The following is a 109,841-nucleotide window of genomic DNA, read 5'->3' as shown; positions in this document are numbered from 1 at the left end:
TTCTTCTTTTTCATGGCTGAATAATATTTCATGTGCATGAACCAAACCTTTTTATCCATTCATTCATGAATGGACACTTCGGTTGCTTCCATGTCTTGGCTGTTGTAAACGATGCTGCAGTGAAATGGGGGTGCAGGTATCTTTTCATTTCTTTTGGGTAAATTCCCCTAAGTGGAATTACTGGATAATATGGTAATTCTATTTTTAATATTTTGAGGAAGCTCCATAGTGTTTTCCACAGCGGCTGCACCAATTTACATCCCTACCAACGGTGCACGAAGATTCCCTTTTCTCCACATCCTCACCAAAACTTATTTCTTGTCTTTTTGAAGACACCTAACCTTCTTAGCCATTCTAACAGGTGTGAGGTGATATCTCAGTGTGATTTTAATTTGCGTCTCCCTGAGGATGAGTGAGACTGAGCACCTTTTCGTGTACTTGTTGGCCATCTGGACGTCCTCTTTGGAAAAATATCTGTTCAGAGCCTCTGCCCATTTTTTAATTGGATTGTTTTTTGGCTACGGAGTTGTATGAGTTCTTTACATATTTTGGATACTAACTCCTTATCAGATGTGTGATTTGCAAATCTTTTCTCCTGTTCAGTAGGTTGCCTTTTCATTTTGTTGATTTGTTGTCAATGTTTTTAAATTCTTTATCCTGGTCCCTCAGTGGGCCTTTTTAATAGATGCGTGTTCTTCAGTGCTAGGGAATGTCCTTGTATTATTTCTTTTATAACTGTCTTCCTTCTGTTTCCTCTACTCTTTACAGCTAAAAGTCATATTATTTTATTTTAGGACCCCCTGGCTTCTAATTTGCTAACCCCCTGTCTTTGTTTGAGGGACACACTACCATCTTAATGAGATTTCCCCAGATGCCTAGCGACCTCTGCCTATCTATCCACATTTAGGAGTGAGACGGGACTGAGCTGATCGGCAGCCCTCATTTCTCTAGAGAGGAATCGTTTGGTCTCCTAGCATCCGGGAGCCTGGGGGTCTCCTCCAGCGTATAGGCTTTCACAACACCCGGCCCCGGTGTGCTCGGTGAATCTAAGACTAGGGTCACGTTGGTTTAACCTCTTCAGAAAGTAAGTCTCTAACCAGGAGGATGAGGAACTGCTGCTGGAAGGGGCGAGGTGGGCGGGCTTTCTAGGACTCTATCTGCTTCTCTCACAGGTTCCCAGGCTCCTCCTCACGATCCTGCCTCTCCTGAGCCTCGCTAGGGTTCCGGGGCTGGGTTCCCTGGCGCACACTGGTTGGCTTCGTCTCCTGCAGGTTAAGGTTTGGATCTCCTAAGTCAGGTAACTTTCAGCGCACGCCTGCGACGTTTTTGCCAGATTTCTCTCAATCGCCTACTTTGAAAAAAAAAAAAAAAGAAAAAAAGAAAAAAGCTTAGGGGTGCCTGGGTGGCTCAGTCAGTTAAGCCTCCGACTGCAGCTCAGGTCATGATCTCATAGTTTGTGAGTTCGAGCCCCGCATCAGGCTGTGTGCTGACAGCTCGGAGCCTGGAGCCTGTTTCGAATTCTGTGTCTCCCTCGCTCTCTGCCCCTTCCCCGTTCACACGCTGTCTCTCTCTCCTTCAAAAATAAATCATTTTTTTTTAAAGTGTAAAAATCGCTTATTAAAACGGAAGGTAATGTTATGCTCAAAAAACCGAAGGTGACTTTCACCCAGCGCACTCCTTGTCTTGTGCAACAGCGTCTGAACTGAGGAGCTTAATTTGGGGGAAGCAGGTGGGGAGCAGGGGAACCTTGGGCTCATGTCAGGCCTTGACGGGCTGGCTGTGTCCCCTGCAGAGGGAAGACTTGCGACTTACTTGTTCTATTTGAGTAACACTTACCGGGCACTTACTGTGTGCCAGGCACTTCTAGAAGTGCCTTCCAAACATTAGCTCTTTTTTTTTTTTTTTTTGAGAGAGAGAGAGAGAGAGAGAGAGAGTGCGTGCAAGCAGGGGAAGGATCAGAAGGAGAGAGAGAGAGACAGAGAGAGAATCCCAAGTAGGCTCCACCCTCTCATTGCAGAGCCCCGCATGGGACTCGATCTCACAACCCTGGGGAAACGACCTGAACCAAAACCAAGAGTCGGATTCTCCACCGACCAAGCCACCAGGTGCCCCCCAAGAAATAACTCTTTGAGTGCTCGGGACGAGTGTGCAGAGGGTCATGTGAGGATTACCCCCTTTTCATCAACAAGGGAAGTGGGCCCCGTGGAAGGTCAGCAACACGAGGGAGTAAATCATCTTCTGGTTCCATTCACATGAATTTTGTGAAAGAATCATGGACTAACAAGACTATAAAGTCCAATTCTTGTTTCCATGAAAAACAAGACAAAACAAAAATCTCGGGCCAGGGGTTTAATGGCCAGAGCAGCCGGAACCCAGGCAAAGGCCCAGAGCTGGGGCAGTGACACCGCTGGACCATGGGGGATGGCGTGACTCCAGAAGCCCTAGGACCCTGCTGGGGATGGAACAGCCCTGGACTGGGAGCCTCAGGTTCTCAGGTGAGGTGGCTAGGGCTTCCGGCTGCCCATGGCTTTCCCGTCAGTGCCCGACCCACCTCCCACCCCACTAGGCCCCCTCTCTGTCCCCCCTCCCTCCCTCTCTCCCTCCCCTCTGTCCCTCCTTCCCTCTCTCTATCCCTCTCTGTCCCTCCCCACCTCCCTCTTTTTCCCTCTCTCTGTCCCTCTCTCCCCCCTCCCTCTCTATCCCTCTCTGTCCCCCCTCTACCTCCTTCTCTTTCCCTCTCTCTGTCCCTCTCTCCCCCCCATCCCTCTCTGTCCCTCTCACCCCTCATCCATGCCCTAGATCAGCACTGTCCAGTAGAATATTCTGTAATGATGGAGATGTTTTATAACTGCATAGTCCGATAGGGTATACACTAGCCATCTGTGACTACTTAGCTCTAGTAATGTGGTTAGTATATCCAAGGAACTGACTTTATTATTATTATTATTATTAATAGTATATATATATATTTATATTTTTTAATGTTTATTTTTGAGAGAGACACACAGTGAGAGTGGGGGAGAGGCAGAGAGAGAGGGAGACACAGAATCCGAAGGAGGCTCCAGGCTCTGAGCTGTCAGCACAGAGCCCAACAGGGGGCTCGAACTCACGAACCGTGAGATCATGACCTGAGCTGAAGTCGGAGGCTTAACTGACTGAGCCACCCAGACGCCCCTAGATAATTTGTATATATTTTTTAAGTTTATCTATTCTGAGAGAGACAGGGAGAGAATGAGAGGCTGAGGGGCAGAGAGAGAGGGAGAGAGACAGGATCCCAAGCAGGCTCCTTGTTGTCAGCATAGAACCCAACGTGGGGCTCAAACTCACAAAACTGTGAGATCGTGACCTGAGCCAAAATCAAGAGTCGGATGCTCAACCAACTGAGCCACCCAGGCGTCCTTTGATAATTTATATTTAAACAGCCACATGTGGCTAAGTGACTACATATTGGACAGTCCAACCTTAGATGTTTCATCTCTTAGAGAAAGACTAGAATCACCCACCCCAGATTCCCCTAACATCCTCCCCAGCGTACCTGACTGAGACCTTCGAGCTCCAAGCAACGGGGTCTAAGTGTTACTACTCTCAAGTATGTTTGAAAACATGATTTTCTTTTCCAGAAAAAGAACCTGAGGTAAGGGCAAGAACAAGCACAGTGCTCCACGCAAGAAAGGTAACGCCATCACCACGTGGGAAAACACAAACGTTTTACATCTTTACTGGGGAGTTGTTACATCCGCAGAACCATTTTTCCAAATTTTCGAGCCAAGATTTATGCATTCCAGTGCGTTCAAAGCTTATCTCCAGCAAAACTGTAAGTAATAATAATAATTAACAACAACCAGTGGAGATGGGGTGGGGTGGGGGGAGCTGTTGGGTACAGGTGAAACAACACTGGCCAAATGTTGACAATTTTTGAAGCTTGGTAATGAGGACACGGGGATTCTTTATACTGCTCTGTTACTCTCTGTGTGTTGAAAAATTCAAAATAAAAAGTCTTTAAAAATAAGTATCCTTAGCAGGGGCTCAGTTGGTTGAGCATCCGACTTCGGCTCAGGTCATGATCTCACAGTTTGTGGGTTCAAGCCCCGCGTCGGGATCTGTGCTGACAGCTCGGAGCCTGGAGTCTGCTTCAGATTCCGTGTCTCCTTCTCCCTCTGCCCCTCCCCCGCTTGTGCTTTGTCTCTCTCTCTCTCTCTCTCTAAATATAAATAAACATTAAAAAAAATAATAAGGGGGCGCCTGGGTGGCGCAGTCGGTTAAGCGTCCAACTTCAGCCAGGTCACGATCTCGCGGTCCGTGAGTTCGAGCCCCGCGTCAGGCTCTGGGCTGATGGCTCAGAGCCTGGAGCCTGTTTCCGATTCTGTGTCTCCCTCTCTCTCTGCCCCTCCCCCGTTCATGCTCTGTCTCTCTCTGTCCCAAAAATAAATAAACGTTGAAAAAAAAATTTTTTTTTAAAAATAAAAAAAATAATAAGTATCCTTAGACCTCACACATAATGTATAGAACAAAAGTGCTGGAAAGATGTAGCACAGAACAGAGAGTGGATCTAATTTTTAACATCACGTACTTAATTTTCTTTTTCTTATTTAATGGTTTGAAAAGGTGATACATTCAAGTACTAAAACAAAACGAAACAAAACCAATCTACAGTGCATCTCTATCCCTGTCTCCCAGTTCTAGCTGCCCAGACCCCCTCAGAATTTCTCTGCAAATATACACCTGTATTTTCTCTTTTTTTACTCCTAAAGCAGCACACTGTAGGATTATTCTGTATGTTGTCTTATACTTAACAACATATTTTTATTTAATTAAGTAATTAATTTATTATTATTATTTATTTTAGAGAGAGAGAGAGAGAGAGCATAAGTGGGGGAGAGGGGTAGAGGCAGAGAAAGAGAGACAGAATCCCAAGTAGGTTCCATACTCAGTGCAAAGCCTGATGCAGGCCTCGATTCCACGACCCTGCGATCATGACCTGAGCTGAAACCAAGAGTAGGACGCTCAACTGACTGAGCCACCCAGGCACCCCTGTTTTAAGAAATCTTTTTAAAGTAATCTCTATACCCAACATGGGGCTTGAACTCATGACCCCAAGATGAAGAGTCATACGCTCTGCCCACTGAGCCAGCCAGCCACCCCTCTTAACAACTTACTTAAGACATGTTTCCACCTCGGTACCTGGAGAGGGCATTCCTTTTTAAGCTGCATGGTATTACACTGTGCATGCGCACTGAAGTTTGATATGGTTCTGGGTAGTTTCCATTCCTTTGCTGGTACAAACACTGCTTCAGCGAAATCCGTTCAAATATTCTGTGTTTCTTCCTTCTTTTCCTTCTGGCATTCTCATTATGATATGTTACACTTTGTTTTTAATGTTTATTTGTTTTGAAAGAGAGAGAGAGCAAGAGTAGGGGAGGGGAGAGAGAGAATCCCAGGCAGGCTCCGTGCTGTCAGCTCGATCCCAGGACCCATGAGCCAAAATCAAGAGTCAGATGCTTAATCGACTGAGCCACCCAGGGGCCCCTGTTACACTTTTTACAGTTGTTCCTCAGTCCTTGGATATTCTGTTCTGTGTTTGTTTAGTTGGTTTTCAGTCTCTGTTTTCCTTGCTTTTCGGTTTTCAAGGATTCTGTTGATACATCCTGCAGCTTTCCTCAACCAGGTCCAGTCTACTGAGAGGCCCATCAAAGGCACTCTTCATTTCCACTGCGATGTGGGCTTTTGTGAGTTGCTTTTATCTCTAGCATTTTTTTGGGGGGGGTTCTTTCTTAAGATTTCCATCTCTGCATTACTGCTGCCCATCTGTTCTTGCGGGCTGTTTTCTTTATCCGTTAGAGGCCTTAGCATTTTAATCATGGTTGTTTTCAATTCCCAGTCTGTTTTCAATTCAACGGACCCTGTCCTGTCTGGTTCTGATGCTTGCTCTGTCTCTTCAAATTCTGTTTTTGCCTTTTGGGACGCCTTGTCATTTTTTTCTTGGGGCTGGACATGGGGTTCCCGGGGAAGAAAGGAACTGCTGTAAATAGGCCTTTAGTGATATGGTGAGTGGTGGGGAGCAGGGCTGTACTATCCAATGATGAGGTCTGTCTTTAGTGAATTTCAGGAGTGTTTCTCAGCTGTTTTCGCCCCCCTCGGGTGGGACAGGTTGGCTAGAGTGGGCTGGGGTTGGGTATTCCCTTCCCCAGTCAGCTAGGCTCTGCTAATGCCCCAGTAGGTTAGGCTCTGGTTAACTAGTCTCCCCTGAGGGCGGGCCTTAAGAAAAACAGAGTGCTCAACCCTATTTCAGGAAGTACCTTGCCCCGCCCCCTGCTGGAAGCCTCTGGATATTTTCCTCTGATACTAGGAGAACCTAGAAGGAGGTATATTTCACAATATGGTGGGTGATGAAATTTGAAGTGGGGTTCGTGAGCTAAGAAAGAATTCTTGAGACTACTTTAGTGCAAAAAGGTGATTTTATTAAAGCACAGGGACAGGACCGTAGGCAGAAAGAGTTGCACTGGGGTTGTGAGGAATGACTGATTATATACTTTTAAGTTTGTGGAGGGAGGGGAGGGACGTATAGATAACAGAGGTCTCCAAGGAGTTTTTGGATGCTGAAAGCAGGGTCTCCCAGGACCCTGAAGATTTAGCTATTGTCAAGGTAAGGTTGCTTTTAGTTTTTAAGGAAGTGTCAACATTAAGCATTAAGGCAGCCATGAACGTCTTGGGGAGTATTACACTGACATCTGTCAATGGGCTGCAGGCTGTAAGGGCATTTAATTTAAATGACATTTTTCTTGCCTTTGTTTCCCTCATCAGTGGGGGTCCCCCTGGAGTTAACTCTCAGAGTTTTGGGCACTGAGCCTCCAGTGAGCATTCAGATTTCTCTGCCCCAGCACTGGTTTCTACCCTAAACTTCTTTCTGCTCTAGTAAGATAAGACATCCTATATCTGCCAACTGGTCTCTTCAGTCTGGGGGCGGACCCCACCTGTGCCCCACCCCCACCACCACTTGTGGATCCAAGAAGACTGGCTGCTTTTTCAGTCTCTTCAGCTTTTACTTATCAGGACAGAGGGAGACTTCTGGGCTTATATGCAAAACCGGAAACTAGAAGTGTTCTTACAAACTTATTTACAGGGGCCTGGGTGGCTCAGTTGGTTTAGCCTCTGACTCGTGGTTTTGGCTCAGGTCATGATCTCACAGTTCGTGGCATTGAGCCCTGACTTGGGCTCTGTGCCAACTGTGTGGAGCCTGCTTGAGATTCTCTCTCTCTCCTTCTCTCTCTGCCCCTCCCCTGCTGGCTCCCTCTCAAAATAAATAAACTTTAAAAAATCTGATTCGTAAATCACATAAGTTTACGGAGTAAATTTAATTTAGGAAGTATGCTAATATTTTTGTAGAATAAATCTCCAGAAATGGATCGTAGGGTCAAATGGTTTGTATAGTTCTGTATTTTTTAAAATATTTTATTTATTTTTGAGGCGGGGGGTGGGTCAGAGAGAGGGGGACAGAGGATCTGAAGCAGGCTCTGTGCTGACAGCAGAGAGCCTGACATGGGGCTCGAACTCATGAACCATGAGATCATGACCTGAGCTGAAGTTGGATGCTCATCTGACTGAGCCACCCAGGTGCCCCATAGCTCTGTAATTATTTCCAATCTGTAAATATCGCCAAAGTGCCAGTGACCCAGTTTACTGTAATTCCCCCTAGCAATGGCTGAGGCTACACGCACAAATATTTTAGAGACACTTCAACATTGGCGTGGATCCTGTAACTTTGAGGGACATGTTTAGCTAGAGAGGGTAAGTCAACATATTAGGTAAAAGGAATCAAATGTGACATTTAAGACATAAGCTCTTGTCCTGCAACTTTCCTACTTAAATGACACCTACTCACCTGTTTAGAAGGTTCATCTAAACAGCTAAGTGATATGTATCTTCATGCCCAGTGAAATTTCTTCAAGTTTGAGACTGTTTAATTTTGCCAATTACAAAGAATTCAGTAACGTACACGTCAGTGTTAATGGGGCGCCTGGCTGGCTCAGTTGGTGGAGCATGTGACTCGATCTTGGGGTCATGAGTTTGAGTCCCACATTGGGCATAGAGATTACTTAATAAACAAAGAAATAAAATATCTTAAAAAAAACCCAAATTGGTGCTAATGCAAATAATCTGGTTTTATCTATCTCATTAACTCAAATCTGCCACTTTAAGGAAATTATAAATTATGATATCCTCTGTCAAAACACCATTAACTTTAACAGAATACTTACAACTGTAAATGGATAAAGCTTTGAAATAAAGACTGATCTATACTAGTGAGATGTCAACCATCAGACATAATCTAATAATCTAGCCTACTGGCTCAGAAGCCAGCCCTAGAAGAAAGTCTGTCTGAGTTCAAATCCCATCTAGGCTACTTATGGGAACTCTTTACAGGCTGAATTACTTGCAAATTACTTAACTTCACAAAACCTTAATGCCTTCAGAGACTGATGTGAAGATTAGATAAAATAATCTGTTAAAGGTGCTGTAATCATCGATAAATGGTTCTCCAAAGGAAGGTTTGCATGTTGTTTATCATACTTGAATTTTTACATGTCAAATATTTTGCTTCTCTTTTTTAAAATGTTTGTTTATTTATTTTGATATATATAGAGAGACAGAGAGAGAGCACGTGTGAGCAGGGGAGAATCCCAAGCAGGCTCTGTGCTGTCAGTGCAGAGCCCGACGTGGGACTTGATCTCACGAACTGTGAGATCATGACTTGAGCCAAAATCAAGGATCAGACGCTTAACTACTAACTGAGCCACCCAGGTGCCCTAAATATTCTGATTCTTATTGATGGAGCCACATGTCAAGAAAATTTCATCTTCAGAAAATGTACAAAGAAACACCAATTTGAAAGAATTCTGTGTATTAGTAGTGGTAGGGTTAAAGGTGGAGTGTAGAGAATGTTGCTTTGGCGTTGAACAGACCTGGCCTTGAGCACTGCCTCTCATGTTCAGTGGGGAGATGCTTTGGCCAAACAGCAACCTCTCTGTCTCTTTCCTTAGCTGGACAAGGACTAGAACAATTGCTATCTTCCAGAGTTACTGTGAGGGTCAAATGAGATAACGCCTGGAAAGGGCCCGGTGCAAACTAGGACCTTCATAACCGAGAACTGTCATTAGTTATTCGAATCATCCAGTCAATAATATTCATTAATCAGCATTTATCAAGTGTCTATGTTATGCTCAACACGGCTCTAGGGAAGCCAATGAGAAAAAATGAAATGCAAATATTCTGTATGTGTGGTGTGAGATTAAAACATACATGTGTTTCTCAACATAATGGGAATATATTTAACATACATATATCTTGCATGTCCCGTACAACTCTGTTAAAGAGTAAAATGGAATGGAGAGGAAGGTCAGTGGAACGCCTCCTTATCTCTTTTTGTAAGAGCTCTAGCTGTCCTATAAGCTTAGAGTGGCTAATTCTGATTTGAGGGGCTACAAGCCAGCTGTGTCACACTGTCTGATTTTTCATTCTGTTTGGGGACTGAAAGAAATGAGAATGTGTCTTATCATTTCATTATCATTATTATCAGGCCCCGCGCACCTCATGAATGACATAAGCATGACAAAGCACACACACACCATCATAGACCAATATTGCTAATGGATACCGATACAAAAATGTGAATGAAGTCTTCATTAGAATCAGGCAGTATATTAAAACAATTATATATTGCAACCAAATAGAATTAATTCACAGGGTGTAAGTGTGGTTCAGTGTTAGGAAATCGATTTTAAAAACTTATCCAATTAATATGACGTAGAAGAAAAATCACGATGAGCTCAGCGGACGCTAAGATTCATTTGGTATTTCAGAATCCATTCCGGACCTAAAAAAAATTAAAACAACTGTTAACTGTTAACACGAATAGGGAATCACTTCCTTAACATAATGACCAAAAGCCAATGTCAGGCTTCAATGGACAAATAGGAAAAACGCTCCTACCAGATACACATCCAGTATAATTCCTAATTCTTAGGTAGGAATATCAAGCAAAAAGAGAGTGATGTAACATAGTTCTGGATGTTCAACTTAATACAGATACTAAGAAAACTACGTAAGATGTGTAAAAATTGAAACGAGGCAAAATGATCTTTATTTGCAGGTGATGTGATTATATACTTGAAAACTCCAAAGAAACAACTGGGAAACTATTAAAACTCATAACCTAATTAAGGCACTGGTTGCAATATCTGTAATTAAAAATATATTATTTTTTTTAATGTTTATTTTTAACATTTTTAACATTTATTTATTTTTGAGAGAGAGACAGAGCGATCAGGGGAGAACAGAGAGGGAGGAGGACAGAGGATCTGAAGCAGGCTCATTGCTGTCTGCACGGAGCCTGATGTGGGCTGGAACCCATGAGCCACAAGATCATGACCTGAGCCGAAATCAGGTGCCCAACAGACTGAGCCACCCAGGCACCCCAAAATGTAATGTATTATTAAAATGGCACTTCTAGTCAGTGAGGAAAAAGGACAATTCAAAACTGTGAAAACAACGTGTTTATTGTGGGAAAATGGGATTCTTACATCATTCTTTAAAATGAACTATAAGTGGGAAAAAATCAAATATTAAAATGAACAAAAACATGACATTTTTAGAATCTGGGTAGGGTAAGAGTCTGAGTGATAAGGCCTTTCTAAGCCTGATGGAAAACAGAGAAGAAAAAAACCCCAGGTATACCTGGGTTCAATTAAAATTTACTATACTACAAAGGTGCCTGGGCAGCTCAGTTGGTTGAGCATCTGGCTTTGGCTCGGGTCGCGATCTCATGGTTGGAGGGTTCGAGTCCCACATCAGGCTTTGCGCTGACAGCACAGAGCCTGCTTTGGTTTCTCTCTCTCTGCCCCTCTCCACCTGTGCTCCTTCTCAAAAATAAATAAACATTAAAAAAATTTTTTTTAATTTACTATTCTACGTAAGTAGATAAATAAATGACAGTAGGAAAAACCGACAGCATTTCGTACTCATGAAATTCCCAAGTATTCAATAGAATCCGGCAAAATGGTAACACAAAGATAATCTAAGAATGGCAAAGAACATAAACGGGTAGATTACAAAAATACGAAATTGCTCACCTCACTCATAAAAATTACAAACGAAACTAGGTACTAGTTTTTCACAGATAGGATTAGTAAAAATAAATTTTATTACTAATAAGAATAATCTGATTATTTAAAACTGGATGAATAAATGTGGACAGGTACTGTACATAGTTGGGACGAGGTAAAATGGTTCAACTTGCCTAATGAGCAACTTGGCAATGTTTGCCTAAATTTAAGGTAGAGTTTGGTAGAGCAATTTCTAGAAACGCATCCTATAGACATATTCACGCATGTAAGCAAAGATATACGTACAGGGAACTTTTTTCAGGAGTTTTTGTAACATAAAAACCTGAAGCCAACAAAGTATTGTAATTGGAAAATGCAAAATCATGATAAATCCATCCAATGTGACTGAATACTGTTTAAATCACGGGAAAAAAAAAACCCCGAAACCCAGTCGGTGTAGCTACAGGTATTCACGTAAGAGTCTTAAAAATACTGAATTGGTGAGTAAAAGCAAGATACGGAACAGTAATGTATAGTACAATCTAATTTCTTTTTTCTTTCTTTTTTTTAGTATTTATTTCTAGGAGCTCTATGTGGGGCTCGAACTCAATGAACTGTGAGATCATGACCTGAGCCAAAGTCGGATGCTCAATGGACTGAGCCATCCAGGTGTCCCCAGTCCAATTTCTGAGGGAAAAAAATGTACGAGAAACTCTTCTGAGTGGCCACCTCTGGTGAGTGGGTCACTGGGTCACCGGGCTTGGGTGCAATGACCCTTTTTACCTCACACCTTTCTGCGTGGGCTCAAGCTTTCTTAATAAGCACGAATTAATGACCCCACCTTTCTTGCCTCCAATATTTGAAACATCTTCCGTGTGTCCCTGCAGCCCATCCTAGCCTGTGCCTCAGGTAATCCCGTTTGTGTCCCTGCTCACCTTTGCTCTTCCTTTTCCTTTGTGCATTTAAATCTTGTCCATCCTTCAAGGGCCAGCTCAAAGGCCAACAAATCCATGAGGACTCTCCAAACTTCTCAAAATAATGCTGCCCTCTTCCTTCTCAGTATTCCCACGAAATTACTGAGCACGAAAATGACAACACACAGGGTTTTGGGGTTTTTTGCAATGCTGTCTGCACTCAATTATTTAATTGATGTAATTTGCATCACACTGTTGTGTATTTCATTTACTTTCCAACCTATTTTCCAATTTTTTATTCTCTATTTTTTCCAAGTCAAGCATTTCAGAGAAAGCATGCTCAAATTTATTTTGTCCTCCCCACCCCACGTTATAGTCCATGTGAGGCACGGCATTCAACAAATACTTTTACTTTTTAAATCAATCATATGTGAAAGCTCCCTCAGGATCTATATGTATCAAAAAAAACAGACCCTTGTCATTTATGTTCCTAGGTCCTGGGTCACATGGCCGACATTACATTTCCTTCATTTAGGGATGTGCAAATGGCATCAAATCCACTTTTTAGAGCCAATTCACACTTTGTGTGTCTGAAATTTCCCATTCAAGAGAGTCCCCCAAAAACAGATCTGATTTGATCACAATTTGGATAGTAAGCAGAACACTTATTTAAATTAGCTAACAGCTTCCTACCTATCATCCCCATATACAAAAATAAACCAAAAAAACCCCCCAAAAACCAAAAAAACAAAACCTGGGCTCATAAAACAGTATTTCAGTAACAAGGATGTAAGAATACTGAATCCTAATTAAAGAAGAGAGATATAACATTGTAATACCAATTTTATCCAGCGTAAGAAAAATTTTAAGCTTTATTTTGATAAAACATTTCAGATTCCCTCATATCACAGCATATCAATAAGCAAGATGTACATGTACTGATTTTATCCTACATGTCAAGCCCCAAATTCCCAATCCCAGGTAAGCAAGTTGCAAAATACAAGTGCCGATAATTTAACTATAGGTAGTATTTTAAAGAAAAGTGAGTGTTCAGCACTTTAAATTAAATGAGGCTTTAATCAAAGAGAGACTTAATACCACAGGGTGTCTTTTTTGCAACAGTAATGAATTCAATCAAGTCTGTGATTCCAAGCTCGAGCGACAGTGTTCTGTTTGAGGCAAACAAGCAAAGGCAATCAACTCTTCGGTGGTATATTACAGTATGTACTATATATTTTTGGACAATTTCATTCCATTTTTAGCACTTGGGAATCTAAGGAAACAAGAATTAGAGAAGAGCTCTGATTCCACTTTGGGGAATGCAATGTAATGGCTCTGTCTTGGCACAAAGGTACACTGTAACACTGGTGGTGGTCTTTGATCAACTTCCCACGGTAACTGAATCACCAACAACTATAACTCTGATCAAGGAACACACAGATTTTACCAGAAGAAAATTCTGTACTTCCAGTTTTAAAAAGCAAACGGTTCTATGAAGACGCAACCATTTGAATTATCTGAGTATATACATTTAAGTTTTTACAACTTCATGCCTTAAGTTTTGACTTCCAAAGTATCATTTCCTGGACCCAACATCGAATATTTACACGCTATGTGTTTCACACAATAAAATTTTAGAAACCGTAAGTTGCACAAAGTAATCGTAAAAGTTTTTATCAAATTCATGTTTCCAGTGATCTTAAAAAAGACAATTTATAGTTGTTTTTTTGTTATCTAGAAAATCCTAACTGTATGTGAAAAATTAATCAAAGAAAATCTGTAACTCTGATAATTTTCCACCCTTAAAAGGCATCGCTAAAAATAAATAAAAGGGCTCCTCTGCCAATGAGTAATGACATCAAGGAGCTTCGCAACCCTAAGCCACTCTTGAAAGCAATTTTAAGTTTTACCTAATTTCCAGTCTTAATAGCAGTATTTTAATTCAGGAAAAAGATATGACCTTTTGAAGTCCGTGGCATCAGAAATGGCACTTTTGGACAAGAATCACAACTGAAAGCTAGTGGAAAAATGAACCTGAGCACAATTGCTCTCCACGGATGAGAGATATGCTCAAGGTACAGTAGAAACAGTAGTTCAGAAACCTTGAGAAGCTCAAATATCTTGAGCTATTTTTGTTTCACTAAACAATCTGAAGCATTATATTCACTTTTAAGAATAAAGGAAAATATAAAACATGAAACATGCAGTAGGAGTCACCAAAAGTTCGTTTCCTCCCTTTGCTTTGGGCACACTGTCTCACTTTTTTGTTCTCTACTTTGTTACAAAAAAACCCAAAAGCAGATCTCTGCTCAAAGCAGTCATACTTGAGAACACTATAGGGTGTGCATATGATTTTTTCTCTTTTCCCATCCACCCAGACCTGAAATCTACACAAATATTTCCATGTATACTTTTCTCCCATTTGCATGAAGTCTGAGCCACTATATAATTTACACGGAAAAAATCGGGGGAGGCAGCTAAAAATCACTGGCGGTTGCCAGGTTCCTCAGTCTGTCCTGCTTCTTTAATCATTTTTATTTTTTTAATATGATAAAGACAAAAGCTCCAGCTGGAAATTCACACAGTTCAGGAGCATGTTGAAAATGTTTTTTACCATAGTCCTTTAGATTCAAGTAAATGCTCCCAAATCAAGTATCATAAAGCTGCTAATTAGCAGCTCAAAATAATCAGCCATTCAAATGACGCTGGAAATGTCTGCTGAACTGTTTTTATGAAAGCTCCCCCTTGTATTCTAGAAGGTTCCAAGTACTAGTCCACAAACTAGCCACTTTTAAGAAGGAATTCTTTTGACCAAAATGTACCCTAAAACCAATCTTCTCAATTCCTTTCTTTTCCCAAAGTTATTCAATCACATTTTAAGGTGGGGAAGTATATGACCCAGGGTGTTTTGTATGGAACTGTACTCTTTAAGAAACCTAACATTTTAGTCAACGGGGAAACTTCACAACATACTTAAACCGTACGTATTTTAGATATGATTTCTCTGTGCTGCATAAAATATACTGTAAGGAAGTGTGTTTTGACTCAAAGGATACACTGAAATGCTGCAGTATGACAACATATTCTTAGCATAACTTAAAAGGAAAGCATGTATTTTAACAATTCCAATGTTTTGTCATTGGGGCTTAATTGGAACTTTCTTTTCTTTTTCCTTTTGATTCTGCATTTCTGTTTGAGAGGGCATCTTTTATTTTTAAGCTGTGTTTGAGACTATAAAGAATATGCTAATGCAACTTAATATATAAATATAAATAATATATGAGCAACATATACGTATACATATACCCACGACGCGAGCATCAGACCACTGATGTTGTACTTTCGGGGTTCACACGAATGAGTCTAGATGCGTTCCTCAGGTCCTGGAGTTGCTTGGCAGGTTTCCCCACACCTTCCTCAAACCTTTTCTCCACCACGGGGAGGACGGTCTCATATAGAAAGGATGCATTCTGTCTGATAAAGGCCTTTTTCTCTGGATCCTGCTCACACCGAAGGCTATAATCCACATGCTGCACAGCGACCAAAATGATCTCCACCAGGCTCTCCAAAAGTACCATGTGCAGCTCGGGGAAATACAGCTTCAGTGCCTCTTCCAAGAAGCCCATGGTCTGTTTGGTAAAAGCAACCACCGTGTAGCTCAGGTTCACCCAGCAGTCATCCCCGGTGTACTGCTCAAAGTTCCTCACCCCACAACTCTTCATCTCCTCTTTGAGCTTGCCCAGGGCCTCTGGAGTCATCAAGTTCATCCTCCTCCACATCTCCTCAGAGTTGCGATGTTTAGTGGCTTCGATGATAATTTCTTTGTAACTGTGCAAGGCCCCTTGGATGTCTTTCACCAGAAGGGCATGGATGATGAAGGTGAGGTCCAGTCCGATGTCACCCAGTTGCTGACAGTGCTCCTTGGCCACTTTGACACACTCAGCCGCTGTAGAGAGGCTCTCCTTACTGTCAAACACCTGCTTGCTAAAAGCATCCACGAACATGCCCATGGCTGATCTCGCCCAGACCACAAAGGCAGAGTAGCAGCCACTGTCAGTGCCTGCAAAATCCGTCTCGAATTCCCTTGCAGTCTCAAGGAGGCTCGTAAAGAAGACGTGGCATAGCTTATGGATGTAGAGTAAAGTGGCACCCTCGATGCGAAGCTGGCGGATTGCGGTATGCACAGCTGCTGCCCTGTTTCTCAAAAACAGCTCACAAGCCTTTGTGCACTGGCCAAGCCGGATTAGTTGAGAAACTGCCCTTCGAGTAGCCTTGGGACCACCTCTCAGGGAACGATCTGGGGAGAGTTCAAAAACTAGCACTTCCGTGAGCTGTCGGACGCGCTCATCCACTTTGGCCCTTAGTTCTTTAACAGGCGGTGGGCTGGGCTTATCTTCCAGGTAATGGTTCAATTTGTCCAGCAGGTCAACGGCCCCTTCAAAGTCTCTCTGGGCGATACAGACATCCAGGTCTTCAGGCAACTCCTGGATCCACTCCATTGAGAGGTCCACCTTCTCTTCTTCTACCTCAGGAACAGCTGGTTCGTCGTCTTCTTCGTCCTCAAATGGGTTACTGGCCTTGGAAGGCACCTGCGGTGGTCCTCGTGGGGCCGCTGCCTCCTCCTGTTCCCTGCGTCTTTTTTCACTGAGGGCCCTCTTGGTTTCCTCCAGCACTTCCAGCCACTCTCGTTTGATTTTAGCATTTTCCGCCTGAAAAATACGGCTCTCGGGAAACATTAGCAGCTTGAACATGTCTTTCATGGGCGGGTTGTCCTTGACATTGACCACGGCCAAACCATCCAGGGGATAGAGGGCGTTGTAGCGATACATCCCACGCCTCTGAGGCAGCCAGGTGGCCACCAGCAAACAGTCGTTCATGAGAAAGCCGTGCACCCGCTGCAGTTGGGCCATGTGGTCCGCCTCGTATTCCACCAAATCCCCGTTGTACACCAGGTACTGCCCCGGCGTCTCCAGCAGGTGCCTGCAACCTTCCACCTTCTCAAGCAGAGTGGTAAGAGTGCGCTGCTTCCCTTCCTCGCCCGGACCCGCACCGTCGCGGGAGGCGCCCCCGGGTGTGGGAAAAAAGCCAGCCTGGCCCCGCAGGTGGTCTCGGCCCCCCGCGCCACCTCCTCCTTCCTCTCCTCCAGAGGCCGCGGCGGCTCCGGCGGCGGCGGCGGCGGCAGCCGGGAGCAGGGTAAGCGGGATGCTCTCCAGGCTGCTCTTCTGCTCCGTCAGCAGATGGCTGAGCTGATACATCTCGCTCTCCAGGTAGGAGATCTCGCGGGCAGTCTCTATGAACTGCCGGTAGTTCTGGTAGACGTTGCGCTTCAGGTTCTGCGCCGTCTCCTCCGCCAGCGCCTGGATGCGCTGCCGGTGCTCCTGCAGGTCCCGGTCCCCGTCCGACTGCTGCGAGAGCTGCTTCACGTACAGCCGGGCCTCAAAACCCCCCGATTCCAGCTGCCGCCGCAGACGGCTCGCCCCACTGTCCGACATCGCCATCGCCATTTCCCTCCGAGTCTCACGCAGTCGCTGTCACTACCGCCTCCGCGGGTGCCGCCGCGGTCGAGACCCACCCAAGTCCCGCGGAGCTCCAGGGCTGAGGAAGCAGGACGGAAGGGAGACGAGTACGCCTGCGCCCGGGTCTGAGTTTCAGACTGCGCCTGCGCAGGGGCCGAGCGCAGACAGCGCGCCTGCGCGGGAACGCCAGCGGCTAGGGCTCATGCGCCGGAGGCTCTGTTGCGGAAGAGTGGAGGGCGAGGCAGCGAGACGTGGGTACTGCGCATGTTCTGAGCGTGACGTTGGTATTTGAAGTTAGTGGCGAAGCGTAAAGGCGGTAACCGGTTTCTTGAAACCTTCCTCTAGACCAAGGCCTGGGAACCCACGTTTTGAGCCCACTAAGAGGTGTCATGCTGAGTTTTCTACTTTAAGCCGCAGAATCTTGGCTTCGGCGTTTGAGGCAAATTCAGTTCTCGTTCTCGGGCCGGTTATTCTTGAATTCTCGCGACATCGGCGGGCTGCCCCGAGGGTAGCCCGAGAGCCGGTATCTCCTAGGAGCCGGGTCAGGCCTCCGCCGCCGCTTCAGACAGGTGGAGTCGCGGCCTCCCCCGGGGGCCCGCTTAACGCCGGCGAACGCCGCCTGGGATCCCGGCAGAGATGGATGAGGATCTGGTGTTGGCACTACGGCTTCAGGAGGAGTGGAACTTGCAGGCGTCGGAGCGCGACCGGGCCCAGGCGCCCCTGTCGCTGGTGGACGCGTCCTGGGAGTTGGTGGACCCAACCCCGGATTTGCAGGCCCTGTTTGTGCAGTTCAACGATCGGTTCTTTTGGGGCCAGCTGGAGGCTGTCGAGGTGAAGTGGAGCCTGCGAATGACCCTGTGAGTCTCGAACCCCGCTGGGGAAAAGACACCGGCTGGCAGCTCTTCTGCAGCCGCCGGCCGCGAACTTCTCCTCTTTCTCCGTCCCCAGTGGTCCCAGGGTCTGTGAAATGCGGGGGGTGGAGGGGAGTGTCGGTGTCGGTCTTGTTTTGGGCCAGCATCTCCTGGTGTATCTCTCCCTTCCCTTCTCTCTCTCTCTCTCTCTCTCTCTCTCTCTCTCTCTCTCGTGCTCAAACAACTTGAGGAAAGTTGTGTGGGCCATCTCGCCAAGAGTTTGATTTATTAAGGACACAGTGAGGGGCGCCTGGGTGGCTGAGTCAGCTAAGTGTCTGACTCTTGGTTTTGGCTCAGGTCATGATCCCACGTTTGGTGAGTTGCATCCCCCTCCCCCATTGGGCTGACAGTGTGGAGCCTGCTTGGGATTCTCTCTCTTTCCCTCTCTCTGTTCGCGGGCACGCGCTGTCTCTCTCTCCCGAAATAAATAAACTTAAAAAGCAAATAAAGGACACAGAGAAAAGGATATTCCTTTGTTTTTTTGTTGTTTTTGAGAGAGAGTGAGCACGAGCGGGAGGGGGGGGAGCAGGGGGAGAGGGAGAGAGAATCCCAAGCAGGGAATCTCCACACTGAGTGTGGAGCCCCAGGTGGGCCTCGAACTCAAGGACCTGAGATCATGAGCGGAGCTGAAAGCGGGAGCCACCCAGGGGTCCCGAAAGGATATTTCTCTGAATCTCCCGTCGCTTGAAAATCAATTAACACATTCCAGATTTGTCTTATGGTGGTGCTTTGGGACCCAGGAGGGAGAAGCGAGTCTGCCCCAAAAAAAGAATGCTGAGGACACAGGGAAGCCTCCCAAGGGTGGGTGTTGTCCTTTTCCATGCTCGTTAAGATACCACCACTTAGTAGTGAGCTCAGGTGTTAGAAGGGGGACAGGGTTGACCGTTTCCATATTGCTGGACCCAAGGGATCTTAGGGGATGCCTCTAAAAGGATCCCTTTCCCACCAAGGAGAGAAGTCCCAATTTGAAATCATCTATTCCTGCACATGAACTGAGCTAACAAGTTTAAGATGGGATTGTGTTCTATGTGCTTGTCTTTGAAGTGCTACACGACAGCCTTAAGTAAGCCAGGTTAAGATAATGATATAAAACTGCGTGTAAAGAACAAATCTCCTTCATAGAGGCCTCTGTTACCGCTTTGGAGACGTGCTCATGGCGACCTGGCTGTAATCACCGCAAACCGATTACAGTTTGTAGGGAGGAGACTGGGCGCAGCAGAAGAGGATGATCTTCTTTGGGCTCTTGCAGCCTGGCAAGGCCAAGGGACAGTCACTGCCTGGCTGGGGCAAGGGATCTCACTACCATTCACACATCTTTCTCCCTAGGGTGAGATGCAAATATCTCCTGACAAAGAGGGTGTCCTGGTGGGAACTAGTGTGAAGTGATTTACTCTTTCATTTCGGTTTCCCTTTTGTGTAAATAATGCTTTTGTGGTGGTTGTTTTCCAGGTGTGCTGGGATATGCAGCTATGAAGGGAGGGGCGGAATGTGTTCCATCCGGCTCAGTGAACCTCTTTTAAAGTTGAGACCGAGAAAGGATCTTGTAGAGGTATCCTTTGCATAAACTTGGTTCTTACCTCAGTTATTTAAAAATGCTTATTATTGATTTAGACTGATGTGAATTCACCTATACATGTAAAAAAAAAATTATTTCCTCACAACTTTTTTATAAATTTTTTTTTTCAACGTTTATTTATTTTTGGGACCGAGAGAGACAGAGCATGAACGGGGGAGGGGCAGAGAGAGAGGGAGACACAGAATCGGAAACAGGCTCCAGGCTCTGAGCCATCAGCCCAGAGCCTGACGCGGGGCTCGAACTCCCGGACCGCGAGATCGTGACCTGGCTGAAGTCGGATGCTTAACCGACTGCGCCACCCAGGTGCCCCTCCTCACAACTTTAATTGCAGGGCCAATAATAATGATTACCTTATATTTTTATGGTTCTTCACAGTTAAAGTTTTTCAGGTATAATACCGGATTTGAGCTTTACAACCACCTTGTTTATGTGCAGTGTGTGTTGTCCTCATTTTTATAAATGAAGAAATTTAAGGTTCAGAGAGCATAAGTAAGCTAGTTTAAGTTACATACTAAGAAGCAGAGAAAAATTAGGACTCATATCTTCCTATTGAGGCACACAAATTTTGATTGTCCTCTGTTCAGCCACAATGACGCTGTCCTCCCAGAATATCTCGCTGAGCTGGTAGAACCAGCCCGCGTGAGTGAGGGCACTTGACTAGCAAAATGGAGCCATAGGAGCTCCCGGATTATGGTTAGTTTGAGTTTAGAAGATGTCTGAAATTCCTCAAGATATACCCAGTATGACTTGCCTTGCCCCAATTGTATAACTTGAAACGTAGGCACCAAAGAAGATAGAGTGGTAGAGGCTGGATGGGACGTACATTAAAATATGCTTGGAAATACAAAAGATGCTGTTTTTAAGGATAATAAAAGGTAATGGGTTGCAGAACACTGTGAATATATTTAACACTCTTGAGCTGTACACTTAAAAATAGTTAAGATGTTAAATTTTGTGTTGTGTTTTTTTTTTTTTTACAATTAAAAAAAAAGTAAATGGCTACTAAACGTAAAATGGTACAACAGGAATACTTGATTAATAAAAAAGAAAGGAGGAATAAAGGAACAAAGCCCTCCAAAGAGAAGGGTAGGTGTGAAGACGATATCAGTAATTATATTAAATGTAAATGGACTAAGCACTGGTTTAAGACATGGAGTGACATACTAGATTAAAAGAGGTGTGCTTAAAGTCACACACATGTTAAATGTGAAAGGTTCAGAAAAAGTATATCATCCAAAACCCTAACAGAAAGCTATTGCAGCAAACTAAAGGTCTTAAGGGAAGAAGTTTTACTAGAAAAAAAAGTTCACGTTTTATAATGGTAAAATAATCTATTAAATAAAAACACATAATGATTCTAACAGTAATAATGTAGCTTTAAACTACATGAAGCATAAATTAGTAGAAGCAAAAAGAGAAATAATCGACCCATAATCATAGTTGCAGATGTTAAACACAACACTCTTGGTAACTCAGTGAATAAGCAGAAAAAAAACTGTAGACATAAAACAAAAAAGTTGAACATAATTAACCAAATCAACCTTCTGAGGAGCCCTAATTAGAGTAGTAGTTGCATAATGAATATTTATTGTGTAAATGATTAAGGAAACACACGAACAGTGTTCTTTTTAAAGCGATGGGGGTGCCTGGGTGGCTCAGTCGGTTAAGCGTCTGATTGCAGCTCAGGTCATGATCTCAGTCTGTGAGTTCAAGCCCCACTTTGGGCTCTGTGCTGACAGCTCAAAGCCTAGAGCCTGCTTCGGATTCTGTGTCTCCCTCTTTCTGCCCCTCCCCCACTCACTCTTCTGTCTCTCTGTCTCTCTCTCTCTCTCTCCTCAAAAGCAAATAAACATTACAAAAAAAATTTTTTTAATGTAACGGGCAAGAGGAGAACGGAAAATGTGTGGTAATGCTGTCAAGTGAGCATTTGCTATTGTTAGAAAGTTACAATATCAGATCAGTGTAAGAAGGCCCATGGAGGAACAGTGTGACTCTGGCCTGTACATAAAGTAGCGACCCATATTATAATGAATAGGATTCAGGAAAGGAAAGGACTGAGTCTGGTTGAGGACAGAGAAGAAAAGCTTCATACGTGTGTATTTTATTACTACCTAACATCACCACTCCTGCCTCTCACTCTTTATTGAGCATGTATTATATGCCAGATTTTGGACTAGTGTTCATCTAGTTAATGGCTAATCCAGTGTGTGCCTTTCCCGTAGCCCTGCAAGATTAGGATATCCCCATTTTAGCGACGAGCAGCAAGTTGTAACTTGTCCAAGGTCTTGTGCATAATAAGTGACAAACCCTTGTGGTAGGCTCTAGTTTCCCTGGCCCTAAAGCTCTTGTCCTGTCCCCTCATCACTACCGCTGTGTAATTGCTACTGCTGCAAATGAAAACATGGAGCTGAGCCTCACAGGACAGATCGGATTCTGACAAGTAGAGATGGTACAGGAAAACTACTCTTGGCAGAAGGAATAGGATGCTGTGAGCAAAATTGAGGCGTGAATCTCAGGGCATATGGAGGACTAGAAGTAGTTGCTTTTGGCCAGGTAGAGAACCCAGTGGTGGGAAATAGAGGTGTTTTGGGACCATGTTGAGTAGAACCTTGAATCTAGCCTAAATGTGGAAAATAGAAAATACATAAAAATAGAAACGTTCAGTGTGGTGCCGTGTGCCGCTTTCAGGATGTTTCCGTTGAACCCCAACTTAGGGATCTAAATTTATTCCTCCTTTGTAAGAATAGTTACTGATCATGACTTTAGAATGTTGGACAAAATTGAAATGTAGAATGCCCTTTGAATTTGAGTCCTAGTAGAGTGGCATTTACTTGAAAAGATTAAGTTCATTTTCAGAGGTACAGAGTCGATCATTGTAAAAGGGGTGTTTTCACAATGACCAAGTTACGGTGCTTGACACACCCGTTTTTCTGTTCGGCCTAATTTGATAAGCCTACAATTCGTTAATGGCAATCTGGTTCTTCTGGCAGGAATTCTTTTTATAAAAATTACGAACAGGGTTTGTTCTTGAAGACCTGTATGACTTTCACTTTTTAAAAAAGTCTTCCTATTTGTTAGGACCAATTATGAAACAGCAGCTTTAAATACGTTTAATTCTGCACCTATACGTCTGCATTTGTGGTGTGGGAATGAGCAGGAGCGTGGTGGTGGTGGTGTTTTAAGTCAGAGATTTTTGGAATTTCTCTAAGTGCAAACTCAGATGAAATCTGGGCCAGTCACAGGATTTACCTTCAGATGCTGTTCACCAGAGCAGTAGGTTTTAGTGTTTGTTTGTGTGTTTTAAAATTTTACATACTCAGAAATCCCCAAACTATGGAAAGCTGTACACAGAGAAATGTCCCACCCCATCCCTGCATCCAGAACTCCCCAATTACTGTATGATACTCTGGCCATTAGTTTCTTTTTTCTTTTATTGTTGTTTTGCAAATATTTATGTCCATTCTTATTCCCTCTCCTGATCACATAACATACTTCTTACATGATATATTGTGTACTGTCTTCTGCCTTTCGCCTTTTTCATTAAAACCATGTACTCTGGGGGCGCCTGGGTGGCTCAGTTGGTTAAGCGGCCGACTTCGGCTCCGGTCATGATCTCACACTCCGTGAGTTCGAGCCCCGCGTCGGGCTCTGTGCTGACAGCTCAGAGCCTGGAGCCTGTTTCAGATTCTGTGCCTCCTTCTCTCTCTGACCCTCCCCTGTTCATGCTCTGTCTTTGTCTGTCTCAAAAATAAATAAACATTAAAAAAATAAAATAAAATAAAATAAATAAAACCATGTACTCTGTAGGTTCCTCCAAATGATTTCAGAGATCTTTTTCATTTTTTTTTTTAACTCTGTATAGAATTTTGTAAGGATTTTCCATAGTTCATTCAACCAGGTCTCTATTGCTAGACACTTACTTGCATTGTTTTGCTACCATAAACAATGCCACAATGAAAATACCTTGCACCTATGACCTTTCCTATTAGCCTAGGTATTGCTGGGTCAAGGGATAAATGCTTTTGTCATTTTGTGAGATGTTACCAAATCCTCTTCCGTGGGGGTTTATAAAACATTTTGCACCTCCTGCCAGAGACAGCTGGGAACGTTTGCTTCCCTTAGCTTTACCAATGGGGTCAAACTTGGGGAATTTACTCCTCTAGATAAGCGAGAGGTAGCATGAATTTGTAATTATTTTTATAAATGAAGTCGAACATTTCTTTTCATGTTTATGGGTCATTTACGTTTTTCTGTGAGCCATCTATAACCTTTGCCCACTTAAAAATTGGATTTTAGGTCATTTTCCTGTTGACTTCAGTCGGTCTTATGTTTGAAGAATTAGTAGCCCATGAGAGGCACTGCACGTTGTTCTGAATTTGTCTTTTCACTCAAGGCCGCTTTCTCCCCCATGCGGAATTTTAAAGTTCTTATGTAGTTGAGCTCATTGATCTTTCCTTTTGGATTCTGAGTAAGAATTAAAAGGGCTTTCCTGCGACAGGAGTCCTTGACCTGGGATCTGCAGAACTTCAGATATCATGCGCTGAGTTTTGTGAATGTATGTGTACGTAATTTTTCTCGCAAAATGGTTCATGACTTAACAGTTTCTGAAAGGAGCCTGTGATCCAAGGGAAGTTAGGTCCCCAGGTAGAGAAGGAAAATGCATTTCTCTCTTCAAAAGTGCCCTAACAAATGCATTTGTATGTTTCTGTTTCAGACCCTCTTGCATGAAATGATCCACGCCTATCTATTTGTCACTAATAACGATAAAGACCGGGAAGGGCACGGCCCAGAGTTCTGCAAACATATGCATCGCATCAATCGCCTGACCGGAGCCAACATAACGGTGTGTAAAGCCGCACGAGTTTATGATTTTTAGTCGTTAGTTACTCTGTACTTCCTGGGGCTTCACTAAAACTAGACAACAGGGTGGAAACGAATACCGACTTTGAGGATTTTCCACGGTGGGTGGTAAGACAGGCCGAGAAAAGCTGACTGGCTTGTTTGGGCCTCACAGTAGCGCCCTTGCTGTCGCCTCGTGGCACATCTGGTGTGACATGTTGTGCATGGTTACCGCAGGCCTGCGGTACCTCTGGGTTATGACATTTGTCTCTTTGTTAACTTAGTTTTCCGGATTACGGCCTCCTCCTCCGATCGTTCCTGTGCTCTGTCGTTTCATGTGTTGTTACACTCACTGAAAGTCTTCCTTGATTCCTCTTTCTGCATAATATTGTAGGAAGCGGAGCCTGGGGTCAAAAAAGCGTGAGGAGTCCTGACTGCTTGGGTTGAGATTCTGGCTCTGTGGATGGTTAACTGGGGGGCCTCCTCCCTAACTTCTCTGCACCCCCGCGTACTCCCGGGCAGCACGAACTCATCTGCGGGTCCTTGGGGGGGATCAGAGGAGAAAATACAAAACGTCGTAGCCTGGTTTGAGCACAAGTTAAATACCAGTTGTTTTTATTACTGATGCATTTTATCAAGTGACCGTAATGTCTTTTTAGTTTTTTTTTTTAAATTATTTTGAATGTTTATTTATTTTAGAGAGAGGGAGAGCACAAGCAGGGGTGGGGGAGAGAGAGAGGGAGACACAGAATTCAAAGCAGGCTCCAGGCTCTGAGCTGTCAGCACAGAGCCCGACATGGGGCTCGAACCCACGAACCGTGAGATCGTGACTTGAGCCGAAGTCAGACACTTAGCCGACTGAGCCACCCAGACGCCCCCGTACTGTCTTGTTTCGAAGTGAACTTTTCACCCCCTGTGCCTCTCCTCCTACATCCTCTTCCTAAAATAGGCCATTTCCTCTGTTTTCTGTCAAATGCACTTCATCTTTGCAGTGGGCTAGACCTTCTCCCTCCTTTGAATGTCCTCAGCAGCTCTTGTACCTTTTATAATATTTTATTCTGCTCTCAAACCTCTGAACACCGGGTAGCTCTTGTTTCTCCGTAGACCTCTGTATAAGGTGTGTAATGCAGTGCCCCGACGGGGCCTTAACAAATACCGAATTGGACTGAACCAAATAGAATCTTAGTTCCTACAAAGATTAAATTCTTTGGTGTTTTGGTTATTTCCTGCCTTTAAAGGGCGGTAAAGACCGGTGTGGTGGAAAATGGAAACGTTCACCTTCTGTGTGTTTTTTTTTTTCTAGCTATTGGTTTTCATTTTCTCCAGAGCTCTTTTCATTATCGCATAGAGTTCCTTCAACGTCAAGAAAGTAGCTTGCATTAAAAATCAGTCCCATCAAATCCAGATTAGCAGAAGAAGTATGGAGCTGCTAGTACAGTACAAAAGGCTTTTAGTTTCCTCACTGGTGTTTTCACTTTAAGCAAAGTCCTGGTATACTTCCTCTTGTTCACTTGGAAAAAGAGCATCTATTCTTTTATCTCGGCCGTCTGTGTGTTTTCATTTAGGAGGTTTTATCGAGTGGACACCCCTTGCTTTTACAGGTTACATCCTGTTATAACAAACTCCACAGGGCATCCAGTTTCACAATTTTATTTTAGTGACTACGTCGTTAAAGAAGTCACATCCCCATGCTGGAGGGGGAGTTACAGGACTTGGAAGCAAAACAGATCCCACTCCCTGATCTTTTTGGCCAAGAAATGAAGCGAAGAAGCGGCCGGGCGTGCCAGATCTCTTTGCCCCTAAACCTCTGCCCTCCAGTTCCTTCTGTGCCTCATATACTGTGCGTTGCTGATATGCTTGCCAAGTGATGAGAGATTTTTGCTTAGGATGGAGAGGTGCTATAAAACTAGGTGTAGAGTTATGGAAGGCTTCACATTCCCTTAGGGGAATTTATTAGAAAATTCAGTCTCTGGTTAAGAAAAGTCTCATTGGGGCGCCTGGCTGGCTCAGTCGGTAGAGTATGCCACTCTTGATCCTGAAGTTGTGAGTTCAAGCCCCACGTTGGGTGTGGAGATAACTTAAAAATTAAAAAAGTCTCGGGGCGCCTGGGTGGCGCAGTCGGTTAAGCGTCCGACTTCAGCCAGGTCACGATCTCGCGGTCCGTGAGTTCGAGCCCCGTGTCGGGCTCTGGGCTGATGGCTTGGAGCCTGGAGCCTGTTTCCGATTCTGTGTCTCCCTCTCTCTCTGCCCCTCCCCCGTTCATGCTCTGTCTCTCTCTGTCCCAAAAATAAATAAACGTTGAAAAAAAAAAATTAAAAAAAAAAAATAATAATAATAAAAAAATAAAAAAAAAAAGTCTCATCTACAGATGCTCCTTATCTTGTACAATAGTAACATTCCACTGAGAAGAGAGAAGAAAAAGGTACTCAGGGTTATTTAGGATTACCCGCTTTTATTTTTTATTTATTTTTTTAAAAGACACTTTCTGGGGTTTTGTTGTTGTTTTTAAAAAATTTTTTTTAATGTTTATTTATTTTTGAGAGAGACAGAGTACAAGTGGGGGAGGGCAGAGAGAGAGGGAGACACAGAATCCGAAGCAGGCTCCAGGCTCTGAGCTGTCAGCACAGAGCCCGACGCGGGGCTCAAACTCACGAACTCTGAGATCACAACCTGAGCCGAATTCAGACACTTAACTGACTGAGCCACCCAGGCGCCCCAGATTATCGGTTTTTAAATGGTGCCCTGCTATCCTCCAGGCCCCCAAGGTGGTAGGGATAACTTTCCTTTCAGACCTCTTTGATCTGTCCTCTGCTTGGGTTCTGAGTAAGGTCCCATCTAGAAGGTGAAACGAAAGGATCCCATGTAAGGATCAAAAAGCACATTCGCAGAGAATTTTATTTGAGTCAAGGAGTGAAGCTTTCCAGTCACCCAGGCAGCAAGCAGGTACTCACTGTGCCAGAGCCTAAGTTAGCCACTAGGGGAACAAAGATGAAAACGATCCTGGGGAGCCTTTGCCTTAACCAGATAAAATGCTGCCCCATGAGGCTCGTTACAGAGACCGGAGCAAAGAGCTGCAGGGCTGTGGATAGCGGGTGTGGCAGAGGCCGGGACAGCGCAGGGTCCTGGGTGGCGGGGGCCGAGAATTTGCAGCAGGTGGTCCAGGACCCTGTGGTTCTGTCACCTCTGAGGGCAAAGTTGCCCCTGAGCAGTGGCAACAGTTCTTCCTTATCATGGCACTATGCACAGTTTTGTCTTTATCCAAATATTTGATCGTTTTACGATTTGGTCTCTCAAACTTCTAGCATGTGATAGAGCTTTTGGCGAGTCAGAAAATATTTTCTTTTGTCTTCCGATCTCGCGGTTTTCTATCTTCACACAGTTCCTGGAGTATGAACTGCTGCCCTTCCATTAACGTGAAATTTCGAACAGAAGCTAAATCTAGTTGCCACCTTCCCTCGGGTATCCCTGCAGAGAGCTCTCGGAAGCTGCAAGGTTGAAACCGAGAAAAGGCTGCCCGTGTATTTTCTGGAAATCGTTAACCTGCCCCCCTAACGCCTACCACGTTCTGTCCGCGCAGGTGTACCACACGTTCCACGACGAGGTGGATGAGTACCGGCGACACTGGTGGCGCTGTGACGGGCCGTGTCGGCACAGGAAGCCCTACTACGGCTACGTCAAACGCGCCACCAACAGGGCGCCGTCCGCTCACGACTACTGGTGGGCAGAGCACCAGCAGAAGTGTGGTGGCACCTACGTGAAGATCAAGGAGCCGGAGAACTACGCCCGGAAAGGCAAGGGGAAGACAAAACTAGGAAGGCAGCCGACGGCCGAAAAGAAAGGTACTTCTGTCTGTCCTTCCGCCTCTGCCGAGACCGCGGCTGATGGCCCAAAAAGCCAGCCCCGGCCTGGGGAGGAGCGGTGTTTAGACGAGCTTAAGGATTGTTGCTGGTGTAGATGTTTGCAAGTGTGGACCTCAGAAGATCACGTTTTTTTCTGAAATGGTGGTAGAAAAACGTACGCTGCTCTGTATGGAGGGGAGCTAAGGGAGAAGTGGTTTGCACTGGCCATATTAGAGGCTAAAGTCCCTTTCCCGGTCTGGGCTCACTGAGTCACTGGGAAACAGAAGGCAAAAAGATTGTCAAAATAAAAACAGGGATTCAAATAACAATGCCCGGAATCAGTCCTGACTCCACCCCTTCCTATCAGTTGGATTCTGTCCGAGTGACTTCTGTGGATGGACGTGTTTTCATTGGGAGAATGGGAAAAGGATATGACATGTATGTGCTGGTCCTTCATCTGCAAGATTTATCCGTTTCCTATGAAGTTCAGAGTCACTGCCTCTTGAAGAGGGAACCAGGTCGCTGAGTTAATGCTTCTTCCCTTGGCGAGTTGCTGATTGGATGCAGGAGCGTAATAAGCTGCCCTTCCCGAGTCCGAAACATTAAGTGAGCGGAGGCGCTAGAGAACGTCCGTGGGGAGATGACGCATCCTCATTTTGTGCGAGCCGGAGGAAAGCGAAGCATGTGGGAGCCGACTTTTCCCCTGGAGCGGAACCGCAAGACCGCTATGCGATTTTCAAGGTCCAAGTGCCTTCGCTAGTGGCCCTCGGATGGTAGAACCCCTGATATAAATAGGAGAGGATGTTGTTTTCTGGCCTTTGCCCCACCAGCGCCCCCTGACCGCTGCAGATCGCCCCCCTCCCGACGAATAGGTAGTTGGTGCGGGGACCGAAGTTACAGAATAAAACCGTATTTCTTCATTTTGAAAAAAAAAAAAACCTGTCCATTAGCTCGACATTTGTTACCGTGTTGATCTCGAGTCAGGAAAACCTCTGCTTTCTTTTGCAGATCAGCCCAACAGAGGTGAGACCCAGCTGTTGATCCCTTTCAGTGGGAAAGGATACGTCCTGGGAGACGCGAGCAATTCGCCTTCGTCCGGGAGATTTGTCGCTTCACACGCCGTCAATAAAACCCAAGATCTTTTAAGTCAAGACCGCTCAGCAACAGCTCTGAGACCTAATTCTAAAATGGAGGTGAACTCTGAACAGACTGGTCCAAGCAAAAAAACCTCTCTCGTCGCCCCTGTTCTTGCTGCCAGTCGCCAAAATGTTGTAAGCAACTACTTTCCTAGAGTGTCAGCTGCCAACCAGAAGGCCTGCAGAAGTGTGAGTGGATCTCCACCAAAAAGCGGGGCAGTCGGCAACCTCCCTAAAAACTCCGTCTCTTCCATGTCTCACAGAAGGGTCCCCTCCTCTAAGATAGCCCCGAGAAATTCTTTAAAAGCCCCGGAATCGACACCTGTGACCGCAGCCCTGGACGGGAGCGGGCCCGAAGAGAGATTGCCAAGTAAACGAGCCAGGCTAGAAGACCAGTCTGTTTCTGACGAGCTTTTTATCAAGAAAGAGCAAGTGCAACGTGGTGGAAGTGATTCTAAGTGGAGTTCACGTCCTCCAGCTGCGGCTCAGAGCTCCAGCCCTTCAGCCAGTCAGAGCAGAGCGGTCAGTTGTCCTGTTTGTTGGAACGAAGTCCTAGAGTCGCAAATTAACGAGCACTTGGACCGGTGCCTTGAAGGCGCTAGCACCGATGGCAAAAGTTGAAAAGGTCTTCGGAAAACAGACGGGTGTCACACGCCACCTGTATTACCTCACTAGTCTAGTGTCAGGCCCTCAGGAAGTTCTGGCACATACTCCGATTTGTCGGTTAGAATCTAGTTCTATTTTATATATACACATGAGATTATAATGTAAAATATTTTATGTTTTAAGGCACTACCGTTCACTCCTGCCTTGTGTATACTGTAGCCCAGAGTTTACTCTGCATGTATACACGTAGAATTTTTAGATATTCGTGTTCTTGCAGTTAATCTTTTTATTTATACACCTTCCTCAGAATACTCCGTGAGGAATCCTGTCCGGTGTTTGGTTCACTGAGCATTTCTTCAGTTACATTAAAACTCAGTCCTAGAACTGATGTTAATTTCATGATGTCAGACATACTGACCACAAAACACAGTCTGGGGTACACAGCATATTAGTTGTTTCAGGGTACTCAGAGGCTTGTTTTGTTTGTTTTTGTTTTTTTTCAATCTTCACAGGAAGTAAATTTTCTCTGTTTTAAAGAATTTTACTTCTGTCATCACTGAAAGGTGGCAGCAGATTTTAGGTTCAAGTACATAAGGAGTACAGTAAAATAAACCTCTTTTAGAATGTTGCCAGTAACAAATAGCTACTGCAGTTTCGTAGGCCAGGGTTGAGCGGTTTTCTCAACGCGTCGCCGAGTGAGTGGATCCCGTGCTACCCACCTGGAACGTACAACGTCACAGAGCTGCCTCGGTGGTGTTCACGGTAGCGCGTTCTCTGGAAACAGTATTATGAGCCGTAAGCCAAAGTTGTAATCGTTCTAATAAAAAGGAATCCCATTTGTGCATTTTGAAAAGTAGAATTCTTTTCGGAAATACTCCTTTCCACCTCTGGCAAAGAGACGAAGATACTTTCGTCTGCCGACTTTCTGTCTCTGGCGACGCCTCTAGCACGTCGGTTGGCATATTCCCGAGAGTGTAGTTCACGGGTTCGCCCTTTTCTCGACTTTGTTGCATCACGACCTGTGTGTTCCTAAGGGGCCAGATCCCCAGTGTACAGCGGGGTGAGCTTCCCCGGGGGGGGCCCCTGGGCGCCTGCTGCCCAGATCAAGTTAGAGAACGCTGCGGTTCCCGCAGGAGGTGTCCTCAAGGGTGCCCACTCCTGAAGTCCGAACCCACAACCTCCAAAGGTAACACGGTTTTCATCTCTGTCACCGCAAGATGGGTGGGTGAGCTTGTTTTTGAACTTCATAAAGGTACTCTCCTCGCTGCTGCTGCCGGTGTAGATGTCTAAGTTCATTGTTTCATTGCTCTGCGGCGTTTGTATGAATATGCCAGCGTTCATTCATCCATTCCGCTGCTGCTGGGCGTGGGAGTTCTTTCCGATCTGGGGCTGCCTATCAGGAATAATGCTGCTGAGAACGTGCTTCCTCATTTCTGTTGGGCGTATACCCAGGATTGGAACTGCAGGGTAGATGTACGTCTCGCTTTACAAAATGCTGCCAGGGGACCCTCGGGCCAGCAGTATGGAAGCGTTTCAGGTATCCATCTGTCTTAACTATTGTCTGTTACCATCTATTATCTATTAATAGCTAATACCTTAACTATTATCTATTATTCCTTTTCATTTTAGCTTGTCTGGTGAAGTGTTGACAAGTTTTGATATTTCTTAAGTATGAAGTTAAAAAATAGTACTTAATATTTACAGATAAAGGACTTCAAATATGTGTATTATGTTGCGTATATGCCGTTATATGCTTGCGTAGAGGATCATTTTCTCTTCATTTGGCAAATTATGTGCAGGTAAGCATTTTTTTTTGACTCAAAACTGTACAAGGTTCTGGGGCAACGAAGTAAAATGCCCCATGTCCGTAAGTTTTACAGCTTGGTTGGGGAGTGAGACGAGAGCGGATTAATTTGAACACAGAAAGTGCTCTGCTGGGTGCTGTGGGGACGTCAGGACTTGGGGGGATGTTTCCTGGATGAGACCACATCCACGCTGGGTCTTCTAGGGTGAGTCAAGCTAGCCGGGTAAGGAAGGGTGGAAAGGGCCGAGCAGAGCGAAGGGGCACCAGAAAGGCGGTGGAGACAGACCACCACACTGTTCTGGCAGAAGTAAGCTGTTCCGAATGAACAGAGTAAGATGTGAGGGGTAAAACGGCAGAAGGACGGCAGACAGACCTAGCTGAATAGAGTTTCGGGGGGGGAGACCCTGTCTGTCACTTTCTCCACTTCGTGTGGCCCCTGAGAGTGCACATCTTTTGATTCAGGTGGGGGTGGGGAGGGGGGGGTTGGAAAGATTTGTAAGCCAGAGAGTCAAGGACGTTTGAGAAGCGTTCAGATGGATTCTCCGGGGGCAACATCAATGGGCAGAGGAAGGGCACTGGCCGGGATGAGAGAGGGGTGGGCCGAGAAAGCCAGCTGGTAAAATCAAGAGGTGGTCAGGTTTAAGGGATGATGGAAGACTGTTGGCTGGCAAGAAAAGGGAAGTTAATCTTAAATGTGGAACTGAGCCTTCAATTCGCATTAAAACTTTTGAGAAAAAATGTTACCTTAAGAATTCTGTTACCCCCAACTCAGTCATTTATAACAATTTTCTGTTCTGTTGGTTTCGTTTTTTTATTCCTTAAAAAAAGCAAACTTCCTACCCTAATACCAGCTGGAAATTCTGGGTCCACCTTTAAATACTATCACCCTTCATTCTGGGGACATGGGTTGCGGGGGGTTGGGGGGTAGGGGAGTAGACTTTATAAAAACTCTGTTTTCTTAGGGCCAGGGCTATTCATTATCTAGCAAACCTGACTTCAAATCTGGAAAGTCCTGTCTTGCTTTTTAGACTATAAATGTGTATCTAAGTGGAAGACACAAGAGCGAGCGTCTCATGCTGTCCCATTGTCCTAAAGCACTGAGCTTGTATGTTTTCGGACTTCGTAGGATTTTTAAGTCAATTTCAGTGTCAAAGTGGAATAGCTGCTGTATCTTCTTACAGACTTGCTACCTCCCTGGGATCCTGCACCCGGGGCACGTGCAGGACCTCCTCTCATTGGATTGTTTGGAGAAAAAAGCTGAGCTCTCTGTAGTTTAATTCCTACTGAAGAGCAAGGGTTTCCTGTTATTCTTTGTCTTGGTTTTTTAGCAATTTGTTGTAGTTGTTGTTGACTAGTGAAGTGAAACTCTAATGTGACAATTATCATTACGGGTTAAATTGCCCAGGGAGTTAAAATTAACAGAAAAGGACGTCACGTAATTAGCACTTTTCTGACATTCCCCCAGAATGTTGTTACGTATCATACTTCATCATCACCTGTCTTTTGAAATGAAGAGCAAAAGACTTGCTCTTCTTAAATGACTCTGGAACCACATCATCATTAAGGCTCACAGTGTTGTATACTGTAGTACAGAAACCAGCTGCCGTTGGCTTGTTTCTGTGCTGGAATTACCCTTGGCCAAATTTACCCTCTCGTTTATTGAACACCAGGGGGCGCTCCTGGGAAGTTCAGTATCTGAAAAACTGAAGGTGAAGCCAAAGGAAATGGAGGAAACTTGCCAGCAACTGGCATGATAGCTGCCAGTTCTGATTCATAGAAAGGAAAGGACAGGTTATGATCTCAAGTCCTGTGAGAAGGGAACGGCAGGCCAAGAATGTGTGCTTGTTCAAACAAACAAGGGCTGATGCACAAGGCACCCTCACCTCCCCAACCTTGTTTTCAGTTCGCCTTTCACTGAATACACTAACAGAACAGTCTTCTGCCAGAAAGACACCCGGAACCCACATATAGGGCCTAATGGTAATAATTCAGAACAGGAAGCCTTCCAGACAAGGCAAGACCTATATTTTCCTACTATTTCTGAAATTACAGTGCTGTTCCTTTGAGTCTGTCTGACATCTAGCATTTTGCTCCGTATCATAGATTAGTCTGGAAGCTTCCTGGGACACAAATAATGTCGCTTGATCCTACATCAGCGGTCCAAAAGAACAAAGAGGAGCCTCTCAGATTCTTGGTGTTAAGTTAGACATTTCTCAAGTTCGTTTTTATGTGCTTTTTCAATAATCCCTTCATGAACACGGACTCTTTCCGAAGAACCAAAGTTTGTGCATTTTCAAGCTAGAATACTCTTAAGAGATGCAAATCATTCCAGGTTAGCAGCACTGTTTACAAACTAAATATTCCTTACAAACGAAACGTATGAAAATCTGCATTTATACGAAAGAAATGGGGAGGGTATTTGTTTTATTGTTGTTCTTACAAGATTCCTCACAGGATTCTTTTTATGTATTGGTATACATTTAAAATAACAATAGAGGAGTGCCTGGCTGGCTCAGTCTGTAGAGCTCTTGATCTGAGGGATGAGTCCCATGTTGGGTGGAGACATTACTTAAAATCTTCAAAAAAAAAAAAAAAAATCAGTATATAAATGTGTGTACCTACACAGGTATAAATGGTTTCCGGGAACTCATTTATGAAGATAGACCCACCCACACTTGTTCAGTTGCATCCTAATGCCAGATATCCAATTACCTCCATTCGATCTACAAGGGGAGGCTGTGTATCAGTAGCCCGTCCGTTCTCGTCACTGTGTGAGCGCACCACGATGCACACACTTGTGTGCACCCGTTCTGCTTCCTCTGTGTAACTTCTGCTGTGTACCCTTGCCTGCTCGCCTACTTTTCTTCACTGCCCTTCCCTGAATCTGTTCTTCCTTGTTCACCTTTTAATCATGAGATGATTTTGTCTTTTTCATTTTTTTACAGGTCGTTGAAGGTTTTCTTTTTTTGTTTCATTTCTGTGCTGACATTTTGAATGTTCAAGTTCCGGCGTGAAGTTTAATTTCTGCAAAGTCCTGGGTAAGGATATTTGACTCAGCCTGGCTCTTGTGGTTTTCTCTGCCTTCTGGTTGAGGAGAGGCTTTTCATCAGCTGGAATTGACTCTCATTTTGTCTTCTTCCTATGGCAGTGTTTATAAATGTCGTCTTCCTTTTTCTGCTCATTTTGAAAGGCATTCTTTCTCTTGACTTGCAGAAAATTGGCTCTATATAGGCAGACATGAGGGGTTTGTGCGGCTTACTGGGTATGATTCCAGAGTGTTCTGTTGGTACTGTACATGCAGTATTCCTCAGAGGGAACACTTTGCTATTTGAGCTGGGAAGGTGGTTCTCTTCTGATTCTGTGATTTCCCCCTGCCCATAGCCCCCCCACCCCTCCCCCCGCTTCCTTCTTGCACTTTACCATCCAGCCCCTCCTCCAACAAACAATACTTTCCCCAAACAGCCACCTGCAATCTCATGAACTTTCAAACGTCTTGATGACCCAGTGGCCAGTGCTCTGGTGAACTGGTGTCAGATTTAGCAGTACAGAGATCCTCCCCAACTTACAGTGGAACAAACCCATCATAAGCTGAAGATGCATTTAATACACCTAACCTACCCCACATCCTAGCTCAGCCCAGCCTTCCTTAGATGGGCTCAGGACAATTATGTTAGCCTGTGGTTGGGCAGAGTCCTCTAACACACAGCCTATTTAATTTAATTTTTAAATTTATTTATTTTTGAGGCAGAGAGAGAGCAGAGAAGGGGCAGAGAGAGAGGGGCAGAGAGAGAGGGACAGAGAGAATCCCAAGCAGGCTGTGTACCATCAGCGCAGAGCCCAATTTGGGGCTCAAACTCATAAACCATGAGATCACAGCCTGAGCCAAAGTCAGATGCTTAGCTGACTGAGCCACCCAAGCACCCCATAGCCTATTTTACAATAAAGTGTTGACTGTTTCATGTAATCAGCTGAATGCTGTGCTGAACAGATGGCTGTGTGGGTGCAGAATGGTATGAAGTGTGTCGTCAACCCTTGTGATTGCATGGCTGCCCGGGAGCTGAAGCCGCTGCCGTCATCTGGCATCATGAGAGAGTATGTACCTCGTATTGCTGGCCTGGGAAAAGATCCAAATTCAAAATTCGAAGTACAGTTTCTACTGAATGTGCATTGTTTTTGCACCCCTGTAAAGTCAAAAAATCATTTAAGTTGAACCATCATCAGCCGGGACTGTATTTCCATCACTCGTGGTGGGGTCCCTGCCTTTTCCCCCCATGTACTGCCACCACTCGGCCCCTCTTGCCCTCGGCCCCTTATCATACAGTTTCCACCTGACTCTGCCTTCACATGGGTCCTGATGCTGGCCTCGGATGCTTATTTCTCTGCTTTCCTGAAAGCTGAACTTCTGTCTGTGTCTCCCACTTACACTGCAGGTATGCGTTACAGGGAACTTACTTGGTTCTCCTTCTCTGTATGGTCTTGGGAAGATTATGAAAGAGATTCAGATTTAGGTAGCTGCCAATATTTCTTGGAAAACCAGAAGCCCAGCTACCTCCCCTTAAATATGAACGCACAAGAATTATGACATCTGAGCAAAACTTACAACGTGAAAGAGAAAAATTAAACACAAAGTAAGGTTAAATACTGTATCTATTAAATAGAACAGGTTATTGTATCCTACGCACACACACATTAAGAGAAGAAAAGAGAGCTCTTGGAAATTAACACCAAACCCTCACTTGGCGTAACTGGAAAAGAGATGTAAAACAAGTAAAGGACAAAGACACACGGTAACTAAGAGCAATATGCACAAAGCAGTCGATGCCCTGTCTGGACAACAGAAGTTCCAGAAAGAGCAAGACAACGGAGAGGAGAAATAATCTCATAGTTTAAGAAAACATCCTCAAATGTGGGGCGTGAAGGTACAGTCTGCGTGCCTGCTACACTGGCTGAGAAAGAGGATCGTGCTAAAGCACGCTGTAACACTACAGAGACCCGCGGGCGAAGAATCATTCCAGGAGCTTCCACAGAGGACAAGCAGGCTACATATAAAGAGTGAGGAGTAGGAACGGCCTCGGATTTCTCTGCAACCACACTGGAACCTAAAACCAGTGAGGCAATGCCTTCAAAACGCTGAAGGAAAATGATTTCCCAACTTGAATGGTAAGCTCCATTCTAGTTACCAATGAAGCGTGAGGGCAAAATAAAGACACTGGTCTTGGGAAATTTACCACCCACATACTCTTTTTCCCAGGAAGACATGTGAAGGACGTGCTCCACCAGACCGAGGAAATCAGCCGAGAAAGGGGAAGATAAGGGATCCAGGAAACAGGAGACCCAACAGAGAGTGGTGGAGGGGGTCTCCAGAACAATGGGCAAAGGAGACCTCAGGAAGACGGCTGTCTACCAGGCAGAGAGGACAGCCGCTCTGGACTGCTGCAGGCTAGAAGCCACAGGAAAAGTATGAAAAATCAGGACATCAGGATAAAAGCAAAAACTGTGGAAGAAAAGTCGTCACAATTTCCTCCGTGTAAACCATGCTCTGAATATCACCAGTAGTCTTGACTATCAACCTGATCTAGGTTACGACAGAATTACAAAAGGAAGATGGGGGGATATGGAGGCGTGCTGTACGTGTTTGGCGGGGATGGTGAGGGAGGCCGGACAGGAACCTACATTTTTATCTTTCATGTGGGGAACCGGTCAGTACATAAGGTCTCACGCTGAAGATCCAACATGGAGCAATGGGATTATGTTACTTAGACCTCTTCTGGCCACTAATTAAACCCAAAGAGTCACGTAAGAGTTAAATTCTCAGATGAAGAACAGGAGGGGCTGTTTTCCTTAAAAACCCTTACAGAACAAGTTGACTTGGCTACATGTACATGTATAGCTTTGACTATGAAAACAGGGGCGCCTGGACAGCTCAGTCAGTACAGCATGTCACTTTTGATCTTGGGGTTGGGAGTTTGAGCCCCACGCTGGGTGCAGAGATTACTTAAAAAATAATTTTTAAAAAGTTACACAAGGAAAGGAAAGCCGATGCTCACTACCGCTTCCTAGCTCCGTGACTGTGAGCCAATCACTGCGCTATCCTGTTGCAATTCTAAACGGAGATGAGGTTTGCTCGGCCTACTCTGCTGGTTCTGAGGGAAAAAAATGTAGAGGGATTTTATGGAACTCGATAATAACAGTAATTAACTTTGGCAGGACAGGTCCTAATCCCAGTGAAAAGACCTGATCCAGTAACGCCCTATCTAATAAACTTTACACCTTGTTCAGAGTTAAAAGATCACCCGTTCGATAGAAGGTGCTTTGGCTGCTGGCAGCTGTTAGGGCTCCACCTGTCTTGGGAAGTGGTTTCTTCTTGTTTTCTCCTTACAAAACTTTTTCCAGCTCATGAGGCCAGGCCCTTCACGAACATCACTGGTCCAATGGTTTATCCTTGGGCACTTGCCCTATTTCAAGTGAAATTTACTTGCTGGTGGATCAGGAAAAGAATATGCATTAAAACCAACAGCAGAATTTGGGGAACATATTCCTGACTTCAGATGTGGTAGTGGAGACTGGGCATTTACTCCTGCGTGGTTATAAACTAACAGAGAAACTCCAGTCTACAAGTCCATTATTAAATGTACGGTACAAATACTGACCATCGGAGTCTACGGCCACAGCGGAGCTCTCCATCCTTGGGCCATGTGCACCTTGGGAAATAATCTGTACTTCATTAGGTCTCACACAGCTCTGCAGGTCCGGAGCTACTGTGTTTATTTTCAGATGAAGAAGTCCCCAGCGGTCACATAATTAAGTTCCTGGGCCAGAACTGAAGAGAGATTTGTCAGTCCTGTGCTCTTTTCACAACACTACCTAATTTAATTAGTCTTCGTCTCAGACTCATCTGCCCTCTCCTTTCATCCACCCAGCTTTATTTCAGTACAGTTATCCAAATGCCCCGAGAGAGAGGCTGGAAAATGAGAACACCACACTAAAAGTTTCTTAGATAAGAGATAATGGAACGTGTCTATTGATCTCACACGACAAGAGCTCTTATATTTTAGTCCATGACCACACAAAGTAAACTTTTGTGCACACATAGATAGGACACCTGTGACAATTATAGATCTATGCCTGATGCCCCTTCTTGTTTGTTGCAGAGTGGGTGATACAGATATGCTCAGCAGCCCTGGTGTTAGGGTAGTTTTAAGAATTCTGTCGAAAGGGCAAGAATCCAATTGTTGAGAATCCAAACGGAGAGCTCATGGATCCCATGGACAGGCCAATCACCCCCAGGACGTCTCTAGGATTGTTAGACTCCTGTGTTTACTGTTGTCTCTCTTTCCCTCGTTATCATTTATAAAAAATCATCCCAGACATTCTGGACTGAGCCAGAGATGTGTGACAGAAAAGCACATTATCTGATAGAAGGGCCCATTAAGACTGTCCGTGTAGGATAAAAGATTTAAAAACCGAAAGAAAAAAAAAAAGACAGCTGGAAATAACAACCATAATTTTTCAAGAACATTTATACATCTTTTTAATTAGATTAGCTTTACAAGCAACTTGAGAGCTCTTTCGTAACGGAACACTGCTTTTCAAATTACATGACTTTCCCGTCTATCTGTATATGAATCCTGAAATTCTTTGCCTGCTGTTGATAAAGGTCTGTGTTTTACAGCCGGTTAATGTATTCAATGAAAAACAGCATTAGAAGCTTTGTCTTTAACTAGGATTAAACATATATAGGCCACAAGTAGTTTTAAATTTTGTTTTAAACAGAGTCCTGTTTGGTGACAAGTTAACGGTCCCGCTAACATGAAACGAACAGGTTTTAAATGGATATTAAAGAAATGGCTCTCCTGGATTCCTTGATCCTTTCACAATGATTTCCAAGGAATTAGATAAAATTTTCCGAAAAGTACAAATGTTAAGACCTGCCTGGAAAGCACAACCCACATAGAGTAGAATCTGACACTTTGCACAACTGCAGAGACACACATGTGAATGACACAGGGGCTCCCACCCTGACAATCACACAACCCCCCCTCCCCCCATCAACAGAACAGTCTCCACTAGACCTAAACATGACAGCGTTTCTGAGTCAAGGCCGAGTGCAGCGTGCCGCACGCAGACCAGATGGCAAAGACAGCTTGCTCTCCCAGGTCCGGCTGGCAGAGGCACTTACTAGAAAGATGTTACATTGCATTATCTGGAACAGAGAGAGGAAGTGGAACAAAACTGAACACGGGCAAGGAAAAACAACCATAAGCTCTAATTTTCTCCTGCAAGTTCTAAGTGAGATCACGATACTGAATATTTAACCCCACCCTAAGTCCACACTGTTGGTCTCACTAGATTTTTTTTTCATGTTTTACATGAATAGCAATCTTTTAATAAAAATTACTGAGCTTTCCATAGAAAAGGTCTCTAATTGAATACAAACTATACAGATACTAAAACTGTCATAAGTTGAAATATACAGAAATATTTCTGTACACACATTTTGGCAAAGATTAAGGACAGAGATAGAAAACTGAAGTGGGCAAGGTCTAGACCCTAATTCACGTTAAATACGGATACCACCCTCTGGGCTCTGCTAAAGACTCGCCCAGGAAAATGAAGTCTTATGTATCCATCCCAGTTCATATATCAAAAAACAGAAATCTGGGAGGCCTTGTGTGATACTGTAATATTCCCTCTTCTGAAAAGTAAAAGAAAATTCATAAAACAGAAAAAATCATCTGGTTTTCCACTTCTTTTGTTTTTTTAAGCTAAACACACACCTTCCAGTACTGACAAGGAGGCGAGTATCACGCCTAGGGAATACCTGCCTCAGCAGTGGTCTGCGCTACCTCGGCTCAGCCCTGGCGCTCTGTCCGCCCGCCCCCGCCCCGACGCCATCCAACAGAAGCAAGGTTCTGATCTGCACATCACGTGGGTCGCAGGAGGAGGAAAACATAACAGCAAAATTGGAAGTACGACTGACTGGCTGGGAAGGAGAGCTCTTAGGAAGGGGACGTTACCTTCTACATCTACAGAATATACCTGAAAGCGTGAGAAAGCCCTTTATCTCGGGAACTTGATGCGGAGGGCAGATCAAGTTCATTTAGTGCCAGTCACTTTAGTCTTGTAAAAATTCTAACTTAAAAAATAAAGCCTTCTGGGTATTTTTTCTTATAAAATGTGAACTGAAAGTTATTTGTAGTAGTAAATGGTGATGGTTTGTACTGTTATGTTCCATTAACAATGTCAAAAAAACGACAGCAGCAATTTTTAAGAGTTCAAATTAGTGTACAAGACGGGACTACAAAACAATCTGATTTTTTAGTTGGTGAGTAAAGTGCTCCTTTTCTTACGTTAGGTAAAAAGAAAATGAAAGGAATCATCAGTCACTGGCAACAATCATTATGAGAGGTCTTTTAGGGCAAAATTTAATAGTACGAAGAAGTTTACAAAAATAGATCGATGCTATTTTGGGGAATAATACTGTAATTTTTTCTCAATTCAGTTTTGATATATTGTACCTGATCATACAAAAATTACTTCAAATTCAAACTTGACTATATAAAAAAGGGAGCGATGAAATGAACTCATCTAGATGACAGATCTGGCAAAATATTAAGAATGAAAAAATTCTACCGAGGGCACTTATTTCATGTCCAGATGTCAATACCATTGTCAGCTGGTGGCTTATACTCTTCCCATTAGCAATCACAGGTTTGGAGTCGATCATGCAGTACAAAGTCACGCAGTCCAGATCTTCCTTCTGATGCAACACAAAGAAGTTGTTTCTGTTTCCTTATTAAAATGCCAACTGGTTGTCTATTTGTCTTTATCCCACTTATTTGTATTCACAAGTTAACAAATCGTGTCAACAATTACTGTAGGTGAAGGGGGGTATTGCTGGATCAAAGGCTCTATAAGACGTCTTTACTGATTGAATCAGAAGGCTTATTGAGTTCAACCCTCACACCTTTTTCGCCTGCAAGGCAAAAAAAAAAAAAAAAAAAAACACAACAATTATTACTCATTCGTTAATCACCAGATAGCTTCTGTTACTGCTTCCCACTGAGCTAACAGTGTGCACCATGCCTCAGCTTTGCAAACATACATCCCCTGAAAACGATCACACTCTCACTCTTAAAATCTACCGGCAGCACTGTTGTAACTGATGCATTACTCTGAACTAGTAAACCTTCAAAAGGAAAAGCCATTCTCTACAGTGATCATGATTTTATCTCCTTTTCACTTCAAAAGCAACGTGAATTGCTACAAAATAGCAGTGTGTTGTCACTGAAAGCTCACCACTAGGGTTCTGCCACAAATAAGAACTTAAAAGCACAAACATCCAATTATAGGGTTAAAAAAAATTTTTTTTTAATGTTTTATTTACCTTTGAGAGAGAGACAGAGTGTGAGCAGGGGAGGGGCAGAGAGAGAGGAGGAGACACAGAATCCGAAGCAGATTCCCGGCTCTGAGGTGTCAGCACAGAGCCTGATACGGGGCTTGAACTCAGAAGTTATGAGATCACGAGCTGAGCCAAACTCAGACACTTAACCAACTGAGCCACCCAGGCGCCCCCAATTTTATAGTTTTATAAAAGGTTGATGTGGGATTATCGACGGCTCATGAAAATACAGCTAATCAGTAATGTGAGCACTGAGCAGCCTTTGGAGATATAGGGTAGGGTTAAAGAAGGAAGTGGTCCATCTGTTAGAAAAGTAAGACCCACTTCTCCTGGGAGAGAGTCCGTGGTAGGGACGGCAGGGGAGGCCAGCACACCGAAGGATCTTCAGATCTGGTGCAAGTGTGTTTGGTCCATGGACACCACTGGCAGGTACAGACTCAGCACGCCTCACTTAATGGTTTCAGCATTTCAATTCATCTCCTTTGTATTAATGTTCTTCACAAATTCACATTCAATGTGGAAAACCTGGATTCTTTACATATTCATTAGAGCACGTACTTTTAAAAAGGAAAGGGTACTGGGGCGCCTGGATGGCTCAGTTGGTTAAGCATCCAGCTCTTGGTTTCAGCTCAGGTCATGATCTCATTGTGGGTTGGAGCCCCGTGTCGGGCTCTGCGCTAACAGTGCGGAACCTACTTGGGATTCTCTCTCTCTCTCTCTCTCTCTCTCTCAAAATAAATAAATAAACTTAAAAAAAAAAAAAAGTAAAAAATAAAAAGGAAAGCATACTTATGAACTTCCTGCTAAAAGGAGCATGAGAGGAAGCCAGATGGCAGTTATCAAAAGTGTTTGGCAGCCTGCGATTGAAAGGGATATAATCACAGAAAAACTCAGCTTGTGTCTGAATAATTTTCTGAAGGTTTCTTGCCTCAAACTTTCCTAATCTTTGAATAATTTTGTTGGTTAATGATAACAATGAAGAGAGCTTCAGAGAAGTCCTCTTTTACCTAAGGGAATTAAGGAATCTGACAGAAATAAGGAGCAAGTCTTTGTGGTATTAATAAAGGCTGTGTCTGCGCTCACACTCACGGACAGCACCGCCTGACTGCGGGCGCTTTCCCTGCGGTAGACCCTGGCCCCAAATAATGTTTACCTGTTAGATATTTTACTTTAGCTCGCGCTCTCTCATCTGCATCAAAATACCAAACAGTTATTGCGTACCTACAAGAAAATTTAGAATAGGGTTAAGAATGATCACACCGGGGGGAAGAAAAAAAGTGGTAAGCTCTTCCAACAGCCTATTAAAACGTGTAATGCCAAAGTAATGCCTAAACTGAATGATCTCAGAGGATAACAACCCACCTCTCCAGGAAGCTCAATGCTCAAGAGTATAGCAGAGGGCAAGAGCACCTAACAGTGATGTTGCCAAGTTGATGAGTTTTTATGATGTTCTTACCACCTACTTAACCTGCTTGATTATCTGTTTTGCAAGCCCACAGTAGATCGGAAACAGACAATAAGAAGGTAAAAGAACTGGCCATTACAGAAAAAGCACACTATCAATAGCATTAAGTTCCACAGAACAGAACCCAGGCCTGGGGTCCTGTGGAGAGGAGGAGGGCTAACAGTTTGAACCGCTTCTGAGGACGTCGCTGAATTACCGCAAAGACTGAGGGACGTTTACAAGTTTATAACCTGGAGCCATCAAGAAAGACTTCAAATTATGCTAAGAGTTCTCAGGATTTTTACCAAAACAATTACACTCTGTTTTAACATTTCAAGTTTATTTAGCTGAACTCCATTCCTCTGAAAACTTCACTTAATTGGAAGAGCTCATTCCACAAATAAAGGAAGAATCTCTGGTTTATCAAATACTACAGAGCACAGTTACAGCTTCTGGTACCAATAATGGGCAAAGTGCACACACACACACACACAGGAAGTAAAAACACCCTATAAATGGTAATTCCTTAGAACACAACAGTGAAACCATCATGCAGATTCTGGCCAGGGCTCCCTGGTGGGGGAGCAACACGGATCGAATGAAGAGCCTGTGAATGTGAACTGAATGAGAACTGAATCGTGTAGGCGTCTCAAGGAAGGAGTCAAAGGCAGAGGAGAGTCAGAGTCTGGGAGTCTGGACAACTGGGCAAAGTGAGGTTCACAGATCACTCAGCTGCTGAGTGACAACAAGGAGGTCAAAATGGGGCCTCCTGACTTCCAGATTCTGCTCCTTCCAGAGCTCCAGCAGCCTTCTAACCATGTAGCCTCTTCTATTTTTCCCAGTGGCCTTGGCAATGGGAAAGGTGCACAGATATTGCCCCAAATTTTCAGTTACTTAGTAATCGGAGTCCTCCCATCTGGATCAACCCCTTCTCTAGCCAGTAGTCCTCACCAGAACACAGCTGGAAACTCACACGCCATTCTATTCTTCTGCCCTGATCTCCCATCAACCTACTCAAGAGTCCTCCTCACATTAACTCTGCGCTTCTGGTCGTTCTGGGCCCAGCTGAGCTCCTCTCTTCACTGTGACACCTGGCTCATCTAGTCCATCTTTTCCAATTAATGCCACTCTCTCCCTCTTCCAACGTCCTGTAGCACCTACTCTCCACAGCTGTTCGGCATTCACTACCTAAAAATGTCCACTCTCTCTTTATCTAGAAATGATACAAGCAGACCATACTCAAGATTCCATAAAAAGGAAGGTCTATGAAGCCGTTTCTAGGTCAAAGGGGTTTTAAAGAAGCAGCAGGAGCAGAGACGGGCGCCGGGTGCCAGCAGGAGTGATGGGAGAGTCAGGACGGGCACATCATCTGATGGGACAGGATCCCCCCCGGTTTCCATCTGTGGCTTCTTAGGATCTCTTACCACAAACTACTAGGCTTGCTACCAGCAGTGTGAATCAGGGCTAAAGGCAACACAGCTCAGAAGGAAGAAAAGAGGGGCACCTGGCTGGCTTAGTCGGTAGAACATGCAACTGTTGACCTCGGAGGTCGCTGGGTATAGGGATTACTTCAAACAAAAAAAATGCAAAGAAGGAAAAAGAGAGATGACAACAAAGTCTTTGGAATTGGAGCCACACTGGGGCTGGCCCACGCCAGCATCACCGGGTAAAGCCCGCTCTTCTCCTGTTGTATCTGAGGCTAGGCCTCCTCTGCCCCCACCTACCCGCTGAATGCCGGTAATTCACTACCATGATGCTCAAGGTCCCTTCCGTAATGAAAAGTGGGTATCTGAAAAACAGTGCTATTTTTCTAAAAATATTTATAATGAGGTCCGCAACATCTTCCATTTTAATACTCTTAACATTTCAATGTAGGAAAATGGCAGAAAGAATATATAATAAGGCTCACAGATGCTTATTATTAAAGCTGAAGAGTTACTTGGCTAACGTGAACTCCCACACATGGCAACTTTTTCCTCCTCACTTCTACTCTCTGAGTGCTTCTGATTTTTCTGTTTTGTAAAATTTTTCTACATTATCCCTCTTTTTCCTCCCTCACTCTCTTTTAAAAAACTGCCCTTTTCCTTCTCTGTAGAATCCTTCTATCCCCCAAATGACTATCACAGAATTGCAGAATGGATAGTAGTTAGAGATGCATAAGACAAGGAGACAGGGCTGGAGACAGATGGCCTGTATTTCCATTTCTTAGCCTAAACATAAGTGGCTGTGCAAAGAAAGTCACAAACGCTTGGCACTGAACTGGGAATAAATCATATAAAATTATCCAAATTAAAAGTTATGACTGAAGCATTATGATAAAGATTACTCGAGAACAGGAAGATAGCAGAAAACTTTCAGGTATATCCTATCTATCCCCTCCTCTTCTACCACAGTCTTTCCCAAATTTTTCTTAAAAGGAATACTACCTTGTAGCATATGCTGGTTGTACTTCATGAGGGTTGCGACGGTCAGACCAGAAAAACAGCAGTCTATCAAATTTGGGTTCAATGTCAGCAAACTGGGCTTTGCCTTCTGGAAAAATTCGAAGTATACCTCCACTTACCTAAGGAAAAGAGCCAAATATTTGAGTATGAGAGTAAGAATACTATAAAATTAAATTGATGGGGGGCAGGGGGAGATCATTTCAGAATCAAAATTCTTAACTGGATTATTCACAAATACATTCCAATTAACAAGGTATGAAAAGGAGCTGAGGGGCGCCTGGGTGGCGCAGTCGGTTAAGCGTCCGACTTCAGCCAGGTCACGATCTTGCGGTCCGTGAGTTCGAGCCCCGCGTCAGGCTCTGGGCTGATGGCTCAGAGCCTGGAGCCTGTTTCCGATTCTCTGTCTCCCTCTCTCTCTGACCCTCCCCCATTCATGCTCTGTCTCTCCCTGTCCCAAAAATAAATAAACGTTGAAAAAAAAAATTAAAAAAAAAAAAAGAAAAGAAAAGGAGCTGAGATTCCAAGTACATGCAATGATATGAGGAAAAATTCATTTTTTTAGGGACTTTTTTGTAAATATTTGGTGAAACAGATGAATATTCTGAATTCAAAAGGCTTAAACATGACACTTGGAAGTTTTAAGAACTAGTCATTACACCTTTCTGATTTAGGTATGCTAATGATATGCTTAATTAGCCTATTCTTTAAAAATGTGTCCGTTTCAATTACTATAAATGGTTAAGTATGTCAAATAAAGGGCTTACTGTGTTTTAACGTTCAACAGTAATTAACAGGACAGTCACAAATTTAATGGCTCTTACTTAAGGAATTCAACCTATCAGTAGAAAGTGTCCTCATTTATGATCATCACTGCGGTCATTTGATTAGAAATGGGGGCTCTCCCTTGCAAGACTGGGCCTCACACATTGATGGCTAGCTGCTTACAGCACTGGATTCCATCCAGAAAGGATAATTACTATTCACCCAAATACACATCCTTCTCTATCTGGGATCAGATGGACTCACCTATTTATTCCCATACCAACCGAGTGTCTACTGTTCTGGGACCTGTGCCGGGCCCTCAGGACAGAGGAGGGAACAGTGCACACAGACGCTGTCCTTGTGGTACTTACAATCTGGGGGGAATTAAAGTGAGGCAAAACCCACCCAACTGAGTAGCTCTTTACCCTTGAAGAACTGAACTCCTAAGCAGGTAGATTCTAAAACTGAAAGGAACTCATACTTAATCAAGACCTCAAGGAGGTTGAGCCTATGCCCAGAATCTGCAGACAAGCTGTTTATCAGGCTCATCCTTAAGTTAAATTTGAGCTACTGTGTACCCTGGCCTGCCTTCCTCAGGCTCTCTTCAGATGGATTCCCGTGGCACTCATGCAAACATCTAAAGAATCTCTAGACTGTGACCAAGAACATATCCTTTCTTCCCCTTGCCCTTTGACTGGAGTCACTGGGAATATCACAGGTGATCTGCTGAAAATATTTGAAAACAGGTAATTAAAGCTTCCAATCCCCCTGTGGGAAACCTTCCCTGAACCCTGAATTAGGTGGCCCCCTACGTGGTCCCACAGCAATCTATCCTGCACTGGGCATAAGCAATTGTTAATGTACTCATCTGTTCCCTCCACTAGATTCCAAGCTCCATGAGGGTTATTTCTATTTCTGGTCTATTTCCAGCATCCAGAATGATGTCTGGCATGCTGTACATACTCAGTGTAATCTTGCAATGGAAGCTTTTAGATCTATATACAAAAATCCTAATGACTTTTTTCTTCTTATGTACTAATTTAGAAACTACGTATTAATGACCTTGGCTAGGTCATATCAAAATTAAAAGGAGATCAGCCTAGAAAGAACCTAACAAAATACAGAAGTTAGGAGTTGTTCAAACATATTTCTAGCTGTCAAGATATTCACAGAATTGGGGAGAAATATTTTTTAAGTTTTAACCGAAGTTACATCAATCTGTTTTGTATGTTGGGCTCAAGGTGAATGACCAAATTTCTTTCTTTTAAACTTTGAAAGCTGTAATAGAAAAACCATGCACGTTGTAATGCCTCAACATCTACTTAGTAGTAAAACTTACCTTCATTTTGAACTTGGGCAAAACCAGAGGAAAATCTTTAAATCAGTGTAACACAGAAAGATTACCAGAACAACACTGTGAGCATGCCTTAGGTTTTAGGGTATGATTTAGGATAGGACTAGGTTTTTACATAATTAAGACTTGGTGCTTTCCATTTCTGTGTATATGTTTGTTTGTGGGAGGAAAGTGTTTAAAGGTTATTTGATGTTTAAAAATTACTGGGGCACTTGGGTGGCTCAGTCAGTTAAGCATCCTACTTCAAATCAGGTCATGATCTCATGGGTCATGAGTTCGAGGCCCATGTCAGACTCAGTGCTGACAGCTCAGAGCCTGGAGCTTGCTTCAGATTCTGTCTCCCTCTCTCTCTGCCCTTCCCCCGCTCACGCTCACACACACACACACTCTCTCTCTCTCTCTCTCTCTCTCTCAAAAATGAAGAAACATTAAAAAAAAATTACCCTGGCTATACAGGTGTGTTCCCTCTGAAAATCCACAGGGCTATTATATACAGTGTGTTCATTTTTCTATTTGAATATTTTGCTTCAATAAAAGTAAATACAGATTTTTAAAAAATCAACCCAAAATTAGTTTAAACAACCTACACAGCAGTAACAAAGCATGACATACTTCTGAGGTTTCAATCATTTAAACTCAAGTGAAACTCAGGCTAATATAAGGAAATAAATATTTAAAACAAGAGAAAATGTACTGTAAATTCTAGTAGGTTTTACAGGATTTGTCAGCACTGATAAACTTCTAGTTTTTCCATAATCAGGAGAGAAGGAATCCTGCCTTCAATATTCAATTCAATAACCCAATGCCAGACAGTATCTCTGCAACAAGAAGAAGTAGGAAATAACCCATAATAATTATTTATATATAATCTCCCTCAAAAGCCGTTATAAAACAAGTGTTCTCAGAAGTGTTTTTTATAAAAGCCACTAAAACGTATATATTTTAATTAAATACATTTTGGTATGGGTTAAATTTGGGGGGGCACCTGGCTGGCTCCATCAGTAGAGCATGTGACTCTTGATCCCGGGGTCGTGAGTTCGAGCCCCCCGTTGGGAGTAGAGCTTACTTAAAAGAGAAAAAACAACAACAACAAAATGTTACATTTGGATGAATGCTCTAATATCTGAAAACAAGGGAATCCACTTTTTGAGACATATTATTAGATTTCACTTACAAAGATCCACTCCTAATACCCAAGACTAGAACAAATCTAAGAAATTTTAAACTATTCCATGTGTGAAAGACAGTCTCACCTAAGAGGAATCTGAGTCTTAATACCTATGAGAAAAAAAAAAAAAAAGAAAAAAAAAAAGAACGGTCAAGCAAGCTGCATACCTTGGCATCCCAGTCTTTATTAAGATAATATATACACGTCACACATCTTCCATCTCCATTTGGATTATCAACGTGACGTACATAACCCGTTCCGTTGCCTGGATAACAAGCAACCATAGCCTGTAATAATAACGATGATGGTTTTAAAAGTCTATACATACATGAATAAAAACATTTTATAAAAGAAATCTCTGATTTGGGACTACTTTTACACTTACATTCTCCTAAACAAAAACCGTATTTTGTAGGTAAGAAAAGGCGGAGATATTCTACGTTGACACAAAGACTACAAAGGTAGGTTGGTGAGTAATCCAAAGCCTGGGGAAATCTGCTTCACAGTGACGGGAAGAACTGATATCAAAGAATCAGAGAGTATCACTTGGCTGTTACAAGCCATGTGCCCTTGCTTAAAACCCCAAAGGTCAGAAGGATTCAGGAACTACTTTCACCTTCATTCGTACTGATAATCAAGATCAAATGAGTCTTTGTTCTGCTCCAGGGGAGACTTCTATCATCCATGAGCTCAACCAAAGAACACTTACATTATTACTGTCTGACGGCCAAACACCCAATCTGACACTGTCTCTGAATTTAGTTCAACCCCAAACATTAACTCATTTGTCAGTGACTTTAAAAAAAAAAAAAAAAAAAGGCTAAGTGTAAAATTAGCACGTGACTCACTCCTCCTCAAACCAGAAAGAAAGTCGTTTTTTCACTCAGATTATAACAAGATGTAGTTCAGAAGACCGTTGGGTTAATAAACACGAAGGTGAAGAGAGGTCTAAAATAGAAAGCACTAAAAGAACTCATAGGTTCTACGACCGTAGTACATAGTAACCAACTGAAATTAGAAAGAGTGATTAAAAACAAAAAACCTCAGGAATTATGCAAAAAACAAAAATAAAGATGGTCACACTTATTCCCGAAATCTTTCACTTCTCCAATCTCTTCATGGATTGAAGTCAATAGGGTCAGTATTTTTTTTTTTAATAGGGTCAGTATTAATGTCAATGAATTAGTAATAAAGTTATTACACACTAATTAAGTTACATCATTATTTAAAGGATAAATGGCAAATGCTAATTTTTAAAATTCATATTCAACTGATTAGTGAATAAGTAACTCAGTGTTCCATCTCTGAGAGACTAGGAAGCATTTTAAACCTGAAGGCTTAAAAAAAAAAAAAAAAAAAAAAATCACATTTTCATAAACAGCCTGGACCTACAGCTCTTTCAGAAGCAGAATTTTTGGTAAACATTCCATACGTCTCTATTTTTTCTGATTCCAGATAGACTTACATGCTTTCTCTTGGGACTTGAGGTTGGTAGTAACAGGCAGAACAGCATGAGCTCAGTGGATTGAATAAACCCAAATAATTTCCTTGTCACTAGCAGCTAGGAAAGGCATGTGTAGCAGACCTTGAACAGTAGTATAAGAAGGTACCAATTCAGGGTACCTGCGGGACTCGGTCAGTTAAGCATCTGACTCTTGGTTTCGGTTCAGGTCACGATCTCATGGTTTGTGAGATCAAGCCCCATGTCAGGCAGGCTCCATGATGATAGCGGGAAGACTACTTGTGATTCTCTCTCTCTGCCCCCCCTGCGAGTGCGTGCACACACTCTCTCTCACAAAATAAATAAAACAAACTTAAAACAAAACCAAAACACCCAACCTGAAGCCTTCTCTAAAGTGATCTCATCTTAAAAAAAGTTCACTGAGGCCTCTCCAGCTATCTGGTAACCTGAGCATATCTTCAGCAAAGAACAAAGGGGAAAATCTTTCTTTGTTCATCCACCCACCACCCCACCCCATCCATCCCATAGCAAACACCCCCTGAGCATCAACTATGTACCTGAAAGGCCTTGGTAGGGAGGGGCTACAATGATGAACAAAACAGAGTCCCTTGTTTTCATTTATTATGGAACTTAGTGTAGTGAATAAATAACCAATAAACAAACAGATATAATGTTAGGTAGTTATCTTTTCATAAAGTTGAAGGACACAGAAAACAGGATGATTTCTAGAACAGAAATCAAGGAAGACCTCTCTGAGGAGCTCACATCTGAGCAGAGACTAAAATGAAGGGAGTGGCAGGTTGTGCAAATATCTGTGGGTGAGCACTGTGGCTGACGGAAAATGAGAGCAAAGGCCGAAATGGCTGGGCCAAGTGGAAAACCATCGCAGGCCAGCTGGACTAGAGTGAGCAAGGGAAATTAGGAAGGGTTCAGCAAGCCATGGTAAGGACTTCGGATACTGTTCTAAAAGGGACACAAAGCCAATGGAAACATATCTGATCAATGTTTCAAGAAGGTCGGTTTCAGTTCTGGATGCATAAAACATGGCAACTGCAATAACCTCAGTATCACCTACTAGCTGACGTTTGCCAGATGCTGACCATCTGCCCACACTGTTCTAAGAGATTTGCGTGTAAGACCTCCTCTGATACAACCACACGAGGTAAAAAGTATCATTATCCTGATCTTCATTTAACTGTGAGGGAAACGGAGTCCCAGAAAGGCTAATTAACACACTCAGGGTCATGTGACAGTAGAGCCAGGTATACTGCAGGCATACCGAACCGCTACATGAAGCTGCGGGGAAGAAACAGTGAGAAAACAAAGGCGGCCAGGTGGCCGCTGTAGTTTCTAGCAGAGAAACAGAAAAGGAGGCTGCCCAGGCGGGCAGAGTGGGGCATACTCTGAAGGCAGAAAAGCAAGGTGATTTGCTAACAAAGCGGAAGTGGAAATCGGGAAGAGCCAAGGATGACTTCAAGGTTCTCTACCTATATCATCGGATGAATGGAGTTAAGTCTTCCCCAAAATAGAAATACTAGGTGAAAGAGCGGTTTTTATTAAAAAGGGGAAAGAAGTTTCTCAGCAATGGTCAGGATGAGCCAGACATCCCAGAGCAGAACAAAACTGCACAGCGGGATTATGGCTCGACGTGGGATCTGTTTGTACTGGTCACTTCTAAACTGCTTTCCTTGGAATCCTGGGGTTACGTAGAGGTAAGGGAAGGGGGGGTGGAGGAGGGGAAGTGAGTGGGGGAGGATGGGGGAAGGCATTGAAATGAGAAGAGACCTGGGCGCCTGGGTGGCTCGGTCGGTTAAGCATCCAACTTTGGCTCAGGTCATGATCTCACGGTCCGTGGGTTCGAGCCCCGCGTCGGGCTCTGTGCCGACAGCTCAGAGCCTGGAGCCTGTTTCAGATTCTGTGTCTCCCTCTCTCTGTGACCCTCCCCCGTTCATGCTCTGTCTCTCTCTGTCTCAAAAATAAATAAACGTTAAAAAAAATTTTTTTTTTTTTAAAAAAAGAAATGAGAAGAGACCAAAGTAGGCGGTTCTGCCCCAACATTCAACTAGGGGCAGCATTTCCCCGCATGCTGGTTTGCAACTGAGGAAGCAAGGCCAGGAGTGAGTCCCCAGAGCACATCCCTGCAGGCAGACACTAGGAGGGTGTCTAAGCATACCCAGAAAAACCAGATTGTCACAGGAAACCTGTGAGCCAGGTGGGGGGGCACTCCTAGAGGTTCTGGGGAAAGAGAAATCCTGTAGGAAACCTGCAAAGGTCTGGATGAATTCATTCAAATACTGATATGGGGACAGTGCATTTAGTAACTGATGCACGTACCAAGACCTCTCTCATTTGGACTGTAGAAAACACAAAAAGGTATTTCTCTAGGGCTTGGGATTAAGAAGGGCACTTGTCTTGATGAGCACCGGGAGACCTGTAGAACTGGTGAATTGCTACATTGTACACATGAAACTAACATAACCCCGTATTTTAACTGGAATCAAAATAAAAACTTAAAAACAGTAAAAAAAGGTATTTCTCTAATCTCATGAAATCTGGCAGCTACAACTGTCTTCAGCCAGTATTCATATTTAAACACAGTTATCCTAAAAGATCTGAATTATCAAAATTTAAAGTTCCTTAAATATGGAGCACCTGGGTGGCTCGGTCAGTTGAGCGTCTGACTCTTGATTTCGGCAAAGGCATGATCCCAGGGTTGTGGCATCAAGTCCCAAAGGTGGGCTCTGCACTGGAACCTGCTTGGGATTCTCTCGCTCTTCCTCTCTGTGCCCCTTCCCTGCTCACTCTCTCTCAATAAATAAATGAATGAAGTTCCTCAAAAGTAACATAGCTTTTCCAGTTCTTCCAGTTTTGAAATAATATTCATGCTCTATTTCTTAATTGGTACTTTTGTTTTCCTAGTGCATTTTATATATATTTGTGTAAAAAAGACTCTGGTGTTGCTGTTCTTGTTTTGTGTGCTTTCGATATGCACCTAACATGCTCTTATTCATAATACTTTTAGTAAACTCACTTTTTTTTCTATGAATCAGTTGGTAAAGCAACTAATAGCCACTCATTCTAATCTACATGTCATCAGCAGCCTTAAAAAATATTTATGGCACTGATTGGAATTTAAACAAAAACTTTAAAAAAGGAATTTAAAAAAATGTTATTTATGGCACACCTACCATATTGCAACTACAAAAAGGGCTGCTATAGTAGCTGTCTCAAAGGACTTAACTGCAAAGAAAAAAAAAACAGGCACACAAAACAAATAAACTGAGTCGTATAAATAATAAACAGAAAAAGAATCCTGAAAAAAGGAAGTATTTGTGTAGGATAAAGTAAAATGAGGGGATGAGGCTTTGAGCTACACATAAGACTGAAGCTTATCTTTGAAGGGCAGATGTGATATGAAAAGGTGACAGGAAGAAAAGCAGTGTAAGAGCATAACAAATACAGCAGTTAAGTGACTGCGGGGTATTTTATTGATCTGCTCCACTACTTAACTACTTAAATGGTGAAGTTCATTTGGTGGAAACAGGATGAAATCTTGAAAGTTACGCAGAGGAAGTAGGACATGAAAGGGAAGCAGCGGTGGGCCACTGTGGTCCTTGGGTGGGTATGACCACTGTGAAAGCTTTTAAGAAGGCAGCTTCTTTATTCTAGGATTTATATGAAAGATTATTCTAAGATAAAGCACACTGCTTTGGTCTGAATGTCTGTGTTCACCCCAGATTCATGTTGAAATCCTCACCCCCAAAGATGATGGTAACAGGAGGGGCCTTTGGGAGGTGCTTAGAGGTAATGAGGGTGGAGCCCTCAGGAATAGGATTAGTGCCTTACAACAGTGACTCTGGGGGGATCCCTGCCCCTTCTGACCAATGTGAAGACACAGTGCAAAGTAGCTGGCCATGAACCAGGAAGAAGGCCCTCACTAGGCCCTGCTGGTCACCTGGATCTGGGACTTTCCAGCCTCCAGGACTGTGAAATACATTTCTGTGGTTTAAAAACTACCCCATCTGGTTTTGCTCTTGTTGTTGCTGTTGTTATAGCAGTCTGAATGGACCAAGTCACGTCTGTAAAAGATAAAACTGTTCCAACAGATTTATGTTAGATGTACTAGTTCTAAGGATAAGGAAATGCATTAAAGTCTATCAAGAAAACTCAAAATGAGGCTTATCAGGGATTGAAGTGACACTCCCTGGTTGTCCTCTGTCCTTTCCCAGGAGAAGCAGGACTAGACTTGACCCTGCACTCCTCTAAGGTCTGGGGTTGAGGATAGCAGAAGAATCTAGGCATTTGCCCGGAAAAAAACAAAACAAAACAATGTAAATGCTCATTTACAATTCTGAGGTATGATCCTAATCTGCCATGTCTTTGAGATGCCAGCTTTAAATATTTCAATTTCCCACTGGGAAAAGCCTATTTAAACATAAGCAAAACAATTAAATACTATTTTTTCCTTTTTGATATGAAAATATACATGATTGAGGATGTTCTTAAGATAAGAAACACCATAAATTTGTTTTTCACTCTGAGAATAAAAGGAAGGAAGAGGTTTGTGATACCTCTTTGGAATCTGAAGACATTTATTTCTGGCATTGGAAGACTTGTATTCAATATGAGGTTGAACCAGGAAACTTTAAAAAAATTTTTCCTTTTTGAACAGAATTATTTTAAAACATGGATTCAAAGCTAAGAGAACTAGGGGCGCCTGACTGGCTCAGTCAGTAGAGCACGCAACTCTTGATATCGGGGTTGTAAGTTCGAGTCCTGAGTTGGGCGTACAGAGCACTTAAAAACAAAATCTTCAAAAAACAGAAGAAAAAAAACGAAGCTAAGAGAACTAAAATTTTACGGGCTATCAAAGTACTATTTTCCCTGGATGAAGGGAAACTGTTCATGCTCTGAAAATCTATCCTATTACAATGTACCGCCTAAGGGTACACAGCCCTCTGCCCTTTGTCCATGCTGACAGCTAACACTAGCGGTCCCTGCCTGCAAGCCAGGTGTGGACGATCTCCTTTAGACTTCACAGCAAATTTATGAGGAAGGTACAATTAATCTCTCCATTTTAGAGGTTAGAAAATTGAACTACAAGGAGAATAAAAATCTTGCCAAAGGCTCTCAGCGGTGGAGGTGGGACATATATTGAGGCAATCTGGAGGGAAAAATCACTCCGCCTATTGTGTTCTTCAATTCTTGGCCCCAGTGAGGCTTGTGTTCAGTCTGAGGGGTTCAGACGGGATCGGTAACACAGGCTCCTACGTGATTCCCCTGCCTGCTATATGCCACAGACTCTCGCATAATGCTCAACTCTCAGACGTACAGATGTTTTCTAGCTCTATAGGACACCTTACCGTTTAAGTCTCTTCCCTATCCATTCTGAAAGCACACCCCCGGCCCCATCATCGCTATCTCTGCGGTTATATACATCTAATTCAAATATGTGGAAAAATAATTGGTCATCAAAAGAACTGAAGTAAGAGCACGTACTGTAAGAATAACCTAATTTTAAAACTGCAGACTTCAATTACACCGGTTTAGGTAAATCTCATTTCCAAAAAAATACCACTAAAAACTTTATAGAAAGTCATGAATTTTGTTCACTGCTTTAACTACTACGGAGGGAGGGGGTAATGAAAGAGGGCAATCTACATGCATTAACATTTTTAATCTCTTATTTGCTAAGCTTAATGTTATAAATAAATATCTCACCATAAGTAAACCCAGACTTTACGTTTTGGGAGGCAAATTTTGCAAATCCATGTCATGGCAAAAACGAAACTAGCACTGAAAAACAGGGTTGGGCAGTAAGAACAAGGCCAGTTTTTCTCTTGGTACAAAAGCCTCCAGTCCACATGGGGCAATAAAGACCTTTCAGAAGATCAACATTCGCTGAAACTCAACTAATTCTAAAGAGGAAGAGAGGAATGGTAAAGGAGGTCCTGGGAAAGTGTTATGGCAGATCATGGCAGAGTTTATGGGAGAAGTCGTATATGAACTAAGCTTAAAAAGGAAATCTGTAAGGTGGAAAGTGGGTGCTTCCAACAGAATGAATTTCACAAGGGCAGTTTTAATCACGGGAAAATAACAGAACACGTTTGGTGACAGGGAACGTTCAGATTTGCTAGCACACCGAGTTCTTGAGAAGGCGGAAGAACCCCGAAGAGGTAAGAGGGGCCAGACTGCAGACAAACTTGAGCACCTTCTTACTCCACAGGTAGAGGAGAGCCAGCATCCTGGGCAAGGGAGCAACATAATCAGAACACGGCAAGTTGAATGTAAGACGGATTCATTCAAGGGAGCAGGAATAAACAGAACACTGAGAAGACCGGTCAGAACACACTGAAACACGCAGAACTGCAACACATCAAGAAAGGAAAAACAGTGTGATGTGGAGGAGGGTCTCTGGGGAGGGTGGAAAAGAGGGAGCCAGGGCTGGGCGCAATGGGGAGGAATCCTGGCCAGGAAAAAGGGAAAGGACTTGGTAAGGTTTTCACAGACGGTGGGCGGGGGAGACACGGCTGAACCAAAGCTGGCTTACGAGGGTCTGTGTCTGGTTGAGACTAACAGACCATGAACAGAAGCAGGGAGCATGGGCTTGGGAGAGGCCGGTTCCTTTTTTGGACATACTGAGTTTGCCATGCTGATGGGCCATCCAGGCGGAGATGTTCAAAAGGCAGTTGGAAATGCAAGTCTGGAACTCCAAAAAGAGTCAGGGCTGGAGATGCAGACTTAGGCGGCCTCTTCACAGGGGCTGAAGCCGTGTGGCTACAGACATTGCCAAGGAAGAGAGTGTAGGGAGAGAAGAAAACAAAGCACAGATTCGTATGGCATAAACTCATCTGGAATAAAAGCTCATTAAACTGCTTTCCTGATCACAGCAAAAACAGTTAAACAACCAGGCAAAGGCTGATAACTGTAAATGATTTATGACTGATTTTTTTTGACTAATTTTCATTGACTAATTGTACATGATAAACACATACTACAAAATGGGATTAATAGGGGCATTTAGGTTGTTTCTTTAAAATGTTTTAAGAGGTTTTTACTATTATTGGGTTGCCCGGGTGGCTCAATCGGTGAAGCATCCGACTTCGGCTTGGGTCATGATCTCGTGATTCACGAGTTCAAGCCCCACATCAGGCTCTGTGCTGACAGCTCAGAGCCTGGAGCCTGCTTCGGATTCTGTGTTTCCCCTCTCTCTCTGCCCCTCCTCCGCTGATGCTCCATGTCTCTCTCTCTCTCTCTCTCAAAAATAAACATTAAAAAAATTTTTTAAAAAGTTTCTTGCTGTTATAAACAATATTGGGATCAACAACAGTTCTCGGAGCTTGTCATTGTAAACATCCTCAATACTTTCCTAAAATTAAACTCCTAAGAGTGAAATTATAAGCCTTTAAAAATTTGTTATTGCCAGAATGTTCTCCAGGATGGTTATATTAGCTTCCACCCCCACCCGCTCTGCTGGGAGTATACACATCCTCCTACTCATTTGCCAATCCTGGCTACTGAATTTTATTCTTTTAAAAACTGCTCAATTTGATAGGTAAACATGTGTATTAATATTTTAATTACATCTCAATTTGTGAAAGCAAACATTTCCCATATTTTTATTGGCCATTAAATTCTTGTGTTCACTGCTCACTCACCTCGTTTACTCGCTTTCCTAGCAGGCGGTTATCCTTTCTCTACTGACCTTTAGGAGTTCATTAGCTACTACTAGCCTTCTGCCACATGACAGGACAATTTCAACATTTTTACTGTGCTCCTACAGAATATTTTAATACAAAGTAGTTATTATTTGTGCACGAAGGCAGAGTATGGCCGTATTGATTATTAACATAAACTGAAGTTTTAAAAAGTCCAAGAGACTTTCTGACTATATTCATAGGAATGTGAAAAATGCAGGGAACAAAAGCAAAGATAATAAATAGCATTGTTCCAAATTACTCCCCACGTGGCTCAGGAATGACGGACTGTTTAACACCACACACACTACTTTCCTTCCTGGGCCCTAATTCTATCCTAAGAGAAAAAAACTTCAATAACTTTTAAAAATCGGCTTGCTGAAGGGCAATGCTCCCAGTAGGCAGCATTACTGGATTACTCCAGCAATCTGGAGCTGTACAATGATGCTGCCTTACTAACTCTCCATTTCCCTTTTAGGAATTGTGAAGTTATACTTTATAAATTAGGAATCTATCTGGTGAAGCAGTTTCTATTTGAGCTGCCTAACCCTGCCATCAGAACAGAGACCTATAATTTGCTAACCTTGGCTACAATCTCACCAACTCTGCACAACTCTTCCCCCAGGCTCCTAAGCAGGGCTCTGTATTTATGCCACTCAACCACAACGCCCCTGTCCCCCAACCAACCGCAAACTTGGAGGAGGAGGACAGAGCAACCTCTCTCCGCAAGAAGGCTGGGGATCCCAGGCAAGCCTCAGCTTGATCCCCACCCAGGGAGTTATGTGATTTCATTCGAGCCCATGCAAGGAGGGGTCAGTGGTAACATACATACTCAGACAGCTATGGTAAACTTGTTATGTTATTAATAGAACTCCCTGGCAGAGTATGCAATTTAGCATTAAAAGAAAAATAAAAACAGAAGAAAACACTCAGCTGTTTAACATTACAAACACCTGCCTCAGCACTTCCCTAGGCCTCCTGACCAGGCACTGCAGTCCGCATGGGGACACCAATGAAAAACTTCAATTCCAGAGTCTACAAGAGAGTTGTGATTTTAAAACATTATTTAAATGATTTCAGCACAGAGTGTAATGCGTGTTTATTTTAGTGGACTGGAGGGCATGGACTGAAGGTTCCTGATATTTGTCCTGGAGCAAGAGGTTAACCACTACTGGATATACACAATCATTGGTCAATGCTGAAAGCTTCTAATAAAAAACCTCTAGGGGCGCCTGGGTGACTGGGTTGGTTAATCATCTGACTCTTGATTTTGGCTCAGGTTGTGATCTTGCATTTCCTGAGATGGAGCCCCCTATGGGGCTCTGCACTGACTAGCTTGGAGTCTGCTTTGGATTTTTCTCTCTGCCCTTCCCCCGCTGATGCATGGGCTCCCTCTCTCTCAAAATAAATAAACTTAAAAAAAAAAAAAAATCTTACTCCAGTGAGATTAAGTCCAGTTTCCTCACCTCAAATCCAGAAGGTAGGCAATTATTAGCGCAGATATCAGAAATGACTACAGTACTAGAAAAGAGAGGTATAAATATACTTATATATTTATATATATTTACACTAAACAAAATTTAACAAAAAAAGAACCGAATACCCAAATAACTGAATCGATTCAAGATGAATCACAACAGGGAAACATCATGCAAAAGCATCCAGGCCAGTGTGATAAACACAACAGTCTTATACAAGGTACCCACGCAGCAAAGATCATGAATGCTCTTGTGGGAATGGGGACTCAGAAAAGACTTTGTGGAGAAAGTGACAAATGAGCAGAATTTGAGGATAAAAGTACACGGTTTCTAGAGTCAGGGGAAATTCCCAGCAGAGGAGAGGAAACCGTATCTACAAAAAGAACTACCAGGGCATCCCAAGAGAAATGCACCTGGGTAAACACTTTGGGAGATGAACTGTGTGGTGCAGAGCAGATGATGGGGCAGAAAAGATGAGCAGGGGTCAGGAAAGTTCTTCCTGACTTGCTCAGGAGCTTTGTTTTGTAAGCCAGTGTGGCCAAATATGTTCAGTAAGAATCACTGGATGTACTTCTTAACATACGCTGCCCAACCCTCCACTTGAAATCATGAGTTAGCAGGCACAGAATGAGACCTGGGAACCTGGAATTTTAAACATGCACTCCACAGGATTCTGATTAGCAAGTGGCCAAGTTTTGAATAACAGCAGCAGAACAACCAAATCAAGGTCTTGACCTCAGGGTTGTGAGTTCAGGCCCCGTGTTAGGCCCTGCACTAGGCGTGAAGCCTGCTTAAAAAAAAATAAAATAGAGGCGCTTAGGTGCTTCAGTCAGTTAAGCGTCTAAACTCTTGATTTTGGTTCAGGTCATGATCTTGCAGTTTGTGGGTTTGAGCCTCGTGCTGGGCTCTGTGCTGACAGCACAGAGTCTGCTTGGGATTCTCTCTCTGCTCTTCCCCCACTCGTGTGCACTCTCTAAATAAATAAATAAACAAATAAATAATAAAACTAAAGATCAAATAAAAAATGTGAAACAGGATTTGGTGGTGGTGAGAGAGAAACAAGAACTCATTAAAAAAAAAACAAACAACAACCAAGGCATGTGGCTGGCTCAGTCAGAGGGGCATGTGACTCTTGATCTCAGGGTTGTATGTTTGAGCCCCATGTTGGGAGAAGAATTTACTTAAAAAAAACAAAAAACAAAAAACCCACAACTTAAAATATATCCACTATGTGTTCATTCAGCAAATATTTTCGAAGCACCTATTCTATGCCAGGCATTGCTCTAGATCCTGGGGATACAATAATGAACAGAACAAAGAAATGACCACCTTTGGGTAATACATGTCAGAAGATCAACACTGGGGAAGCACTGTAGGGACTGGGGAACACAATGCTGGGGTCTCATTATCAATAGGGTTGTCAGGTCAACCTCTCTGAGAAGCTGACATCTGACAAAATTTTAAGAGATGAGGAAGTGAGCGTCCCATGCACACTGTGTCCAGCATGTCTAAGGAAAAGGAGGGTCAGTGTGGCTGGAGAGGAGAGCAAAGCAGGGGATATGGAAGATGACATCAGGGAAACAGGGTTGGAAGCACAAATCACGTCGAGCTTTATAGAGGCCACTGTAAAGACTAAGCCACTGGAGGGTTCTGAGTAGCCTGGCCGCCATGTAGAGCAGGGACTGGCAAACTACAGCTAACTGCCTGTTCTTGTAAGTAAAGTTTTATTGGAACACTCATTCATTTACATTTTGAATGGCCGTTTTCATGTTACAACAGCAGATCTGGGAGGCTATGCCAGAGACTGTGTGGTCCAGAAAGCTTGATATGTTCACCATCTGGCTGGCCCTTTGCAGAAAATGTCTACTGACCCCTGATGTACAGAATGGATTGAAGGCTGGCAGAGTGAAAGGCCGAAGACTGGTTAAGAAGGCCACTGAACTAAATCAGGTGAGGTATAATGACTATCTGGGCCATGGTGGTTAAGAAATGATTGGATGAGTCAAAAGGATTTCCAGAAAGACTGACATGTGGTATGAGAGGATGACTCTGGGTATGGGGGGATGTGGGAGATCAGGGGTTTCATTCCGAACATGTTCAGTTGGGGCATGCATAACGCACAGTTTTAGGAAGACAGTCCTGGTCTTAAAGAACTTATATTCCAGTGGAACAGAAAGGAAAACTAATCATTTCAACACAACCAACGAAACGACCAGGCCAGGCACTGAGTATTAGTCCACTGAAGGGGAAGCTGGGGTCAGAGAAAGCTTCTTGAAAAATGGGTCTTGGAAGAAGAATAGGAATTAGCCAGGCAAAAGAGATGTATGCATATACACAAAGAAAGTTACTAAATTACTATACAGACTGGTTTTCATTCAGTACCATATGCCTTTATTTTGGGCCCATGCACAGCTTATTTTTAAGAATGTTCAAATACGGGGGATGCCCGGCTGGCTCAGTCTGAGGAGCATGCAACTCTTGATCTCAAGGTTGTGAGTTCGAGCCCTACATGAGGTGTAGAGATTACTTAGATTTAAAACTATTTTAAGGGAAAAAAAGGTGGGGGGGACATCCAAGTAGGGGCACCTGGCTGGCTCAGTCAGTAGAGCATGCGACTCTCAATCTCAGGGTTGTGAGCTCAAGCCCCACGTTGGGCTTGGAGCCTACTTTAAAAAAAAAAAAAAAAAAAGAATGTTCAAGTATACCTAGTGAACGGTTTAGAAAAAGAATCTAAATAAAACACAAGATTTCTACAACAAGTATTAAGAAGTTAAGTTCTGTAAGCCTTTATACCTAGAGACTTTCAGGCATATTGCCAGTAACTAGCAACCTCCAGGATTTCTCTCCAACCCTTGTTCCCACTGCCCACCAGACAAGCATCTATGCCACTCTGCTGCTTCTCCCCTCTTCTTCAGAGCCACCTGCTTCTCTGATCCACAGTTTTCTGCTGGCCCAGGCTGTCTTTATGTCACAATGTTTACTGAATCCTATTAATAACTGATCTACCCTGCTCATCCGATCAACATGACATGTCAATTGACTGTAGGCAAATTCTTATTCAATATTATGTGTAAACGTGCTGTTGGTAAAAGAGGAAGTTTTATTTTGGTTCCAGATGGGGCCCAGTGGCTCTAACAAAACTGACCTATGGGCCATAAGATAAAATCTGAGGACCATTGCTACAAGGATAGGAATTTGAAGAGGATGTTCCATGTTGAAAGAAGTCTTAAGCTGAAGTTTTAAAGGCTCTACTTGTGTGTGTAATCTGAGAGAATTTTCAGTAAATTAATTGTGGAGAACCAACCAGATACATCTAAAAGAGTCTTGAAAAAAATCCTCACATATCTGGCTAATATGCTGTGCTGCACAAACTAATAGCTCACTTCTCTATGAATCCATATCTCAGCCTTTGTCAGCCTGGAAGGGGAGTCTGCTGCCATTAGCCTTTAACTAATCTACATTTTTATCAATGATTTTGAATCAAAGACATGTGTGATTTATCAGTGTGACTTTTGTGAACAGGAAAAGTGTAGGTAAGCACACTCGACAGGAAAACCGCCAGCAATCACTGCGGAATTACCACATGCCAGTCACTGCACCAGGAACTTTACACTTTTTTACTGGATCCTCAGAGTCCCTGTGAGGCAGGTATCATGCTCCTCATATGGAGTGAACTACACAATGCGGATAAGACCGGTTGGCAGAATAGACACCTTAAACAAAACAAAACAAAACAAAACAAAACAAAACAAAACAAAACAAAACAAACCTAGTAGGGATGGTTGGCCATAAATTTCAAGTGTTGCTAAGAAGCTCTGGCTACCTTAAGCCACATTAAATAGTTAACTAGATTCTGTATGACTCAGGCCCTACTCATTTCTGGGGATACATTACAGGAAGGATACTGATAAGCTAGAGTATTTTTTTGAGATGGGGGGGGGGGGGGCGTGGGATGGACAGAGAGAGGGAGAGAGAATCCCAAGCAGGCTCCATGCTGTCAGCACAGAGCCCGATATGGGGCTCAAACATGTGAGTGACAAGTGAGATCATGACCTGAGCCGAAATGGAGAGTCAGATGCTTAACCGACTGAGCCACCCAGGTGCCCCTGGTGTAAGTATTTTTTAAAAAACAGCCAAAATGCTGAGGGCAACGTCCAGTAAGGAAAAGGCGCAGGAAGTGAAGAGGTTCAACCTAGAGAAGATGTTCCCAGTGGGCTGCAATCTCCGGAATACAGGGCCCGAGTCAGATAAAAATAGCACCACATTTTACATGGTGCTTTCCACTTTGCAAAATGTCTTTTACCTTCCCAAAAGGCCACATGAAATAAAGGAAGCACACTGAGATTAACAAGACCGGGCTATGAAGCCAGACTGCCCGTTACTCACACTCCAATTTTGCCCCTTCCCAGGTGGGTCACTCTGCACAAGTTATTTAACATTTCTGGGCCGGATTTCCCTTGTCTGTAAAATGAAAATAACAGTGGCGTATCTGCACGGCGGATACATTAGTACATAGAAAATTGCTTACAAACACTGCCCAGTGTGCAAGCAGCATTAACATTAGCTAAGACCATTAGCTATGGGGCACTGGAGAAGTCCCAAGCCCCCAGAGCTGTGTCCTCACTTGAAAAATTAGGATTATCACTATTTACTCATAGGGCTAGGAATGAAACAAGAGAACAGGTATTTGGTAAATCTTAACTCCTTCCTTCTTTCATAAACATCTTTGTCATAATCTCTGAGAGAGCCTACTATGCGCCAGGCACTATGCTAAGCATAACCTTTATTATCTCATGTAATCCTTGCCACAACTTTATAAAAGGCCTGCTTCTAGTACCCTCGCTTTACAGACAAGGAAACAGGCTTGGAATGGCTAGTTTACATGAGGCCGCAGAGCTAAGTCATCACGAAGATTGGGAACCCAGGTTTGTTGTCGCCCAGTTTTGAGCCTCCATTATATATGGCTTTTCATACACGTTCCTTCATTTGTATATCTCAGCAACTAATAACATGCCTAGTAAAATGCCTTAAATGGATAAGATGTTCAGTAAGTGTTTCCTTCATCAAATAAATGAATGCTAGCTGTCTTCAACTCAGTACAGCTGTAAGGAAAGCAAAGCTGTAGAAAAGCTTCTGTCTCTGCTCCATGTGCCACTAAGTGGGGAGAGATCGTGGGTCACATAATCTGGGCCAGGTTTATTTCTAAGGTATGGAACCTGGACTGCACAATCTTCCAATCTCATCCAAAGACTATATGGTTCCATGTGGCAACACTTCTGATATAGCAGAGGTTTAAAACAAAAACTCTGGAATTTCAAAACTAGAAGAGACCACACAGGCCTGACCCAAACTCTTTAAACATGGGAGTCCCAAAGGACAAAAATCTGGGTTTCCCAATCGATTTCCAAACCTACATTGCTTCTTTTATAATGACACAGAGCAGACATTTCAAACAGGATTAAAAGAAATATTACTGGGATCACAAAGTCCAAAAAACATGGGTGCCAAAAGTAAACAGCACTTAATAACTTCTATTTTCTAAAATCTCACTTTATTAGTCACTACAAAACACCAAGTTTTACTGCTTAAAATAAGCGTTTCAAATAAGATAATATTATCTTTTAATTTTGTGAATACCCAATTCTAATAAATGAACAAGGTAACCTCAGAATAAATTTTTTATAATAACAGCCTTGCAGTAGCACTAGCTTTTTTATTTTTTAAAGCATTTATAGAAATCCTGGATAAGATTTAGAAACTATCGTTATAAAGGCTAAACACAACAACAAAAAGTTGTCACAGTCTCTGGAGACATGTTAAATGCAAAACTTCAACTCGAATTTTATATATTCAAGGATGGTATACAGTCTTTAAAAAAAGAGTACTGGGGCTAAATATATTAAAAAAAAAAACCTTTGAGATGAAACTATAAAATATCACAAAATATTTCAAAGAGAAATAAATAAGATTCTTTAAAAAAAAGCAATTTCTACTCTAACACTTAAGGTAAATGTTATTTAAGTCACACTATAAGTTATTTCTTAAGCATATTATATAGAACAAATGTCCTAGACCCATCTGATTCAGCATGCTTTCACCCACCATAGATCCTTAACTGTAATACACAAAAAGTGGACAATGGGAAACCTACAAAAAAATGTTACGGTGGCAGACAGAGGGTAAAGCAACATGCAGTAAAATGGTCTAGTAAGGTTCGGAGCTAGCAGCCTGGATTCAAATCTCAGCTCCACAACTACTACCTCCATGGGGGATTAACCACCACATACACCCCAAAGGGGTACTATGAGGACTGAAAACAGAATGCACATAAAGGACTGGCACTGCACCTGGTACTCAGTAAACATCTGATAAATGTGAGCTATTAGCAGCACTGCCGATATGCTCCTCAAACACTGACACAGGAGGATTTCATCCCTGCCCATGTGCTGACACCTGCTTTTGTTTTCCCAGTTCCCATTCCCCACCCCCACCCCCGGCTTCCTTGGGCAACCCCGATCCGCTGTCCTCAATCCTATGTTTGGGTGAGGTTCACTCTCTACCCTCCAGGGTGAGCACGAGGCTTAAGCCTGGTCAGAGATTGGTTCAGAAATGGGCACATGGCCCAAGCCATTTGTAGCCAGTGGGACTAAACCCCAGGATTTTATTTGGAAACTTCTGGTAAAGAGAAGCTCTCTTCCTATGTATATCTCTAGGTTGTAAAGCTAAAACTTTTGGGGCCAACTTGATGTCACGTGAAGAAAGCTTACTCAGGAGAGTAACAGAAGAGCTGAGAGAGCAAGTTTTGATGTGTATAATTTGCGCCCTTGGTTCCAACTATGCCAGAATGTTGATCACTGGATCTATAGTTATGGGGACCAATAAATTTCTTTTTTGGTTTGCTCAAGCCCATTTAAGGGATATTTCATTTTGTTTTTGATATCTGCATCTGAGATCTGACACATGTGGTCCCAATCACTTTCCAGAAGCTGGTGACCCAGGGTGTAGTCGAGCTTTCCGGCGAAGGGCACAGATTTGAAATCAGCGACATCTGGTTTCGAATCCTGGTTGTAGCACTCAAGAGCCGCGTGAACCATGGGTAATTTGTTTAAGCCTACGTCTTCATCTATGAAGCAGTTTGATACCTGCCTCAAAGGGCTGATAAGAAGGGCGCCTGGCTGGCTCAGTCAGAAGAGCATGCGACTCCTGATCTCAAGATCGTGCATTGGAGCTACACGTTGGGTGCAGGGATTACTTAAAAATAAGTAAATAAAGTGGCAAAAGAAAAAAAGGGCTGATGAGGGGACAAATATGACAATGCCTATAAACTGCTCAGCCTTCCACCTACAGGCAGTAAATACTCAATTAGTAGAAGCTATTATTATATCATTGATCCTCAAATCCATCTTCATATCTGACCTGAGTCCCAGGTCTTTATTTCTAATGGGTTAGCCCTCTGGCCTCAAATTTAACATTGTCAAATCTCATCCTATCTCCACACTGCCCATCACTCCCTCTGCCCCTCCCAAACAACCCTCACTGGGGATCAATGCTTCACCGATTAATGTGTTCTAAGTGGTCTCTGATTCCAGAATCCTAGGAGTTATTCCAGACTCATCCTTCTCCTCGGTTACCCAATCAATCACGGAGTCCCGCCAAGTCTCTGTAGCCCTGACAGGAAAGAATGCTCTTCTTCCCGGTGGATGAGGACAGGGCAGGACCCCTCTGACTCCAGGAGGTGCAACCTTCTCATTGACTTTTCAAGGAAGACTCTAATCCTCTTACCCCTCCTGTTCCTCATCTTTTCCTTGTGGCCTCATGCCTTTCCATATCCAGGATAGATTTCTCGCTATCCCTCTTTATTTTTTCCTTAACCTCACCTTGCAAATGGGAAAATTTAAATGACTCCAATCTTTGCAGCTCTTACGCCCACTGCAGGCTGTCTCTGCCATTATTTCAGCCCCAACTTTTTAATTCACTAAATGGAGATGTTTCCTCTTTACCTGAGGTAATTAAGGCAACCAGGTAGAAACTTCCTCAGCTTCTTACTTCCACATTTCTTAAGGCATCCGAATCGAAATCTAAAAGCCCACCACCTCATTTGCCTTAATCAGAATGGCTGGCATGTACAAGATACATGTATGGTGATGGGAGAAGTAAAAGAGGTGTTCTTTCTCCTAATAGGGCTCGTGCTGCCTCCCAAGCTGCTTCTGAAATTTTCACGTGCATACACATCACCTGGGGATCTTATTAAAATCCATATTCTGATCCAAGAGGTCTGAAGCTGGGGCCTGAGATTCTGCATTTCTCCCAACAAAACAGTGCTGCTGGTTTGGAGCAACATTTAGAAAAGCACAGTGGGGTGCCTGGGTGGCTCAGTCAGCATCGGTTAGTTAAGCATCTGACTTCAGCTCAGGACATGATCTCATGGCTCATGAATTCGAGCCCCGCATTGGGCTCTATGCTGACAGCTCAGAGCCTGGAGCCTGCTTCGGATTCTGGGTCTCCCTCTCTCTCTACCCCTCCCCCAGTCACAGTCTGTCTGTCTCTCTCAAAAAATAAATAAACGTTAAAAAGCAAGGTCTAGGGGTGCCTGGGTGGCTCAGTCAGTTAAGCGTCTGACATTGGTTCAGGTCATGATCTTGCAGTCTGTGAGTTCGAGCCTTGCATCGGGCTCTGTGCTGACAGCTCAGAGCCTGGAGCCTGCTTCTGATGATTCTGTGTCTCCCTCTCTCTCTGCCCCTCCCCCCAACCCCTCTCTACAATCTCTCTCTCAAAAACAACATTAAAAAATTTTTAAAAAAAGAAAGAAAGAAAAAGCAATGTCTAGATCCATCGTATTTCATCTCCTCAGAGACCTTTTACTCCAAGTACTTGTTTACTCCCTGTATCTTCACATCTGCTTCTCTATCAACTACTCCTTTCCCCAGCATTTAACATATCTGTCTCCTCGACTTCAAAACAAACCTTCCTTTGCTCTGCCATTAGCCACCATCCAATGTTTTTAACTGCTTGGCTCCACAGCTAAGTTTCTATGAAGAACATAGAAACATTCAATGGTTCTCAAACTACCTTGGTTCACAGAGTAATTAATGTCTCAGTAATTTTTTCACGGCACGTCTAAGCCAAAAGAAATATCTATTCTCTTCGTTAAGTAGTATGGGCCAAACCACCTGGCAAGCATTTAAGTCCTAACAATTTTGCACCTTTGGGGCGCTGCACAACTTTCCCAACCTTGGAATCAGATTGGACAGACAGCTTCATTTCCTGTTTCACATTTATTTTTAGGTGGGACTTACTTTTTTATCAGAGCAAGCACCGAACATCCACCTTCCAAAGGTATGACATCAACAAAAGGAATATAGTGATTTCACACTGTAGCATCTAAGAGACATTGCTGTATTTCTCTTGAGACTTAAAAACATTCCATGGCACCCCGCAGTCTGCGCTGGGGTGCCTTGGTGTGCAATTAGTGGTCCTTGGGATAGCAGCATTCTCTTTGCTTGGGAGGGAACCTGGAGATTTACCCCAGGCTCACTGATTCAGACTACTTTAACAAGATCTCCAAGTGACTGAGACACCACTAAAGTGTGAGAAGCCTGATCTAGAGTGCTTGGCTACATCTTCCTTTTTTGTTTTTTGGGGGTTTTTTTGTTTGTTTTTTAGGAGAGAGAGAGAATGCCTATGGGGGGGGCAGGGAGGGAATCTGAGCAGGGGTGCAAGCAGGGGAGGGGGAGAGGGAGAGAGAAAATCTTAAGGAGGCTCCATACTCAGTGGGGAACCAGAAGTGCAACTTGATTTCACCACCCCGGGGATCACGACCTGAGCCCAACTGAGCCAGTGTCAAGAGTTAGAAGCCCAACCAACTGAGTCACCCAGGTGCCCCTTGCCTCATCTCCTCTGATCACTCCTGCTCAGCTCACTGCTTTCTGACTTGTCTCAACTCCAGTGAAAGTGCCGTGGGCAAAGTCCCAGATCACACCCACCCCCTTTTTAATGTATTTATTTTGAGAGAGACACAGAGAGAACGTGAGCAGGGGAGGTGCTGAGAACGAGGGAAAATCCCAAGCAGGCTCCGTGTGGTTAGTGCACAGAACCTGAGGGGGGGCCTCAAACCCACAAAACTGCGAGATCATGACCTGAGCCTTGTAAGTCGGATGCTTAACCGAGCTACCCAGGCGCCCCGGCCCTCCTCCTTTTTTAATAAAAGCAATACACATCTTTCAGTTCCAATCCTAATGAAGCTTCTCTGCTGTGTTTGATACTATTGAACGTCTTGCACCTCTATTCTTTCTTGTTTCTAAAATAGTCTTCTGGTTTTCTTTTTCTTCCAACAGTACCGCCCCCCCCCCAAAGGAGAGTTTTGTTTTCCCTAAGGCTTCTATAATTAGCATTACTCTTGCTATGTAAAACTCTTCCCTCAGGGGACTGCACTCAATTTTGTGGTTTTAGCTACTGTCTATATGCCAACCACCACAGTCCAGAAGGCTCTCTGGAGTCTTCGGCCTCTAAAACCAATTTCTCCGAGCATAGGAGCATTTCCACAGGCACAGGAGGCTCCACAATGCCTAAACACTTCACTTGCCTATCTTCCCTGGCCTTCAAGTGTTCTTCTTCAATACCCTTTCCTTTACCAAATGGCACCCTTGTTCAACCAATTTCCCTAGAAAATCTGAGAAATCATCCTTGACTCATCCTTCTCCCTGTTCCTTCTCCTACACAATCAATCCAACCAAACATCCTTGTTTTGTCTCCAATCTGTCTGAATCTCTCCATCTTCATTAGCTCTATCTTAAAAGGGGTCCTTGTCTTTTGCTCGGATTCCTATAACATCCCCCCAAACTCGTCTCCCTGCCTCCAGGATGGCCACATCCTGCTCCAAACCCTTCTCCATGCCCTACCCAAGTTAGCTTTCCAAAATTAAAATCTGGGTGTCACTGCTTTCCTCTAAATCCTTCGATGGCTCCAATGCTCAGCAGCACTTTTCAAACTTTTCCAACAAATTGCAGAAAAGTTTGAGATCCAGATCTAAGAAGCGCATTATAAACAAGACACTCCTTGCAAGACTCAGTTTCACCTTAAACAGTCATTTCAATTTTACATTCTAGTCCATGAATAGCTACTTGTTATTAAAAGAATCTTTTAGGGGTGCCTGGTTGGCTCAGTCGATTTACTGTCTGAGTCTTGATCTCAGTTCAGGTCTTGATCTCAGGGTCATGATTAAAGTCCCACGCTAGGCTCTGTGATGGGTGTGAGGCCTACTTAAAAAAAAAAGAATCTTTTAAATTACTTACCAACTAAAGTACTTAAATTTTTCCACGTGATAGAGTAAAAGTGACACTCAAGGAAGATACACTGGTTACCTGTAGTTTCAAATATCCTTTGGCACAACGCCACTATGCCTGACAGGCTGGCAAACTACAGTCTACAAGCCAAATCTGGCCCATCGCATGTTTTGCAAGTAAAATTTTACTGGAACACAGCCAAGTTCTATCATTTATGTATTGCTTATAGCTCTTTTCAAATTACAACAGCAGAATTGAGGGGTGCAAAAGAGATCATGTAGCCCACAAAGCCTAAAACATTTACCATCTGGCCCTTTGGGAAAGCCTACTGACCCCTGCATTCGACCACGAGGACTGTTAAGGCTAGGCCCATTTACATGTCTTTGTGTCCCACACTTAAGAAATTAGAATACTGCCAGGAAGATTTCCAAGGGCTCATAAGGGATGTGCCCACAAAGTTGATACGGAATGCCCCCAAGCCCTAAGGAAGAGATGTTCCTTCATCATCCAGTGTAATCTGAAAGGATGAGATGAGGTAGGGAAAATAGAAGACTACTACACAGGTTAAAACAGGTTCTGAAGAAACAGGCCCATCAAACCTAAAGCTGCCTTCCCAAAGAACCTCCATCCATACAGCGCTGTATCACTAACCTGTGTCTGGTAGCATCTAAGAAAGAGTTAGAAACTATCATTCAGGGCAAATGCTGTAAGAGCCAGTGTTTCTGGAACTTTGGCAACCGCATCGTATTTTTCTTCTCCAAATGATGAGCAGCAAAACTATACTTAAAGCCAAAATATTTTAGTTAAGAGTAAGAAAGCAGGGCACCAGGAAGACTGTCCTACACTGCAATCAGTATTAAAAAAGAGAATCATTTGAAGAAATACTGTATGGAGTGGTAATTAGGGAGGCAGGGAAGAAAAGTAGAGTGCTTACTCTAGGACCTTAACCAACAAAAGAGCCATGAGATACCGGACTGAAGCACGGCACGTCCTAGGAACAGGAGATAGTTCCAGTGGATGAGGAATGCGTGATGCGGAGAAGAGGAAAATAAAGTGAAACGGAGGCCCCATAATAGCAGACCTTACATACTGTGCTGAGGAATTCAGACACCATTTTTCAAGCTACTGAATGCCTGAAGTCATGTAAACAAGCACAGATAACAATCCGAGCTATACTCTGGCCTGTGGGTCAACTCTAGCCCATCACCTGTTTTCTAAAATAAAGTTTTACTGGAATATAGCCACATTCATTCATTTACATATTGTCTAAGGCTGCTTTCCCAACACGACAGCAGAGTGGAGTAGTTGCAACAAAGACTGTATGGACCACAAAGCCTAAAATATCTGCTATTTATTTAGCCTTTTGGGGAAAATCTGCTGATTTCCCACTTTGAGACGATGACTCTGATAAAGGAAAATGAATGTAAAAAACAGATTAGGAAGGACAAGGAATAATGGAGGTGGGATGATGACATTCATGGCTACTGAGAAAAAAACTCACAAACAAGGTAACGAGTGTCTAAACTATAGTAGTGAGAACTACAAGCCAAATACAGGTTGAGTCTCAGTGTGGGTAAGAATGGAGCCTGCACAGCGAGGAGCCAGACACAGACTGAACAGGAGCACAAATCAATTCAAGGCTAAGTAGTACCGTGACTAGGAGGACGTCAAGAACATGAATTTTATTTTATTTTTTTTAATGGGGTTTTATCTAAAAAAAATTTTTTTTAAGTTTATTTATTTTGAGAGAGACAGCACAAGAGGGAGAAGGGCAGAGAGAAAAGGAGGGAGAGAGAATCCCAAGCAGGCTCCACGCTGTCAGTGCAGAGCCCGATGTGGGGCTCGAACCCATGAAGCCACAAGATCATGACCTAAGCCGAAACCAAGAATCAGACGCTTAACTAACTGAGCCAGCCAGACGCCCCAGAACGTGAATTTTAATTTTTTTTTTTCAATGTTTATTTATTTTTGGGACAGAGAGAGACAGAGCATGAACGGGGGAGGGGCAGAGAGAGAGGGAGACACAGAATCGGAAACAGGCTCCAGGCTCCGAGCCATCAGCCCAGAGCCTGACGCGGGGCTCAAACTCACGGACCGCGAGATCGTGACCTGGCTGAAGTCGGACGCTTAACCGACTGCGCCACCCAGGCGCCCCAGAACGTGAATTTTAAAACAGAACACAGGACAACGTTTCAGAGGGAAGATGAAAGTTTCTAAGGGATTAGTTGATCTCAGATTTGAAAACTGCAGGATATCAAAAGACATACAGAAAGCACACCTTTGCAGTGTATAAAGGAAATCCAACTAGAGAAACAGCATTAAGGAGCCTCAGTTCAGCGATGATACCTGAAGATACAAAACCGAGTGAGACTGAGTGGATGAGACATGCTAGAAATGACAGCAGGAGGAGCAGAGCCTATGGACTCAGCAGCTGCATGTGTCAGACCCTATACTGGGCACTGGGTTCTCTCATCCTCTCAACCGTCTTGCAATACAGAGATCACCCCAGTTTTACAGATCAGAAACCTGAGCTTGGAAAGGATTCAGGTTAAATTCTGAGGTCACACAGCTAGTATGTGACAGGGGAAGAATTGAAACCCAGGTCTACTTGATACCAAAGCCAGTGGCCAATCTCCCTATTACAGGTGAAGAGAAAAATGTTGACACCAAATCAGAGGGAAATACCCACATTTAGTGAGAAGAAAGGAAGCCAGCAGAAGACTGCTTCAAGAGATTACAGAAAGCCAGGGCAGTGCAGCATGTCAGCCAAAGGGGGAGAAAAGGAAAAGGAAGAGGGTGCCTAACAGTCGGGGATTCTGATAGCTTATGATGTGTCAGGTACAATGCGCTACATACATCAGCTCATTTAATGCTCTCCACGATCATGGCATAAGTACTTTGTTTCCCATAAACAAATGTGAAAAATAGGCAGATAACTTGCTAGCATCACACAACTAGCCAATGGTAGAGCGAGGTTGTGAATCCAGCCATTCTGATTCTGAATCCTACACTCCCCAACCAATACACCACACTAATACTGGGGTCAAGCGCTACAGGGTAGCTAAGGAGAGAAAAGGTGGGAAAGAGAAAAGGTGGGAGACAGAAAAGGACAGGTCCTCTTGTAAGAGGGGAATAACAACTTTCAAAAGATGAATTTCAGAACAGTGCCTGAAGGCACATGTCACGTTATGAGAGAGGTTAAGAATAAGTAAGTGACGAACAAGTAAAGGCAGATAGTATCATCTACTTGTAGAAGACATGGGGGGGGGGGGGCAGGGGGAGGTGAGAAAATAGCAATTTATGGGATTAATACAATCAAGAATATGTAAACCCATTATTTTAGTTAATGAAAAGATCTTTTTTCTTTGCAAATCGTTGGGTTAAGAAGTGTTCAGAATAGTTAATAAACATCCTTTGGGTATCTGATATATCGGACATTACATTTTTAAGATCCCTTACTGATTAACAGTATGTCCTATACTATTTTCCTCAGACCCAAATGTGAATCAATTTCTGTGAAGTTCTACGAAGTTGTCTGGCCTTCACTCTGGATTCAAAATCTCTGATTCAGGAGCTGTACAGCAGGCCCCTGACATTAACGTGATTCTGGTGCAAAACTTACACGCCAAAAGGACTACAACACCCTCTGCACACACTGCCTATTTGAAAACCTTATCTTGGGGCGCCTGGGTGGCTCACTGGATTGAGTGTCCCACTCTTGATTTTGGCTCAGGTCATTATCCCTGGGTCTTGGGATCGAGCCCCACATCAGGCTCCGTACTGAGTGTGGAGCCTGCTTGGCATTCTCTCTCTTTCTCTCCCTCTGTCCCTCTCCCCTGCTCATGTGCGTGCATGCTCTCTCAAATAAAACAAAAAAAAACCAAAAAAACAGTATCTTGATAAGTGTTTGAGGTTAACATGGATTTACTATCTGATACCTTTATACAGTTTGCATGAAAAAACCAGCTCAAAGAATTGCATAGTATATTTGTATACTCTCAAAAGAATGTTCCTTTAAGTGAATGGTTGGTGTTTTCATTGAGTATGAGCTTGTCTTCGTTGAAATTAAACAACATTCCAATGGTACATTTCTGAAATTACTTCAGTAAGGAAAGAGAAAGACTCATTTGATAAACACTTGGCTTATCCTCAACTTCCTAAAATTAAGAAATTTCTGTAATGCACAGAGCAAGATCAAGTAGGGGACCTGAAAACAAATACAATACCCTCAAAACATGCATAAATAGCTCTGTAAGCACACTATCCTGATTTGTGCCCCGGCTCTCTAACTTCCTAGTTGTGTGATTTGAAACAAGTTTTTAAAAAAAAAATCTTTCTGTGCCTTAGTTTCCTCTAGTGAGAAATGCGGGAAATAATAGTACCTGTACTTTCTATGGTTGTTAGAGAACTGAACAAGATAATCTGGGTGGAAAGAGTACTTACAAACATGCTTGGTACATAAGCATTCAGTAATGCTGGCCATATAAACATATAGAAACCTTCTCTAACCCAGCAATTCTACTTCTGGAAATTTTTCTTACAAAAACTGTGGGTATCTTCAAGGGTATCTAAGGCCATAGCAAAAAATCAGAACACAAACTTCCATTACAAGTAGCGAAATAGCTGATAGTACAATCTCTCCCTTGGCACAGTGTTTCTGAGATTTATCCAAGTTGTTGCCCAAGAGTACAGTTCGTTTCATTCTATGGCTGAACAGGATCCCACTGCATCACGCACTACATCTATTTATCCAGTCACCAGATGATGGCCTCTCGGGTTGCTTCCTGTTTTTGACTATGATGAATAATAATACTCAAGTCTTTGTGTGGACATGTTTTTATTTCTCGAGGTGGGTACTTAGCAAATACTTAGATACGTGGGGCCATAAGAAGAGTCTATATTTAGACTCTTTAGAAAAATGGCCGACCTGTTTTCCAAAGTGGCATTCCCTTTTGCATTCTCGCAAGTAATGAATCTATCAGCGTAGAAGGATTCCAGTTGTATTTGCTACATCCTTACCAAAATTTGGTACTCTCAGGATTTTAAGTTCTAGCCATTTTAGTGTATGTACAATGGTATCTCGTTGCACTTTTAATTTTCATATCCCTAACAACCAATGATATACTGAGAATCTTTTCACATATTTGGTCATTTATATATCTTCTCTTGTGAAATACCTGCTCAAATATTTTGCCTATTTTCTCCTAAGTTGTTTCACTTATTACTGAGTTATAAGAAATATTTAAACCTCTCACCCTCTCTCACTTGCCCACTCTGAGGGAAGCAGCTTCCACACTGTGAAACTGTCCGTATTTCCTACTCTATAAAAGATCAAGGGAAGGAGAAAATCCTCCAGCCAACAGCCAGTGAGAAACTAAGGCTTTCAGTCGAACAGTCTGCAATGAACTGGATCCTACCTACAACCAAGGAGAAAAAACAGAGAGACATTTACGGGAGAATGGAAAACACGACAGGATTTTTCCCTACCAGCTCTCTGTTGTTACCTAAGCGAGCAGACTCATCTATCTCCATGACTCCAATATCTTAATGAATCACCTTGACTGCTGTTTGCCTTAAAAAAATTTTTTTAATGTTTACTCATTTTTTGAGAGAGCGAGTGAGCATGAGTGGGGGAGGGGCAGAGAGAGAGGGAGACACAGAATCCAAAGCAGGCTCCAGGTTCTGAGCTGTCAGCAAAGCCCGACACAGGGCTTGAACCCATGAACCGTGAGATCATAACCTGAGCCAAAGTCAGAGGCTCAACTGACTGAGCCAACCAGGCAATCCCCATTTAAAGAAATTTTTCATAAAAGAACACAAAAACTAAGTAACAAAAACTTAAGAGAAAATTATGAAGAAGAACAAGTTAGCCATAATAGCAAAACCCAGAGAGAGAAAAAAGTAAATATTAAGACATTAACAGTGGTTATTTCTTTCCTGTTTTATGTCTGTATATGTAGATTACAATATATGCTTATATTTTTTAAAAAGCATATATTCCAGATTTATTAGATACTATGTTTTATAAACATTTTCTCTCAAAAGAGAGAAAATATCATCTTTTTTTTTTTAAGTGGTATTTTTCTATAAGCAAAAGGCTTTCATGTTTAGAGTCCAATTTGTCAGTTTTTTTCTTTTATGGTTCATCTTTTTGTTTTGTCCTGAAAAATCTCCGCCTATCTCAAGGTCACAAAGATTTTGTTTTCAACAGATGTCAATTAGGTCAAGTTAGTTGATAGTAATGAAGTCTTCTCACCCTTATTGATTTTCCTCTATTTTATACATAACTGTTATAGCTATAACAATGACTAGAACTAAGCACTGAAATCTTCACCTTTAATTTTTAATTTGTCTATGCTTTTTTCTATCCCATCAGTTTCTGCTTCATGTATTTTGAAGCGCTGTATTATTTTTCATCAGAAACACATAAAGCCGGGGCGCTTGGGTGGCTCAGTCATTTAAGCGTCCAACTTCGGCTCAGGTCCTAATCTCACGGTTCCTGAATTTGAACCCCATGTCAGGCTCTGCCATGACAGCACAGAGCCTGCTTCAGATCCTGTCTCCCCCTCTCTCTGCCCCTCCCCCGCTTGCACACGCTCTCTCAAAAAAATAAATGAACATTAAAAAAGTCTTAAAATTACCACATATTTAAGCTATATTAAATTATTAAATTATCCAAAGTATTTGTAAAATTCAAAGCAATTACTCTTCTATAATATCTGGATAGATATATTTCTATAAGAAAAATTCAGTTATGGACACGTGCCGTTTAACTTCACTCGCCCTTCCATTCCTTATTTTCAAATAAGTTTTATTTCCTTTGTAAACAACTAAAATAATCTTAACCAGAGTCAAAACATAGTAAAGCTGCTTCCTATAATATGCAGTTTCAATGGTTTCAATGGTTTCATGTTTCAACTGTCAAGAACGATCAATTTTAGAAAAAAAAAAAGTGTGGAATCTACAAGCAATTTCTTAATGTTTATTTATTTGTTTATTCAGAGAGAGAGAGGGAGATTGAGAGAGAGAGAATCCCAAACAGGCTCCACGCTCGGTGCACAGCCCAACAAGGGGCTCCAATCTCACAATGGTGGATCACAACCTGAGCTGCTGATCAAGAGTCAACTGACTGAGCCACCCAGGCATCCCCAAGCAATTTCTTAAATCAAGGGGAACACAGGATTCTTAAAATGCATCTTTCACTATGAGCACAAATATCATGAGTCAAATTCAACAGAGCAGACACCAAAGTAACTCTAGGAATTGATGACAGCCACAAGATGATATGATACATTAAGGGTAAAAAGAAGCTATAAAGCATGGCTGAAAAATAACTAGTTAACGCCAAACACTTTCCATCATTTTAGGGAATTAAGAATTAACTTTTAGGATTTTGTTTTAAAAGCTTTTTGTTGGGGTGCCTAGGTGGCTCAGTTGGTTGAGTGGCAGACTTCCGCTCAGGTCATGATCTCTCATCCTGCATGAGTTTGAGCCCCACGTCAGGTTCTGTGCTGACAGCTGATAACCTGGAGCCTGCTTCGGATTCTGTGTCCCGGTCTCTCTGCCCCTCCCCTGCTCATGTGTGGGCACTCTCTCCCTCTCTCAAGAGTAAATGAACATAAAAAAATAATGAAATAAAAGCTTATTAAGCCATAGACACTGGTAAATAAAAGAAATACTAATACCAACAAATTACAAAACAACCGGATCTATGTGTACATCACCAATAAAAACTATAAAATAAGCATAAACTCGCTTGTGTGAGATCTGATCCAATCATTTTATAGGCACTAGCTAATTTGTATGCATGACTAGCTTCTAAAATTAACACCTAAAAGATTCAATTTTTTAGATGCACCTTAAGTAATTAAATTAATAATAAATAAAATATTCACTACCATCTGACTTCATTCTGCTAAGAGGACATAGAGTGGCAGAGTGAAGAGAGTGGGGGGGAAAGAGGGCCGAGAGAGAGAAGTGCTTTGATCAAAGTGTCTCTGTCTGTTATTTCATTATCCATGATGTAACACAACTACCTGAAATTCAGTGCAAGATGCCCTTATCAACGGACCATTTGTTTTTTTAGTGTCAAGGCTATGTGCCAACTGCCTAATCAACATTAAATACATTTTAATTAAAAATAAGATTCTGCAAATGGTGTTGGGAAAACTGGTCAGCTACATGCAGAAGAATGAAACTGGACCACTTTCTCAAACCATGTATAAAAATAAATTCAAAATGGATTAAGAACCAAAATGGATTAAATGTGAGACCTGAAACCATAAAAATCCTAGAAGAGAACACAGGTAGTAATTTCCCTGATTTTGGCCGTAGCAACATTTTCTTACATAAGTCTCCAGAGGCGAGGGAAAAAAAAAAAAAAACAACAAAATAAACTCTTGGCACTACATCAAAATAAAAAGGTTCTGCACAGCAAAGGAAACAATCAACAAAACTAAAAGACAACCTACTGAAGAGAAGAAGGTATCTGCAAATGACGTATGTGATACAGGGTTAGTATCCCCAAAATATAATCCAACACCAAAAAACCCAAATAATCCAATTAAAAACTTGGCCAAAGATATTAACGGACATTTCTCCAAAGAAGACATACAGATGCATGAAAAGATGGTCAACATCACTCATCATCAGGGAATTAGAAATCAAAACTACAATGAGGCATCACTTCATATCTGTCAGAATGGCTAAAATCAAAAACACGAGAAACAAGTGTTGGTGAGAATGTAGAGAAAATGGAATCCTTGTGCACTGCTGCAAGGAATGCAAACTGGTGCAGCCACTTGTGGAAAACAGTATGGAGGTTCCTCAAAAAATTAAAAATAGAATTACGCTAAGATCCTGTAATTCCACTACTGGGTATTTTCCCAAAGAATACAACAATACTAATTTGGAAAGATATATGCGCCCCTATGTTTATTGCAGCATTATTTACAATAGCCAAAATATGGAAGCAGCCCAAGTATCCATTCAGCGGATACATGAATGGGCAAAGATGTGGGGGTGTGTGTGTATACGTATATATATATAATGGAATATTACTCAGCCATAAAAAGAATGAAATCTTGCCATTTGCAACGACATGGATGGAGCTAGAGAGTATAATATAATACTAAGCAATGTAAGTCAGTCAGAGAAAGACAAATACCATATGATTTCACTCCTATTTGGAATTGAAGAAACAAAACAAATGAACAAAGAAAAACAGAGACAAACCAAAAAACTGTAACTATAGAAAACAAGCTCATGGCCACCAGAGGGGAGGTGGGTGGCGGGGACTGATGAACTAGGTGAAGGGGTTAAGAATATACTTACCATGATGAGCTCTGAATAATGTAACAATGTATGTTAACTAACTGGGAATAAAATAAAACAAACAAAAAAGAACCCCAAAATAAAAATACGGTTCTGGTATCCCATTAAAGACAAGTCAAGAATTCAGAATCTACAACTGAACTTTAACTTGTGATGCTAATGTTAATCAACATGAGGCAGGAGAACAAAGGTCTAGAGTCAAGGCCAAGTCCTAACAATTTGAAAAGGTGCTGCAGAAAGCTAAAAATATAATCACTTTTTTAAGAGTTTCTTACGGTGGTTCCTGGCTGGCTCAGTTGGTGAGAGCGTGCGACTCTTGATCTCGGTCTTGTGGGTTCAAGCCCCTACACTGGGTGTGGAGATTACTTAATAAAATCTTAAAAAAATAATAATAATTAAAAAGTATTAAAAAAACTTCTTACAATAATCAATTATTCAACATATCTCCTTTAACTAGGTCAATATGATTCCCACTGCATCGATAAAGTAACCGGGAGAGGTGCTGAGTGATTTGCTCAGCACTGAGAGACAGAGGACAAGAACCCAGAGCAGGGTGGCCAGTCTATTCCCATTCCTGGCTCCTGTCAACAATCACCTCTTTTCCCTACTGTCCTCCCTTTCTCGAGACAATTCTAAGACAAAGAAACACCTGCAGGAACCTTTACAGTAAGTATACATTAGAGAAATACCTCACTGTTGTCATGCAACATCAAAACACAGTTCCTGGAAACCAGCAATATGAACAAATTGTTCTTACATATTTTAAAGATACTTTCTACCAAAACTATCAAGAGATGCTTTAGATCTTAACAATTCTAGGAACTATTTTTAATATAAATAAAACCAACCAATAAATTCTAGTTTCATTTTTGTTAGTAAGAGAGTACCCCTACTCCTGGGCCCCTGGTACACTGTTACTGAGGTTTTTATTTTTTAAAAATTCAAATTAATCTTACTGAAATGCTAGTTACAAGTAAGAAACCAAAATAAAAGCAAAAGACACATGAACACACGCAATGGGAGCAGGGAATGAGACAGTATAAAGGGAAGAGAAAAGAGAGAAACACAATGCAGTGTTAATCATTTCTGGTAAAGGTTCTCAGTCTTATGGAACTGTACATCTAGAATACTAAAGCAAGGCTTAACCCAGCACCTGCTTAGAGAAGTACTAAGGTTATGGTTTCCACCTTGGTACATGCCAGTTAACTTTGTTTTGTTTTATTATATTCAGATTGTATGAGGCAAACATCTTTCAGAAGTCCATACATATACACCACTAGTTTTAAATTATATCCCATTATCTGGGTCTCTACAACTTGAGTACTACCATGGGGGGAAAATCCAAGGCACAGTTCTACAGACACAGGGGAGGAACAGCAACTGAATAAATAAAGAAACCTGGGGGCGCCTGAGTGGCTCAGCTGGTTAAGCGTCTGACTTCAGCTCAGGTCATGGCCTCATGGTTCCTGAGTTCAAGCCCCGTGTCGGACTCTGTGCTGACAGCTGGGAGCCTGAAGCCTGCTTTGGATTCTGTGTCTCCCTCTCTCTCTGCCTCTCCCCTGCTTGCACTGTCTCTCTTTCTCTCTCAAAAATAAACATTAAAAAAAATTTTAAATAAAAAAGAAATTCACTCTAGCATAAACATTTAATTTTTAAATGCTTAAAAATGTTTGTTTTACTCTTTTAGAACCCTTCTTGTAACAAGTGTTCTTAATGTTGGGTCTATGATGCGTGTTATAATAGGCAAAACTTTACATGCATGTTCTTCATTAGGGTAAAAAACTGCACAGCTTCCATTAGATTCCCAAAGGGGTCCAGAAGCAATACAAAGTTATAAACCACTAACATGCATAATTACTTTGAAAAAAAAAAAAAAAAACTCCTAAGCTATTGGGGAAGGATGCTATTTTATTATTATACATGATTTTTAGTCTAAGTTTTCTTAATTCAAAAAATACACAATACTCCAGGCTGTATGCACCAAAACTACAACCATTCTTTCACACATGAATTATCTGCAGTAAATATGAAATCTCAGGTTCCCTTCCTTACCAACCCCAAGACTGTACTCAGAGAAGGAAAACACATTTTAAGTACCAAAACTCAGCAAAATTAGGAAATGCAACTCTTTTTAAGCATACGAATGTCCGAATACGTTTCAAGGCCAAATTCAAATGACCATGACACTGACAGGTTTCCATCATCGGCACTACTGGTGCCCTCTTGGAACAGTTAAGTCGACGGTTTCCCCCAAACTGATAGAATGCTTGAATGTGGCTAAAGTCACAGGTTTTCTGATCATAAAGAATTATGTCTCACCTTGTTTAACCCATGTCCTCTGGTGTTAAATATCACTCTTAAACCATCTTTAATGTTATCTGAAATTCTGAATATAGTTCTAAAGCCAAGTCAAAAGTAGGATAATTTTAGAAGTTTCAAAGTTCGCTCTTGAAAATTTTTACTTTGTATATTAATCACGTGGTATCAATGTCAACTTGAACTTCGTGTCAGCTTGCTAGCCATAAGCTTCTCTCTTCCAGGTCATGCAGAAGAATACACAAGGGGTCACTTTCAACATCATGTTTATTATGTTGCTTTGTTTTGAAGTGACGCATGTTCCCTGGGGATTCTCATGCCACTGGTGGGGGAGAGGGAGGGAAGATACGCACGCAGGCCCGTCCCCCTTGAGATTCACGGACGGGCAGGATTCTACAGCCATCTGTAACCCGATCAACTGACTTTGGGCTCAGGCAATGGCATGAAACTTCATTTTATCTTCACAGCACCCAGACTTAGGAGTTAAAAATAGTTTAGGCTATATTGGCCTGGGTTATTTTTATCTGGAAAAATAGGGACTAGAAGCAGCACAGTAAGCACAGAAAGGAAAGCTGACCACGATAGGACAGAAACCCTCACGGACTTTCTAAACCCCTTACTGTAGATTTAGAAATGAGACGGAAATAAGGGGGAGCAGGGTGAGGTGTGCTGTGGTGCAGGGCAGTCGGGTACGACTAAGTGTTCATATGTGAATAATAAAAACCATGAACGACAACAAAAGGTGCTTTGCATAAGTCAGAACGCTATATAAACAGCCCCTCTGCCCTTCTTTCTGGAGAAGATACGTCAGGAATAAATGGTGTACAAAGTGTTTGAGAAGAGAGATCGGTGGGGGCACAGTGTTCAAGGAGATATTTGGGAATGGGATTTAAGGCAGGTCTTAAAGAACGCAAATGATTTAAATTGCTGGAGCAGGGTGTGCAAGTCATAAACCAGTGAAAGAATTCACAGATGTGCTGGGCGGAGTGAGAAGGGCAACAGGAAGAAAACAGGCTGGCAGAAGTAGTGCATTTGTCAAAGAGGAGAAGCGAAGACCAACGGACAGATGGTGTGGTTGTAGGCCATCGGTGAGCATTATGTGCATAAGAATCAAACTGTCTCCTTTAAGTAAAACTCAGGAGATGGGGCGCCTGGGTGGCTCAGTCGAAGCGTCCAACTTCAGCTCGGGGCATGATCTCACAGTTCATGAGTTCAAGCCCCGCGTCGGGCTCTGTGCTGACAGCTCGGAGCCTGGAGCCTGCTTCGGATTCTGTGTCTCCCTCTCTCTCTGCCCCGCCCTCGCTTGTACTCTCTCTCTCTCTCTCTCAAAAATAAATAAAAATATTTAAAAAAAGTTTTTTTTAAATGAAACTCAGGAGATTTCTGAGTAAGCTTTTGACAAATGTTGAATTTATAAAAGATGGATACAAGTAGTACGTGGAAAAGAGTGAATTAAGAAACAATAATACTGTGTAACAATCCAGGAGCAAAGTAATCAAAACCTCAATCAAAATAGGGCAGTGGAAATTTAAATATGATACTTACTGGATGCCTCACCTGATGAGCATTGTGCAGCACGGATAAGACAGGGGTCCCATCCTCAAGTGGCTCACGTTTAGGACAGGAGTCCCACCACTGTAGAAAGCACGCTATCATTGATAAGAAGTGTCACAGCAACAGCAACACATAGGATAGAATTGTAACTCTGCTTAGCGACTGGGGCAAAACTCCACTCACAGAAACCCCCCTACCACCTTTCCACATAGAAAGAGCCAGGGAAATGGACAGAGGCAGAAAGCAAATGCAGGTTCAAGGAACCTGCCAGAAGCCTCCGGTGGCAGGAGTAGAAAATATATGATGAGAAATGATGTTTTTTTAAAAAAAAATTTGTATGGCATATCAAGACTCTGGAGGAAACAAATATTTTCAAGCAGGACAACAACATGATCTGTGTTTTCGGAACGTAACACCAAGAGAGAATGGACGGGAAAGGAAACACACGAAAAGAGAAAAAAAAAATAGACTTTTGTAATAATCTAGACAGAAAAGAAGATGGGTCTCAGCAGGGCAGTGTAAATGGAAACAGGGACAAGACACAGGTAGGAAATAATTTTTAAATAGGTAAAATTCCCATAGTCATAAAAAAAGGTATGTTCTTCTGAAACATCATGCTCTTTTCAGACCTGGAGACTTTCAATGGACTTCCTCCACTGAAAGTGACTGAACTGCTGGAAGCATCAGTCTAAAGAACTGCTTCTTCCGGGAGACCTTCTCTGGCATGCAGGCTATTAGGGCCCCTCGAACAAGCTCCCACAGGATCTTGTACATCTGATCAACATCCACCACACATGGTATTGCTGGCTCAAGGTTGTCTCCCCTCGGACAATAAAACTCCAGAATGGCAGAGAGAATGACCTTGTCTTGCCTAGCACTGACCCTGGCATATACTGGGCACTCTGTAAATAGTTGTTGAAAACATAAAGGCAGTTCAAAGACAGGACCAGTTTTAAACCTGCTCCCCCACTCTCCCCACCACATAGCCCCACCAACCCTCATCCCCTCCAAGAGGAAACTTGGGAGGGCACTTCAGTCTTAACCATGCTGAGTTTGCAGTACTTCCAGAACATTCAGGTGAAGGTTTCCATTAGTCCTCTGCAGATGCCAGGGTAAGGCCAGATCAAGGACTCTGACAAATCCTACTAGCTGAAGTCATGGTTGTTCCTCTTCCTCTCCTCGTCCTCCTCCTTCCATTATTATTACAGTTACAACTAATATTAAATGAGCACTAACTGATCACCTGCTGAGCATTTCTCATGCATCATCTCATCTATCTTCAAACAAACATTATTGAATTAGGCGCTATTAACTCCTATTATACCAATGAGGAAGCTGATGCTTTAATTGTTAGAAAATGTGCCTAAAATCAGAGCACAATTAAGTAGCTAAACCAGGCTTTGAACACAGGCAAACTACCCTAAGAACCTGTGAGCTTCCCAAGCGCAAAGTGATAATCAGCCAGGGAGAAAAATGTGTTGACTAGAGCAAAGAGAGAAGACAAATCACAGACCATGAAGAACAGTAACATTTAAGGGGCACACGTGGCAAAGGAAGAGACAACTTAAGAAATGGCATTCACACCCTGTGTCATTCCTTCCCCTTGAGTGTGGAATCAATCTTGTGACTTGCTGCTAACAAAAGAATCCTGTACAGGTGATGGATGTCTCCGTGGTTAGGCTGCAAAAGCCTGCGACTTCAGTCTTGCTGGGGCATTCTGGGCTTGCACGCTTTGATGAAGTGAGTTCCTATGTTGGAGAGACCCACATGGCAAGGAACTGAGGCCCTCAGTCCAAAAACCCATGAGAAAATGAATGCCCCCAACATCCAGAGAGCGAGCTTGAAAGCAGACACACCCCATTCAAGCCTTGGTAGGAGAGTGCAGACCCTTGCCGACATCTTGAGGAACAGTGAAGGCAAGGATGAAGCTAGGCTGTGCCCAGATTCCTGATTTACAGGAATTGTGAGATAATAAATCCGTACTGTTTTAAGTCACTACGTTTTGGCGTAGTTTGTTATGTAGCAATAGGCAAAAGAAAAGTACAGAAACAGAGATGTTTCAAGTTCTTCCTACCTGTGTCTTCTGACAGCGATGAGGAGAAAATTAAGAACTGAACTTCAAGAAAAAACTATAGTCAGCGCTGCCTGGGTGGCTCAGTCGGTTAAGTGTCTGACTTCGGCTCAGGTCATGATCTCACGGTTCCTGAGTCCGAGCCCTGCGTCAGGTTCTGTGCTGACAGCTGGGAGCCTAGAGCCTGCTTCAGATTCTGTGTCTCCCTCTCTCTCTGCTCCTTCACTCGCACTCTCTCGCTCTCTCTTTCTCAAAAATAAATAAACATTAAAAAAAAAGTAACTTTTAAGACACCTATTTCAGAGGAATAGTGCGAAGAAGTCAGAGGAAGGCCCAACAGAAGGTAAAAACTTTCTAGAGCTAGAATGAAGGATAATTATAAGACAAAACTATAGACTCTGAACTTCTAGTTACGATTTATAGATGAGAACTGAGTACCTATGCTGAGAAAAAATTCAGATGCATGGTCAATCTCTGATTACTCCAAAATCTTCATTAGACCTTTCCAATTAATTGGCTAGATCTGCTATTTCCCACCTAGGTTTTATTATTTAGTCCTAAACTGAAGTTGTTTGAATTAAATTGAGAGTACAGATTCCTGGATTCTATAAGCTCATGTTCAACTCTTCAGGTTTAAAAATTTTAAAACCATTTCATACACAATAACCTAATGTTCAACCATACTTCTGGGCCCTCCCCTCACCCTGGAGTCAAAACCAAGGCTTCTTATCCTTCAAAGTCCTGGATACAATATTCTAATGGGAACTTATCAATAAGGCTATGAGAACTATTTCTCTGGCCTCTTTTCAGACCACTGAATATGGTCCCCAAGCAATCATAAATTTATCCCCTCCTTCCTTACTACAGGAAGCTATCACATCATCCTGTGTTATCTCTATATGTCAATGGGATTACTTTTGATATTTTACATTCCTTCTAGCTCTTCTCAATTTTCTATTATCGTTTGAGTTTCCACAGCATATTTACATGAAGGTGTTTTATTTCTGACTGTATCTGGACATTTAATCTACATCTTTGCTTGTCTCTCACATTGAACCACTCAATTTTCCCCAGTGTTTCCCTAGACTTTCCCAATCCGTGCAATTCTTTTTACATGATTTGTATCTGTAAGCCATCTTAAGTGAGCAGTTCATGCGAGAAGGCACAGCCAGGCTTGCGGACAGCACCAGAAATGCGGCAAGGTTTCCCGCAGCAATCCCTGCAGGCAGCCCCCGCGGTAGGGCTGACGGGAGCACACACTGTGCAAGGAAGCCATAAAGCCTCTGGAGAAGAAAAGATGGGCTGTAAGGTCAACAACGGTAGCAGCAAGCACAGCCAACTTGAAGGAATGTGCAAAAGAAGAGCGCAGAACTTTTTTCTGCAGCTCTGGCTGCAAAATAAGTGTCAACAAGCTGCTATAAATAGAAACTGAAAAAGTGGGGCAAGAGAAGAAAGGCAGAGAGTTAGGGCAAAACAAAATAATAATTATTTCCTCCCAATGCTCAAGCCAAAACCCTCGGAGTCACTCTGACGCCTTCCTTTCTTTCACACCTCACGTCAAATCCATCAGCGAATCTCACTGACTCCACTTTGAAAATATACCCAGAACCCAACCCGTTTTCACCATGTCTGCAGTTGCTACTCTGATTCAAGCTACCGTCTTCTAGAGCCTAGACGACTACAAGGATTTCCTCACTGGTGTTCTTGCTCCCCTCCAGTCTACTCCAACCCGGCAGCCACAGAGAGCTTTTAAAACAAACTCCCCAATGGCCTCCCCATCACCTAGGATAAAACCCACCGTTCCTGCCTACGAGGCAAAATCCTACATGAACTGCTCTTCCTTCTTCTCCCACTGCTTCACTGATTGCATCCTTACCACACCCCCTCCCTCGCTCTGCTTTAACCACAGTATTCCCAACACACCGAGCACTGTTGTATCTGCTCTGTAGTATCTTTACTTGCAATGTTCTTCTTGCATGTATCCACATAAGCCAGGTCCTCGTTTTGTTCAAGCGTCTCCTTAAATATCATCTTACTACTTTATGGATCCTAAGAGAGTACCCCCTGTTTACTTTTTGCCTTAATGTTGGCCTTGTTTACCTTCTGCCTTAATATTTGCCACCTAACATGTTGTATATTTACTTACACACTTGTTTATTGACAGTCTCTCCCCACCTTTCACCCACCTCAAGTAGAATTTAAGCCCTGTGAGAACGAGGGCTTTTTTGTTGTTGTTAAGGTAATCCTAACTCCTAGAACCGCAAAGTACTCACTTCATATTTGGTGAATGAACGAAGGACGGAAGAGATTATCAAAACAGGACTCAGAAGACAGGAATAAGGGGGAACCAAGAATACATACATTTCACTTTTGTAAAGAAATGGGATTTGGGACACTGAGTAAGGAAAATGAGGACTCCAAACACATGAAAAGGTTCTAGCAGTGTTAATGAGCATATAGAGACTACAGATACTATCTAAGCTCTTTGGAAACAGAAATGTGAGTTGGTTCTGGGAAAATGTGATAACAAAGTAGAAGACATTCCCATAAAGGTGGCAGAACAGTTCAGAGTTTGGACCAGGAAATACAAGTGCAAAAAAAAAAAAAAAAAAGTTTAAGGGAAGACTCTTTTGTTTGTTTTTGTTTTGTTTTGTTTTGTTTTTCAGAACGGAAGGCTTTCAGCTGGAATAAGAGTCCAAGAAAAGCTAGGAATATGGTTCAATAAATGACAGGAATGCCATCCCATAGTTACAGGGTTTCAAGTACAGAAACAAGGGCACAGTGGAAAAGGAGATAGCACACAAGCATGGTAGCAAAATGCAAGCACAGTAGTAAACTGCATCTATGAAAACCCTCCAAGCATGGATTCAAATGAAAGGGACTGAAACATTTGGTTTCACTTTAAAGTCTAAAGCAAAAAAAATGAAACAGGAGCAAAGCAAAACATTAAATAGGAGCACCCGGTGGCTCAGTCAGTTGCGCATCCAACTCTTGATTTCCGCTAAGGTCATGATCCCAGGGTTGTGGGATCAAGCCTACGTCAGGCTCTGTGCTGAAAACAAGGAGCCTGCTTGGGATTCTCTCTCCCTCCCTCTCTGCCCTTCACCTGCTCACATGCTCTCTCTCTCTCACACACACACAAAATAATAAACATTAAAAAAAAAAAAAAAAGATTCTCTCTCTGCCCCTCTCCCTTATGTTTTCTCTCAAAAAAAAAAAAAAAAAAAGACTAAGCTGATAACACTATCCAAAGGCATACCAGCAAGGCACAGGCTTCAGAAAACATTGGAGAAGATGAACAAACATAGATTTGCAGTCTGATAGTGAAAAAAGGAAGGGGGAGGAAAACAGAATGAAAGTGTAAATCAGAAATGCAGAGTATGGAAAGACAGTTCCTACTAAGGAAACATGAGAGGGTAGGCCTCCTTCAGGAAGATGGCTTGAATGTTGGAGGAGAGAAAAGAAGGTGAATAAAGAACATCTGGGGAAATTAGGGAGGAATTAACCAAAGGAGGAAAATTTTAAATAGGTCAGATAAGCCAAAGTGTACAATGAGAGGAATAAGAGGGAGAAGAAAAGGGAAGTTATAAATGTTCAAGCAATTCTCAAAAATGGTATGAAATACACCAAAATTAGTTAAGTAGGAGTATGTCCATTTTTCCAAGAGATGCAGCAAAAAGTTGCAGGTGTAAGAAAGAAGTGAATCAAACGTCAGTCTGATTTGTCAGTAAGGAGCTCTATGACCTTGAACAAGTCACTTAACCTCTCTGGGACTTATTTCCTCTGTTTAAAAAAGAAACGAATGTGTTGGTGTAGTGGTAGTGGTCATGTCAAACATGGGTGATCATTCTCGGTCTCTTCCCCTCTGGGTTATAAGTGGGGAAAACACAGGAAAAGCATAGAACTCTTCCAGAAAGAATCAGAAAAACTGAAAACTTTTATGATGAGAAGAGTAATAGTTAACAAAGGTTTCACAACCTTGCTTTAAATTTTAAAAAGTGCCTTTATATGTATAATTACGTGTACTCCTCACAGCAAGCCCTCAAGGCAGAAAAGGCAGGTATGGATTTAACGCCACTGTGCAAATGGAGTCATTCACCGAAGCTCAGAAATATTAAGCAAGTGGCTCAAGGACACAGAAACAGTGGCTGATCCAGGAGCCCAGCCAGACTGAACAGCAGCACAAAGTCCAGCCTCCTTCCACGTTCAGATGCTGTCCTCTTGTGTGACTAAGGTCTCATGGGATATTTTTGCAGCTTACTAGGTAATAGATGAGTGAAGAATTATCAACGTGCAAACAAAAAGCCCCTTTTGATTTAAAGTTGTTTTTTTGTTCAATTTCTAATTTTGAGAGAGAGCGCATGCGCAAGTGGGGGAGAGAGGGAGAGGGAGGGAGAGAGACAGAGACAGGGAGGGAGGGAGAGAGGGAGGGAGGGAGGGAGGGAAAGAGAGACAGAGACAGAGAATCCTAAGCAGGCTCCATGCTGTCAGTGCAGAGCCCAACACGGGGCTCGATCCCATGAACCATGAGATCACGACCTGAGCCGAAATCAAGAGTCAGACGCTTGACTGATTGAGCCATCCAGGTGCCCCCAAACTCCTTTTGATTTAAAATAAAATTCCTTAGGGCGCAGGGGTGGCTTAGTTGGTTAAGCGTCCAACTTCGGCTCAGGTCATGATCTCACGGTTCCTGAGTTCAAGCCCCGCATTGGGCTCTGTGCTGATGGCTTAGAACCTGGAGCCTGCTTTGGTTTCTGTGTCTCCCTTTCTCTCTGCCTCTCTCTCTCTCTCTCTCTCTCTCAAAAATGAATAAACATTAAAAAAGATTTTTAATGAAATTCCTTTACAGTTAAAGGAGTTACGTTATATGTGAACTACATGCAAACTAACCCATTATACATTTTCCTACAAAGTTGACCTTGATTCCCTAACAACCTATGAAGACCACTCTTTCAGTCCAAACGAATCTCTTTTAACTGTAAAGCACTACAGTGAAACTGTTATTACTGCAGCTGCCATGTTTTCAACCTTTTTGCATACAGAATAACGGACTTTGATCTTTAAGACTGATTTAGCTATTAAAACATTGAACAGGCTGCTCCCCTTTATACATGGTGGATGTCAAGAGTACAGAGGAAAGTGGCAGAAGTGGATTGATAAGGAAGTTTGGTTTGGTTTGTAACATCTAGGACTGTCACATGTCTACAGCAGTGATGATAATCCTCATCCTATTCTTTGCTCTAAAAGCCATAATCAGCCATAGCAGACCAACTATGACACTAACAAAAAAATCTTAGATATATATGGCCTTCTTCGTAGCCTCAACCTATTTTATCACTCCCTTAAGGTTCGGCATTTCCCCGTGATCCCCGCTGGTCTGCGCTTCTTATCTCCACCCAAGTCAAGGCCCTTATGATTTCTTAAGTCCACAAATCAGCAGACCATGATTTCTCCCTCCTGAACACCACTGCCAGCTAAAGAAAGGGTATGAGAAAGGAAAAAGGATCAAAGGTCAGTCTAAGGGCAAAAGAGGGGAAAATCCCAATAAAAGGACCAGAGAAAGTGGAAACTTGACGCGGGTTACATCAGTGTCCTTGTGTATTACTTCATCCTTCCCTTGCAATTCCTCTTTTAAAGCAGTTGGACAAACAGTGAGCCAGAGAAGCATGCCTGAAGTAGAAACTTGGGAAATCAGAGTCTAACGCTCAATGAGCCACAACCAATTATACCTCATCTGATTATCAGGCCCTCAGACACACAAAGACCACACAGTAGATAATAAAAATAAAAAAGGACATCAGAATCTTGGTCAGAAAACTTCAGTTTAAGTCCTGGTATGCTGCATGATTTCCAACAAGTGCACGATTCCCTGAGACTCACTTTTCTAACCTACACACAGGAATAACATGTCAACAATCTATTTTACAGAGTTGCTGTGAAGAGCTAAGTGAGAAATACACTACACGTTTGACGCAAGTAACTTTTTAAATCACTCTAGTGTTGTAAAGGACAATAGAATTCTTCATTGAAGACCCTCTCTCTAATCCCACTGTGTACCCATATTCTGCCCCTCTTACAAGTTATCCCGAAATGACCAACACTGAAATGGCTAGTTTTAAAATGGCTTTGCAGACACTGAAATAAACATTTGAAATAAGCATTGTGTAGTCACCTAATAAAAAGTTTATAGAGCCCAACCATAAAGTACAGTTATTCATATACAAGACTACCACTGTCAATAAAATCTACCAAATTTTAGTTCCGGTATGCTAGGTAATCTACATCTTATCTATATCCTACCTATATGCACAGTAGTAGAAAAGCCTGGGGCTTGATATCTGAAGGACCTAAATTTGAATCCCAGTGAGGTTATCATTAAGTGGTAGGCCTTAGGCGAGTCAGACCTGAAACCTTCTCAAATGGAAATTAGGAATACTACTACCTACTTCATAGGATGAAGATTATTGTGATCATGTCTCTCCTGGGCTTAATCTGGTACCTAGTCCACTGTGCTAGCTCAATGCATGGTGGCTAATAATCTGATTGCCTTCCCATTCCCTCATAGCAAGATATTTGTTTTTGGTGTTTTTTTAAGCAATACTAAAATTACATGATTAAACACGCTTAACAAAAACTCTCTCAACCAAATACAATGAAGGGGATTCCCAACAATAACTCACAGATTTTCAAACTGTGCCCTGAAAATTAATGTGAGGAAAGATCAATCCAAAGAGTTTAACAGTCTGACCGTCCTTCAGCAAGTCCTTTATCATATGACAGTATGTGCAGTCAAGTGATTTAAAACCTCAACTACTGCTCCCTTCAGCCACTGGGACACCTGAGGAAGGAGCTCCCCATGACAAGCAACTTCTCTAACAGCTGGGCTGACTAACAGCTCTAACACCTGTCCCTTCCCTGAGGACAGGTGAAAACAGGGAGAATAGGAGAGGGCTTAGCTTAACTTGGAAAGCTAAATTAACTAAGGAAAGCAGATCAAGGAAGATTTAGGACATTAACTTCTTCAGGACTTCACCTTAAGCTTATGCCTCAACTAACTACTCTGGTCAGTCCGCACAGAGCTATATTAATATCCCTTCAAGCTAGTTCCTGTCCTGCTCTAGAGTCCGTGACTATATTCAGATCTGATCTATGACAAAGTTTTTTGTTTTTTTAAAATATAAATGAAATTCTCATTGAAGACCAAGACTGAGGTCTAATCAGACCCCTTTTTCTCTTCCAGCTTAACATTAAGAAACTGCTCAGTTTTTCAAACTACATGACCTTCAGACATGTGCCTTCATCCACTAATAAAGCGGCAATATATAAATCAGACTTGGCGTTGTATTTTCCCCCACAAGATTTTCATGTTTAGAACTTTCCTCATTGCCTTATGCTCAGCCTTTCAGTCAGCCTGACAGTCACCCACAACGACAGCTAAAAAAGACGCCCTGACAACACACAAAAGAACCAGAGGCAAGAGTCAGCATGCGTGCACAAACACACACATGTGATGATCTCCTAAGACAAGCTCTCAAAACTCAAAAAATCAGACAGAGATTGATGGTGGAGGAGGGTGGAGCAGGGTGGCCTGGGGAGGAGCCGGATACAAAGAAAAGATTAAGACCTGGGAAGTAAAATGAAAAAGAACTGGGAGAGAGTATTAAGGAGGGAAGAGTCTCCCATTTACCATCTAGAGGAGAGAAGAAGGATTAGAGTAGGTACGAACTAAAGAATCTGTTGGGGAAAAACAAGAGAAAACAAAGAGATTCCACCAAATTGAGACTTCAGAACCAGCCCTCCCTCCTGCTCCAATTCCGTGTTGTTGTTGTTTTTTTCTTCCAGGAAGCTACAACACAGCTTTTTCAACAGGAGGATTACACTAACAAAGCAAATAAAGGAAACCTCTGCTAAAAATGTAACCTACCTACACTGAAAGGTCTAAAGACGGAAATACTTCTTTCCCCGTTTTTTGTAGTGGGTTTCAAAACAGAAGGGACAGGAAGGGGGGAAAGAGCAATAGTGAGAGGGGAGCAGCCAAGCTCCCGAATATGAAGAGTCTTTGGACTACATGCCTATTTTAAGTTTATCTTTTCGTGGGCAAGTTGGCAGATTCTTAAACTAAACACAGCATTCCACTCTGTAAACCACAATCTGAGCCCTGGCTCCAACACCACAGAGAATTGAGGGGCATATGCAGACACAAGGCATATCCAGAACCAGCTCTTGCTTTGGGTCCTACCCTAATATCCCCAAACCGGGAGGCTAAAACTCCAGTCAGGTTTGAATGGACTAACAGTGCAAGGGAAAAGGAGGGGGGGGGAAAAAAAAGCCAAGTGAAAGGGAGGGCCTAAGTTTAGTCACAAAACCATGCACTTAGGCTTGTCAACGGGCAGTTAAGTGGAAAATAGTGGACACAGAGAAAGCAGCTACCTAGATAAGCACCTACTGCACGGATTATATCCCTTTTTCTTATGGGGGTGCTACACAAGAAGGAAATTACTTTTCTACAGAGAAGCCATGCTCCTCTGCCCTGAGCGGCTCCCGTCGCCGGGCAGGGGGGCTGCCCGCCCAGTAAGAGATGTCCAGCGCCACCCTCTAGCACTCACTTACTTTCGTCCGGCCATTGATTTTGTAGTTGCCCAGCTTCCCGTTACAGTGGCGGATCAGGTCGTCCATGCTGCTCATGAGCCGCCCGATGGTTTCGCAGCCGGGCTCCTTGCCCTCGATCCAGGTGATCTTATCGCCTCGGATGTCCTTGGACGAGTCACTCTTCTGGCTGACCAGCTGCCCGTCCGTGAACTTGCCGGTGTCGTGCAGGGCGCGCACCTCGTCGCCGATCTGCTGCCCGGTCTCCTTGCCCAGGAAGTCGTCCACCACACAGATGCCGTGCTTGTTCATGCACGGCACGATGTACTCCAGCGCCAGCTTCAGCGCCGGCAGGGGCTTCGTCTGCCCGTTGGGCCGCAGGCCGCCGCCGTGGCTCAGCCCCTCGCCCGGCGTGTTGCTCGGCGGGTACAGGTTCGCCTTCTCCTGGTACTGCGACGCGCGGGCCAGCGCCTCCTCCTTCGCGGGCTCCACCTCGGCCGCCGCCGCCGCCGCCGCCTGGCCCTGGCCGCCTGCAGCCGCGCGAAGCGGGGGAGCGGCCGCCGCGGGGTCGGCCGCGGGCTTGGCCTTTGCCTTGGCCGCGTCCCCGGCGGCCCGCGCGCCCGCATTCTCGACGGCGGCGGCGCTGTCCCGGCGCGGCACTGCCTTCCTGGCCTCCCTGGCCCCGGCCCCGCCGGCCCTGGGCGGCGGCGCGGAGGCGGGCGGCGCGGAGCCGGGGTGCCGGTGCTGGCCCGCTCCGGGGCCCGGGGCGCCCTCGCCGCCCTGGCACACTAGCTTGTGCTTCTTCCAGTCCTGGCGCTGGTGCTCCTTGCTGCAGTAGAAGGAGCTGCGGCAGCGGCTGCAGCGCAGCAGGTTCTCCATCTTCCCGCACAGCTCGCAGTACTGCCGGTCTCGCTCGCTCGGGCTCGGCCCGCCGGGCCCGCCGCTGTCATTAGCCATGGCGGCGGCGTTGGCGACGGCGGCCGAGCAGGACGGGTGGCGGCCGGAGGGCCTCGCCCGGGGCCGGGGAACGGGCGGAGCGGCAGAGGCCGTCACTGCGCCACGCACCCGCCACTCCTCGCCTGAGGGAGGCCGGTGCCCCGCGCTCTCGGCCCGGCCGCTGCCTCGTCCTCGGGTCCTGCCGCGCAGCGCCGGCGGCCGCCTCAGCGCCTCATCGCTGCCGCGAGCTGAGGGACCGCGGCCTGCGCGGCGGACGGCGACCTCCGCTCGGGCACGCGGGCCCGGACGCGCGAGATCGGCCGCCCCGGCCGCCGCCGCCGCCTCACCGTCCGGGGCTGCCCGGCCCGGCCCGGCCTCTGGAAGAGCGCAGGGCGTGCGGGCGCCACTCGCTCTGCGCGCTCTGCACGTACACCACGGCCCTGCCGCGACCCGGGCGGGCGGCGCGCGAGGGCGGAGGGGGCCGAGGGGAGGGCCGAGGGGAGGGCCGAGGGGGCGGCGGCCGAGCACACACGCTCGGGCGCGGGCGGCGCCGGGGCCGCCTCCGCTCCCCCGCACGCGGCTCGGCGGGGCTGGGCCTCGGAGTCGGTCCCGGCGCCCTGCCCCCGCCCCTCTGCGGGCTCCGCCCGGGGCGGGCTCGGGACGCGGAGGCCGGCGCGGGGACGCCAAGGGGCAGGCCCGGGAGGGCGGAAGGGCGGGGCCGCTCGGCCGCCGCCGGGCCCTAAGCCGCGGACGGTGCCTACACCTGCTGGGGGTTGCGGCGCCGAGCGGGGGACCAGAAGATGGCTGCTATTTGTTTAGGGCCCACCCGGTGTGCGCTAGGCGTGCTCCAGCCTACGCTGCAAGGTGGCTCTCGCCTGGTTTTTTGCCTAGGAGGAAACGGAAATTCAGAGAAGTAAAGTAACTCGCCCAAGGTCACGCAGGACTGGACGGAATCCAGGAATTAGACTCTGTCAGATTCCAAGGCTGCTTTTCCCATCATACCAACACAGCCCCCATTTCGAGGCCTGAAATGGTTAAAAGTACTAATTATTGCTGCGGTGTTCATCCAAGCCCCTATGCCCCGTTCGAGCTACATTTAAAGGTGCTGAAGTTTTGTTCAAATTTTTTAAAAACCATTTCTAAGCCCTGTGAAATCTTGGCGAGTGTCAAACCTTGTGAAGAAATTTTTGGCTACCAAGTTCGATGAGTTAATGCGCATTCCGGTATCCACATTCAGGCACTTAAATTCAAACGGATGAAACTACTGAGAATTGGACTTTGGTGGTCAATGAACACTGCTACGTTAACGTCTTAAAAGAAAAAAAATCTCGTATTGACAGTCGCTGGTACGCAGGTGAATACAGTTCTTTGTTTTATATAAAGTGAAAACCTTATCAGAAATAAGCCAAAGATTTCTTTCCCCACGCCATTTAAGAATAAAAAGAGCTGCGATTTTGATTGTCAGGATTTTTATTGAACACCTGCTAATGTAGAAATTCTGTGCTAGGCTTTCATATCGTCTGAATAGATTGCAAGTAACGTCGTCAGTCCTTGAGGTGATGGTCTTTCAGACAACATAAAAGTTGAAAGGTGTAGGCAAAGGCAGAAGAATATAAGGAATAATTATAAACCACTCTGTAGAATATTTTTTAAGAAATTAGCCTGAATCCAAAACATCAAAGCTCTTCACCAACTATACAGAACTTAAAAGTGTAATTAAGTTCCTCTGTATAAATGAACAGTTTCCTGGGAATCCAGCCTGGTGAAAGAGGACAGTAATTCCAATTGGTTTGGACTTTGGGAGACCGAGGTAAATGTTATACTCACTGCTTCAAATTCTAAACCAAACTAAAAACCCAACTGTCCGTAAAGAATCTAGATCTGAATCAGTCTCACTTGTGTATCCCAGAGCTTTATTAAATAGAGTAAAATATTGTTTCAGATACTACTAATTAGGCTTTTCAACAAATGTGTTAGGAGCGTGCTACATGCCATAAGTCCTTGGCATACAAATGAACTAGTTACACTAGTTATACTCAGGAGGTGTATATGTAGTCCAGTGCAGGGAGTAGACTTGTAAATGAAAAAGGACAACCTAGAATTTGGACCAAGTGTCCACAAAGAGTGGGATGGATAGGATGGAAAGGGAACAAAGAAAAAGGAATTGCTGGGTCCGCCTTTGCACTAATCCAGATTCCAAGCAAATTAGTTTAGAAATTCTTTAAAATGTAAAGAAACTATTTAATGGCTTAAGAAAGCAAACTTTTCAAACATTTTTGATATACATAAATTATATAAAGTATAATTTCAATACAAGTAAAACCAAATACTTCTTAGGCCTCCTTTTGCTATGGTAATTATAAATGATTCTTTTTTTCTTGCAATTTTTTAAATGCTTATTATTTATTTTTGAGAGAGACCAGTGTGAGCAGGGGAGGGGCAGAGAAAGAGGGAGACACAGAATCTGAAGTGTGCTCCAGGCTCTGAGCTGTCAGCACAGAGCCTGATGTGGGGCTTGAACCCACGAACTATGAGATCATGGCCTGAACCGAAGTCAGACGCTCAGCTGACTGAGCCACCCAGGTACCCTAATTATAAATGATTCTTAACAATTCTCAAGGGCAGGAACTTTACTGGAGAACACTCATTCCACAAACACTTGATTCTTCTAAACTTAGTTATTTGTAGGTACTAAAAGTAGTCCAACAATTTTGTTAAGAATTACTGTTTGTAATTTGTTAGAATTACTATTTGTTAAGAATTACTATTTGCTCTTCTGGCAATGGTTACATAAGAATTACCTACATAGTGCAAACAAGTGTATTTACATCTCCATATGCTCTTTTCATTATATTTTCATTGATACCTAGTTAAAAGAATAGACGTCCATGTCAAAACCTTCATTAGCTTTCATTTTCCAATTAAGTGTACTAAATCACAAATTGAACATGTACACCTTGAAAATACCTAATCAGTCAAATATGACACTTCCAAAATCTTCATAGGCAGAAGTCAAATATGAAGTATTGTTTCAAGTATTTCCAAAGATCCACAAGTTCTGAATTTTCATTCATTCAGGCTCAATAGTCTGTGAATGAATTCCAAGTTAGGGAGGGTTTCACCAAACCGTCTGCTGGCAACGCAACAGCCAATGACAAGTTCACCGACAAGATTCTGGAACTCTACCAGCATTGTAGCAGTCGCCGCGTATTCAGATGTTATACAGAAGAATTACATTGTCATGTGGGAATTTATCTTATAAACACGTACGGTGCTTAATACTATGTCAGTCTCTGTTCTAATCATTTTGCAAATATTCATTTAATCCTCATAAAAACACTGTCGGGTGGGTACTATTGTTATGCCCATTTACAGAGGGTGAAACAAGAGTAAGGCAATGAGTGTCCCTCCCAATTCTCAGGATTATATGATTAGTAGCATTAGGTGTGTTACCGAATACTCTGGGGAGAACAAAGGCTTGTGCCTCCCAAAGCCAGGAATTATTACAAGTTGTTTCCTGCCCCGAACCTAATCAAGATCTCGAAACCAGAGGATGAATTAAGTAAAAGTTCTGTCATCTCCATATCACACTGCATTGGGTCAAAGGTAACTGACCACCCATCTGGCTTCCCTTTGCTCTTCTGGCAATGTTTACATAAACTGTAAAGCAGTATCCACTACAAGCTGACAAGAGACTTACTGAAAGATCAAGGTGAAGCTGAGAGTAAATACACAGGACAGAGCTAAGTGAGGAAATGAATTTAGAAATGGCCGTGTTGACTCGAGGCAAGCCCAAGGAACAACTTAACCTTCAAGGGACTACCCCATTTCTCCTTTAAAAACATGTTTAAAATTCACAAGAGAGTATCTTCGCCACTCAGGAAATAAAAATCAAATATCGGATTGTTAACTAGCGACCTCTTGTTTCCCCATCGGTGACAATCTTGTTTTAAAATGTTACAGAGAGCAGAAAAATCACAAGTTATCACATAGGCATCCCACCAAGATAAACAGGAAGACGATCTTTGAGTTCTGGGAAAGCAACTTAAAAATCTGAGCTGTTTTCTAACTATAGTTTTGGGATGTGCACAAGTAGGTGTCGTTGGGAAATAGCACCTGCTCTTCTCTGTACTGGGGGTTCTGCCAGATGCACACATAAGCTGTGTGCTTCCCCACATACGTGGGGCCAGCTTTACCGTCTACTAAGGTTTCCTCCGAAAATAAGATATTTAAAAAGGTTTTTTTATATACTCAGGAAAATTTATCTATCACCTGACTTTATCAGTTTATGACTGTAAACTTATTCACCAATCCAGTTAAAAATTGATCATCTCATCTCAAGAAACATAAAACTTTAAACCATTTCTCACTATAGTGAATTTTTGTGTTACTAACAAACGTGGGATACTGTGTTGTGTGTTAATATCATTACACAATGAGGGCTTTTGTTCCCCCCCAACAAACATTACTTAATGTTGAACTGACTTTGAGTGTATTCCCAATAAGTAGCTTATACCAAGCTAGGCAGGAGACAGCTAAATAATTTTTTCTGTAGAATTTTTTTGTGTGCAAAAAATGTAAACCTACACAAAAATATTGGTCATCGTATAATCAACCTCGACCCTGATTAGCTCAACAATTATCCACATTTTTACAACCTAGTTCCACCCCCATTTTCCCTTTTTAAAAATTTGTTTTTATTGCGATGTAATTGATGTAGAATATTGTATTTTAGGTATACAACATAATAATTTAACACATGTACATATTGTGAAATGATTACCACAATGTGTTGGGTTAACATCAATCACCTCACATAGTTAATTTTTTTCTTGTGATGTGAACATTTAAGCTCTACTCTCTTAGTAACTTTCACATATACAGCACAGTATTGTTAACTATAATCACCACATGGTCCATTAGATCCCCAAGACTTATTGATCTTTTAACTGGAAGTTTGTACCTTCTGACCACCTTCACCCATTTTGCCCACCCCACCAACCCCCACCTCTGGAAACCACCAATCTGTTCTCTGTGTCTATGAGCTTAGTGTTGTTGTTGTTGTTGTTGTTGTTTTCATTTAGATCCCATATGTAAGTGATATAATACAGTATTTATCTTTCTGTCTGACTTATTTCACTTAGCATAATACCCTCAAGGTCCATCCATGTTGTCACGAATGGCAAGGTTTCCTTCTTTTTTGTGACTGAATAGTATTCATATATATGAATATTATATACCTTCTCACAACTTCTCTATCCATTCATCCAGCGACAGACACTTATGCTTCCATATCATGGCCTTTGTAAATAATGCTGCAGCGAACATGGAATGAATGTATCTTTTTGAGTTAGTGTTTTTATTTTCTTTGGATAAATATCCGGGAGTCAAATTGCTGGATCATGCGGTAATTCTATTTTTAATTATTTGAGGAAACTCCATACTGTTTTCTATAGTGGTTATACCAATTGACATTTCTACCAACAGTGTATGAGGATTCCCTTTTCTCCACATCCCTGCCAACACCTGTTCCTTCTTGTCTTTTCTAAATTAGCCATTCTAACAAGAGTGAGGTGGTAGCTCATTGTGGTTTTGATTTGCATTTCCCTGAATTAGTGATGTCGAACACCTTTGGATGTACCTGTTGGCCATCTGTATGCCGCCTTTGGGGCAATGCCTATTCAGATCTTCTGCCAATTTTTAAATCAGATTCTTTTTTGCTCTTATGTTGTATAAGTTCTTTATAATTTTGGATATTAATCCCTCATCAGATATGTGATTTTAAAATATTTTCTGCCATCCAGTAGGTTGCCTTTTCATTTTGTTGATGATTTCCTTTGCCCTGCAGAAGATTTTTATTTTGACATAGTTCCACTTAGTTTTGTTTTTGTCACCTTTGCTTCTTGTGTCAAATATAAAGTCATCCATGAAGACCAATGTCAAGTTGCTGACTGCCTATGTTTTCTTCTAAGTATTTTATGGTTTCAGGTCTTATATTTAAATCTTTAATCCATTTTAAGTTAATTTTTGTGTGTAGTGTAACAGTTTTTTCTTTTGCATGTGGCTGTCCAATTTTCCCAACACCATTTATTGAAGAGGCTGTCCTTTACCCACTGGATATTCTTGGCTTCTTTATTGTAAATTAATTGGCTCTATATGTGCGGGTTTATTTCTGTGCTCTTGATTCTGTTCTATTGATTTTTTGTAATGTTTATTTATCTTTGAGAGAGAGGGAGAGACAGAGTGCAAGCCGGGGAGGAGCAGAGAGAGAAGGAGACACCGAATCTGAAGCAGGCTCCAGGCTCTGAGCTGTCAGCACAGAACCCAACGTGGGGCTCCATCTCATGAACTATGAGATCATGATCTGAGCCAAAATCGGATGCTTTAACCGACAGAGCCACCTAGTCACCCCTATTGATCCTTTTTTTTTTTTTAAGGCTAATACCATACTATTTTGATTACTATAGCTTTGTGATATACTACTTTGAAATCAGGGAGCAGAAATTTCTACTTCATGATTCAGTCTTGGTAAGTGGAATGTGGCTAGAAATTTATTCATTTCTTCTAGATTATCCAATTTGTTGGCATATAACTCATAGTAGTCTCTAAATTTGTCCTTTTTTTCTTTTGGCTGAAGTATCATAAAGCGAATCCCAACTTCAATATGCAGGTCTAATAAGGAGGGGTTTTTTTTCTTTATTTAAATTCTAGTTAGTTAACAGTGTGATTTTGGTTTCAGGAGTAGGATTCAGTGATTCATCACTTATATGCAACACTCAGTGCTCATCACAAGTGCCCTCCTTAATACCCATCACCCATCTAGCCCATGTCTGATAAGGACTTTAAATAAGACCATATTTGCAATGCCATTATCACACTTACAAAATTAAGAAAAACTCGATACTATCCGTCACCCAGCAAGTATTTAAATTTTTCTGATTGTCTCAAAGATTCTCTTTACAGTTGCTTTATTCTATTCAAGATCTAAACAAGGTAAATGCATTGCACTTGGTTAAGTCCCTCTTACTCAGTTTTACTAGCACCTTACCCTTTTGTTCATACCATTGATTTACTGGAGAAGTGATATATTCCATATTCTGGATTTAGCCGATTCTTTCCTTATTATATTCCTTCCTTAAGATAGTCCTCTTGTTTTTGTAGATAGGTAGTTAGAGCTAAAATTTTTGTTAAATTCCGTTCCATATTTTAGATGAGAATATTCCATAGTACTTGCTATATGCTTCCTAACGCATCACATCTTGAGGCATATAATGTCATAGTATCATTTTTTTATGGTGAAATATTGATCATAGGTTCAAGTGGTATCAGCTTGATTCCTGTATTCAAAAGTTATTCATCAACCCTTCACTTAATTGTTTTTGCATCAATTGATGATTATGATTCAATATTTTATTAGAGGTTGTACAATAATGCGTTTGTTATTCTGTCATTCCTTGTGAATTTACCAGGTACCCTAGAGAACTTTGTATCATCAGCTGTTGTTACCTTGAAATACAATTTGTAGATGACGGATAGGATCAATGCTTGGTTCTTTTTATTTATCTATTTTTAAAATAATGAATTGGTGCCCTTGCATCTTCGGTTGTGACAATAAGGCCTTTTAAAAAATTGTGATGAATGGATTTTCATATATTTGAATTATTTTACTCTTTTTGATGCTTAAATATTTTGGCCAATAGAAATTATTCAAGTTGGTTCCTGTGTATTTTAGATGTGATCACATTAATCCTTGAACATTTTCTTGCCTTCTGGCATAAGATGGCCCAGACTCATCTTGTATATTTCCTGCTCCTGACCTCGAATCAGTCATTTCTCCAAAAAGCACTGGTTCCTTTTGGTAGGAAATGGTAGTTAGAAACCACCAGCAGTAGTACTCATTGCCACTGAGTTGTTATTGTTCTAGATCTTTCCAATGAATACAGCTAAGAATTATCTAATTATTTCAAGGGAAAAAAATGTTGAATTCATACCAATATTCCAGTTCAAATGTAACATAGGGTTTTATCTTAATGTATTTGTGTTTATATTTGTGTTTCATTTTCTTATATGAAACCTTTTTTTCCTAATGACATTTATGAAACCATTTATCTATTTTATACTACTTAACAGTTTATTGCATTCCTTTTGTCTGTTGTAATAAGTGTGTTTTAAAGTCATCTGATCTGGGGTGCCTGAGTGGCTCAGTTGGTTGGATGTCCAACTCTTGGTTTCGGCTCAGGTCATGACCTCATGGTTCCTGAGTTCCAGCCCCACATCGGGCTCTGCACAGACAATTCGAAGCCTGCTTGGGATTCTCTGTCTTCCCCTACCCCGTGCTCACTCACTCTCTCTCTCTCTCTCAAAATATATAAATAAACTTAAAAAATGTTTTTAAGCCACCAGGTCTAATTGTTTTCTCTGTATGGCTGTGCCATCAACTTGAGATGTAGTTAGTTTAGTTTCAATTCTGTTTTCAATTTTTAGGGGCTTGATTTGTTTCCTTTTTAGAAGAATTGCCTTTTAATTATATAGTGTATGGCATATAGCTAGACATTGTTCTAAGTTCTTTTCCTGCATCATCTAATTTATCCCTCAGGGTAAACCTGTGCTGTGGGTATTACCAACTCTGCTTTACATTTAGGGAGAGTGAGGTACTAAAAAGTTCCATAGTTCCCAAGATCACAAGGGGCAAGATAAGGATTTCACCTGAAAGATCTGGGGGTGCTTGGGTGGTTGAGTGGGTTAAGCAACCAAGTCTTGATTTTGGCTCAGGTCATGATCTCACCGTTCTTGTGTTCGAGCCCCACGTCCAGTGCTGCACTAACAACGGAGAGCCTGCTTAGGATTCTCTCTCTCCCGCTCTCTCTGCCCCTCCCTCTTTCTCTGTTTCAAAATAAATAAATAAACTTAAAAAAAAAATAAAGGATCTGATTTATAATCCCCTGGCAAAATATAAGTTCCATGAGAGAGAAAAATGCAAATCAATATGGGGAAATCAGAGAAGAGAAAATTGCATTTTTTAAAAAAGTTTACTTATTTATTTTGAGAGAAAGGAAGTACAAGTGGAGGAAATGCAGAAAGGGAGGGGATAGAGTGAGAATCCCAAGCAAGCTCAGCACTACCACCATGGAGCCCGATAAGGGACTGGAACAGTAAACCGTACATGACCTGAGCCAAAGTCGGACACTTAACCCACTGAGCCACGCATTGTTTTAATTACAGCCATCCTGACAGGTGCTAAGTGATATCTCATTGTGGTTTTGGTTTGCAGTTCCCTGATGTTTAAGGATGTTGAGCATCTTTTCACATACCTGTGGGTCATTTATATATCCTCTTTGGAGACATTTTTATTCAAGCCCTTTGTCCATTTTTAAATTGGATTATTTGGGTTTTTTTGCTATTGAGTTGTAGGAGTTCTTTGTATATTATGGATGGGTATTAACACCTTATCAGATACCTAGTTTGCAAATATTTTCTTCCACCCATAGGTTGCCTTTTCACTCTGTTGATTGTTTCTTTTGCTGTGGAGGAGCTTTTTAGTTTAATGCAGTCCCCCCTACCCCTGTCTATTTTTGCATTTGATGCCTGTGCTTAACATGTGATATCTAGGAAATCACTACCTAGATCAATGCCAAGGATCTTTTTCCTTACGTTTTTTTCTAGGAGCTTTTATTTAAAATTTTTTTAATGTTTATTCATTTTTGAGAGAGACAGAGATAGAATGTGAGTGAGTTAGGGGCAGAGAGAGAGGGAGACACAGAATCCAAAGCAGGCTCCAGGCTCTGAGCTGTCAGCACAGAGCCCAACGCGGGACTCGAACTCACTAGCTGTGAGATCATGACCTGAGCCGAAGTCGGATGCTCAACTGACTGAGCCACCCAGGCACCCCGTCTAGGAGCTTTATGATTTCAGGTCTTACATTGATCCATTTGAGTTAATTTTGTGAATGGTATTAAGATAGGGGTCCAGTTTCATTCTTTAGCATTTGGCTGTCTGGTTTTCCCAAAATCATTTATTGAAGAGACTGTCCTTTCTCCATTGTGTGTTGTTGGCCCCCTGTCAAAAATCAATTGGCCATATATGTAAGGATTTATTTCTGGATTCTCTATTCTGTTCCACTGATCAGTGTGTCTTACATTATGCCAGTAGCATGCTGTTTTGATTGCTATAGCTCTGTAATATAGTTTGAAATCAGGTATTGTGCTGCCCCCAGTTTTATTTTTCTTTCTTAGGATTGCCTCGGCTATTTGGAGTCTTTTGTGGTTACATACACATTTTAGGGTTGTTTGTTCTATTTCTATGAAAAAAAAATGCCACTGGAATTTTGATTGAATCTGTAGATTGCTTTGGGTAGTGTGGACATTTTCACCATATGAATTCTTCCAATTCAAGAACATGGGACACCTTTCCATTTATTTGTGTTTTCTTCAATATCTCTCATCAAGGTGTTACAATTTTCAGTGTACAGGTCTTTCACTTCTTTGGTTAAATGTATTCCCAAGTATTGTTTCTCATGCTATTTTAAATGGAATTGTTTTCTTAATTTTTTACTTCATAAAGTTTTGTTATTACCGTATAGAAATGCAGCTGAGGGGTGCCTGGGTGGCTCAGTCGGTAAAGCGTCCAACTTCAGCTCAGGTCATAATCTCGTTGTCTGTGGGTTTGAGCCCCACATCGGGCTCTGTGCTGACAGCTCAGAGCCTGGAGCCTGCTTCCAATTCTGTGTATCCCTCTCTCTCTCTCTCTCTGCCCCTCTCCCACTGGTACTCTGTCTGTCTGTCTCTCTCTCTAAAATAAATAAACACTAAAAAAATTTTTTTAATAAAAAATAATTTAAAAAAAGAAATGCAGATGATTTCTGTATGTTGGTTTTGTATTCAGCAACTTTACTGAATTCATGTGTTAGTTCTAACAGTTTTTTTGTATTTCTTTTTTTTTTTTTTAAGTAAACTCTAAGCCCAACATCAGGCTCAAACTCATGACATAGAGATCAAGAGTCTCATGCTCCACTGACTGAGCCAGCCAGAAGCCCCAGTTCTAATAGTTTATAGTGAGGTATTTAGGGTTTCTATATATAAGAGCACATCAGCTGTGAACAGAGATAACTAATTCTTCCTTGCTGATATTGATGGCTTTTATTTCTTTTTCTTGCCTAATTGCTCTGGCTTGGACTTCCAATACAATGTTGAGTAAAAGTGTCAAAAGTGGGCATCCCTGTCTTGTTCTTCATCTTAGAGAAAGATTTTAACTTTCACCATTGAGTATGATGTTAGCTGTGGGCCTGTTATATACGGCCTTTATTATGCTGAGGGACATTTCTTCTATACCCAATATGTTGAGTGTTTTTATCATGAAAAAATGTTGTACTTTGTCAAACGCTTTTTCTGCGTTTGTTGACAGGATCATGTGATTTTTGTCATTTGTTTTGTTAATGGTGTCTCAATCACATTGATTGATTTGCAGATGTGGAGACATGCTTGCATCCCAGGAATAAATCCTACATTCTCATGGTGAATGATCCTTTCAATGTGCTGTTGAATTTGGTTTGCTAATATTTGGTTGAGAATTTTCACGTTTACATTTGTCAGGTCTGTAATTTTCTTTTCTTGCAGGGTCTTTATTTGGCTTTGGTATCAGGGTGATGCTATCCTCAGAAAATGAGTTTGGGAGTGTTCCTCTTCGGGTTTTTTGGATGAGTTTGGTAGAGTTTGCCAGGAAAACTATCTGGTCCTAGGCTTTTTTGTGTTGGGAGGTGTTTTGATCGCGAATTCAATCCTGTCCCCTGTTTATCTGTTTAGATTTTCTATTTCTTATGATTCATCCTTGGTAGACTGTGTGTTTCTAGGAATTTATCCATTTGTTTTCTCATTTACCCAGTTTGTTGGCATATAATTGTTTGTTGTAGTCTCTCATAATCCTTTGTATTTTTGTGGTATCAGTTGTAATTTCTCCTGTATTTCTTTTTATAAAAAAATCTATAAATATAATAATAATACATTTGTAAATTTCTTTGTAAGCAGATTTACATATGTTTTTTAAATTTTGTCTTACAAAAGGTAGCATACTTTATGTACTGATTTGCATTTTACTTATTGTACTTAACATATTCTGGAAACCACTACACATTTCTTCCCCAGGGATCTTCCTTAATTTTTACTATAACTGTACGGGTTTCCAACATGTGAATATACTGTAGTGTATTCAACCACCCTCCTGTGTTCAAATCTTTAGGTAGTCCCCTTATATTGGTATTTTATTTTCTCTCTTTTCTTCCTGATTGATCTAGCTGATGTTTTTAAGCATTTGTTGATCTTACAAAAACAATTTTGGTTTCATTGATTTTTAAATTAAGTTAAATTTATTTTTATTTTTTGAGAAAGAGAGAGCATGCACAAGTGGGGGAGGGCCATAGAGAGAGGAAGGAAGAGAATCTCAAGCAGGCTCCACAGCCAGCATGGAGCCTGTCACGGGGGTGGATCTCATGACTGTGAGATCATGACCTGAGCTGAAATCAAGAGTCGGATGCTAAACAAACGTACTGAGCCACCCAGGCGCCTCTCATTGATTTTCTTTACTGTTTATTTTCTATTCACTGATTTTTGCTGTTCTCTGAATAATTTCCTTTTACAAAATTCACTCTAGATTTAACTGTCCTTTTCTGGTTTTGTTAAGGTGGAAACTTGGGAACGTGTTTAAAGTTTCTTCTTTTCCAATATGAACACTTAAAGGTATAATAAATTCCTCAGGGTGCCTGAGTAGCTTAGTCGGTTAAGTATCCAACTTCAGCTCAGGTCATGATCTCACGGTCTGTGAGTTTGAGCCCCACATCGGGCTTTCAGCTGTCAGCGCGGAGCCTGCTTGGGATTCTTTCTCCCCTTCTTTCTCTGGTGAATGGTCCCTGTGTGCTTGAAAAGAAAGTATTTTCTACTGTTGCTGAGTGTTCTGTAGAAGTCAGTTGGTTAATAGGGTTCAAGTTTTCTCTATTCTTACTTATTTTCTGTATGTTATCAGTTGGTGAGAAAGGAGTGTTGAAATCTCCAGCTATACTTATGGGTTTTTCTTGTTCTGTCTGTTCTGAGAGTTTTTGCTTTTGTATTTCAATGCTCTGCTATTAGATACACAATTGAAATTGTTATTTCTTAGTGCATTGATCCTTTTTTCTTTAGGAAATACCTCTCTTTATTCATGTTAATTTTACCTATCCCAATGTTTACTTTGATATTAATATAGTCACTTTAACCAACTTATTGATGTTTGCCTAAAACAAACAAAATTGATGTTTGCCTAAAATTGATACCATTTTCATCCTTTT

At 42.7% G+C, this 109,841-nt stretch overlaps 3 protein-coding genes across 5 annotated transcripts; 1 reads left to right on the top strand and 2 right to left on the bottom strand.

Annotated features, from left to right (window-relative positions):
• Positions 1–12,867: 12,867 nt before the first annotated feature.
• Positions 12,868–17,667, bottom strand: EXOC8 (exocyst complex component 8). The gene has a single exon (XM_025915082.2). It carries the CDS (start codon positions 17,515–17,517, stop codon positions 15,334–15,336), a length of 2,184 nt encoding a protein of 727 aa, XP_025770867.2. The 5' UTR covers positions 17,518–17,667; the 3' UTR covers positions 12,868–15,333.
• Positions 17,668–17,745: 78 nt separating this feature from the next.
• SPRTN (SprT-like N-terminal domain) lies at positions 17,746–31,280 on the top strand. The gene is made up of 5 exons (XM_025915076.2): positions 17,746–18,386; positions 19,890–19,989; positions 24,731–24,859; positions 28,433–28,694; positions 29,703–31,280. Exons 1-5 carry the CDS (start codon positions 18,166–18,168, stop codon positions 30,449–30,451), a joined length of 1,461 nt encoding a protein of 486 aa, XP_025770861.1. The 5' UTR covers positions 17,746–18,165; the 3' UTR covers positions 30,452–31,280.
• An 8,462-nt stretch (positions 31,281–39,742) lies between these two features.
• On the bottom strand, positions 39,743–97,102 carry EGLN1 (egl-9 family hypoxia inducible factor 1). 3 transcript variants are annotated; one of them, XM_025915006.2, is made up of 5 exons: positions 95,618–97,087; positions 49,982–50,101; positions 46,513–46,649; positions 43,796–43,863; positions 39,743–42,216 (listed from the first exon to the last, which is right to left on the bottom strand). In XM_025915006.2, the coding sequence occupies exons 1-5, from the start codon at positions 96,548–96,550 to the stop codon at positions 42,152–42,154; spliced, it is 1,323 nt and encodes a 440-aa protein (XP_025770791.2). In that variant the 5' UTR covers positions 96,551–97,087; the 3' UTR covers positions 39,743–42,151. The 3 variants fall into 3 exon arrangements, with proteins under 3 accessions (XP_025770791.2, XP_086535811.1, XP_086535810.1); XM_086679685.1 differs by lacking the exon at positions 49,982–50,101 and having other exon boundaries at positions 95,618–97,102; XM_086679684.1 differs by lacking the exon at positions 43,796–43,863 and having other exon boundaries at positions 95,618–97,101.
• Between the last annotated feature and the right edge of the window lie 12,739 nt (positions 97,103–109,841).

Source organism: Puma concolor, chromosome D2 (assembly GCF_028749965.1).
Source record: "Puma concolor isolate L17-30 chromosome D2, mPumCon1.1.hap2, whole genome shotgun sequence".
NCBI lineage: Eukaryota > Metazoa > Chordata > Mammalia > Carnivora > Felidae > Puma > Puma concolor.
The sequence above is the reverse complement of the archived record's forward strand: the minus strand, read 5'-3'. Positions and strand labels throughout refer to the sequence as shown.

What these genes read in the sequence shown, in the direction of transcription:
- EXOC8 (XM_025915082.2), bottom strand. Translation starts at nt 17,517, where the DNA reads ATGGCGATGGCGATGTCGGACAGTGGGGCGAGCCGTCTGCGGCGGCAG.
- SPRTN (XM_025915076.2), top strand. Translation starts at nt 18,166, where the DNA reads ATGGATGAGGATCTGGTGTTGGCACTACGGCTTCAGGAGGAGTGGAAC. An exon ending in CGAGAAAGGATCTTGTAGAG is followed by an intron (nt 19,990 to 24,730) that starts GTATCCTTTGCA and finishes TTTCTGTTTCAG; the next exon opens with ACCCTCTTGCATGAAATGAT. An exon ending in GCCGACGGCCGAAAAGAAAG is followed by an intron (nt 28,695 to 29,702) that starts GTACTTCTGTCT and finishes TTTCTTTTGCAG; the next exon opens with ATCAGCCCAACAGAGGTGAG.
- EGLN1 (XM_025915006.2), bottom strand. Translation starts at nt 96,550, where the DNA reads ATGGCTAATGACAGCGGCGGGCCCGGCGGGCCGAGCCCGAGCGAGCGA. An exon ending in AAATCAATGGCCGGACGAAA is followed by an intron (nt 50,102 to 95,617) that starts GTAAGTGAGTGC and finishes TTATTATTACAG; the next exon opens with GCTATGGTTGCTTGTTATCC. An exon ending in TAAAGTAAAATATCTAACAG is followed by an intron (nt 42,217 to 43,795) that starts GTAAACATTATT and finishes TTTGCCTTGCAG; the next exon opens with GCGAAAAAGGTGTGAGGGTT.